Here is a 130,486-nt window from a genome sequence, read left to right as displayed (position 1 = left end):
CATATATATCCTTTATTGTGTTGACATGCGTTCTGTCTATTCCTAGTCTCTTCGGGGCTTTTATTCTGAAGAAATATTAGATTTTGTCAAAAAGACTTTACTGTGCCCATTGCGATAACCAAGTTATTTCAGTAGTTAGTGCATATGCAATGCACTGCATTTATTGACTTGCATATGTTAAACCATTCCTGGATCTCCAAAATGATGACACCTTGATCGTGGGGAAGGATCTTCTTTCATGTGTTCTTGTATTTAGTTTGCAAATATTTTATTGAGAACTTTTACATCTATGATCATCAGGGAAAATGATGTACAGTTTTTGTAGTTGTGTGTTTATCTGATTTAGGTATCAAGGTGATACGATTATTAAAAAAGTTTCTGCATTTTCCTATTTCATGAAATCATTTGAGAAGGGCTACTGTTAGTTCTTCATTTTTTAAAACCTGTGTGTGTGTGTGCAGTTCCTGAAGAAGGTGTCAGATTACCTGGAGCTGGAGTTACTGGCAATTGTAGGGCACCTGCCATGGGTGCCAGGAACCAACCCAAGACCTCTGTAAGAGTAGTATGTGCTCTTGACCACTCACTGAGGCATCTCTCCAGCCCGAAGTTCTTTAAATGTCTGGGAGAATTCAGCATTGACTCCATCTGAGCCTGGACTTCTTTTGGTTGGGAGATGTTTTAATTATCACTTCAAGTTTCTTGTTATATATTTGCTTAATTAATTTAACTTACTTTTGTTTAATTCAGGTAGAAAATTCATCCATTTCTAGATTTAACAGAATATAAATTTTTAAAATATGTCCCATGGTTTTCTGCTGTAATGTCTCTTTTCACCTTGAATGTCATTAATTTGTGGGTTTTTTTCCTCTCTTTTTCTGCTTATTTTAGGTAAGAGTTTGCTTATCTTTTTATCTGTTCAATAAACCAACTCTTTGTTTCATTGATTCTTTGTATTATAAATTTCCATTTCATTGAAATTGCTCTTGATTTTCATTCTTTCTTCCTGTCTACTGACTTATTGTGATTTGTTATTATTTATATAAGACCTGTTTGTTTATTTGTTTATTTTTATATAAGCTTCCCTTTTAAGACTGCTTTCATTGAATCCATAGATTTTGGGTGCTGTGTTCTCATTCTCATTTGACTTCAGGAATATTTTGAAATTTCCTTCCTGCTTTATTTGATGACCCATTCATCATTCAGTAGTGTGTTGTTTAATCACCATGCGTTTCTCTGTGTTCTGTAGTTTCTCTTGCTGTTGATTTCTAGTTTTATTCCATTCTGGTCAGAAAGAATATAAGAAAGTTCTCCAATTTTTGTATATTTGTTGTTACATGCTTTACATCATATTGTATGATGTATTTTAAGAACAGTTCTGTGAACTGCTGAGAAAAATACACATTCTCTAGTGTTTGAGTAGACTGTTCTGTAGATGTTTATTGGGTCAATATGGGCAACATCATTGAATTAATATTTCTCTGTTAATGTTTGTCAGAATGACCCAGCTATTGGTGAGAGTGGGCTAATGAAGTCATCCATTATTATTATGTTGGGTTAAATCTGTGATGCCTGTATTTGGTGTGTATATGCTTAAAACTGTAATGTCCCTGTGGTGGTTTGAATAGGAATAGCCCCGTAGACTCGTGTATTTGAATGCTTGGCCCCTAGTAAGTGGCATTATTGGAGTATGTGTGTCACTGTGAAGGCAGGCTTTGAGGTCTCATATGCTCAAGCTATGACCAGTGTGGCAATCTATTTCTGTTGCCTGCAGATCCAGATGTAGAACTCTCAGCTCCTTCTCCAGTACCATGTCTGCCTGCATGTCACCATGCTTCTCACCATGATGATAATGGACTGAATCTCTGAAACTGTAAGCTAGTCTCAATGAAATGTTTTCCTTAAAAAGAGTTGCCATGGTCATGGTGTCTCTTCACAGCATATGTGTGTGTAGGTGTCTGTCTCAAAATATCACATTATATACCTTAACTCTAAATAATTATTTGTCAACCTTACCTTAATAAATTATTCTTCAGTAGAACAAGAGAGTAAAAAGATGACTCTGAACAAATAGTACACCAAATATGATTCCTTATTTCTCTCATCTATAAAATGGTGTAAGTCCTGTTCTTCAAGAATACATGTTAAAGTGGATTTCTGAGAAGAATACAGATGCCAATCAACAGAAGTGCTGAGCACAGTCTATGGTACCCAGCAGTGCCCATTAAGTTACAGTTATTAAAACGCACTATAGCTCACAAAGCCCTTTTGTATGTTTTCTCGTTTTTCTTCACAACACCCATTCACGTGTAAGAAAATTAACTCAAAGAGTCATTTTGCCAAAGCCATATATATAGTTAAAAATTAGAAGATATAGAACTAAAGTCAATCTTCACAGCTCCTTATTTCCAATGTGTGGAGTTAAAATCCGTAGGCATCTTTTCTTACTCTGAAGAAGGAAGGTAAATGATTTATAAAGGTTGTTAGACTTCCTGAACTATAACACAGATAAGATTAATACATTTTACTCAATTAGAGGCATGATTTGATACAAGTTGTATCAGTCAAAATTCAACTAACTGAATGGTTTGGGTGAATTAAGATGAAATTTAGAAACCTATGTGTTTGTGGAGTGTGTATATATGAATGTATGTGGAGAGTGTATGTGTATGAATGTGTGTGGAGTGTGTGTGTGTATAAATGTGTGTGGAGTGTGTGTGTGTGTGCATTTATATGTGTGTGCATGTATTTTGTTTGATGGTCATAGGTGCCTCAGTAGAGAGAGAAGCTCACCAAGATGCTAAGGCTTCATTTTCTGAAGGAGCAGAGGGGTTCCGCCTTCTTGGAAAAGACTGACACTCAGCAGCTCACTCCAGTTTCAAACATTTACAAGGTTAATTGGGTCTGGGTAAGGTTCCAACTACCAAAGTCATCTTGCTCTTGCTGCCCATGAGAGCAGACAATCCACACAAATCTCAGTCCCTTTTGATTATGACTACCATAATCAAAACTAAGAACTCCAGGTCTGCCAGGAGTGTCTTAGGACCAAGGTCGGTACAGCAGCAAGCTCTCACATAGCACCAAGTGCAGATTCTCCAGAGAAACATTTCTCCAAGGTTCAAACAGTTTAAAACAATTTCTCAGCCTCTACTGATTAAGCCGAACATAGAAAAAGGCTTTGCTGAAGCATTTCACTCAAAGACAGACACAAAGGTTTTATTATACATTTCACTTAAAACCAGTCATAAAAGCTTTACTTTACATATCACTACACGTGTGTGTATGTGTGGTATATATGTATTTCTGGAGTGTGTGTTTGTGTGGTGTATCTGTGTTTGTGAAGTGTGTATATGTGTTCATACACATGCATGCACATGATGAAAATAACAGTAATATATTTAATGATGAATGACAGGAGGGGCATTCAACATGGATTTAAACAAGGTAAGGAACTGATTGAATAGCAAAACAAGAAACCCAAATACAAGCAGTCAAAGCTGCTATAGCAGTTACAGTTTCAGGAATGTTCCAGATTCCTGCTAAAGAGTGTAGTGCCATATCCAAACAATATATTCTCATTTCAGGCAGAAAACAGTGGCAAATACTTTCCCTAAAATACACTTCATTGAGTCATCATATCACATGGTCAGCACTAGCTAAAAGAAAGCCCAGAGAAGAAAACATTTTTTTTTTCTCGGAGCTGAGGACCAAACCCAGGGCCTTGTGCTTGCTAGGCAAGCGCTCTACCACTGAGCTAAATCCCCGACCCCGAAAACATTTTTAATTGGATATCTCTAACAAGACAAGAGGATGGATGAATAGCAATGGCTGACATTTTGATTTGTTTTGATGTCTTCAGCTACCTTAGAATATTTTTTTTAACTCAAAAAAATTGTAAATAAGTGTCTCATGTACAGGATGCTTCTGCTGCATCATTTATTATTTTATTGTTTTTAATCTCTTGCAAGTAAAAAGACAAGTGTAAAATTAGGTTTAAGATTTAGAAGTTATCAATGTATACAGGTAAGACAATTAGGAGAATCATATGTGTGGTATTTAAGGAGAAACCTTTACTAGCCATGTGCGATATATGTATGTAGGTATACACACATTCTCTTAGAAATGTCTAAAGAAACCATCTAGAATCAACTTGAGAATATGCACAGCCATCTCGACACTTTTTTGCTGTTAATGTTTTCAGTTTAGATCATTTCTCCATAGCCTTGGGCAAATATAAGAGGCAGTCAAATGTAATTTGTGTTACCCATAAATTCAAACTCCTGTGAAAACTCTATACTTCTTTACTATGAAGAAAGTTTCTATTCGTTTTACATACCAATCACAGATCTCCCTCTCCCCTCCTCCCACCCCTTCAGCCTCCCCCCTCCCAACCCACTCCCCCATTTCCTCCTATAAGAAGGTAAAAGCCTCCCATGGGAAGTCAGCAGAGCCTGGTAATTCGGTAAAGGCAGGTCCAAACCCCTCCCCTTGCCTCAAGGCTGTGCAAGGTGTTCCCATAGGTAGTGGGCTCCAAAAAGCCAGCTCATGCACCAGGGATGGATCCTGATCCTACTGCCGACGAGCCCCTTAAGCAGATCAAGCTACACAACTGTCTCGCTTATGCAGAGGGCCTAGTCCAGTCCTACTGTATGCTTCGTAAAAGACATCCCAAAAGAGGAGGAGTAATTCAGCTTCCTAGGCTTGCTTTCTGAGCCTTTAGATATGTATTCATTTCTTTGATGAAAGTTGGCTTGCATACACTCTGAAAAATAAGATTTAGAGAGGAGGTCATTTAGACAGGGCCCATCAGTTTGAAGAGGCTCTATTGTAGTAGAGATAACATCCTAGAGCCATCCTGCTGGTGGCCACCAGTCACACATGACTATTCAGATATGAAACAAAATTAGTGGCTGTTCCATGGGACAGTACAGATATGGACCATTTCCAGCATCCGGAAAGTTCTTTTGGTGGCCTTGTTCTTAAAACTGAGATATTTAAGAAGTAATACCAGGTTGGCATATACTTGTTTCCCCAAGGTTTGGGAGGCAGAGACAGGGAAATCAACAAAAAATTGAGACCTGGTTGGTTTCCATAGAGAGTTCTGGACCAGCTTGGGCTGTACAGCAAGACCTTATTTCTAAAAGGAATAAATAAACTTTAAAATTAAAAAGCAATGATACTAGGACCAAATCCTCTATGTAAGTGTAACCTATCGTGCAGAGTACTTTTCTAATTCCTCCTTGGGAACAGCATCAGAGCCCCCTCATAGTAAAGAAACATCTTGCCTTATTAATCTGAGCTTATTAAGTTACCTCAGCAGCACACTCCAGATAGTATGCTCCCTGCAGGTGGGGGACTCAAGGAGCAATTAGACACAGTGCTTTCCCTCATCTACATGAATTTATTGTGGAACAAATAACAAAGACTCAATGTAGTCTGTGAATGCAAAGTCAGTATGTACAGTATGTTCTGGAAGCAGAAAGAAAAAAAACTACTCTAATTAGAGCATTCTGAAAATCCTTCTTTGCAAAGAATTCAGGTGCATGCCAGAGCAGGGGGTTTGGATTTTTATTGTAAGAGCTTTGAAAGGCTATTGAGGTGTTTTTAAACAAAGGACTGGCAAAGAATTATGCATGTTTATATTAAGAGGTCATTCTGGTGGCAATTAGAATAGGAAAGAAACTGAAGGCAAGACCCAAGGCAGGCGAGAGTGAGATGTGCCATGCTGAGGGCACCGATGAGTCAGTGATGGGACATCTGCTTTACACGGGCTAAGTGTGAGTATCACCATTCCATTCCTGAGTCTTGGCTCTACGCAGCATTGTACACATTTGAAAAAATCCATCCTCTCTTTGCTCTGAATTCTTGTACTGTATTCTTTCTAAACAGTTTCATCCATTTGAAACATATTCCCATTTTATGCAGCTCACCCATTCAAAGTTTTTTTCACAGGCGAAGGGAGCCGTTGCTGGGGTCAGCCCACCTTCTACTCCTACAAAAGCAGCTTTACCACTCTTCAGCTTTGTCCTCCCCATCTTCTGACCTCTACCCATAAGTCACCGCTAACCTACTCTCTACTGCTATCAGTGGCTGTTTTGTACATTTTTAAACAAATTTTTCATACAAAATATTTTGATCATATTCTTTCCCATCCTCATACGTCCCCCAGTACCCCCTCACCTCCTCTCCCACCCAACTCCATACTCTTTTTTCCTCTCATTATTATCCCACCATTTGAAGCTGTCTAAAAAAAATGAGTTGCACAGATTTAATCCAGTGTCTGGGTACAGTTTGGGCTTTTTGTTTTCCTTTTGTAAAGTCAAGTAAGAAGCATTGTATCTTTGTATGTGAAAGTAGAAATAGTTACGAGAGACATTCTAAAGACACTGACCAGGGTCTTAGTGAATATCTACAGTTGAACAGGGCCTTTACTGCTTATTTGCTTCATTTTGATAACCAGTATGTTCTACTTTTTTTCTGTAATGAAATAGATTGTGTTTTTTTTTCCCTCCAAAAAGCCACAATCATTATAACTAAGGAAGTATGTCAGCACCGTTGAAAGAAGTATATTTACCAACTTTACTACTTCAGGACAATACTCAACTGGAATCTGGGAAAGATGCTGTCCTTAAAGAATACATTGCAAGGCTGACAGGATCACTCAACGGATTAAGATACTTGCTGCCCAGCCTGACAACCTGAGCTCAATCCTCAGGGACCCACACAATAGAACAAGAGAACTGACTTACTCAAATTAACTGATCTCCACATATACAGTGTGGCACTCACAATAAATTAATGTGACAAAACTTAAAAATGAGACTGAAGAAGAAAATTAAAATAGACCACATGATTTCATTATGAGCATTCTTAAATGTTCTTCCAGAACCAATTTTGCTATTGTTTAGTACATTATTATTACTGTGTGTAATTAAAGTCAGTTGGACTTTCCATTACCTTCTAACTCCATCCTTACATTCTTCTTTGGAAATAATATTTCTAAATTCCATTTCATTACCCCCCGCTCCAACCCCATTCCATTTTAGGTATTTCACCTTCCTAAATTCAGATGGAAAACCTGACTAATGAAGTTCAGTTACATCTGGACTTAGGAAGGTCCCCACTTCTGAGGCTAATGAGTTTGTACTTGACCATCACACTTGGTGTGGCTGAAAGCGTCTTCTGTGTACATTTACACAGAACAGCCAGAACTCTGTATGACTCCAACCCCACCGCCCCAACCCTGCGCTGGACACACACAGAAAGTCTTTAGTGGCAAGTGCCTTTCAAGCCTCTAAGTGTCCCCCCACCCCCACCCCGAGTTATCACTCTAGCTTACCAAGAGCATCCACATCTACTTCCCAGGGCTTGTATGAAAGAGACATTAGATTAGGTAAATTGAGAGGCATCTATTTAGTAGGAAGTGGAAACAAATTCAACACATCACTTATCTTTTCTATATAATGGGTGAATAAACCCATGAACTTCTTTCAGTTGGCTTGTCTCCTCTGATGCAGTAGAAATGAACATTTCTGACTTGCCAGGTTTGGCCAGTATCTAAACATTTTTGTTCTATTGAGTGTGACTAGATGTACAGACACACTTTTATTTCGTCTCACACATGAAAAGTGGAAGCATAAGGCATGTAATCCAACTCGTTTCTCAGCCAAGTACTTTAATAGTAAACTACTAAATTTAGTTAAAGACAATAGGAAAGACAACCCACCACCATTTCGGTACATAGTCTATCAGTCTAGACACAGTAGCACCGTGCATCTTGAGTTGTACTTAAAATCAAGGGTTAGCTTTGTGTATTTGTTGTCAGTTTTCAGCATGCAGACCTGCTAGAAGGAAATAATGTTTCTCTCCATGAGTTATTTCTGAGATTAAAGAGGAGAGGTCTGAAAACAAAAGTTCAAGAAAAAGGAAGTGGAAAAGGATGCTACAAAGTAACGCCTACGTCATCATTTGCCTCTAACGAGAATTAGTACTGAAATACTTTTTGTTGATTACTTTATGATACTTATTCCACACCTTTTGTTAATAGGGAAATGTTTGGTGACAGCAACTATCATAAAACTACAAAGCCTTCCCATGAATGAAAGGGAAATTTATCTTTTCAAAAGCAAGACAGTAGACACTATCCTAGTCACGTTACTGCTTGCTGCAAATTCTGGGCTTCAAAAACAGCCTCATGCCATGTAGAACTGTAACTAGTATTTAGTTCTGTCGACACTGAATTATATAAAATGACATCCTCCGAATCCTCTTTGAGTTTGTTTCGGAGATGTTCCTGCTTCTTGTATTTGGATCTGAGCATTCTTGGCTTAGAAAATTCACGTCACCATGAATAAAATAACGAAGTCTCAACTAAAAATCCAAAGACCTCAATGTCGAGAAATTCTCTATTTTTAGTAAGTGGTACAGTGACTACTTCCTCCCTCCCTTCCCCTCCATCAGCAGGTGTCTCTGCCATTCCAGCAGACTGATAAAAAAGGAGGGGGCGAGGAGAAAGGAAATTGTCTACGTCTTTCAGTGGTGGAGGTGGGGATATTTTAATAGCATGGTTTAAAGCAATTCATGCTTTAAATTCAATTTTAACGTTCTCGCCCATAATTTATTACGAAGGTTTATTAAGGATTACTCAGCAGTTTGAGTATGTCCATCTGTAACATATAAACGGAAGGGGACTGGGGATAGGAGAGAGGGAACGAAGGATGGAGCAGAGAGCGAAATGCAGGCGCGTGGGCACGGGAAGGGAGAGGCGGATTTGGCAGTCATGAGGGACCGCGGGCTCAGAAATGGAAAGTGTGGCCTGGCCGTCCTGCCCCGCCGCGTGGGTGGGAGGGGAGCACGGTGTCGCATTGTCCTCTCCCGACCCTGGGCTCTTCTCCTGTAGGATGAGGCCACGGCAGGACGCACAGGGACAGGGTTAGTCCTGAGGGTGCTCAGGCGAGCAGCCTCCCGGGGACTGGAGGACCCGCGGAGGAGGCAAGGTCAAGAGGCAGCGGGGACCCCGAGCCGGCTTCGTGAGCGGTGGGGACTTTAAGGGCCAAAGGCCGGGTCAGAGGTCCCCGGCTCGCCCGCCGCTCTGGGCGGAAGGAAAGCCGGGCTCGAAGTCCGTGCCCGGTCCTCCGCAGGCCGGTCGCCCTCCCGAGTCCAGACCCTCCCACGGAAGCCCCACCGCGCGGTCCCCAGCTCCTCGACTCGGGCGACAGCTCGCTCGCAAGCAACATGGCGGCCCGGCGGCCCGGCTCCCCCTTCTTCCCACCCCTACTCCCCCACCGGCGGCGCCGCCTCCTCTGCAGGTCCCCTCGCTGGTGACGCCAGGCCGCGGCCCGGGAGCCCTAGACGACCCGCGCGGGAGAGGCGCGCGGCCGAGTGTGCGAGCGGGGCGCCCGCGCGCGCGGAGGAGGGGGGGCGCGGCGGAGCTCGGCGGTCGGCCTGGGGCGCGCGCGTGCGCGCTGGGGGGAGAAAGGCGGGGGGCCGCGCGGCGCGGGCACGCGCGCCGACATCCGGGCTCGCGGGGCCGCGCGCGCGGGCCGGGGGCGGAGCGGCGGCGGCGGCGGCGGCGGTGGGAAGCTGCGGCCCAGAGCCCTCTCGCGGCCGCGGCAGCAGCAGCAGCAGCGCCCGCCACGGCTGCAGTCCGGCCGCCGCCGCCGCCGCCGCCGCCGCCGCCGCCGCCGCCGCCGCCGCCGCCGCCGCCTCGCGCCCCAGCCGCCCGGCCCGACATGAGTGAGGCGGCTCGGGATCCGTCGCCCGGCGCGCCGCCGGCCGTGGCCGCGGCCGCCTCGGAGGAGAGAAAGGGGAAAGAGCCCGAGCGGGAGAAGCTGCCGCCCATCGTGGCGGCCGGCGCAGCCGCGGTAGGTGCGGCGGGGGTCGGGGGGCGGCGGGCGAGGACGGCCTGGCGAGGGGACCCCGGGGAAGTCGCGCCTCGAGGGCGAGCGCGGACACTTGGGAGCCCCGCTGTCCGCACTCGGGCAGTGTGGTCCGCGGCCCGACGCTGGGCGTTTGCTTGTCTTCGGGGGGGTCTGGCTCCCTACTTTCTCCAAAGGGTCGGCATCATCTGTTGGAGGAGCAGAGAGGTCAGGAGGGCGGCCGTGGGTTCCCACCGGGATGGAAAACCTGCCTGGAGGGCGCCGAGGCAGCGCTTCTCTCTGCTTGGCTTTTTCTGCCCTTTCTTCCTTCAGACTGAACAGACTCCGGGGCGAGTTTCCACCTAATTCTGACCTTTCCGTTGCTATCTGGGGAGTGGGAGGTAGATGCATCCCTCCTGCTTTTATTTTTTTTTTCCATGTGGTGCAGACATGTGACTTAAAGGAGAGGGGCTTTATCTTCTTTTAAAACTCAGTTATCTAAGCTTAACAGGGGTAATTTGCCAGCTGGATTTTCAAGGGTTATTTGGAAGGCGCTCTCAGCCTTCAAACTACATACTGCCAAATGATGTCATGGGACATCATCCCTTCTTCCCTTCCCCGTTTGTACTTGTGGTTGTGAGTCTGGTTGCTTATAATTAACCTCTGATTCTGACATTTTTATTTGACATACTATTTAAATACTTGGGATAAGTTTGCTTTCATGTATTTAAAAATTATGACTTATCACGCATCTGTACGTGACAAAATAGTAAAAGTTTAGGGAATATTATACATTTTAAATTTTCTACTTGCAATTAGTTTCTTGAAGCCGCCCTCTTAAATGACTAAGAACTTACTAAAATAGCTCGCTGCTCTTTATAAAATATTAGTATTGGAATAATGTTATGATTTGGTGGTTTTCTCAGAAATGTCTAAAGCCTGTAATAACTGACAACTCTTTTATCCTAAGTCAGTGCAGCAAATCGTGGACAGCAATGACACATTTAAGAGTAGCTACTGCTGATTGGTAAATTGCAGCTGTGGTTAGGGATTTCCTCGGGAAATGCTTTGAAGCAATTTGTCATTAAATTGAAGTCCTGGTTCCTGCTGGGGGTGCCCTGGGTTTTTAGAGCTTATTATGTAGGATTTCTTAACCCCAATGTGTTTTGTTGGTTTGTTTGTTCTCAAATCTGTGTGTGTGTGTGTCTGGTGTGTGTGTGTGTGTGTGTGTGTGTGTGTGTGTGTGTGTGTGTGTGTGTGTGTGTCTTAGTGTGAGTGTACACGTGTGGAGGTCGGGAAACCTCTGGTGTCAGTCTTCATCTTTGAACTTACTTGAGACAAGGTCTCTTGTTTCTGAGCCTTCATAAACCAGCTTTCCAGGATTCTCTTTATCTCTGTCTCTTATTGATCTATAGGAGTGTTGGGATTACAGACGCACACCACTGAACCCATCTTTACGTGGGTTCTGAGGATGTGAACTCAGATCCCCACACCTAGAGGCAAATAATTTTACCTGCTGAGCCATCTCCCCAGCCTCCCAGCAGTTTTTTCCTGAGGTAGTTATTAAGGGGGGAAAATGTATCTGTTTTTAGAAGCAATTATATGAATGATTTAGTTTCTAAAGTCAAGTACCTTTCCCCAAATCTATATTTATATCAGTGTAACTGAAAGAAAGGTTTGTAATAAAAAAATTACAGAAGTTGATACAGTGTGGATGTAAGTCTAATGTGTAATATTTGAAGCCCATAGGTCTTTGTAATTTCAAGTTTTTCAGATTTTGAGAGGGTAACTAAGTACATATACTACATGTAATATCTACAGTGAAGTCCCAGCCAATTTCTCAGAATCGATTATATTTAAAACTGTAGGAAATATATTGTCTGATTATGCTAAATAGAATAAGGTTAAAAACTTACTTGCCTCGTGTCATTTCAAGACAGATTCATGTTTTTGCCACCAAATGAATTAATTGCAAAGATTATTTCAGAATTGTGGACTGGTCAAAAAGACTATAGTTTAAGAATATTTTAAATCTTGTAAGTAAGCATTGGGGGAGAAAACAGTTTGGAATAGAAAACTTGGGACTCTGAAGGGAGTTTCTGGTGGTGCCTTGACGGGTCTATCAACAGGTACTGCTGTTGGAATTTTAAATGGCACTTTAAGGGAACAGTATGTGTATTGTGTATTTGTTAAGGGCATTTTCAGAGCTGAAATGTTTGAGGTATCACAATAAAAGGTCTAAGAAAAAATATGCTGACCTGAAAGTCAGGGAAGGCAGCAACTGGGGTGACTGACTTCTCCAGTGGGGGAGGCTCGGCGGAATATGGTGGACAGGGAAGGACAGTTTGCTGCCTCTTGGGTTGTTTTCGAACTCCTTATTAGTTAAGCAGACCCAAGGTTTGTTTAGCAACCTAATTGGCATCTGTAACTTTGGGGGGCATTTTAGTGATTCTTCCTTTTTGCCCAAATTAGTAGCTCTGTCTTTTCAAGTTGAGCTTATGTTATGTTTCAATCCAAGTGGCCCTGTAGCCATGGCTTTTTCAGAGAATTGGTGTGCCGTGGTTATGACAGTGTGGACACAGGCAAGAGTGACAGCTCTAAAGCAGAGGCCAGATCATGTTGATCCTAAAGAAGGCTAAAAAGTTTAGGCTGTATTCTGAAGGTTTAAAGAGGGGATGAGATATTCCCTCTAGGATGGGAGAGAGAATGCTAGAAACAGATAAATCCTGACATTCCCTCAATGCCAAGTGCAGTTCCATTCAGAAGATGCCTGACACAGGACTCAAACTAGATGAACCATAGAGTTACTTTGGTAGCATGTTGAGGTCCTGACTCACAATCCCACCCTAGTTTTCAGCCTTTGATGAAACCACAGTAAAATCACCTGGCAAACAAACTCTTTCAGTCAGAATTTCAGAGAAGGAAGTGGAGACATTATATTTTTCTTTTAACTCCTTGGTGTAGCTGAGAGTGAAAACTGATGCTGTATATAGTGAATTAGGAGATCCATGAGCATGGCCCAAGATAAAGATAAAGAATTTGAAGTAGTGTGTGCGTGTACGTGTGCATGTGAAGGGCCGCCGATGGAAGTCCTGAATTCACTCAGGGTGACAGACTGAAGTAGAGACAAATATCATAAATTAATTACATTTATCATTAATTAATATGAATATCATTAATTAATACAAATGTTAGAAAAACATGGCAAAAAAGGAGAGGCAGACTTAACTGAGGCAAGTGAGGATAAGTTTGATTGCTTTAGTATTTAATGAGCTGAACAGGAAAGAGAGATTCTCCATGGAATGGGATATACCAAGGAATAAAATGGATTCAAGAAATCTAAATTTTTTTTTTTTTTTTTTTTTTTTTTTAGTTTTTCGAGACAGGGTTTCTCTGTGTAGCTTTGCGCCTTTCCTGGAACTTGCTTTGGAGACCAGGCTGGCCTCGAATTCACAGAGATCCGCCTGCCTCTGCCTCCTGAGTGCTGGGATTAAAGGCGTGCGCCACCACCGCCCGGCCAAGAAATCTAAATTTTATATAAATTGGGGAGGTGAAGAGAAATCAGTTTAAACTCTGTCTGCCTGCCCCCACCCCCGTGTGTGTGTGTGTGTGTGTGTGTGTGTGTGTGTGTGTGTGTGTGTGTTTTGCAGAGGATCAAGCACTCAGGGCATTGTGCACATACATTCTACCACTGAGTTAGATCTCCATCCCTAGTTTAGAATTTCAAAGGGAACTTTGCCCACAAATAGAAGACTCGGAACTGTGTCAAATAGGTAGGAGAAGAGTTTGAGAGAAAACACAAGGTGCATATAGAGGGCAAGAGTGAAAAGTTTGTGTTGTGTATAAATGGGGTTGCTGGAAGCCCTGGACCAAGGTGGAACTACCAGTCACTGAACATGTGTCATGCCTAGCTTTGCACTAAATGCTGCAGAAACTACAGACCAAGTTTATCTACAGGTCCTGCCTCAGGTGATTCGGGACTGATGAGTAAAGAGCAAATCAGTATGTAAACATCACAATAAGCTACAGAAACAGTTTGCAGTATAGGAGATCGGTGTGCTCAGAACTGTGCAGACAGGCCTTGAAGCAAAGGTAGTTATTTAAGCTGGCTGGCCATTCAAGGAATGGTGGGATCTGGATGAGCAAAAGAAAATACGCAAGGTAAACAGTGGGGAAATAACATGAGCAAGCCTTCAAGGGAAACGTTAGGAGCGATAAAACAAGCCCAGTGGGAGCATGCTGGGGACTTGTGGGAGGGAAGTAAGAATGCATGGGGGCTGGAGAAGTTTGGACGTTTCCCCTGTGGCTAATGGGAAGGAAGCCTTTGGAATTCTCTGAATAGAAGAACAACCTAATGAAATTCCTGGTAGTGTATAGTTAGACTGGAGGAGGTAGGAAGGAAGTGAGGAAGGAGGGTTGTGGCCCGTGCTTGAGATGACAAGCACATCCATTGGAGTGGTGACCACAGACCACAGTGGTGTCCACAAAGTGGACAGGGTGGAAGAGTCCACACAGTGTGGAACCTAGGTGCAGGAATGAAAGAGAAGAAAGATTAATATAGGGGAAACAAAACCAAACAGTTTTCCAGTGAAAATTTCTCAGAAGGAAAAAAAAGGCACATAAAAAAAAGCAGTCCATCCAGTAACATTCAAAAAATGTGTGTGTGTGTGTGTGTGTGTGTGTGTGTGTGTGTGTGTGTGTGTGTGTGGTTGTATGTAAATGTAAATTTACCTAAATGCTGCCCAGCTTATCATTTGGAACAGTCTTATATATGGAAACTTGTGCCTTTTGTCTGATGTATTCTAAATGATGGTGAATGTATCTTACATAATTTAATAAACTACAGATTTTAAAAAATATATGTGACCTGATGTGGTGGTACATGCTTTATCTTGAGTTCCAGGAGAGTCGGGACTACATAGCAAGCCTCTCTCTCCCTCTCTCCCTCCCTCTCTCCCTCCCTCTCTCCCTCTCTCCCTCAAAAGTGTATATAATAAATAGTAACTGTTGAGTACATGCTCTGAGCTATCCATTTTTTCATGTGTCGTGTGTCATTTAGTCAGTTAATGCAACCAGCAACAATCACAACAAACCATTGTGTAAGTTATTATCCCATTTTTTCAGGACAGAAATTTAAGTCAGATTTCTTATACCTTGCTAAAGGGTAAAAGGATACTCAGGTACAATGGTTGTTTCAAAAATATGCTTTTCCCTATTCTAAACTCTCTGTGTCCCTCTCTGGTGGCAACATGTGGCACAAAGAGCCTCCACCTAAAGCAGTAATTCCAATTTGAAAAGGAGGATGCCATCCAGCAACATATTTGTTTAAACTTGTTTCCAAAGATAGGAATATTATGGGAAAGAAAATATATTCTAGAATATCTGATCATTTGGTTTTAATGTTATGGTATGAATATGTAATTAAATTCTATATAAAACAAAGGAATCTGATAAAGTTAAAAATAACCTCTCAGAGAGATTAAAATAGTCCTTAAAGAGTTTTCAGTTAAGAAAAGAGGAATGGTAGCTATATAAATACATATCCTGGGTATCTAATTTTGAGTGGATTGTAAAGTCTCTCAACTTTTTTTTTTTTTTTTTTGGCTGCAAAACCAGAATGCACATCTGCTTATCCTCCCATTCTTGCTTAGCCCAGGATTTGGAACAAAAATAATTTGACTATATTTAACAATTGGAAAAAAATGTGTTTATAAATTGTGAACTAGAAAATGCCCCCAAAATGTCAAGTGTAAGACCACTTTGCTATTTGTAATTCTTTGTCTATGAAGTGAGGAAAATAATAATAGCACCTGTATCACATAATAGATATGAAATCTAAAATAATACACAAAAAAATCTACATCTGTACTGAGAAATTGTAAGTCAGCCAGCCCTTGCTATTCCTCTTATTTTGGTACTTTTCTCCTCAGCCCTCTGTATGGAGTGTAAGCTCTGTACCAATCCATCCCTTTTCCAGGCCTCACAGAATGAAGAGATGCCCTGCACTCTGAACTCTTCAAGACTGGTATATGTGAGAATTCATATGAATTTCTTTTTGAAGAAGAAAAAGTAGCTGCAAAAGGGGTATCAGCTTAGTGTTACAAGAATTAGCATGTGCTTTTGGCGTTGTCTTAAAATTAGCTTCCTTGGTTTTAGAGTTGAGGAAAAAAAGATCCACAGTGGCTAAATGAGGAAGTGAGTGGAGCTGAGAAGGCTCTGAGAAGCTTTGATACCTGATTTTTCACCTACTTTTTCTAGCATTACAGTTAAATGTATGGGTAAGATGTTTTATGTTGATCCTTATACAAATAACTAGTTGTTCTTAAGTTGATATTCCTACCTTAGGAGGGATCTGTGTGGCATTTTAGATAAGAGTTAAACTATTGTTAAGAATGAATATAGTTGGACTGGAGCGTAGCCCAGTGGTAGAGCACTTTCCCAGCATGCACAAAGTTATGTTCCATCCCCAGCCCCAGAGGTGGGGATCAACGACTGGAATGACTATAGTTGAATGCATGGTTTAAATATAAAATTTATTGAAATTTTACTAATTAGGTTGAATTGAAAAGTTATTCTGAAGTTTAGTTATCAAAGGTACAATAAAATTAACTTGGTGTTAATTCAAAAGTTTTTATTAAAGAACAGCAAGATTCTTATTAATTAGTGGTAGGATTATGACCTTATTCTAAAATAGTATTTGAGTCTGGAGAGATGGCTCATTGGTTAAGAGCGCTTATTGCTCTTCCAGAGGACTGAAATTCAGTTCCCAGCACCCGTGTTGGATGGGTCACAACTACCTCTGACTCCAGCTCCATGGGATCTGATAACCTCTTCTTGCCTCTGCACACCTGCACACTTAACGCACATACCTACGCAGACACAGCCAGGCATATACACAGATAAAAATAAAGCCTACAAGTATTGTGCTGTGTAAGAGCTTCTCCCCCCCCCCTCGTGTGTGTGTGTGTGTGTGTGTGTGTGTGTGTGTGTGTGTGTGTGTGTGTGTGTGTGTTGTGAAGCAGATGAATACATCTCAGAGGCCACCTTGCCTCCGGATGGTAAGTGAACACTGAAGTTCAGTGCTGAAGTGCTGATGCCTGTAACAGTCAGTTGTTGGTTGTTGTTAAGATTAATTACATCGCGACTTCTTTTTTTTTTTGATTAAAGTGTATTGGTTTATTTTAGTCTGTTATGGGTAGAATTATCAAACTGCTGTGCATGTATAATGGTACTCAGAGGGTCTGTTTAAGCCAGTAATATAAAACAGCTCTTCTGGGGAATCTATGGTTCTGCCGTATGTCTCAGAAAGAGCAGAACCTCTGTGGCCAGAAAATGACTACATTTCCAGTCATCTCCCCCACATGTATTTTTTTTAATTAAGAAAATTTTTATTCATTTTACATACCAATCACAGATCCTCCTCTGCATTGTGACTTCTGTAATGGAAAATAATGTTAGTTTGAGCTTAGAGTCTTGTAAAAAAAAAAAAAAGTAAACTGTATCTTCTGTGAGCCTTGTGTCAATTAAGTAATAATAAAATTATTTCAAAATCTTTATCTTTATTAATATCCTATAAAGGATACAGTTCATATAAAAATTCTACTTGGGGACTGGTACTATGTAGTTTAGAAAAAAAGTTCACAAATTAAGAGTACCTGAAAATTCACAATTTAAGAATATAAAATTAGTATTTGGGATTTTGTAATCCAGCGTCAGGGAAAGAATAAAAAAGAGAACATATCTTACCTGGTATCAAGACCTGAAATAGTTCTTTTATGGATTCTAAATACACTTGAGGCCTTATATCTGATATGCTCCTGATTGGTAGCTAGGAGAGTTTGTTTTAGAAACTGACAAAGCAAGAGATCTTAAGTATTGCTTATTTTAACTTAAAACATACAGATGTATTTGCCTGTTACTCATTTGACATAATGACCTTTACTGAGTACCTCAGGAAACCATTTACTCTTTTGTAAAAAGTAGTTTTTATATCCATCATAGCTAGTCTACCCTGCATTCCTTGAGACTGAAGGATGGGTTTTGTAGATGTAGAAATTCAATTTAGTGTATTTCAGAGACTGTAAGATAGGGGAGAGATTACCATTTTATATCATTGTATGATGGAACAGAGACAATTATACCTTTATCAAGTATTGTGTTGGAATGTAAACAAAAATGTTTATCTTCTAAGGCAGTTCTTAGAGGATGATCAAAGTAGATTGTACTAAAATAATATTCACAACAGAAATTAGTACTTAAAAGTGATCAATGAAAACTGGATACCTCCCCTTTGGGCATCTAATAGAAAATATGATTTAAGAAATTAGATATTTGACTCAGATATTGTTCCTCAGTAGATTTTGAAAGTAGGACTCAAATATTCAAAGAAAATAAGGTTGAAATGCATCGTTATGTGTTAATATGAGCAGAGCAGGTATTCTAAGTATTTGTGTATTTAACTTTTTAATATTATTTAATATTGTAATATAATATATAACCTGAATGTTTATATAGTCAGAAAACTGTGGAGGCCCATGTTAGGTACTAGCAAAACAAAAATTATTATAATTAGACTTTTCTGCTGCTTCAAATATGAACTTATTTAATAAATTCATGGACCATCTCTGCTCAGAGAATGAATTCTATTACTTATTACTAGGTTGAAGTATTTTGAGTATATTTTTCTCTCAATGAATTTTTAAAGTTCAGCTCCCTGCCCCCTCCCACCCTCAGCTCTTTGTGTTTCAATCTGTAACAGCTGGTTGAGTATCCTCCTACTGTCTATTCTTCAACACATACAGCCCACTGTTTGCAGGCTGGCCATATTCCAAGACTTCATCTCTAGTATTCTTCTGTAGAACTCCAGACAAGACTGAAAACCCTGAAAGTCGGTTATAGTGTGTGTGGCAGGTCGAAGCTTAAGAAGGGGTGCAATGTTCATCAGCATTTCAGTCCCTACAACTTCATCAGAGTTTTCTCGTCAGTCCCTGTCGTTGCCTTCATTCTCTAGCTTCCCATTCATGGTCAGTTCATTCACATGATTTCTGCCATTCCATCCCACTGAATCTGTTTGTCTGTGCTATCTCTTAAGATTTCATAGTTATTCATTGGGATAGATGCACCCTAATAATAGTATAATAATAACCCCATAATAATAATAGTTATTATTATTATATTTGGTTGATATTATTATTATTGCTGTTGTTGTTGTTATTATCGGTTTTTCAAGACAGGGTTTCTCTGTGTAACAGCCCTGGCTGTCCTGGAACTCACTTCATAGATAAAGTTGAACTCAGACTCATAGAGATCCACCTGCTGCTGTCTCCCAAGTGCTGGGATTAAAGGCATGCACCACCACCCAGCTTTCTTATAAATTATTTTATGTATATGTGTTTTATGCCTGCATGATATCTGTGCACACCATGTGTTTGCCTGGTGTCCTTAGTGGCCAGAAGAGGGCGTTGGATTCCCTGGAGGTACAGATGGTTGTAAGCTGCCATGTGTTTGCTGGGAATCAAATACTGGTTCTTTGGAAGAACGGTCAGTGCTCTTAACCATTGAACCATCTCTCCAGCCCCCTTTCTTAGTTTTTTAACATATTGCTTTCTTCTGAATTTCTTCTCTTTCATCACTTACTCTTTACTTCCTATACTATCTCACATCAAACAGTTTTACCCTTATATTGTTTGTTCCTGTATACAAAGCCCTATTAGAAAATGTCAGTTAATTTATCATGTAAAACCATGTTTGCTACTGAGCCTTGGCTCCTTGTCTAGTTACTCACAAACTGTATGTATGCCTACATCACCCTAAGATATTCCTCCAATTAGCCCTCTTCATTGCAATGAGATGCCAAAATATGTTTTCTCTTGAAATTTCAAGCATTGTATGTTGTTCATTTCTCCTATAACTTATTCAACAGTTTCTCATCCTCACTGCTTCAAACTTAGACTATAAATAGTTCTTGCCATTTCGTTCTTGGTTGACCAGGCTGCCATCTTTTAGTCACTCTTTCAACTATATCAGTTCAGGTTCCATTTCTTGAAATTGGGTTGATTTATCTCCCAATACTATGTATCTTTTTTCAATTTTCTCTATTCCCTTTGGGAATCAATGTTACAAATGTAAGAGAGAATAGGACTATAGTGGTTATATAGTTGCTAACTAAATTAATTATTTTATTAGTATTTCAAAATCTCACAAGTGAACTAAGCAGTGTTCCTGGAGGCTTCATCTTTATTAAGACAAGGTGAAGGAAGGGAGAGGGAAAAACTGCAAGCCTTTCCTAGATCATTAGGGCATTAGAGGTCTCCCTAAAGTATACTTAATTTTGTATGTATGTTAATTTCCTCTGGCTCGTTGAGTTGCTCCTGAAGTTATTAAATATCATTCAACATCAATAAAAGTATAAGCACAAAGAGTAGTTAGGAAACTTGGCAGTATATTGTATTTAACATTTTTATTTCCACAGGTCAAGCCCCGACTAGCAATGGCTACTATAACTAGTGTGGGAGTCCATCTGAGTCCAGCTCTGACTTGGTGAAGGGTTCTTGTGGGGAGGAGAGAGGAATGGAGAAATGATAAATAGATAGAAAGAGATGATAAGAAAGGCAAACAGGATAGCTGCAGGAGGGTCCTGGGTCAATACCCGGTTGCCTCGAGTGCAATATCAAAGGGCTTTTTATACACTACCAAGGGGCGAGGCAAAAGACCTCCCCCTTTCAAAGCACAATGTACACAAAGATCAAAGCACAATGTACAGCCAAGTGCAGACCCTTCAATATACCTGGTAACCACGCCCATGACCAGATCATCCCATTATGCAGCAAGCTCAGATTCTCTGACTTTGAGTAAGGTCTTACTAGGGAGCCTTTGTGGGCCCCCACAAGCTAGAGGTTCTGTGATATGGTGATTTAAAAGTGTAGACTTGATAGTCAGTAGACTGGAGTTTGAACTCTGGTTCCCATGGTCGGTGAACTTGAGCATGGATGACTTTTCAAGTTCCTCATCTGTACAATGAAGTGTGAGTACTGTTCTAGTCTGCTTTTCTATCGCTGTGATAAACTCCACAACCCAAAAACAAGTTGGGAGAGGAAAGGGTTTGTTTTATCTTATACTATACTGTCCATCATCAAGGGAAACCAAAGTAGGAACTCGAGACAGGGACCTGGAGCAGAAACTATGGAGGAACATGGCTTACTGGCTTGTTCCCAGGCTCCTGTTCAGCTCAGGTCCACCTGCCTAGGGATGGTACTCCCCACAGTAGACTGAGCCTTCCGGCATCAATTAGCAGTCAAGAAAATGTCTCACGGACATGCTCATAGGCCAGTCTGATGGAGGCAGTTCTTCAGTTGAGGTCCTCTCTTTCCACTTGTGCCAAGTTGACAACCAAGATTAGCCACACAAGTATCTGTATCATAAGAATGCTTTAATGGATTAAAGCATCAAATATAGTAGTAGGGGTATAGTAAACATCCAGTGAATGATTTGTTCCAGTGTGGTGTTATACCAGTAATAATCATTTCTTGAGTATTCATTATATTGTAGTTCTAATAAGACCTTTGACATACATGTCTATGATTCCAAGACTTGTGATTCCTTTCCCATATCTATTAAAAGACTATATTTTCAGTTACATAATATGTTCAACTTTTCTATATATGTGTAGATGTTCACGTGTGTGTGCACACGAGTGTGGAAGTCAGGGCTGGGCATCTTCTTCAGTTGCTCTCCACATTATTTTTTAAGACAAGGTCTCCCCTCACCACTTAGCTACCCTGGCCAATTAACTGGGTGTTTGGATCAAACTCAGGTCTTCATACTTTTATAGACAGTGTTGTGTCCTCTAACTCTAACAAAGAAATATTAACTTGGGATTCACTGAGCTGCATAAGCAAATAGCAATAGCAAAGTCTGTGAGCAGCCAAAGAGGTCACACATTAAAAATATGCATCTAGCTGGGCGGTGGTGGCACAGGCCTTTAATCCCAGCACTTGGGAGGCAGAGCCAGGCGGATATCTGTGAGTTCAAGGCCAGCCTGGTCTACAGAGCGAGATCCAGGACAGGCACCAAAACTACACAGAGAAACCTGGTCTCGAAAAATTAAAAAAAAAAAAAATGCACCTATGTTCTTGTGGAAATACATCCTTCAGATTCTCAATGTCTTTTCACATTTTGGGTGGAGCATATGTATACGTGTGCATATTTTTATGTGTTCAGTTACACATGTGTGTGCAAGTTCAAGTGTATACAAGTGTGTATATATACATGTGCAGTGGAAATCAGCAGACAACGTTTGAGCCATCAGCAGGCACTTCCACCTTTGTGTTTTCAGGCAAGGTCTTTCTCAACTAACCTGGAGTCCGGCCCGCAAACTCCAAGGATCTGCCTGTGCCCACCTCCTCAGTGCTAGGATTACAAGCATGTGCCACCATGCCTGTTTTATTTTTACTTTTATTTTCTCTCGTCCATTATATCCTGACTATAGTTTCCTATTATGAGAAATCCACATGAGTCTGTTTAAGGGAGTGACAAGGATTTATGAAAGTAATAAAGGGGAAGATACACTCACAAATACAGAACCAAGTGAACAGCCACCATCTAATCTTCCAGTCCCTCCCCCCAACTCCCTTCTCTCACATAGCCACTCCTCCTGTGTTTACCTTCCAAAAAAAGAGTAGGCTTCCCAGAGATATCCACCAAACGTGCCCTCACAAGATACAATAAGACTGGCACGAACCCTCATTTCAAGGCTGCATGAGGTAACCCAGTAAGAGGAAAGGGGGTCCCAAAAGAGTCAGAGACACCCCCCACTTCACAGTTGTGAGTCACACAAGAACACCAAGCTACACGATCATAAAGTACATACAAAGGACCTAGCTCAGACCTATAGGGGTCCACATTTGTTACTTCATTCTCTGTGAGCCCCTATGAGCCCTGCTCAGTTGATTCTGTGGGCCATGTTCTTGTGGTGTCCTTGACGCCTCTGGCTCCTACAGTCCTTCCTCCCCTATATTCTATAGGTTGTTTTTACTCTTACTCTTTAGTCTTTGGGGGACCCGCCACCCAGCTCCCAAATAAATCACACAGAGGCTTGCTCTTACTTAAGAATGCCCGGCCTTAGCTTGGCGTCTTTCTAGCTAGCTTTTTTTAACTTAAATTATCCCATGTACCTTTTGTCTTTGGGCTTTTATCTTTCTCTATTCTCTATACCTTTCTTTACTTCTTACTCCATGGCTTGCTGTGTAGCTGGGTGACAGGCCCCTGGAGTCCTCTCCTTTTCTCACTCCTCCTCCTCCTCCTCCTCAGATTTCTCTTCTTTATTCTCTGTGCCTGCCAGCCCCGCCTCTCCTTTCTCCTGCCTTGCTATTGACCTTTCAACTCTATTAGACCAATCAGGTATTTTAAACAGGCAAAGTAACACAACTTCTCAGAGTTAAACAAATGCAACATAAAAGAATGCAACACATCTTTACATCATTAAATAGATGTTCCACAGCATAAACAAATCTTAAACTATCTTAAAATAATACTCCACAACACTCCCCCTCTACTATGGGCTTCCCCTGGCTCTACCTAGTGTTCAGCTGTGATTCTCTGTATCTGTTCCCATCAATTGCTGGATGATGCCCCTCTGATGCCAGTTGGGCTAGGCTCCAGTCTATGAGTATAGCAGGATATCATTAGGAATCATTTCATTGACTTGTTTTTTTCCCAGTTGTTTGGTTCTATCCTAGTCTCTGGACTGTCTAGCCCCTGGTTCCTGGCCATTAGGCAGTGTCAGACATGGCTCCCTTTTGTAGCATGGGCCTTAAGTTGGACCAGTCATTGGTTGGCCACTCCCACAAGTTTTATGCCACCTTTACCCACTACCCACAAAATCTCGTAGGCAGGACAGATTGTAGGTCAAGGGTTTTGTGGCTGGGTTGATGTCCCAGTCCCACTGCTAGGAGCCTTGCCTGGTTACAGAAGATGGCTGGTTCAGGCTCCGTATCCTCCCACATCCCTCAGAGTCTTGGATACCACCCCCCTACAGATTCCAGGGAGTTTCCATTGCACTAGGTTTCCCCTGAAATGTCCCCCAATTCCAGTCATCTCTCCCAGCACTCTCTCCCTCCACTCTCCTCCACCTGATCCCTTCATCCCCACTCACACATAGTGCACCCTCAAAATCTATTTCCCCTTCCCACAGAGATCCAGGTGTCCCCCTTTAATCCCTCCTTGTTACTTAGCCTTACTGGGTCTGTGGATTGTAGCCATAAAAGTAATGGTTATCCTTTACTTAACAGCTAATGTCCACTTAAAAGTGAGTACATACCATGTTTGTCTTTCTGGGTCTGGGTTACCTCACTCAGGATGATCTTTTCTAGTTCCATTCATTTACCTGCAAATTTCATAATATCATTGTTCTTAACAGCTGAGCAATACATTTTCTTTATCCATTCTTCAGATAAGGGACATTAGGTTGTTTCCAGTTTCTGGCTATTATGAATAAAGCGTCAATGATCATAGTTGAGCAACTGTCCTTGTGGTAGGATGGAGTGTTCTTTGGGCATATGCCCAAGAGTGGTATAGCTGGATCTTGAGGTAAATCAATTCCCAATTTTCTGAGGCACTGCTGTATTGATTTCCAAAGTGTCTGTACAAGTTTGCACTCCCACAAGCAATGTAGGAGTGTTTGTGTTTTTGATCTTAGCCATTCTGACAGGTGTGAGAAGGAATCTTGAAAGTAATTCTGATTTGTATTTGCCTGATGGCTAAGGATGTTGAACATTTCTTTAAGTGTTTCTTATCCATTTGAGATTCTTCTGTTGAGAATTCTGTTTAGATCTGTACCCCATTCTTAGTTGAATTATTTGGTTTGTTGATGTCTAGTTTCTTGAGTTCTTTATATATTTTGGATATTAGCCCTCTGTCAGTTATGGAGTTGGTAAAAAAAATTTTCCCATTCTCTAGGCTGTCATTTTTTCCTGTTGACAGTGGGCTTTGCCTTATAGAAGCTTTCCGGTTTCATGAGGTCTCATTTATTGATTGTTGCTTGAAGCATGATCCTAATTACTCTTATTAATAAAAACCAGGAGTCAGATATCAGGGTAAAGCTGAAAGACCAGAGAAGCAGAGCAGCAGCCACTAGAGACTTCTTACCTCTATGAACCATCATCAGACTGAATGGAGGAACCGAGATCCTGTCTCTACCCACCTTATATTCCTGTCTCCACCTCCCAATCATGCTGGGATTAAAGGTGTGAGCCTTCCAAGTACTGGGATTAAAAGTATGAGCCTCCCAAGTGCTGGGATTAAAAGTGTGAGCCACCACCACCTGACCTCTGTGGTTAACTAGTGGCTAGCTCCGCCCTCTGATCTCCAGGCAAGCTTTGTCAGAACACAAACAAAATATCACACAACAGTTGTTCTTAGTACTTGTGCTATCGGTGTTCTGTTCAGGAAGTTGTCTCCTGTGCCAATGTGTTCAAGGCTATTCCCCATTTTCTCTTCTATTAGGTTCAGTATATCTGGTTTTATTCTGAGATCTTTGATCCACTTGGACTTGAGTTTTGTGCAGGGTGATGAGTATGGATCTATTTGCATTCTTCTACATGCTGACATCCAGGTAGACCAGCACCATTTGTTGACAATGCTTTCTTTTTTCCCGTTGTATATTTCTGGCTTCTTTACCAAAATTCAGGTGTCCATATGTGTGTGGATTTATGTCTGTCTTCAATTCGATTTCATTGGTACACCTGTCTATTTATATGCCAGTACCATGCAGTTTTTGTTACTATAACTCAGTAATACAGTTTGAAATCAGGGATGGTGATACCTCTGGCAGTTCTTTTATTATACAGGATTGTTTTAGCTATCCTAGATTTCTTTTTGTTTTTCTATGTAAAGTTACGTATTGTCCTTTCAAAGTCTGTAAAGAATTGTATTGGAATTCGATGGGGATTGCATTGAATCCATAGATTGCTTTTGGTAGAATGGCTGTTTTTATTGTATTAATCCTACTGATTCATGAGCATGTGAGATCTTTTCATCTTCTCCAATTTCTTTCTTCAAAAACCTGAAGTTCTTGTCCTTTTCACTTGCTTGGTTAGAGTTTATCCCAAGATGTTTTATTTGTGGTTATTATGAAGGGTGGTATTTCCCTGATTTCTTACTCAGCCTGTTTGTCATTTGTGTTTAGGAGGGCTACTGATTTTTTTGAGTTAATCTTGTATTTAGCCAAGTCACTAAAAGTGTTTATCAGCTGTAGGAGTTCTCTGGTAGAATTTTTTCGGTTGCTTATGTATACTATTGTAGCACGAATCTTAACAGGTCTTATTAATAAAAACAAATCCGGGCTGGGTATTGGGGTGAATACTGGAAGATCAGAGAAGCAGAACAAGCCACAGCTACCTCACCTTGCCAATTCCTCAGCTGATCCTGTTTCCTCAGACTGGAAGCCTCTCAGCTGAACTGTGCTACTCAAAAGCCTAAAAGCTTAACCAGGCAAATGCTTCTAGTTTCTGGTCTTCACACCTTATATATCTTTTTGCTGTCAGCCATCACTTCCTGGGATTAAAGGCTCACTTCTTGGGATTAAAGGCATGTGTCATCATGCCTGGCTGTTTGCAATGTGGCCTTGAACTTACAGAGATCCAGAGGGATTTCTGCTTCTGGAATGCTAGGATTAAAGGTGTGAGTGCTACCACTGCCTACTATCCTCTATGTTTAATATTGTGGCTGTCCTGTTCTCTGACCCCAGATTAGTTTATTAGAGTGCACAGTATTTCAGGAAACACAATACCACCACATACTATCATATCATCTGCAAATAATGATACTTTGACTTCTTCCTTTCCAATTTATGTCCCCTTGATCTCCTTCAGTTGTCTTATGCTCCAGCTAGAACTTCAAGTACTATATTGCATAGATATGGAGAGAATGGACCGCCTTGTCTTGTTCCTGAGTTTTGGTGGGATTGATTTGAGATTCTTTCCATTTGATTTGATGTTCTTACAGACTTCCTGTAAATTGCCCTTATTAATTCAGATGTGCTCCATTCCAGGACTTTTGATATGAAGGGGTGTTGAGCTTTGTCAGAGGCTTTATCAGCATGTAATGAGATGATCATGTGGTTTTTGTTTTTCAGGTTGTTTATATGGTGGATTACATTGGCAGATTTTCATTTCATTTCATGAACCATTCCTACATCTCTAGGATGAAGCCTACTTGATGATAGTGGATGATCTTCTTGATGTGTACTTGGATTTGGTTTGCGAGTATTTTATTGAGTATTTTTGCATCAATGTTCATGGGGAAAATTGGTCTGTAATTCTTTTTCTTGGTTGACTCTTTGTGTGATTTGGGTATTGGAGTGACTGTGGTCTCATAAAATGAATTTGGAAATGTTTCTTCTATTTCTATTTTGTGTAATAATTTGAGGAGTAATAGCATGAGCTCTTTTCTGAAAGTCTGGTTGAATTCTGTGCTAAAACCATCTGGCCCTGGGCTTTTAATGACGGCTTCTATTTCCTTAGGGGTTATAGGTCTATTTAAATTGTTTATGTGATCTTGATTTAACTTTGGTAAGTGGTATATATTGAGAAAATTATCCATTTCTTTTAGATTTTTCCAATTTTGTGGAGTAGAGTATGACCTAATGATTCTTTGGATTTCCTTGGTGTTTGTTGTTATATCCCCCATTTCATTTCTGATTTTGTTAATTTGGATATTCTTTTTCTGTCTTTTAGTTAGTTTGGATAAGAGTTTACCAACTCTTTGTTTCATTGATTCTATGTATTGTTCTCTGTTTCTATTTTATTGATTTCAGGCTCAGTTTGAGTATTTCCTACCACCTACTCCTCTTGGGTGAGCTTGCTTACTTTTGTTCTAGAGCTTTCAGTTAAGTCATTAGTATGAGATCTCTCCAATTTCTTTCTGTAGGTACTTAGTGCTATGAACTTACTTCTTAGCAGCACTTTCATTGTGTCCCATAAGTTTGGGAATTAGTCATAGATGACTAATTATTAATCTGTATCTCTTAATTTTACATTACAATTTTAAATGAATTGTATAAACAATACCTTAAACAAGAGTAAAAATATACATACACTATAACAAAATTAATTTTAAATTTGTATCAATAAACTAAAATCCATAGCAAAGTAAATATTTCAAGCAAGTTGTTGCTCTTTAAAAGTAGATTCAATAATCTACCCTTTTATCCCATCTTGTCTATATACTATATTTCTATATCAGGTATTGAGAGATATCAATGATCAATGATTGCTAATTCCTCTTATTTTGTTGTTGGTGGTGGTGGTGGCGGCGGCGGCGGCGGCGGCGGCGGTGGTGGTGTGTGTGTTTCCCTTCCTTTGGTTATGCTGGTGTGAGATTATTTATTCCCCATGTTTTCATGGGTGTTGTTATCTGCCTTAGGTTGGAGTTTTCTTTCTAGCACCCTCTGTAGAACTGAATTTGTAGATAAATGTTGCTTAAATTTGACTTTATCATGAAATATCTTATTTTCTCCATCTATGGTGATTGGAAATTTTGCTGGGTATAGTAATCTGGGCTGGCATCTGTGGTCTCTTAGGGTCTGCAGCACATCTGTCCAGGCCCATCTGGCTTTTAGAGTCTCCATTGAGAAGCTGGGTATAATTCTGATAGGTCTGCCTTTATATGTTACTTGGTCTTTTCCCTTGTAGCTTTTAATATTCTTTCTTTGTTCTGTATGTTTAATGTTTTGATTAATCTGTGGTGAGGGAACTTTCTTTTCTTGTCCAGTCTATTTGGTGTTCTTTAAGCTTCTTATACCTTTATAGGCTGTCCTTCTTTAGATTAGGAAATTTTTCTTCTATGATTTTGTTAAAAAATATTTTCTGGACCTTTGTGCTGGAATTCTTCTTCTCTTAGCATAACAGAACCATGTCAATCATCTAACTATGTACAAACTGGTAAGGTTTAGAAAGGGGATGGTGGTAATATACCTATTTCACAGTTATGACAGTTAACAAATTCTACTCACAGAGATTTGGTCAGTTGCATATATAACAGTTTCATTGTCTTTCTGTCATAAAAGCAAAATCTCTATGATAACACTTTGATTTCTACAATAAAATTACTTAGCTACCGTCAGGAGAAATGATGTTAAAATGTTGAATGTTTTGTTTTTAGGGCTTGGACAGAGCACCCAAGGGCCAGACCTCCACTTTCAGCAGCTTTGTCTCCACAGTGACCCAGAAGAAAGAAGCCGCAGAAAACAGAAGCTCGCCTACCCATCTGGCTCTCCCGAACATCAGGAATGGTAATGGTCTGTGTGTCCTGGCTGAAAGTTTGTTAGAGGAGTAAACTACTTACAGTGTACTTGTAATTGTTTAGCACTGTTTTCATAAGTTTGGTTATTACGAAAAAAGAGAAATAAGCTATGTACATATTTACAAGAAGATCTAGAATCATTACTTTTAACCTAAAAGTTTTAGGTGTTATTTAGAGTAAGAATAAAATAAAAAGTAGTGAATAGTAAAGTCTGATTAGAGTGAGAGCTATGATATATGTAGAATATGATGCATATGTAAAATATATTGTATGTATCTTTGTATAATACATTTGCATTAACCTTTCTACCATTGTAACAAAATACTTGAGAGAAACAACCTAAATGAATAAGGATTTATATTTTGGCTCATGGTTTTACTTTAGGGTTGCTTGGCTCTATGTTTCAGTGCCTGTGGTGGGATAGAACATACAGTAGGGAGGGCATGTGAGGCAATATTTGATTACTTTATGGCAACTGGGAAGCAGAGAGAAAGAAGCAAGAAGAGACCAGGCATAAGATAGCCCTTAAAAGTCATGCCCCCAGTGACCGACTTTCTGCCATACCTTCTAATAGTCCCTTTAGTATAAACTTGTTGCTAGAGTTTTCCTGCCTGGCCCACAGTCAGGACAAATCTCTCTCACCCGCCAGTCCCAAGCCACTCAAACCCGACCAAGTAAACACAGAGACTTATATTGGTTACAAACTGTATGGCCGTGACAGGCTTCTTGCTAACTGTTCTTACAGCTTAAATTAATCCATTTCTATTAATCTATACCTTGCCACGTGGCTTGTGGCTTACCAGTACTTTACATCTTCCTTGTCCTGATGGCGGCTGGCAGTGTCTCCTGACTCAGCCTTCCACTTCCCAGCTCTATTCTCCTCCTTGTCCCGCCTACACTTCCTGCCTAGCCAATGGCCAATCAGTGATTTATTTATTGACCAATCAGCAACACATTTGACATACAGACCATCCCACAGTACTTCCCCTTTTCTTTTCTTAAAAAGGAAGGTTTTAACCTTTACACATCTCCAAAGTCAGCTTGGTATATTTGGGAATTTGGGCGTAGCTTCTCTTACTACTTCCTACTGGAGGGGGGCGCTGTATCTTATGGGGACACAAAGAATATTTTAGGATTATGGAGTAGTCCATGAGGGTGTATCGTCTGAGCCAGTTGCCTTGAAATGGTTCTGGATGTTGGATCATCTGGGCCATGGTGTCATCGGAGACCTTTCAGGGGGTCTTGGCTGGTCAAACCTGATGTATCTTAATCTGGAACAAATCCATAGCCTCTGGCTTTCTGTGGAAACAAAAGCAGAATCTCCTTTCCAAAGCAACATATCCTTATATCCAAATTTTGAAGTCAAGGTACCTTTAAAATATACATTTTGGCATAACTCAACAGCTTTTGTAATCAAATGTTTTTCTTTAGTTACGAATATCAAAGAGATCATAATCCAGATTCTTTGTGTGGTAGCCATCTTTACGTGGCTTATTTTTTTATATTAGTTTGAGCCTATTGTTTTGAACTGCAGCCTTCTAAGCCTGAAACGGTGCTGGTGCTGTAGCTGCTGGCTCTGCCCACTTCAGCTTCCCAACATGGCGGCGGTATGCTTACCGCCAGCTCTGGGAGCCATCGTGGGTCTGTGCTTTTATCCAAGCAGCATGTAGCCCAGAAACCTCTTTTTTTTTTTTGTTTTGTACTAGCAAAGGCTAAATCCATCAAGCAACTTAATGTGCCACTTGCAGAGGCCTCATTCCCGCCATACCGCAGGTCGAGCGCACACGCTAGGAACCCACCAGTAGCTTAAACCGGCAGCTGCCGCTCATTTGAGAGAGACAATTAGGAACTGTTTTTAGCTCCGTTTTAGAATCTTTTTTTTTTTTTTTTAGTTTTTAGGTGGAAACTCTTGGCACCACGTTGGACGCCATTTGTAGCTAGAGTTTTCCTGCCTGGCCCACAGTCAGGATGAATCTCTCTCACCCGCCAGTCCCAAGCCGCTCAAACCCGATCAAGTAAACACAGAGACTTATATTGCTTACAAACTGTATGGCCGTGGCAGGCTTCTTGCTAACTGTTCTTACAGCTTAAATTAATCCATTTCCATTAATCTATACCTTGCCACGTGGCTTGTGGCTTACCGGTACTTTACATCTTCCTTGTCCTGATGGTGGCTGGCAGTGTCTCCTGACTCAGCCTTCCACTTCCCAGCTCTATTCTCCTCCTTGTCCCGCCTACACTTCCTGCCTAGCCAATGGCCAATCAGTGATTTATTTATTGACCAATCAGCAACACATTTGACATACAGACCATCCCACAGTATAAACTCATGGGTGGATTTAGTAGATTGATGAAATTTACACATTCACAATCCATTCACATCTCAATATTGCCACCACCTAAGGAGTAAGCCTTCAACACATGGGCCTTTTGTGGGGGCACTTCATATTCTGACCTTCATGACAGCATATAAATATGATACAGATATTTAATATAGTGCCAATATTTAAGCAGCAGATTATTAGAAAAAATGATAGAAAATATATAAGATACTAGAAATAAACCCCAAAAGGAAATAGGCAAAAGTTATATAGAGAAAATATGAAACTATCAAAAGACAAAAAGTTTGAATGGAAAAACCATAGAAGCATCATCCAATTTATTCTACATATTTAATAATTACAGCAGTTCTTCAGGAAAAGTTGGCAAAATCATTCCATACTTGATTTATAAGGATAAATATCCAAGAGGACATAGGAGGACCCATGCCCTCCGAGTGCCATAAGTGTTATTAAATTATTCAAAAAGCATAATTAGAACAACTGGCAGACCTCTCAAAAATAGTAGAACTATTTAATTATAAAAGTACTGAAAGACTATGCAGAAGATTTTCAAATATGCAGATAGACTCAGCAACCTAGTAATTCTACTTGTAGGAGTTTAGTCTAAGGAAGTAGCATTGTCTGTGTGCAAAGACAGAAGGGAAAGGGTGTACATTGTCTGTACTAGGATCTGGAACAGGAGATTGGGCAACTAAATTATATCATTTTTTATTGTAAATGCTGTGCTTCTATTAAAAAGAATGTGATAAGGATATAAAAATGGGGGAAATGCCTAAAGTATATTATAAAATTAAAAGAAGCAATTATAAAATAAAGGTAGGTTTTGACTCCGATTTTTTTTGGGGGGAGGGGGGGTTCGAGACAGGGTTTCTCTGCGTAGTTTTGCGTCTTTCCTGGAACTCACTTTGTAGACCAGACTGGCCTCGAACTCACAGAGATCCGCCTGCCTCTGCCTCCTGAGTGCTGGGATTAAAGGTGTGTGCCACCACCACCTGGCTTGACTCCAATATTTTTAAGTGGATCAAACCTTTTATACTTTGAGTATATATTTTGATTCTTCTATAAGGCTCTTCACAAATCTGTAGATGGTTTCCATCAGGAGGATTAGATATATGTTATTAGTGTTTCTTTATATAGCTTTTTTTTTTTGAGACAGGATTTGTTTGTGTTAGCCCTGGCTATCCTGCAACTAGCTCTGTAGACCAGGCTAGCCTCGAACTCATGGAGACCAACCTGCTTCTGCCTCCTGAGTGTTGGGACTAAAGACATGTGCCACCACCACCCAGCTTTATACAACTTCTTTTGTCATAGAAGATATAAATTATTTACGTTTTCTTCAATGTCCCTTACCCTGTAACAACACAAAACAAATATTTGAAGTTTGGATGCCCCCATACTCTAGCCAGACAAAATAACTACATATGTGGTAAATTATTCTTAACCAAATGTTCATTTTGGCAGTGCATGCTGACATGAGACCTACTGTACAATCTTAAAAGTTAGATCCATAGCACTTCATTTCTTAACCTTTGCCTGATAACATCTTCCTTCTTCTGATTTATTTACACTCTCACCCTCACATATATGTTCCATCACACATGGGTCATATCCCAGAGGTATGTGTTTTACACAGTTCCACAACACAGTTAAACAAAGCTATAATTGTGGTAGCATTATAGAAATAGAGAAATAAAGAAAATTAGACGAATTAGATGAGTTATGGAAAACGATTTCTATTTAGACATATCAACTGAATAATAACGTTTATTTTCATAATTTAGGAAGAATTTTTTATTGGACCTTCACAATAGTCATATAAAATCTCATCATATTGTTTTCTATTGTTACATAATGAATTGTCATGATCCAATGGTTTTGAAACAGCACCCAGTTATTAGCTCACAGCTCTGTAGGTCAGAAGTCTGGAAGGATGTGCTAGGTTTTATACTTAGAATCTGGATAGTCTCCCTATTTTAGGGCCACGCCCACAGGTTTGAGGTTTAGGACTTTAACATATCATTTAAGAGGATACAGGGATACAATTCGGCACAGCAGGGACCTGTAAACCTTAAGAAAACTGAACTGTGGGCTATGGAGGATGATAGTGAGTCACAATGTGATGGATAGCAGTAACCTTGGTTTGGACTTTCTGTTAAATTGCTTAGCCTCTGAGTCTCCATTCTGAGTCTACCTAACCCTTTCTTTTTTATTTTATTTATGGGTGTTTATTTTATGCATGGGTGCGTAGCCTGCGTGTGTGTCTGTGTACCATGTGTATGCCAATCTCTTGCTCTCCTATCTGTACAGATACCTTGATTGTTGCACAAATCCTAAATGGTCTTATAATAAAAACCCAGAGCCAGATATTGGGGTAAATGCTGAAAGATCAGAGAGACAAAGGAACAAGCCACTAGAGAAACTTCTCACCACTACCAAATCCTCAGGCCGAATGGAAGACAAGACCCTATCTCCATGAATCCTCGGACTGAATGCCTCTGAGTCCTCAGCCAAAAGGGCTTAGTTCCTGGCTCCTCCCATCTTATATTCCTTTCTCTGCCCAGCCATATCACTTCCTGTGCTGGGATTAAAGGTGTGTGACTCCCAAATACTAGGATTAAAGGTGTGTGCCACCACTGCCTGGCTCTGTTTCTCTCCTAGATTGGATCAATCTTATGTAACCCAGTGTGGCCTTGAACTCACAGAGATCCAGACTGATCTCTGCCTCCCGAATGCTAGGATTAAAGATATGTGCCACCACTGACTGACCTCTGTGTTTAACTCTGTGGCTGACTTTGTCCTCTGATCTTCAAGCAAGCTTTATTTCTTAGATTACAAATTATCACCACACTTGATTGTGAACTAGGCTTGTCACCTCCTGTGCCTACAGGTTTTTGAGTAGATTCATTGACTAAGTATGTTCCCCCTAGCCAAACTCCAATTTCTTACCTGTTTTTCTCTCATAGGAGCCAGTCTTGTGGAATAACTCCCCTTGGAATTTTTGCACATGTCACTCTAGATGGATAGGTCTTTCAGCAGACCTCTTTACCTTACTAGAACTTGCTAGAACATCTGGCCATTCTTTCTGAATGTGTCCTTCATCCTGGTGTGTGCACATGTCACAGGTGCTACACAGAGAGTTCTTCTATTGACTGAAAATTAAACTAGTCGTCTTTATGGAAGTATTCTTATAATTCCTTGGTTTTGTCCGTGAGGTTATTTCTTCTGAAGTTTGATTCTTAGCAGTTTTATCCTTTGCTTCCTGTCCTGTTAGCAGGACCTATGGCCAGGTATTCTCTTAACAACTTGTCTCCCATCTGATCTCCAAGTGGTGTTAGAAAAGCTGAGGAAGCCCAGCGTGGGTTCTCTAACAGCTGAGGGATCCTTCCTCCCTCCAGATCATGTGACTAGGTAAGCCTGTCAAGTTGGCTGTCCTTTGAAAAAGCTGAGAAGTGTAGGCGTTTTACCTACTATAACAGCTGCTGGAGATGATGCATCTTCAAAAAAATGACCTAGAAGAAAGTAAAGTAGGAGTGGAGTTGTGTGGGTAATGAGACAGTCTTTACTTTTTTCTTTTTTTGTATTTTTCTTTCCCCCCTTTAGACTTATTTAAAACATGTTAAAAAAAAAAAGCATAAAACACCTTTAAAAGAAGTTCTTCCTCAAGCCTTTTGAAAGATCTCTTCTTTCTTAGTATTTCAGGAAAGAGTGGATGTAAACTCCTAGTTACCTGGAGGCCAGTGTTTCATTCCCAGCTCAGCTGGTGTATGAGTTTATTCTTGACAGAGCCTTGGTGTGACATGAGCTCTTTAGTTCTTACTTGAGAAGTGCATCTTCGTCACTCTGAAATAGCCAAAGGAAAAGGTGGACCTAACTCAGTGATTAGATCTGCATGAGGGTCCTGTGATGTATTTGCAGGGTTAGTACAGAGTTTCCATTTAGGAGCAGTTTGAAGGAGAGACCGAAATAAGCAGTTAGAGGAAACCCAGTGCAGGGCTTTCTGTCTGGTGAGAGCAAAGGATTTGCCACTTAAGGATTTCTACCTTGGGAGTGTCTCCAAGGCCTCAAGTGACCCTGAGATCCAGGTTTCCTTTGAACATGAACTGATCTTGAGCTAAATCTCTACTACCTTCCCCTAAGCCAGGGTAAGTGTCTTAGTTATTTTCTTAACTATTCCTGGAGAAATGTATATCTGAAAAAAATATTTTGTTGCATTGGTTTACTTATGTATTTTACTATTCCCTGCTCCTCAAGTGTATATTTTGGAGAGAGAAAGGGCTGTTGTTTTGATCAGAATTAACCTTTTGAAATATCACATTTATGTTTTTCAAAAGCAGGCTCACCTTAAGGCACTCTAAAGAGATGGTAGAAAAATCATCCCTCTAATGGATAGTGTACTTCTTCCTTGTATTTCTACCCCCACAGCAGGCAGTCTCCTACAGAGCACAGACATGCACCTTCAGAAGTCTGCCTGCTTTTTGGAACTACTTGGAAAGCATAGTTTTCTCTTTTCCTGTTCTCTTTTCTATCTGCCCTTCCTAACACGTTGTCTTCTCAGTGCTGTGGCTTCACTCCTCTAAACCTTCCCTGCCAGCCATGCAGCTTCCTGTCACCACAGCTGCCTGTCACCATACAGCAGCCTGCCACCATACAGCAGCCTGTCAACACAGCTGCCTGTCACCATACAGCTGCCTGTCACCATACAGCTGCCTACCACCATACAGCAGCCTACCACCATACAGCAGCCTGTCACCATACAGCTGCCTGCCACCATACAGCAGCCTGTCAACATACAGCCGCCTGTCACCATACAGCTGCCTGCCACCATACAGCTGCCCGTCACCATACAGCTGCCCGTCACCATACAGCTGCCCATCACCATACAGCTGCCTGTCACCATACAGCCACCTGTCACCATACAGCCGCCTGCCACCATACAGCCGCCTGTCACCATACAGCTGCCTGTCACCATACAGCAGCCTACCACCATATAGCTGCCCATCACCATACAGCTGCCTGTCACCATACAGCCGCCTGTCACCATACAGCTGCCCGTCACCATACAGCCGCCTGTCACCATACAGCCGCCTGTCACCATACAGCTACCTGTCACCATACAGCTGCCTGTCACCATACAGCAGCCTGTCAACATACAGCTGCCTGTCACCATACAGCAGCCTGTCACCATACAGCTGCCTGTCACCATACAGCAGTCTGTCAACATACAGCCGCCTGTCACCATACAGCTGCCTGTCACCATACAGCTGCCCATCACCATACAACTGCCTGTCACCATACAGCTGCCTACCACCATACAGCAGCCTACCACCATACAGCAGCCTACCACCATACAGCTGCCTGTCACCATACAGCTGCCTGCCACCATACAGCAGCCTGTCACCATACAGCCGCCTGTCACCATACAGCTGCCTACCACCATACAGGCTGCCTACCGCCATACAGCAGCCTGTCACCATACAGCTGCCTACCACCATACAGCTGCCTACCGCCATACAGCAGCCTACCGCCATACAGCTGCCTACCATCACCATACAGCTGCCTGTCACCACACAGCTGCCTGTCACCATACAGCTGACCTCCCTGCCAGCTGAACTCATATAGCTCAGCTGTTTTCCTTTTCTCCTCTATCCTCCTCTGGGCAGCTGCTGAGATTTATAGTGTGTCTGCCCTGGGGCTTTTCTTTTAAATGTTAGTAGAATTGTTCAAGAGTTTTTAAAAACTATAAAAATAAGTAGCTCCATGTATGTCGCTATCACATTGTTTTGTTCTGTCTCCTGTATTTTTTATGTAAATATAAACATATATATATATATATATATATATATATATATATATATATATAATTTCCCTAGCTAAAAGACAACTACAAGGACATTGTCCAGCAGTTTGGGTTGTTATTTTCAGTTGTTTCATTTAAGTTATCTTTCTTTTTTTTACGACTATATTACATTATATTAGATGTACACCTTCATTCAGACCCCATTTAAAAAATGAATTGTATCCACCTTTTTTTTTTTCTTAGCAGAAACAGTACCTCAATGAGTAACTTTATACACATATATGCCATTTTGTTCATCTGCAAAATATTTGTAAGATATTCCTGAAACTGTGACTGTCAGATCTGGGCATGTACATATTTCTAATATTCTTGAGTTTTTAGTCCAGCTGTCTCTAGGGCCCAGCATCATGACCCATGTAGTCTGTACTTGGTAGATAATTTACTGAATGAAGAAAGAAATGGGAAGCACTTTTTCTAGGCTGGCCTCTTTGCCCTCCTGGGGTATCAGAACCTTCTCTAGTCTTTTCTGTAAGACAATCTGGTATGAAGCATCTATTTCGTTAAAGAGGAGCTTCTACAGAAATAACTTGTATTTCTATGACGAAGTCTTATAAGTGCATTTCATTCATGCTTGCGTTTTACATACACTTCACTGAACGTGGTAGAAGGTCCATCCCGAAAGCTAGTGAATGCATCACTTTATTTGGTTCTGATGGCTCAAGTTCTGTGACTTACACAATTCCTCCACACACACCTTCTTCCTTTCTCCCACCCTTGGCTCTATTTTTGCTAAATTATTAGAAAAGTACTCTTATAGACAGTGATATAAACACCACCTGTTATGACTAATCTACTCCAGTCTTTCCCTGTTTCTACTTCATGCCAAAACTGAAGTAGTCAAAAGTAGCACAAGCACTGAGCTGAGAGAAGGAACCTTCAAATTATTCCTTTATGCTTCGCCTGGTGCTCACACTGCCAGCTGACTGCCTGCAACTGTCTGTCCACTCTTATCCATCTAACCCTCATAGGCCTTTGTTTAATGATCGTAGAGTGGAGCGGTTGTGGGTGGTGAGCTGTAAGCTGTCTTCTGCACCTAAGTTTTATAATATCAATTGTATTTAAGAGGAATTTGCCAGTATATTGATTTTGATTGACCTTTGAAGGATGTTTTTGTTGTTGGTGGTGTGATATTTTTAATACATTTACAGTTTATTAGCTCCTGTTTCCAAGTAGGTCCCCCTTCTACTACTTGGGTTTATTCATGATAGAAGATTGGCCACTGTTCAATACTGGAAATAATACAGGTTATATAGCCTTTAAGTCTGGGTTTGAATTCAGGCTCTGTAATGTACAAACTGTGATTCTACAAAAGTTACTTAATCTCATTCTATTTATCTCCCCATCTGTAAAATGAGGTGATAAAAAGCTGTCCTACAAAGTTACGAGGATACAGGGAAAGAAAGCATTTAAAACATGTTCAGTTCCATGCTTCATAGTTCAGCAAATGTAAGTGATGAGTCAGTTTTTATGTTTATATTGTTTAATGATGGTCATAGGTGCCGCAGTAGAGAGAGAAGCTCACCAAGATGCTAAGGCTTCGTTTTCTGAAGGAGCAGAGGGGTTCTGCCTTCTTGGAAAAGACTGACACTCAGCAGCTCACTCCAGTTTCAAACATACACAAGGTTAATTGGGGCTGGGTAAGGTTCCAACTACCAAAGTCATCTTGCTCTTGATGCCCATGAGAGCAGACAATCCACAGAAATCTCAGTCCCTTTTAATTATGACTACCATAATCAAAACTAAGAACTCCAGGTCTGCCAGGAGTGTCTTAGGACCAAGGTCGGTGCAACTGCAAGCTCCAGATTCTCCAGAGAAACATTTCTTCAAGGTTCAAACAGTCTCAAAACAATTTCTCAGCCTCCACTGATTAAACCAAACATAGCAAAGGCTGTGCTGAAACATTCCACTCAAAGGCCAACACAAGCCGGGCGGTGGTGGCGCACGCCTTTAATCCCAGCACTCGGGAGGCAGAGGCAGGCGGATCTCTGTGAGTTCGAGGCCAGCCTGGACTACCAAGTAAGTTCCAGGAGGGGCGCAAAGCTACACAGAGAAACCCTGTCTCGAAAAACCAAAAAAAAAAAAAAAAAAAAAGAAAAGAAAAAAAAAAGCCAGACACAAAGTCTTTAGTATACATTTCACTTAAAGCCAGACGTAAGGGCTTTACTTTACGTATCACAACATGTTTATGTCTGTACGTAATCTGGGTGGTACAAAATTGTAGAATGGTGGGAGCTTGTTTGGAGGTTATAGCAGGGGAGCACGCTACTTGTATACCCTTGGCCGAAGACCGGTCCTCCTCTATTCGGGGAAGGTCGTCCTCTTCGACCGAGTGTGCAGCTTCGGGAGGGACGCCCGTCAACTGAAGAATGGATTAAGAAAATATGGTACATATACACAGTGGAGTACTACTCAGAAGAGAAAAACAATGACATTACAAAATTTGCAGGAAAATGGATGGAACTAGAAAATATCATCCTGAGTGAGGTAACCCAGACTCAGAAGGACAAACATGGTATGTACTCACTCATAAGTGGATACTAGATACAAAACAAAGGATAATCAGACTGCAACCCACAGCTCCAGGGAAGCTACCTAGCAGGGGGGACCCTGGGATGACTGTGGCTTATAATAATTTTTGGCTTTACCCAATCACTGGGCAATGTTTAGTGAAACATTTCACTATTAGGATAAGAATTTGTACTGTATCAAGCTGATGAAAGAAAATGCTGGCCATACTTTCAGGAGGGGAGGCTAAAATCTTTTTAGATTATGGATTACCCTATGGAAAAATGTCTGCCGTAAATCAAACAGTGAAGGGGAAGATGAATAGGAATCTCACTTACACAACTTAAGTAAAACATAGCTCTCTGAACAGGTTAAGATAGGTCTCTTCTGTATCACAGAATCTAATCAATATTTATATGTATAATTCAGCTATCATTTGGCTTAAAAGGACTTATTGGGAAATGTTACCATTTTTACTATTTTCTACAGAGAAAATATTTTACTGTTTATAATAAATAAATAAATAAATTTAAAAAAATTGTAGAAGGGATTATGGTAAAGCAGAGTTTCTATTACCCCATGAAACTTCATGAGCAACCAAGAGCACAATTTTTTAATTCAAATATATCTCAAGTTTGAATATAATAGTGGTTCAATTGAAGCCCAGCACTTAAGGACAGAACAGGAGCAGCAGGGCTCGGTGAGCCCACTCCAGTTGCAGTGCCCTTCTCAGAGATCACTATTGTCTCCTTGTCTATAGTTACTTCCACATGAACCCTGGGAAAGGACAGCTTCTCAAACATCTGATGGAGGGTAGTTTGATCAATGCCTTTGATGTCTAGCAGACACATGGCCTTCTCAGTTGCCCAGAGTACTTCGCACAAAAGTGTAAGGTGACCTGAGTATCAGCTCATTCAGATGATGGAGCCAGATGAGGAATGCAGGGACTTCACCAGCACACTGGCAGGCCAACCAAGTCTGTGCAAAGTTTTCCTGTTCAATCTCTCAGTTGCAGAAGAACACAAAGGCAGTCAAGGTCTTGGTAATAACAAGTGTCAAAAATGTCTAATTCCCAGCATACTCTGTCCACCGTGCAGAATAAAGCTCTCATCTGGGCTACTGTGATTTCTGGCCCTGTTTGTAAGACAGCTATCTCTGTAGTTCTGCCTTTGACTACATAGAACTTACAGAACCATGTCTGTCTCTCAGGGTTTGAAACTGTAGAGTAATGTTTTGAATCCTTTTAAATCTCTTATGATATGTGCTTGGTAGACCCTTTTTTATCAGCTCCTGATTTTAAATTCTAGAAGAAACTTTTAGTTATTTCCTTCCTCTGCTGTTTCTGTCCTTCGTCTCTAGGTCTCCTGTAGTTCAAAAGCCAGAGCTTCTGACCTCCTGTTTTGACTTTTCTTTTCCCTTCTTTTCTTTTCTCTTCCCTCACCTTTCTCTTCCCTTCCCTGACTTTCGTTGTTCTGTATTTTGGGAGATTTCCATTCTTTCTTTTCTTTCCTCTTCTTGTCTCCCTTTCTCTCCCTCCCACCATTACTGAGGACGGAGTGCAGAGTTTTGAGAATACTCGGCAAACACTGTGCAGCAGTGATCTAGACTCACCCACATTATGATTCTTCTCCTTCAGCCTCGTGTACAGCTGGGATTATAGGCATGCTGCTCCATGCTCAGGAGCATAAAGGTCCTTTCTATGAGAACTGAATTTCTTTAGTTGTATCTTTAGTTATTAAGAATTCTTTGTCACACTCTGAATATTATTTACAGAATTTTCTTATGTCATGATTTTTTAATCCATCAGAAGAAAAATCCTGAGAGGTTTCTAATATAGGTTTCTACCCTGCCTCCTTTCATGAATTTTGATTAATTTAAGTTTTATTTGTCTTTGTTTTTATCTCTTATCTTCCACATTGGAGGCATTCAATCAGAAGCTTATATTTAGTTTTCTGTTTATCATTTTCAGAAGGGAACCAAATAATTGAAATCTGAGGCATGGGTAAGGTTTATTGGCCTTAAGCTTTATCATAAGGTGATATGGGTGGGCTTCTGTCGCTTGAGTTTTCCTGCCTGGCCCACAGTCAGGACAAATCTCTCTCACCTGCCAGTCCCACAGCCATTCAGACCCAACCAAATAAACACAGAGACTTATATTGGTTACAAACTGTATGGCCGTGGCAGGCTTCTTGCTAACTGTTCTTACAGCTTAAATTAATCCATTTCTATTAATCTATACCTTGCCACGTGGCTTGTGGCTTACCGGCATCTTCACATGCTGTTTGTCATCGTGGCAGCTGGCAGTGTCTCTCTGACTCAGCCTTCCACTTCCCAGCTTTATTCTCCTCCTTGTCCCGCCTACACTTCCTGCCTAGCCAATGGCCAATCAGTGTTTTGTTTATTGACTAATCAGCAACACATTTGCCATACAGAACAACTCACAGCAGGCTTCTATTTAGGGAATTAAATCCGGTTAATTAACATCATTATTTCTTTTGAGGCATGTCAGATTCCCCAAGAAATCTGTAATCTCCTGGGGTCAGGGGAGAGGGAAGCCATTGTGGAGTGAAGCTCAATTGAGTGTGTGATTTGTTGGGAGGACAGGAGTGCAGGTGTTGTGTTGGTTGATGGATCATTTTCAGAAGTCAGTAATTAATTATTTACTACCCTTATTCTTGCTGTTCTTACTATCTGTGTGACATTTCCCCAGTCCAGAGTGCCGCTGTTGTATTCTCTCTAAAGAATACAAATCTCCAGACTTCTGTTGGAGTAGGCATGGAGGAGGGATGGTGGTCCAGTGACAGAGACCAACTAGGGACCTGAGTTTGTCTTCAGTTTTCACTTCAGTTCTTCCTATTTTAGCCTCACTATTTCAATGGCCATGTCCAAATGCTGTCTCCTTCAGGAATTCAGTAGTGTAAGTCAAGTTCCGTTTTATCTTACTTCATTGAGCCTTGGTGTTCGGCTGTCTTGATCTTCTGAGTCAGTAGTGTTCACACGTTCTTTTTACCTTTGAGGCTATCTAGCCTTTTGTGTATTCTTTTTGAATCTGCGGATTTATGTTGTGAAGGTAACAGAAAACCTTTTGTTGTAGTTTTAATGGAATTTTGAGAGGAATTAAAAGTCTACTCAATTGGCCATTTATCTTGAAAAGCCTCCACTTGTTCCTTTTTTTAAAAAAACATTTATTGTGTATGTGTATATACCCATGTATGTTTATATGTATATGCATATATGCATATGTGCACCATATACATGCAAGTTCCCACAGAGACCAGAAGAGGGCATCAGATCCTCTTGAACCATCTCAGGAAGTTATGATTGCCAGATGTGAGTGTTGGGAACTAAACCCAGGTCTTCTGCAAGAGCATTAAATTCTCTTTAATGCTGAGTCATTCCTTCAGCACCCTTTATTTGTTTAAAAGATGAGACATGAAATTCTGAGAGATGACTTGATTCACACAAAGTCATATTTTCCATTATCTATTTACATTATAACAACCACCTCAAAACTTAGTAATTAAAACAATAGCAATAGTTATTTAATATCATAAATGTGTAATTTGGAAGGGGATCTTTTTTTCTTTGAGCATCATCTGAGTTGGCTTGAAAATGAGGGACCTAAAGTCACCTGATAGCTTACTCAATGTTACTCTGGCTGGATTCTTGGACTGTAGATTGGACTGGAATGAGGCACCTACATGTGGCCTTTGTATGTGGCTTCCTAGCTTCTGTACAGCATAATGACTGAATTACAAGACTGAATATCCCTGAAGAGAAAGCCAAACAAAACTTGCAAGGCCTTTTATAATCAAGTCATGATTTGTACCACATTTTATTAACAGGGATTCTGTAAGATTGACCCATATTCAAAGAGATGGCAATAAGACTCAGTCTGTTTTATTTTAATTTTTAAATTTTATTTATTTATTTTACATCCCAACCACAGTTTCCCCTCTCTCCTCTCCTCCAAGTCCCTCCCCCTCCATTTCTATTCAGAAAAAGGTTAGGCCTCCCAAGGATATCAACAAAACATGGCATATCAAGCATCTTTCCTTGTGTTAAGGCTGAGTAAGGCAACACAATATGAGGAGTAGGGTCCCAAAAGCCAACAAAAGAGTCAAATACAGCCCCTGCTCCCACTGTTAGGAGTCCACAAGAGGATCAAGCTACACAATCATAGCATATATGCAGAAGGCCTAGGTCAGTCCCATGCAGGCTCCCTGATTGTTAGTTCAGTCTCTGTGAGCTCCTTTGAGCCCAGGTTAGTTGATTCTGTGGATTTTGTTGTGATTCCCTTGACCTCTCTAGCTCCTCCAATCCTTCTTCCCTCTGTTCAGCAGGATCTCTGAGCTCAGCCTAAAATTTGGCTCTGATGACAATTGAGCTAGGCACCAATCTGTGAGGATAGCAAAATATCATTAGGCATCATTACGCTGACACTTTTTTTCCCAGTCATGTTTGGTTTTGTCCTAGGTCTCTGGTGTATCCAGCCTCTGGGTCTTGGTGCTCCAGGCAGTGTCAACTGGGCTAACTCTCCTGGCATGGGTCTCAGGCTAGAACAGTCATTGGCTGGCCACACTCTCTGCACCATCCTTACCCCAGCACATCCTGTAGGCAGGAAAGACTGTAAGTCGAAGGTTATGTGGCTTGCTTGGTGTCCCACTCCCTCCACGGGGTAGACTCCACCTTTTGATTGAAGGAATATCGAAGAATCTATGGGCATATTTTAAACTACCACATCTGTGGATATAATATATAGACACGGGAAAAGACAATAGGGCTTTTGATTCCTCCAAAACTGTCCTTAAAGCATGCTGTAGAGCAGAACCCTATCCCTGAAATGAGGTTTTTTTAAGTGGTGGGTACATTTTACTTTCCTTTGCTACTTCATCTTCTCTATTACAGATCACGATATTAATCACATTGATAAGAGATTTTTTTAAATATTTGTTTTGTAGGTCTTGTCCATTTTGTTTTTGAATAGTTGTTCTTGAACACAGTCCAAGAATAGAGTCATGTGAGGATTGTGAGTGCTTGTGAGAAAACTCCAAGAAAACAAGACATGAGTCTTGTAACCTCAGTTTCTTCAAAACACAGAATTGATCTTGAAATTTGTCTTGTGTAGCACATAGGAGTGAGTTTACCTCAGCTGTTGTTATTCATATGACTCATATGTTATTCACATTCATATTCCATGTTCTATGGAAAAACATGTTTTTACCACATGCAGCTTGTCCTTGTGATTGTAAACTTTACTCAGGTGACTCTTCTTAACCTTCAGACTATAAACTGTCTGATGCTCTGAATAAAGTCGGCTATTGCATGAGACTTTAGTCTGCCTCATTTTTAGCCTCTACTGTCCCAGGTTCATGCCTCCAGCTAGAGCAATAAACAAATAGTTACAATATAAAGAATCCTGAAGGGCTGATATCTTAGGCAAAGAAAGGGTGAACTACTCCCAGTCAAGCAGTCCATTCAGTTACACACCCAAGTTGGCCTTTCAGGTTTTCCACAACCTTGGGAATGACTGGCCATTTTATTTCAGAGCTGGCGTCCCAAGAGCTTCAGTGACTATCTAAGGTTAACAGAGTGCTCAGGAAGCAACAGATCCAGCCCCTTATTTTCAAGGCTTGTGCTTTTCAGTTACTTTTGAAACTTGGGGTATAACATTTTGCTGTTGTGTATTAAAAGCAGCAACTCTTTGTATGCCCTTACTTCCTCGTCAGCAGCACACAGACCCAGGTCCCTTCTCTTGAACACACAATCTACATAGACACTCTGGTTTATCTCCGAGCTACTTTTGTCATATGTGATGGCTATGCAGGAACAGTCTTTATATGGCCAACCAAAATGTCAGTTTTCATTTTGATTGCTGCAGTTGTAGAAAGCTATATGTACCATTTTCAACGAGTCAACCAGTAGCCATGGTGAGATGGTAAAATTTTGCCGATTATCTCACACTCTTCTACATAACTGTATTATAGTCCACACACATTTGAATATACTACCAGCCCTCACCACAGTCATGTTCTCCTTACATTGGCTTCAAGTGTTTTACTTAATGTTTCTAAGCAACCAACTAAAATTGGCAGCAGTTTATTAAAAGGAAGGAAAATGATTACTGCTTATCAATTTAGCACGGAGTGTTCCCGAGTATTGGCTGAATGAAACCTAAATGACAGGTTTTCACAAATGTAATTTTGCTTTTTTACTGTATTACAATATCCTCCGATATTGCAGTTGCATATGTCAGGATGAAGATTTTCCTGTTCTATTTATGATATTGATATGAGGTTTAATTAATCGCCATAGTTATTGGTTTTTTTTCTTTTGAATTAGATTTTAATAAACCATCTGTGAGAAAAGGCAGAAAGCCTATCTCTAGAAACAATGCCTTGATATTTGGGGACATAGGAGCAGCTGTGAGCTGTTATTTTTCTTCCCTTAATAGCTAAATGTCACATCCTGTAATTTGGCTTTCATTCACTGATATGAGCAAAGGATTCAGCTCCTTTCAGACTTAGATTTCATTAACACGTGTGTTAACATTCTGCAGTTTTTTTTTCAGTCAAGTTACCTTTAGAACTAAAATTAGAACGCCTGATTGGCCTCTGATTGCCTCACTGGCCTTAGCATTACCAGTTCTCTTATATAAGATCCCCCACCTCCCATTCTCCAATGCTACCAAAATCAAATTCTCTTACTAACTTGATTTCACTGCTCTTCTACCTCAGCATGGTATTAATAAAAGTGAGTGGGTATAAAAATGTATATGCATATAGGCTTAGTTTGTGAATAAGTTAATTTACAGTTGAATGAGTCTGTTTGTGTTTAATAGTGGGTGTTTATAGCCAGGTTGGGAAAAGTGTGTGGGAAGGGCTAGGGAAGGGTAAGCCTAGTGAAGAGTGAGAAAAAACTAGAAGTATCCCAAAAAAATCATTTTAACAAGACTAGGCTTTATTTCGTTTCTGCTAAAATGCCTTTTCCTGTTAATAAAAATTTCTAAACTTAAGTCATTTATGGAAATATTTAATTTTACTTGCTAATAAAGCAAGCCTTTATCAAATATTTTTTACATTAGAAATCACTAGATCTTTAATGTTTATATACTTAGTAAGAGATATAAAACAATCATGGAAACAAATGTAATTGTCTGTTGTGTGGTCAGCATCACTCTCTTCTCACTCACATCACTGAGTAGTACATCACAGCGTAGCTCCTAGACAGGCAGCATCAGCATCACCTGAGCCTGTTAGGAATCAAAGGCTTAAGTCTATCCCAACCTGCTTCATTACACACTCCAAGGGGGGCTCAGCCATCAGTGTTCCAAGCTTGCTTAGTAAAGCTTGAAAGCCATACTCTCTGGAGTATGAAAAACTGAAAACTCTACTATCTTCTAATATGAAAGTTTATTTTAAAATAGACTGTCTTAGTTAGCTTTTTATAACTAGGACCAAATAACCTGAGAAAATCCATTTAAAGGGAGGAAAGATTTCTTTGGAGTCACTGTTTCAGTCCATTGTCACTTAGCCCATTATGCATGGGACAGAGATGAAGAAGAGCAGTTGCTCATCTCGAGGCAGCTGGAAAGTGAGAGAGAGAATGAGTATGAGGATAAGATAAACCTCTTTGAAGGCACATACTTCTAATAAGTAACTGCAGTGGTTTGAGTGAAAATGACCTCCATAGGCTCATAGATCTGAATGCTTGGTCACCAGGGAATGGCACTATTTAGTAGGATTAGGAGGTGTGGCCTTGTTGGAGCAAGTGTGTCAATGGAAGTGGACTTTGAGGTTTCAAAAGCCCAAAAGCCGAGCCCAGTGGCTCTCTCTTTCTGATGCCTGTGGATCCAAATGTAGAACTCTTAGCACTTGTCCAGCACCATGTCTACCTGCATGCCACCATGTTCCCCGCCATTATAACGGACTAAACCTCTGAAACTGTTTGCAAGCCCTAAGTAAATGCTTTCCTTTGTAAGAGTTGCCCTGGTCAGGTGTCTCTTAACAGCAAAGAACACTGACTAAAAGAGTTATTAACCTTCTTGCCCTAATTAGGCCCCACCTCCTAACAGTCCATTCAACTCCTATCTCATCAGTAGACTAATCCATTGATGACATCAGCACCCTGATGGTCATTTACTACTTACTGAACATTGTTCTTAGTGTTAAATATACTTCAGGGAAGAAAAACACATTAGAAGAGATTTAGATTCCAATTTTGTTAATCAAAAAGATATAAAATACTAAAAGGAAAAGTAGATAAAATCAGCTATTGCAGTTAAGAGAGAATTTTCTGTTTTCTAAAATAAAAATTAAAAGCCAAGTGCCAGATTTTGTGATTATAGCGGCAAAAACAGTACAGCTTTTCATTCTCTCTAAATCACTACATAAAACATAGGTTAACTATGTATCAGTGTTTAAAATCATGAACATAAGTTACAATAAAATTAACATAAAATGACCACTTAAACCCCTAAAGATAAGCAGAACATATAACCAAAGTAAGTTCTCCCTGGTGTTAGCTGCTGGGCAGAAGGTATCAGGAGAACGAAGCAAAGCTGTCTGGTGGACCTTGGAATAAGAGTTTCAGAATAATAGTTTCAAAACAGTAAGAATCCACTGCTAAGCTCCGGAGGCAGGTTCTAGAACAAAGGCTGACACACTGGAAGGATTTTGACAAGAGCAGGTGATGTCGGTCTCATGATTAGGTCTGTGGGAAGCAATGAGCTCCCTGAAAATTGTCTGTGATAACTGATGGCCCTTCCCAGCCCAGGGCATGCAAACTGAGCTTATAACAGAATTGAGCAGCATAGAGACCGAAGAAAAATACTGTGTGAGTGAAAGTAGAAGGGGGATGTGGATAATAGAGATCTCAGAAAACAGACTTCCATTTGTTTAGATTCTACATAGAAACAGCAGATGATAGAGGTGTATGAGGTTCTGAGAGTTCAAAAATAACATTTTCAAGTGAAACTTAGCAACAAAAAGGATCATGGTCAAATTTTGTAATTTTCAATTACAAATCTTTATTATAACAAGGAACTAAGGAACGGCCTTGAAGACAGTGAAAACACATGAGAAATGCATGTCCATAATAAGTAAGATCTTACGTATATGTAACTACTTGACGAAAATGATAGAACACTTGAAAGAACAAATATAGGTCAGAACAAAACTGAGATATAAGGGACAGGGAAATAAGCTCTTACTTATTATGTACACTGATAAGAAAATGCTAAGACTTACAAATGATAGAGGACATGTATAAGTGATTTGCATGTTTCTAAAAAATTAGCAGGCATTAATAATATTAAGTTTCACTGAAACGCTCCTTGAAAGACACCTTTAAAAAGGAAGGAGAGAGAAAACTATATATTTCATTGATAAAATGGCTTTGGGGAGAAATGGAGATAGGTAGTAACTCTGTATTTATGTAAGGTATAGCCAGATAGCTGTTAAAAGCTCTGAATTTATGGAAGGCACAGCCTAATAGCTGTTAGATGTGAAGTGCCATGGAGTGCCATTCACTGGGATGGGGTTTTTGTTACATGATCCCAAAGTGAATGCCTTATAAAATGCTCTATTTTCTGTTTGTGTTGGGTTACCCTAATATTTGCTAATTTGGACGAGTTTTGATTCATTACATTACATTCTCTTCCACTTCACAGTGAGAGACCTACCACCAATTTGTCTTGATGTTAGACAAAAACAACGTATGTCTCTGGATGCATTACCATCTGAAGTGAAGGTCCCGGCCCTTCCAGAACCTACCCTTCCTAGCCAGCCCAGAAGTGTGAAAGACTTTGAGTAAGTTCCAACTCACTCTTTTGTGTAGACTGATAGTGATCTGCATGGCAATGCTTTACGTGGCTTAACGTCTTTACCTGAAAAATTAGCTGAACTTATAGATTGTTATAAGATGTCAAAGTGAAGACACAGAAGACATCTTGACAACTTATCTCAAATTGAAGTTATAAATAAATGTGTGAATAATGGATAGTGGATATGTTGTAGCAAAAGAAACCAAACACCAAGAGAATCTTGAGTTAGGATTGGCCTAAAAGGGTGTGTCAATAAAATAGTGAATTCTACCACACACACACACACACACACACACACACACACACGAATTCATCTACTATGTAGCATACTATAAAAGCTGTCAGAAAGTCAAAATGCATAATTTGAAACACTAAAGTGGGAATGGGAAAGTAGAGACTCAAGCTGTAAATCACAGAAGCTCCAGGAGCCGGACAGTGAAGGAAAGGAAGAAGTGAGAAAGGAACATGTCCAAGGTGGCTGTTTTAGCTGGGCAGGATAGTGCATGTCAGTGATTCTAGCACTCAGAAGCCTGAGGCAGGAACACCCCAAATTTGAGTCCAACATGGACTACAGAACAACACTCTCTTGGGGAAAAAAAAACTTTTGAAAAAATAGGTAAATGAAAAGAGGTAAAGCTAAATTAATATTTTAATACAATTAACTATAGACTTATATGCTATTTTTATATCAACTATAACAAATTTGTGTTGTTTTCATTACTTAAAATTGTATAATGACACTCATTTTTTAAAAAACAAATGCTGTTTTTTCTGAATGATGTTTCTCTCCACTTATGGTTAATATATGGTTTTGTTTGTTTTGCTTTGTTTTTTAGGGAAGATTTAGAAAAAGCTGAGTCAACAGGAAATTGGAAAACAGTACATGCATTTTATATAACAGCGTTTGATTCCTTTCCAGAATTAAATGCTGCATTTAAGGTACTAAATAATATATAAAAGATACTTTCCATTCGCTTACAATCTTAAATAAAAAAAGAGTTCTTCATTTTATAGTTAGTATTGACTTAAACAGTATGTGTTTTTTAATTATATGTATTGTCTTAGTTAGGTTTTTATTGCTGTGAGGAGACTCTTATAAAGAAAACATTTAATTGAAGGGGCTTTGTTGCTTAAACGGCGCGCTGGTCGTGGCTGGCCTCTGCCCGCGGTGGCCATGCCGGCGGAGGAGAGTGCTGGTCGAAAGAATCACAAGCCATAGTTACCTTTTTAGAGCTTTATTGGGAGAGAGGGGGGAGAGGAGAGGGAGAGGGAGAGAGAGAGAGAGGACAGACGGAAGGAAGGAGCAGAAAGGTGAAAGACCCCCGAAGGTAGTCTTCCCTCTGGAGAGACCCTCGCCCAGAGATCACACCGAGACCACAAGTCAGATGCAAACAGCAAGAGGCTTTATTCAGGGACACGGGTACCCGGGGCGACACAGTCACTCCAGAGGCTCAAGAGACTGGCGCGCCGACGGGCTGGAGTGGAGGGTTTTTATAGGGTCGGGGAGCAGAAGGGCGGGTACAGAAGCAAGAAGCATGGTTTACAGGGTTCTGATTGGACGATTCATATGAGGCCATGGTTTACAGGGTTCTGATTGGACGATTCATATGAGGCCAGGTTTACAGGGTTCTGATTGGACGATTCATATGAGGCCAGGTTTACAGGGTTCTGATTTTACAATTCATATGAGGCCAGGTTTAAACTCAGGACAGTTCGTGGTTTTTCCCCGAGCTCGACATGCCTGCTGACTTGGCTCTTATCTAGGGTACAAATTGTTTTTCTGAACTTTTAGTTCCCTGTTCTGGGGCCAGGTGGCCGACCGCAGATACCCTGTTTGTTCCTGTGCCCATGTCCTCTAACTGAACTTTCCCCGTACGTACTTTTCAGGCCTTGCTCAAAATGGCGTTAGGCTAAGCAAGTATGCTGGGGCCTTTCAAAGGAAAGAGGGATGCACAGAGGGCCCACCCGCTTTTTAGGCTGGGACACCGTCGCAGGCTGATGATGTAATTAAGGACCGAATCCTTACATCCCAGACTTTCGCTTATTAAAAAAAGCAGGTAGTTGGGACTAGAAGCATCGTTCCTCTCAAAAACTGCTTCCAACTGACTTTTGGACATCGGTTGGCTCTGGGGGGAATGGAGAAGGGGAGTTTTCTGAGGTAGACAGGCGTTGTGGAATGCTGTCTGTCATCCATTTGCCCTGGAGACATGTATCCCTCTTGGCTGTGGCTGGGAACTTTTTGTTTGACAAGATTCTGGTGACACAGAAAAAAAACTTAGAGAGATAAAAGAATCATTATTATTTTATGTTGATATTTATCTGAGGTAGATCCGGCCTGTCCCTATGGATTTTGAAACATGTTAAGCTTTATCAGAGACAGATTATTTTAAAGCACCTGTTTTTTTTTTACTAGTTTGGCATCCAGGATACAGGTGATCAATTGTTAAAAGAGATGGGAATGGGGGGGGGGGGGGGGTTGGGGGGAAGGTGAGGGGGACGGGAGGGGGGGAACAAGGAATCCGTGGCTGATATGTAGAACTGAATTGTATTGCAAAATAAATTTTAAAAAAAAAAAAAGCATCTCACAGTAATAGATGTTTACATTAAAGTCTTTTTTGTAGTGCCCAGACACTTTTCGGTCTGGGGGTGTAAATACCTTAAGCTGTTACAGTTTCTTTCTTGTTGATCTCTGGACTCTGGTTCTGTGGAGGTCCTGTATCATTGGCTGAACAGTGAGTTAGAACAGGGAACTGGGAAGAGAAAAGCTTGTGGTGCATGAGAATTTATTTTTTTTGGAATTAGGGACAAGGCAAAGATCAGGGCCCTGTCTGTATGCACGTGAGAAACACAGGCAGTGGATCTGGAGTGAAGCAATGAGCTCTTATTTTAGGTGGAAAACTTTTTTCATTAAGTAACTCTGAAAGTGCAATTAAATCTGGTGAGGTGGGTAAGGCTGTCCTCTGTACCCGACAATAAAGGAGAGGTGACATCCCAAAACTCCCAGGACTGAGTCAGTGGCTCTGGTGTCCAGAAGGAAAGAAACGGATCGCTTCCCTGCTGCATTCTGGGTCCCCTGCCATGTCTGTAGCCAAGCCTAGGTCTGCTGGAGGTCTTAGCTTGATGTACTCATGCATCTTGGCGCCTGGGGGCAGTCAGCTGACTCATTGTCTTTCTAGGCAACACTTTTAACAAGGCTGTTGATGGCCTGGCAGGGCATTCACTAGCCTGTGGCCTTTTCCTCACTTAAAACAGGGACCCAACAGCTTTTGGGAGTCAACGAGTGCCAGCACTTGGCAATTTTGTTTTCGGACTTTTATCTCTTCCCTGGCATACCTTAAATGTCACAGATGACTCTCTTGCCTGTGGGGTCAGGAGCCTTGCTCTCCAGATGCTTAAGTTTTAGTCGGGGAGGTCTGGGGAACAAGAGACGGATTTTACTTCGTGTCCTGAATTTTTTTGATAATTGATGGCTTAAGGACAGCTTTTGGAAGATCTGCCAGTAGGCAGACTATAAACCGATCCTTTTGGAAGACTTGTCTGAGGCTATAAGTTGATTTTTGGCTTAAGAGCCATCCTGACTACTGTAAACTTATTTGTATGGATCTTAGCCGCTTCCAGACCCGTCTGTGCTTCTCAAGGCAGTTTGAGAATGAATGGGTGGAGTTAAGGTGAGTTAGGGCAAGTCATAGAAACCGCCCAAGCCTGCCCATTTGAGCCCGCCCACTGCCGGCGGAAGTCAGACAGAAAAGGTTGCACGTGGCAGACGCAGAAGTGGAGAAGGAGAAGGGTTCAGAGCTTTAGCAGAAAGCTTGGAGATAAAGTAACTTCTTATTTGTTTGTTTGCTGGCAGAAGTTCCCGAGACACTGTTATGCGACCAGGTTTACGCTGTTATGTGGCCAGGTTTACCAGTGCCTGCCCCTATCCGCCAATGTAGGTGGCAAATGTATCCACTCCTTTGTCTCATGGCTGTAGCCGAGAGAAAAATAAAAAATTAAAATAACAAACCGGGATCAAACTATAATCTCGGGCATCCCCAAGAGTGGAGAGAGATCTATGAATCAGTTTAAGTTACGAGTCCTCTTCGTCAAGGGATCGTGAGGGCTGCGACTGTACTGTAGTTGGTCCACCATTGAACCCTAGACACCATTTACTTCCTCATCAGGATCGAAAATGTGCCTGCCCTTGCCAGTACACCCCCAGGGTGTCCATCACAAAGAATATAGTTCAGACTACAGCCGTGAGAACAGCAGACCCACTGTGGTGACGGCAGCAGTGCTGTGTGGGGGTCCAGCGGAGGCAGCGAGGGATGTGCTCCTAGTCTCGCGGTCTCACTGGATGGGGGAGGAGGCGGCAGGCAGGTGGCAGCGGTCACAGCAGGTCCTTGGTGCTTGGTGGTGTATCCAAGTCACGGCACCAATGTTGGTTAAACGTGCACTGCTCATTGCAGGCAGCAGCCATGCCAGCAGAGGAGAGTGCTGGTCGGAAGAATCACAAGCCATAGTTACCTTTTTAGAGCTTTATTGGGAGAGGGGAGAGAGAGAGAGAGGGAGAGGGAGAGAGAGAGAGAAAGAGAGAGAGAGAGAGAGAGAGAGAGAGAGAGGGAGGGAGGGAGGGAGGGGGGAGGGAGGGAGAGGGAGAGAGGACAGACAGAAGGAAGGAGCAGAAAGGAAAGAGAGGGACGCACAGAGGGCCCACCTGCTTTTTAGGCTGGGATGCCATTGCAGGCTGATGATGTAATTAAGGACCGAATCCTTACAGGCTTGCTTACAGTTCAGAGGTTCAGTTTATCATGGCGGGGAGCATGGCAGCATGCGGGTGGGCATGGTGTTGGAGAAATAGCTGAGTGTCCTACATCTTGCAGGCAACGGAAGTCACTGACTGTCACACTGAGTGAAGCTTGAAAAAAAAAGCCCGCCCCCACCATGACACACTTCCAACAGATGTGTGGCCCAGATTAAAGTGTGCCTTCCAGCCTCAAGGTCTGGATTAAAGGCGTGTGTCATCCAGCCTCCTCCAACAAGACCACACCTCCTAATAGTGCCACTCCCTATAAGCTTATGGAGGCCAAACACATTCAAACTACTATATGTATCAAAATACTATTTGTGATTTAGTAAATATTGTATTTATTTCACCATTATTAATGTTTGATTTCTTTCTGTTTTAAAAACATTATTAAAACCTTTCTTATGCACTCATTTACTCTTTGGGGGTCATTAGACAATAAGATTAGTTGAGATAAAAAAAAAAGTATGGTTCAGATGTTATTAAGAATAATCCATGATTTGCCAAACATTTAATTCTTTAATTGAATTTGCAGAAAGATGCCACTTCCTCATTTAATACAATTGAGGACTCTGGGGTTAACACTAATTTGGTGAATGCTGTATTCGATGCCTTACTTAACACTGTAAGTATTGTTAGTGGACATATTCCTGTAGTATAATTCTATGTTCTTTATTGCACAACTCTTTTTTATTTTTTTAAAAAAGATTTATTTTTATTTTTAATTCATGTGTATGTTTGTGTGAATGTATGCTATGTGTGAAAGGGTACTCACAAAGACCAAAGAGCACATCTAATCCCCTAGAGCTGGAATTAGAGAAGGTTATGAGCTTCCTGTGTGGGTGCTGGGAATTGAACTCAGTTCCTTTGGAAAAGGAGCAGGTGTTCTTGACTACTGAGCCATCTCTTCAACTCCTCTATTTCAAGTGCAGCCACTTTATAACATAAATTCAGTAGAAATTCAGATATAATTTTATGATAAATAGATTGGAATTTCCAGAAAATTGGATCATTCTTTTCCTAATTAACTGAGAATGGAACAAAATACTTCTGTATCTAGTCTGTATTTAGAAAGACTTTTTAAACTCATGCAAAAGTGATTTGTATGATTCACAAAGTTTAGTTGTGAATCAGTCACAGGAAGTACTATTAACACTGTCTCAGAGTCAGTAGGTCTTGAGTATAAATTAAGAATTTTCTTTAGTTTGTTAATGTAACTAATCATATACTTTTATTTTCAAAGGTCAAACCAGCCTTGAAAAGTTGGAATAAATCCTACATGGCCATAATGTATAATCCTTTTAATGTTTTTGGCTCAATTTGTAATATTTTGTTGAGTGTTTACATCTATGCTTAAGAGAGATATTGGTCTATACCAGTGGTTCTCAACCTTCCTATTCTGTGACCCTACAGTTCCTCATGTTGTGGTGACCCCCAACCATAAAATTATTTTCATCATTACTTCATAACTGTAATTTTGCTGCTGTTATGAATCATGTAATATTTTTGGAGATAGAGGTTTGCCAAAAGGATCATGGCCCACAGGTTGATTACAACTGATCTATACTTTTCTTACGATTTTTTTGTTTGGGGCATTAGGTAAAATTTTTTTCTTTTATTTGGCTATTCAATTCCAAAGGTCATCCCTGAAAACATATATACACATAACATTATACAGACTGAGCAGGTTATACTTGTGTGTGTGTGTGTGTGTGTGTGTGTTTCGTGTACATATACACATGTAACAACTAGTGAAGAAAGAAACCATGAATTTGAAAGAGAGTGAAGAGGGCTGTAGAGGAGAATTTGGAGAAAGGAAGAGAAGGGGGAATAATGTAATTACGTTATAATCTCAAAAGAAAATGCAATTTTAATAGAACATAACTTGGTTGCACTTGCTAAATTACCAAGCATAACTTGTTAGGATTAAATGCATCACAAATAGCCAGGTATAATTGTGCATACTTGTAATCCCAGCACTTAAGAAGCTGAGGGAGATCAGATGTTCAGGGCCAGCCTGGATTACATATTGAAACCTTTGGCACAAAAAAGGTATATTTGATTCTATGTGTATATATATATCCAAAATATATGCCTGCCATTTTAAATTAGTAAACACGATACTGTTCATGATTTTGTCCTCTCAAGGAAAGGAAAATTAAATTGTTTTTCAGTTACATAAAACTATTGCTGGTCATTAAAGTATCACCATATATATTTCTGAAGATTGTACTCTATGTATCCCAGAGAGCAAACTCATAATAATCTCCATCATTAGTGCTCCCTGGAGTTCTCAGGTGTGAAATAGATACTCCTCTTAGTACCATTCTACAGTCATTAAGTCTGATTGTAATTATTCAGATAGATCTGTAAATAAAATGAATGTAAAATCACAAAATATCTTAGCCATAATTATATCTTCTTATTTTCTTTTGCCTCCAGCCTCAAGATATTCAGAAATCAGTATTGAAGGGAATCATTAACAGCCTGTTACGAGAATGGAAAGGGTAATTGTAACTTGTATTTAATCTGTATAGATGATGTAGATATGTATCTCATGTATCCTTAATATAGGTATGTTTTACTCTTAGGAAGTATCTTAGATGAGTTTTAATATTGACATGGATCAGAAAGGATCATAGAATACTTGAAACAAAGCTGTTTAGTTTACCAAGATTTGTAATTTCTTGGGATCTGTAAATAAGCATAATAAAATCACTGAATCTTTCAAAACTGTATGTAAATATTTCTGTGTGCAGGCATATGTGCTGTGCAAATATAGGATGAGTACTAATTAGTAACCTTGGTCTTCTGGGTTGCCAATACAATTTTCTCAGAAAATAAATTACTAGTCTTCAAGAAAACTTGTCTTACTTAGCAGAAAACTCAGGTGAGCACCTCAGGCTGAATGGCCTTGGCTCCTTCCTGAGCATGCCAACAGAAACAAGAACAGAAGACAAGCTCAGATACTCTGTTTCCTGTGCCTGCTAATTCATGTAAACATAAACGACACTGCTAGTTTGATGGAGTCCATCGGGAATGGTAAGGACGTGAGACAAAAGCAGTAGATAAAACCCAAGTCCTGAGCCTACAGCAGTCGCTCGTCAGAAGCCTTGATAGCTAAGTGCTGCCTTTAACCTGGGATCCAGTTCAGGATCTTGGGTTACATAGGATTTTATGTCCAGAAGGCTCCTGCTGTGCATCTGTGACAGTGCACTGTAGACCTAGAACGTGAGAAATATTGGTTAGATTTGAGACTAAAAATCTCTTACAAAACTGATCATGTTAAAATCAAGATTAACACTGAAAAAAAAAAAATACTATTTTTCAGGATGCCCAAACTAAAATTCTTTTAGTTAGCAGGTAGATGTGAATTGGTTTATAGACATTTATTTTCCCCTTTTTATTAAACATAGATCCTTTTCTCATACAATATAATCTGAATACAGTTACCCCCGCCAAGTCCTCCCAGTTTCTCCCCACCTCCTCTCCCATCCAGATCCACACCCTTTCTGTCTCTCATTAGAAAAGAACAGGCTTCTAGGAGATAACAAAACATGACAGAGTTGTACAACCACCACCATTTCTGGCCGGGCGGTGGTGGCGCACGCCTTTAATCCCAGCACTCGGGAGGCAGAGCCAGGTGGATCCCTGTGAGTTCGAGGCCAGCCTGGGCTACCAAGTGAGTCCCAGGAAAGGCGCAAAGCTACACAGAGAAACCCTGTCTCGAAAAACCAAAAAAAAAAAAAAAAAAAAAAAAAAAATGACAAACTAAAATTATTATATTATTATAGATAATTATAGATAAAACAAAACCTGTCATATGAGGTTGGACCAGCCAAACCCATAGAAAAACAAAGAGCAGAAAGAGAAGGCACAAGAATCAGAGACCTACTCCTTTACACATCAGGACTTATCATGACAGTACTAAAATATATACTGAAAGCTATACTATGTATGCAGAGGACTTGGTGCAGAAACGTGTGGGCCCTGTGATTGCTGCTTCAGTCTCTGAATTCTTGTGACCTTTGCTCAGTTATTTTAGAGGGCCTTGTTCCTCTGGTGTCTTCCATCCCCTCTGTCTCCTCCACTCCTTCTGCCTCCTCTTCCATGGGGTTCTCTGAACTCTGAGGGGAGGGGTTTGATGGAAACGTCTTGTTTAGAACTGTGTTCCAAGGTCTCTCCCACTGTGTGTAAGTGTCTGGCTGTGGGTCTCTGTATTTATTCCCATCTGCTGCAGAAGGAAGCTTCTCTGATGATGGCTGAATAAGGCACCAACCTATGAGTATAGCAGAATATCATTAAGAGTCATATATTGTTCTATTTTTTTTTTAAGACCAATTGTATTTGGTTTTACTCTAGGTCTCTGGACTATCTAGTCTCTGGTTGTTGGTCACCCATCCAGTGTCAGGTATGGGTTCCATCTCATGGAGTGGGCCTCAAGTCAAATCCGACATCAGGTGGTCACTCCCACGAGCTTTGTGCCACCATCGCCCTAGCGTATTTGGCAGGCAGGACAGAGTGTAGATCAAAGGCTCTGTGGTTGAGTTGGTGTTTATGTTTCTCTTTTGGTGGCCTGCAGAGTACCATCTAGTGTCACAGACACTGGAACATGGAAATAACAGTTCTATGTAGGCACCAGCTCTGTCTCTCAGGGTTCATTGGGTTGTGTGGGTGTTATCTTCTTCAGCAATAGGGTCTTGCTGTCAGTTTGTGGAGAACAACCTATTGTCCTGGAAACAGTTTGAGTTGTTTGGGAATTTTTATGGAACCCTTTCAGCCGACAATTAAATGAGATGCACTCCCATCCTGGCACTGGAGCTTTGTTTAGTGACAGGAAGTGGCCAGTAGCAGTTCCAGCTCCCCCATTATTTAGAGACTTCATTAGGATCACCTTCCTATTACAGGAAGTTCCCACTGCATACTGCCACTCAAGTGCCCTTCAATTCTAGCTGTCTCTCCCTTCTTCCCTCTCTCAACCTTATCACCCCTCCCCCTTCCCAGCTGATCCTCCTGTTCTCGTCCCCTCCCCCCACTCCAGCCCCCCTAAATCTATCCTGTTTTCCCCTCCCAGGGAGATTGACTGTCCCCCTGGTCCTTTCCTCTATACCTAACCTCTCTGAGTCTATGGATTGTAGTTTGGTTATCATTTATTTAATGGATAATATCCAGATACAAGCTAATACAAGCCATACTTACCTTTCTGGGTCTGGGTTACCTCACTCAGGATGATTTTTTTTCCCCAGTTCTATCCATTTGCCTGCAGATTTCATGATGTCTTTTTTTAAATAGCTGAGTAATATTCTGTTGTGTAACTGTACCACATTTTCTTTATCCATTCTTCTGTTCAGCATATAAGTTGTTTCCAGTTTCTGGCCGTTATCAATAGAGCAGCAATGAACATGGCTGAGCAAGTGTCCCTGTGGTGGGATGCAGCATCCTTTGGGTATAAGCCCAAGAGTGGTGTAGTTGGGTCTTGAGGTAGATCAATTCCCATCAGTCACACTGATTTCCATAGTGGCTGTATAAGTTTGCACTCCCACCAGCAATGGAGGAGTGTTCTCCTTACTCCACATCCTCACCAGCATGAACTCTCACTTGTGTTATTGATCTTAGCCATTCTGACAGGTGTAAGATGAAATCTCAAAGGAGTTTTCATTTGCTTTTCCCTAGTGACTGAGGATATTGAGCATTTCTTTAAGTATTTCTCAGCCACTTGAGTTTCCTCTATCAATAATTCTGTTTAGGTCTGTACTCCATTTTTAATTGGGTCATTTGTTTTTATATATCAGTTTTCTTTAGTTCTTTATATATTTTGGATATTAGCCCTCTATTGAAAGTGGAGTTAGTAAAATTTTTTTCCTATTCTGTAGACTACCACTTTGTCTCAATGACGATGTCCTTTGCCATATAGAAGCTTTTCCGTTTCATGAGATCCTATTTATTAGTCATTGATCTTAATGCCTGTGCGATCAGGGTTCTGTTCAGGAAGTCTTCTCTTGTACCAGGGAGTTCAAGGCCATTCCCCACTTTCTATTCTTTTTTTTCTTTTTTTAAAAATATTTATTTATTTTTGGTTGTGAGCCTAGCCTTTAACGACTGAGCTATCCCTCCAGCCCAGTTGGTGGTGGCATACGCCTTTAATCCCAGCACTCGGGAGGCAGAGCCAGGCAGATCTCTGTGAGTTCGAGGCCAGCCTGGACTACCAAGTGAGTTCCAGGAAAGGCGCAAAGCTACACAGAGAAACCCTGTCTCGAAAAACCAAAAAAAAAAAAAAAATTATTTATTTTAAAAAGGTTTTTCTTTTTTCATTTTACATACCAATCTCAGTTCCCCCTCCCTCCCCTTCTCCTTCCTCCTCCACCTCTCCTAATCCCACCCCCCCATCTACTCCTCAGAGAGGGTAAGACCTCCCTTGGGGAGTTGACAAAGTCTGGCATACTACCCACTTTCTTTTTTTTTTTTTTTTTTTAATTCTGTTAGGTTCAGTGTACCTGATTTTATGTTGAGGTCTTTGATCCATTTGGAGTTGTGTTTTGTGTAGGGTACTAAGCATGGATCTATTTCCATTCTTCTACATGCAGCCATAAAATTTGACCAGCACCATTTGGTGAAGATGCTCTTTTTTCCAGTGTGTCTTTCTGGCTTCTTTATCAAATATTAGATGTCCATAGGTGTGTAGGTTTATGTCTAGGTCTTCAAATTTGGTTCCATTGATTAACATGTCTCTTTTTAATGCCAATTCCATGAGATTTTTTTATTACTATAGCTTTGTAGTATAATTTGATATCAGGAATGGTGAGACCTCCTGCAGTTCTTTTATTGTTTGGGATTGTTAAAACTATCCTTGTTTTTTTTGTTTTGTTTTGTTTTGTTTTTTTGTGTTTCCATATGAAGTAGAGAATTGTCCTTTCATGAAGAATTGTACTGGAATTTTGATGGGATTGCTTTGAATTTGTATATTGCTTTTGGTAGAATGGCCATTTTTTTACTTACCAGTCCATGAGCATGAGACATCTTTCCATCTTCTGATATCTTCTTCAGTTTCTTTCTTCAAAGACTTGAAGATTTTTATCATACAAGTCTTTCTCTTGCTTGGTTAGAGTTCCCCCCAAGATATTTTATATTATTTGAGGCTATTGTGAAAAGTGTTGTTTCCCTGATTTCTTTCTCAAACTGTTTGTCATTTGTATATAGGAAGGCTACTGACTTTTGTGCATTAATTTTGTCTCCAGCTACTTTGCTGAAAGTGTTTGTTAGCTGTAGGAGTTCCCCGGTGGAACTTTTAGGATCACTTATGATATCACCTGCAAATAAAGATATTTTGAGTTCTTCCTTTCCAGTTTGTATCCCGGTGATCTCCTTCAGTTATCTTACTGCTCTAGTTAAGATATCAAGTACTGTAGGTACAGAGAGAGTGGACAAACTTGTCTTGTTGCTGATTTTAGTGGATTTGAGTTTCTCTCCATTTAAGTCAGTGTTGGCTATGGGCTTGATGTAAACTGCCTTTATTGTATCTAGGTATGTTCCTTGTATCCCTAATCCCTCCAGAACTTTTATCATGAGAGGTGTATTGGGTTTTGTTAGAGGCTTTCTTAACAGCTAATGAGATGATCACATGGTTTTTGTCTTTCAGTTTGTTTATGTGGTGGATTACATTGACAGATTTTTCATATGTTGAACCAACCATTCCTGCATCTCTGGGATGAAGCCTACTTGATCATGGTGAATGGTCTTTTTGATGTGTTCCTGGATTTGCTTTGCTAGTATTTTATTGAGTATTTTTGCATCTATATTCATAAGGGAAATTGGTCTGTAATTTTCTTTCTTTGTTGGGTCTTTGTGTGTTTTGGGTATCAGGGTGACTTTGACCTTATAGAATGAACTGAGAAATGTTCCTTCTGTTTCTGTTTTGTGAAATAATTTGAGGGTATTGGCGTTAACTCTTCTTTGAATGTCTGGTAGAATTCTGCACTAAAAACCATCTGGCCCTGAGCTTTTTTTGGTTGGAAGACTTAATGACTGCTTCTATTTCACTAGGGTTTATAGGTCTGTTTAAATTGCTTATCTGATATTTATTTAACCTTGGTAAGTGGTTCCTACTGAGAAAATTATCCGTTTCTTTTAAATTTTCCAATTTGATGGAGTATAAGTTTTTAAAGTATGTCCTTATGATTCTCTAGATTTCCTTGGTATCTGTTGTTATGTCTCCCTTTTCATTTCTGATCTTGTTAATTTGAGTCTTTTCTCTGCACATTTTGGTTAATTTGAATAAGGGCCTGTCAATCTTACTGATTTTCTCAAAGAACCAACTCTTTGTTTCATTGATTCTTTATATTGTTCTCTTTGCTTCTATTTTGTTGATTTCTGCCCTGAGTTTGATTGTTTCTTGCCATTTACTTTTTTTGGGTGTGATTTCTTATTTTTGATCTAGAGCTTTCAGGTGTGCTGGTAAGTTGCTAGTTTGAGATCTCTCCAGTTTTTGTTTTCTATGTAGGCACTTAGTGCTGTGAACTTGCCTATTAGAACTACTTTCATTGTTTCCCTTTTGTTTGATATGATATATATTCATTTTCATTCAATTCTAAAAAGTCTTTCATTTCCTTCTTTATTTCTGTCTTAATCTATTTTTCATAGAGTTGTTCAGGTTCCATGAGTTTGTAAGCTTGCTGTTCCTTCTGTTGTTGTTGATATCCAGCTTTATTCTGTGGTGGTCTGATAGGATGCAAAGGATTATTTCAATTTTTTTTATATTTGTTGAGTATGTAGTCAGTTTTGGTAAAGGTTCTGTGAAGTGCTGAGAAAAAGGTGTATTCTTTTGTGTTTGGGCAAAAAGTTCTATAAATTATGTTATGTCCATTTGGTTTATAACATTTGTTAGCTCTAGCATTTCTCTGTTTAGTTTTTGTCTAGATGGTCTGTCTATTGGTGAGAGTAGGGTATTGGAGTCTCCTACTATCAGTGTGTGAGTCAATATGTGATTTAAGCTATGGTGTTTCTTTTACAAAATGTGTGCCCTTGTGTTTGGGGCATAGATGTTAAGAATTAAAATATTATCTTATTGGCTTTTTCCTTTAATGACTATGTAGTGTCTTTCTCTATCTCTTCTAATTATTTTTGGTCTGAAGTCTATTTTGTTAGATATTAGAATGGCTACACCAGCTTGTTTCTTAGGCCCATTTGCTTGGAATATCTTTTTTCAACTCTATCTGAAGTAATGTCTACCTTTGATGTTGAGGTATGTTTCTCAGATGCAGCAAAAGGGTGGGTCCTATTTTTGCATCCATTCTGTTAGTCTGTGTCTTTTTACTGAGAGATTGTGGACCATTGATATTGACAGAGATCTATGACCAGGATTGTTGATTTCTGTTATTTTGTTGTTGTTATTGGTGGTTGTGTGTGTGTGTGTGTGTGTGTGTGTGTGTGTGTGTGTGTGTGTGTGTGTGTGTACGTGCATCCCTTCTTTTGATTTTGGTTGTCTGGGATTATCTAATCCCCTATGTTTTCATGGTTGTAGTTATCTGCCTTAGGTTGGAGTTTTCCTTCTAGCACCCTCTGTAGAACTGGATTTGTAGGTAAATGTTGCTTAAATTTGACTTTGTCATGAAATATCTTATTTTTTTCCATCTATGGTGGCTGAAAGTTTTACTGGGTATAGTAGTCTGGGCTGGCATCTGTGGTTCTCTTAGAGTCTGCAGCACATCTGTCCAGGCCCATCTGGTCTTTAGAGACTCCATTGAAAAATCGGGTATAATTCTAGTAGGTTTGCCTCTATATGTTACTTGGTCTTTTTTCCCTTGCTTTTAATATTCTTTCTTTGTTCTGTGCATTTAATGTTTTGATTATTATGTGCTGAGGGGACTTTCTTTTTTGGTCTATTTGGTGTTCTGTATGCTTCTTGTTCCTTTATAGGCATCTCCTTCTTCAGGTTAGGAATTGTTTCTTCTATGATTTTGTTAAAAAATACTTTCTGGGCCTTTGAGCTGGAATTCTTCTCCTTCCTTTATTCCTGTTATTCTTATGTTTGGTCTTTTCATAATGTCACAGACTTCCTGGAAAGGAGTTTTTGTTTTGTTTTGTTTTGTTTAGATTTAACATTTTCTTTGACTGATGTTTTCATTTTTTTCTGTTGTATCTTAAATACCCAAGATTCTTTCTTCCATCTCTTGCATTCTGTTGGTGAAGCTTGCCTCTGTAGTTCCTATTTGAATTCCTAAATTTTTTCTCTTCCAGAATTCCCTCAGTTTGGGTTTTCTTTATTGATTCTATTTCTGTTTTCAGATATTTAAGAATTTTATTCATTTCCTTCCGCTGTTTGTGTTTTCATGGATTTCTTTAAATAATTGATTCATTTCCTTACAGTTTGTTTGTGTTTCATGGATTTATTAATTTCCTCTTTAAATAACCCTATCATCTTTGTATAGACAGTTTTGAGATCTTTTTCTTATGCGTCAGCTGTGTTGGCAAATTCAGGGCCTGATATGGTAGGATAGCTGAGCTCTAATTGAGACATATTGCCCTGGTTATTATTGATGGTGTTTTTATGTTGGCATCTAGGCATCTGGGATTGGAATGATTAAAGGTCTAGGTCGGTGATTCTCAACCTTCCTAATGCTGTGACCCTTTAATACAGTTCCTCACGTTGTGGTGACCCTCAACCATAGAATTATTTTCATTACTACTTTATAACTGTAATTTTGCTACTGTTATGAATCATAATTAAATATCTGATATGCAGAGTATCTGTTATGTAACCCCTGAAAGGGTCATTTGAGACCCTCTACCTAGAGAGTGTAATGACTGTACTGCCTAGTAGGAAAGTTTCTGTGGACCTGTTTCTCTGGCCTGCTCAGCTGGTGTGTTCCCAAGGAATGCCTGCTGGTGTTGGAGGCTGGGATACTGTGATGAGTTGGGGAAAGGGGAGTTGAAGGAGATTGTGATTCATTGGGGGTGGGGTTAGAAAGGATAGGGTGGTTCTCTGCTGCAAAGCTCAAAATGGGACTGGGGGATTGGATCTGGAGGAGCAGGAGAGATGTGGACCCACCATCAGCCTGCTTGTTGCAGTTTACAGACATCTCTGTCATTTCCAGAGTGGATTATAAGCAGAAGCATGTTTTCTTTCTTTAATGCGTAGATAGATATTAAGTAAAAATAATCCATGTTAAACAAAATACATTTTTAAATTGCTGATTATTTATTAGAATTTTAACCATTTCTGTAGTTAGTCTTTTACCTTAAAATGCTGTAGCTTTCCTGAGGAACTTGGGCTTTAAGTGGTACTCAGAACCAGCCAACTGTTTTCCCGCTATACTAGAGACGTGCTACTATCTCAATAAAAATAATGCATGTAAATTGAAGTTCATTTTGGCTTCTCAGTTCTTACAAACACATGTAATGGTCATGTCTTTGTTAGATACTATGAAATTAAACACTTATCTGTAATCAATCATGCATGTTCCTTTTTCAGCCCACGAACAAAAGATGATCTTAGAGCGTATTTTATACTGTTACAGGTAAGTGAGAATTATTGAATTTATATGTCAGTCTGCATGTGCAAATTAAATGATAGCAGATAACTGTTACTTGACAATCATATTAATGCTCTTTAGAGTAATAGTTACTTGTAACCCAAAGACTAACATTGTAACAAACACTCAGAAGCTAAGTTATGTGAGGGATTAAATTATAAGTGACTTCTTGCCTACCTTCCACAGTGTTTGGGAACAAACAGAATGGATGTACGTCCCTCTCCACTCAAACGCTTTCCTTTGAACTAACTGGGACAGGCTACAGAATTTTCCCTTTTGCTCAGTTTCTTAACTTGTCCATAGTTTTCAGTAATGTTCATTAGAATTCTGATAGAAACATAAAAGTTGTTACTATTTGTTATAGCAAAATGATACTTGCTTCCTCATGAGAGAGATGCAGATTCAAAAATATAAAGAGCAAATTTTCATTTTTAATTATTTTTGAAAAACTGTATTATCTTATTTAACACATTTGTATCATTCTTTATAATTTACCAAGTTGTTCATGTATGTTAATTCATTCAAATGTAAAAATATTAAGCTATAGCATTTAATTTCAGTATTGTGATATTACCAGTATCATGTTCAATAAAAGAAACATGGGAAACAAAAGAAAAAACAAAAAAATATAAAGGGGAGAATGACCAAGAAAGATAAAGGAAGCAAATGAGAAAAGCATCAACACTAGAAGAAGAGCAGAAACATGCAGAGAGAGAAAGGCTACAAAATGACACCATGAAGCTGACTGTCTTAGAGGACATGGTAGTCAGCTGTGAGCTCTGCTCACTCATCCCCTTTCCCAGAGCTGTGGCTGGAATAAGTGCTCAGCGCCCTGATTTCACTCCTGCTTGTCAGTTAGTTTTGAAAAACAGTGTTCTCTTTTTGACCATTATCACAATTGGATTAGTTTTTAGAAATTTACTTTTACTTTGTGTGTGTGTGTGTGTGTGTGTGTGTGTGTGTGTGTGTGTTGTGTGTGTGTGTGTGTGTGTGTGTGTGTGTGTGTGTGTGTGTGCGTGCTACATGGGTGGAGTGCCCATGAAGGCTAGTCGCATGCCCTGGAACTAGCATTGCACTCAGTTCTGGGTTCTAAAACCAAACTCAAGTCCTCTGGAAGGGCAGCAGGTGCTCTAAACCACCAGGCCACCTCTCCATCCAGCACCTGAGTTTTAATAATAGTGACTTTGAGACATTTCTGAGATGTACATTGTCATAGAGCATCAGCCTTTTGAAAGATAAGTATGAGTTTTGCTTAGTTGTGAGTATTCTTTCTGTCCTTTAACATTAAGACTTATTCTTTGTGACATATACAACTGATTCGTTTCTGAGTGCAAAGTTTTACAACTAGCATTTACCTGTTTTTCCTTTTTTTTTTCAATCCAGAAAACCCATATTATATTCTTGTTATTTAATTGGATAATAGTGATTGCCAATATTCATGAAAGATGAACCTAAGTGCTTTATGTATGTTTTCTTTTTGAAAACTCAGAACAACTCTTAGGTAGATATCATGTCCATCTTACAGCTGAGGGAATTGAGAGTTAAAGTCTCACAACCACGCCTGATAGCACACAGCTAATATATGGTAGGATCAACCCTCAGACCCAGACCACCAAAGACTGTGCATTGTACTGCAGCAGAAGCCTTGCTTAAATAAGTAGTAAGAACTGCAGGAGCTCAAATGTAGCTTCCTGATTTGCCACTTAAAACTCATTAAGCTTTATGGTTTTCCTTGTCAACACAATTTTAACACAGTTATCTTTAATATCTTTTTCAGAATCCTCAATTTAATATCACATCTACATACGTCATCTATGCTCATTTGCTACGACAGATAGCTACCTTAGTGGAAGCTGACCATCATTTCCTAGTTCACTGGCTTAAAAAGTAAACCATTCTGCAATACTAAGAAGTTTCATAGTCTCTCAGTTTTAAATGTGATATTATTAATTTTATGATAAACTACTGTAAACCTTTACCATATTTGAATGTTTTAAAGATTTTTAGGAATGATGTTTATACTTTGAAATGCTTCTAAAGCCAGTTATAAAATGTATACTCTAGTAATACATAAAAGATACACATAAAAATCTATTTTTAATCTAAGTAACCATGTTTTTGTGAAAATTGTTGAAAATATCTATCACTTACAATTTTTATATAGCACATTTCTGGTTTTTTTTTTTATACATTTCAACTGATTTGCTCAGCCATTGTTTTATTGTGTATCTTTTTATTTCCTCTCTGTTTATTCACACATCTTATTATAAATGCGATACTTTCTCTTTGCCTCATTAAAAATACCAGATTGAAAAGCACATAGCTTCTTCCCCCAGAACTAGATTTACAGTTAACAGACTTTTCTCTATGATGGATAAAAACTAAAAGGGCAAAATATTTCCAAAATAAAATTTAGATGTTGTTGCTACGCAGAGAAACCCTGTCTCGAAAAAAAAAAATTTAGATGCTGTCAGTTCTTGTAATTCACACTAGTTGTGTTTACAAAGCCCCCATCAGTGATGAACTGGCTGACGTCACTGAGCCTTTGCTCATGGATGGTTTATTAGGAGCCTCTGAGACAGTCCTGTCTGCTTACCAGGCATCCGCTTTGTGAATGCTAATACTTGACTTCATTCCATGTAAGTTGATTGGTTACGTTGAGATCGTGACAGTTGCACTATAAAGCATGCCAGTACAGGTGTCTCACACACATTTTCTCTATACAGCACACCACATCCTTCTTGTTCATCGGAACTGATCAGCACTTAATTATTACACTGTAGGATTTGGAGTTTTGCTTTTGGTTTTCGAGACAGGCTCTCACTCTGTACCTGAGGCTGGCCTAGAGCTTACCATATATCCCAATGGACCTCTAACTCACAATCCTCCAGTCTCAGCCTCCCAGTCCTAGGGATTACAGGTATATATCGCCATGCCTGCTTGGAGGGCCATTTTTTGAAATAACAGAATCATCAAAAAAAAAAGCACGAAAATATGGAAAACATGCCATTAGACTGTAAAAGGGACACTTGCTTCTGGTGTGAGAACTGATAGAAGCGTTAAAGTGCTGCCTTGCTGACCCTCATTCATGCATGCCGAATGACTCAGCGTTCTCCCCTTTGTTTAATGTCCACAAACAGCCATGAAAGCACAGTGCTGACCTGTGGGGTAAGGAATGCATGTTAGCAGACAGGTTAGTCTGCAAGTGCAGGATCTGTGAATAATGAAACTGACTAAACACTGAAAACCTTACAATTATATTAATGACACTACAATAATTTTGGTGTTTATTTCTTACCTGAGAAGCAGTATTCATGGTAGAGTTTCTTATCTTTTGAAATGTTGTCAACTTAATAAATATAATTTGAGAGTGAATAGTCTATATTCTGTGTGTATAGGATGTAGTTTGATCTCTAACAAGTATTTTGACAAAATAAGAAATGAAATTTTGATTGGAATTATTTCACAATCTTTGCCAGATTATCCCAGAAGAAATTCAAGCAACTAGTAGAGAGATTGTTGCAGTTTGTGTCTTTACGCCTGTTTCCGGCAAAGCCTGAAGAGTTTCCACCTCTGACGAAGTGTTCCTGGTGGATCCCATCAGCCTCCAAAGTACTGGCTTTACTCAGTAGGTTTCAGGTCTTCTCACACCCTCACTTGTCTCTTGAGAAGTAGCAGAGTCAGACCTTAAGGACCTCTGAGCACTAAAGAGGGAGCTTTAACTTTTAAAGCATTATTTTAAAGAAGGAAATTCATTTTCTGTTTTGTTTATGAATTTTACAGTATATAATTTTTTAATTTATAAATTAGATTTATGGGAAAAGCATTGTTTCTGCAGTATATTATGGTCTTAAGTACATGTGATCCACTAAGTATTAACTCCTGAGAAAACATGAACTCCACTAATTACAGAGGAACCCTACAAGGGACAACACTGGGGAGAAGTGATGAGTGGATGACCATCTGCACTCTTCTCCAAATATTTTTATGATCCTCATCACAAGTTTTTTTTAAGTAAAAAATAGCTGCATTTGACCAGTGTTTAAAAATGGCCTTTTTCATTGGAACTGCAATTATTGAAAACAGGAGTTTAGTAGCCAGTAGGTACTAAATAGTGTGCTTATTACTATAATGTATCACATACATGTTGGAAAAGAGCACTATATGAGAATTTATCTTCACAGATACTGCCAATAATTTGATTCAGCCTCCCCTTATTCCTTATACTGATTTCTATAATTCTACCTTGGATCACATTGATCTCATGGAAGAGTATCATACTTGGCAGAGCTTTGGGAATTCTCACAGGTATGATCAACAGCTCATCTACCTAACAAAATGTTATTTAAAATAATAACTGGATTTTAAGTTTATATTACAAATAATATAATTCCTGTACATAGAAATATATATTATTTAGATACATAGCTTTAAAATGTCATTGTGTCTATCAAAAGGTTTTACTTTTGTTATATTTTGAGTTTATACACATGTTAATATAGTTTTGTTTTAGTTAATAACGTGTTTTCAAGAACAGCAGGGTTCTTCCCTAGGTACGTGGTTTTTCCGGAGCTTAGTATTTTGTGTGCTGTCTACCACAAGGGCTACTTGCATATTTTTTTCCCTGAAGGACTAGAAAATAAATATTTTCAGTCGGCCAACAATACATATTGCTATTTTAGCATGAAAAAGCCCTAAACAATATGTAAATGAATGACTGTGAATGTTCCAGACTACTTCACAAAGACTGGTGATAAGCCATCTTGTCGTAGAGGCCAAAGTGTACCAGTGCTTAATCTAATTCATTGTCACACACATATGGCCACTTAATATACGTTCATTCCTTCTCCCTTAATCTGCACCCAAATTTATTTATAGAAATTTATTTATTTATTTATAGAAAGAATAGATATTTCAGAGAAAAGCGCTTCATGGTTTATTTAATGCAACAGATTTTCAAAATGCTTTGCAAAATTCTTGAATACTCTTTTTTGGGATAGGATCGATAATTTAATCCACAGTTGGATTAAATTATCGATCCTATCCCAAAAAAAAAAATGTATTCTCCAAACATGAGATATCCAGAAGATTTCTTTTTTCTTAAGGAGTTGAAGAGATGTAATTGTAGATATAAATAGCCCAGAGAACCCAGATAAACACATGGATTGGTTAAACTTTCCAGGAATTCTACCAGAATTGACCTAAAATTTATAAGGACCCTATGATCAAATCTCAGTGCACACATGAACAGTCAAACTGGAAAACAATTTTTCTAAAGACTGTAGTCAGTCTGAGGAATATTTTCCTGGTAGAGTTTCTTTTACAAAGATACTTGCTTCTATTTTAATATAATTGTGGCCATAAAACAATTAAGAGTTGCATTGTTTCATTGACAGCTTTTAATACAGAGCTTCTTCCAGTGGCAGGGCAGCTTACCAACAGTGTGCTCCACAGGTGATCCAGTTGATCCCATCTGCCACTGGCAGTCAGCTGGAATCTAGAATGGGATCTGGACCTCAGGGCAAGTCACTACTGACCATGGGGTGTTTATCTGGGTACTCCATGTACATGGTATGTTTTCTGTGTACCAAAATGACAAAGGCTGAGAAGCACTGTTTTAAAGTATATAATGAAACCAACATATATCCTCTTTAATTTCATTGCATTTTCTTTTCTTTCCAAACTTTGAGTTAGCTTAGTCATTCACTTACTACTATTATTGCTGTTATTATTACTAGTACTGAGCAAGTTGTGTTCATTATCAGTTTTGAATCAGAATAGAAGCTGTCTAGTGTTCAGCACAGCAGGCTGTCTCTTCTTTCTCGTGTCTTCTTTGCAACCAGTGGCCACAAATGTCCCACCTCCTCTGTTCAGATGGAGTACATCTAAAATGGATGGATTCCTTGCAGTTACTTCTACCACTGAGCTCTTCCCCGTCCCACAGTGCAGCCCCTTCTGATGGGAGTCTGACCCCCAAAGTGTCACTGCTGCTGTGTTCATTCTTTCCACATCATTTCTGTCTGTGTACTTGGTGGCTTTCATACACAGTGTAAGACTTAACTCTGATCTGGGAGCCAAGTTACTTCCATACACTTTGATAACAGTGTTATGTTTTTATAAGTACATGCATTTCATATTTTTATACCATTAAATATAGTACTACTGACATTTTTCTAACTTCTTATTATGTTACTCTTAAATTTATGGCTGCTTTTTGTATGCTATAATTATTGCTATATTTCCTCATTTCTGATGTCTACACATCAGAAATAGTCCTTGAATATTTGATATTCTTTTGAACATGTAAATATTCTGTCCTGCTTCTCTACCATCAACACTCTTGCCTCCTGATCCTGCTGTTGGCCATGTTTTTCACAGATGATAATGTAGGTGACTATGAAAATGGAAATGATTTGTGTGAATAATGTAAATGACGAGCACATATTTAGAAAGTTAGCTGTGGTTTCCTATGGAGAAATAAGGTGCTGCACTTCTAGGAATGATACATTTTTTCATAGATTTGTGGATATAAAGTCATGCGCATAAAATCTTTTGTAAATGGTAAAACACCATACAAAAGTAATGTTTTCTATTACAAGAAGGGTACCTTAGATTCCCTTAGTGTAATTTTGCTAAAAATGCACCATTTTGCTTTTTCTGTTTTCGCTTGTTGAGCAGGTTTTCCTTCTGTCAGTACCCATTCGTTATTTCTATAGCTGCAAAAAAAATCATTATTCAGAGAGACTCAGAACAACAGATGATAAGCATCGCAAGGGTAAGCCAGCTATGAAACCTATTTATGCCGACTGTAATCAATATAGTAAATAATAAATAAGTTAAATGTCTTGTGATTGTTTCAGTGTAATCAGGAATTGTCAAAAATATAATTTGTTATTACCCCTACCAGGTAACCCTGTTCACAGTATGAGAGATAGAACACTCATCTAGTCAGCTTCCGACTGTATTATAAATACAGCAGGAATGTTTCTGATAGACTCAAATTTGAGGAGCTTATTGGAATCCATTTTCTATAGAGCTCCTGTTCCACATAGCCAGAGAATTATCACTGAAAACCATGGTGAGACCAGGAAGGCCTTAACACAAATCACTCACACTATAGCATTCTCTGGAGTTCATGAAAACAGAAACAAGCAAGACATTAGATGATATAACGCTGAGTATATGTCTTGGAGGAAATTGCTTCTCAGTACATGAGAAACCCACAAAAAGTAGGACAGACTTTCGAAAAATTGTAGAGCCTACCACTGTGTTCAGTATGGCCCAGGAAGAGCCCAGACTACTCACCTACACACTTGTACATCTCAAGCTCCTACTGTGTAACAAGATTATATATACTTTTAAAATGAGAGAAAAGCTTAGCTGTGGTCTTCTTAAAAGAGAAAGAAAAACAGAGTGGATAGAAATCATTTCCATGTCTTGTTCCAGAGTTTAAAAACAAAGTATAAATTATGATATTTCAAAATATAAAAATAAGAATAGTTTATTCAGCAATTTAGTTCCCAGATATTTTTTTTCTGTCACAGACAGGGACAAAGTTTTTGGTGCTTGATAAACTCCAAAAATAACTTGCATTGAGTATGAGAATATTAGAAGAAATTGTATTGCCTATAGCTTCAAAGAGAATTCCAAAGCCACACTGCCCCTGAAGAATGAGTTTAATTGGGTGTGTTCAGCACCAGATCCTGGCTCAAGGGTTAATCTGTATAGCTAGTCATCTGGCATTTTGGCTTAGTTGCATTTCTGTGTCGTGTGTCTTTTTTTAAGTTTTTTTTTTCACTTTGGCTCTGTGGTTTCTTATAGTTTTAAGTAAAATAGAGAGGGCTAGTTTATCCAGATTTCTCTAGTAATCCCTGCCACTCATGCTTAAGGAGTCAGGTGTCTGCTGAGCTGCATTTCTTGTACTGGAAAGGAGAGCCGCAGAACACGGGAGGGAGGAAGTAGAGATTCCAGAGGCATTGTTAGTTCTCACAGGTTCTTCCTAACTGTCATGCCACTCAAATGAATGACTGGTGACTCTTTTGACACAGCTTATGCTATAGTCTGAAATTGTAAAAATAAATAAGTTCTGTAAGACTGTCAAATTCTACCTTCCTTGACTTCTTTCATTTGGAGCGCTTTTATGGCAAATGCACATTTCCAGTGGAAAAAACCAGTAAACTTGTCTTCATTAGCATCAGGGTAAATGCAGTTAGTGTCAACATGTGACAGCTTCTTAGGGGCAAGAGCAGGAAGAGAAGGGTAAAACAAAAGACCCGTTACATAGACACTGTCCAGAAACACAGACTTCTTGGTAAGACAGGGCCCAGAAAAGCAAAAAGCTACTAAGTCTTAACATTGGAGATTGGAGGCCTGGAGGAAGTCTCAAATTCTATAGATTTGGGGCATACAAATTACTACACTTCAGATGTCTGAAATATTCATCCTTATCTGCACAGACTTCATCTTCATTGTCACCAAAGACAAGGAAATAGTCCAGTAATCGTTATCTAGATGAGTAACTATACACACATGTTGATTTTCTATAGTAAATGACATTTATATATTTCTTATACATTTTAATATGTTGGTTTTTATATACTCAGTGCTTATATTTTGAAGAACATGAAAATGCATTTTTCACATCTTTCATATCTGTATCACTCAATAGATCTGTTGTTAACATTTTGGTAAATTTTCTTTTGGTAGTCTCTAAAATCAGCAGAGGTAAAGCAGTGTTATATACATAATTTTGATCCCTGTTTGAACACAGTTTTCCTACTCAGTTTTAGTCGCTGCATTATATTCCATTAACTAGATCTGCTTAGGATAGTTCTAAAGCTTTGCTTTTATGAATAATATTTTTATGAATATCTTGTGGAATAATTTTTTTCTAATCTCTAAAATTCCCAAAAGTAGAACTATTAGAGTAAAAGGTCTGAACATTGGTAAAGACTCTGACACCCGCAGATACATTAATTTACTTTCTAGAAGTTGACTATTCTTTTAGAATAAATTCACTATCTAAAATAGATTAAGCCTGAGTTTATTATCAGAAATACCTAAATTGGTTTAGATGCTCACCTCCCCCCCTTTTTTTTCCTGTTTTTTCGAGACAGGGTTTCTTTGCGAAGCTTTGGCTGTCCTGGAACTCACTCTGTAAACCAGGCTGGCCTTGAATTCACAGAGATCCACCTGCCTCTGCCTCCCAGAGTGCTGGGATTAAAGGCATGTGCCACGTGGCCTGGCTAAATGTCCCCCTTTTATTACACAGAAAACTTTGCTTTTGAAGGACTGAGCCTGGGGAAATTACAGTGCAGCCTTCTCACTATAAAAGTTGAGCGAGAGTTCAGTACCATTGTTCCAAAATAAAACAATAATGTTTCATAAGCTAAAATGTATGTAATTGCTTTATGAAATTATTTACACGAGAGATAGCATAAACAAGAATTAAGCTATTTTGACTAAAGTGTTTTAAATGAAATTATAGTTTAAGTAAAAGTGAAAATGTTTGCTTTCTTATTTAATTAGCAAAGTCTGGTGGATAAAGTGTCTCGAAGACAAAGACCTGACATGAATATGTTATTCCTAAATATGAAAGTAAGGCGGACACATCTGGTTAGCGACTCACTTGATGAGGTATAATTTATTCCAAAATGTCAGTGATTAAAATAAATTCAACTATGTGACTTACTACTAAAATTTTATTAAGTTATTATTTCTATGTGCCAATATATATGCTTCCAAAAATTCTGATGCAGTTAAGATAAATTTTGTATCAATAAGCTTTATTTCATTTTAATGTTTATTAATAGTTGATTAATTCCTTAGAGGAGTTGATGTAGAATACTTAAATGCATAATTCATGTTTCTTAGTATGCTACCTGGATTCTAGACCCACCCATCTCTCTTTCTGATTAGGTGTGTAAATTCTCCAGACCTCAGATTGCTCATCTATAAACTTACAGGTCTGACCTTTAGGGGTATATTGGGCCTATTTAGAGTCACACAAACATTGATCCATGTATGTATATAGCAGAGTTTCCTACATGTACATACTGCAGTCAGACCGTCATGGAGTTAAGACAAGATAATGACTATCATATCCATATCTTTTTTTTAAATTTAGTGTTGAAAAAGGGCATAAGAAGTTATTTTATATTATTGTCTACTAAATTAAAATTTTGGATACACTAAGATTTTTAGGGACTGTAGCATTTGTTAAGCATCTGACCTCTAATTCTTTTTTCTAATCTCTAAAACAAATATAATAATACCTAGCTTTACATGTCTGGCAACATGGATGATGGATGGATGGGTGAATGGATGGATGGATGGATAAATGGATAGATGTTTATGGAAGTAAAAATAAGCTAAAGTCTGCCTAATATTGTTCCCAAAATTAAAAAATAAATGAATTCCTTTTCCATTGCCCTTGTTCTCACTTACTAAATTTCTTCAAATAGTTAACCCGGAAAAGAGCAGACTTGAAGAAGAAGTTGAAGGTTACATTTGTAGGTGAAGCTGGTTTGGATATGGGTGGCTTGACTAAAGAATGGTTCCTTCTTCTAATTCGCCAGATTTTCCATCCAGATTATGGTGAGTATGTAATGTTTGTGACCAGTGTCTCCCCAGGCTTGTTAGAGGTCAGTAGTAGCCCTGACATTCTCATCAGCTATAAATGAAAAATTTGTATAGAGATAACCTTATATCTCTTGAATTAACCAAATGCATGAAAATGTACTGTTGAAATAAAGAATATTCAAAATTCAAAAGCAAGCCCATAGTTTTTTTTCTATACTTATTTGTGAAACTTCTTTCATTAAATAGTGAGTCATTTTAAGAAATAGACGTCTGCTTTCTTGGGAGATAGTTTAGTCAGTAAAACACTGGCTGTGTGAGCCTGAGGGTCTCAACGTAGATCCCTAGCATCCATGTGAAAAGCAAGATACTGGGATAACTCCTCTGTAATCCCAGAATTGGGGAGACAGAGATGGGTAGGTCCCTAGAGCTTGCTAGATAACTAGTCTAGCTTAATTGGTGAATTCCAAATTCAGTGGGAGACTCTGTTTCAAAAATAAGGTGGAATGTGACTTAGGAAGATGCCTGACATTAACCTGTGGCATGCACACACATATGACCATGTGAACACACAGTACACACGTACAAACATGTATACACACATGTATATAGCACAGACAGACAAAAAGAAATAGTAATTCACAAGTTAATTTTTTTTAAGGACAGCAGTCTTCAAATTTTATTTTATTTTATTTAGAGGAACTGCCTACATAATTATTAGTGTCTATTGAATGTTTTCCTTCAAAGGAGAATGTCTATATTCTTTATGGTACATATATCATACATATTATAGATAACATAGGTGTATGTGTAAAAATCTTTCTGGTGATATGACATAGGGTTGCCAAAGATAGATTGAAGTGTGCAGATGATGCTCAAAATTTAGTTTGTTCATAAGCTATAACGCTATAGTTTTTATGAAGTTATCTGGTTAATTTATAACTTTTATCCTCAACTCAAGATATCAAAGAAAAATAAAATACCTTCTAATATATTTTACTAAGATGTACAAATGTTTTCTGTGTAGTTTTTAACATGAAAGATGATTTGTAACAGAGCTGTTGTTAGAGTGATTTGCTTTCAGTAGATATCATATGTATATATATTTTAACAGTGCTTTTTGTAGTGTGGACAAACTGTGTTTCCTCTTTGCAGGCATGTTCACATACCACAAGGATTCGAACTGCCATTGGTTTAGCAGCTTTAAGTGTGATAACTATTCTGAATTCCGATTGGTTGGAATTGTATCCTTTAAACTTTCCACTAGGAGGTGCTACTAGACTAGGGATTTTTTTAAGTTTTTTTTTTCAATCTGTAGTTTAGAAAAATGTTGGTTTAGAAAATTAAACATTATCAAATTTAGTAATTAGATTTTCTCTAATCTGTATAATATGTAATATCACATCTTCATAGCCATAGTCTCAATATGTTAAAGAAAATGGCTGAGTTTTTAATTTTTCCCTTTTACCTCAAAATGATTATTTAAATATCAAATTATTAAAAATTTAAAACATTTTTAGAATCTAGAGTATTTTCCATTTTTAATAAAGTATTTTGTTCTTTTTTTGTGATCAGTTACTCAATTTACTAAATTGAAATTGCAAGAATTAAACCTAGGTTGTTGGTTTTTTTTAAATGTACCCTGAAATCCTGAGACATGAAGGAGATAACCCTAAAAAATTTACAAGTAAATACAATGGGGAATATTTAAAACATACCTGATTATTTTACAACTTTTTAATTTTATGAATCCATTTACCATCCTCTCACCTCTGTCTCAGGTGTGTGGTGTAATTTATTCCTATATTGGTAGAGTTAAAGAGATGTTAGATATCAGACAAGATGCCTTGTACATTAGCTTTTTAAATTCCAAGAAATATAATTGTCTGGAAAATGCAGGAAGAGGAAATAGATGAGCAAGTGCTGAAGATGTTGGGTTAAAAGAGAAAAAATTCCAACTTTGAGAAGTGTAGCATGTAAACAAAAAGATGACCTTCAGTGCAGGGCCGTTTATTCTCAGCCAGAGGACCATGCAGCATGGCATTAATAAGTACTAAGGGCTTTGTGACGTCATTAAAACCAAGATGTGGTGGGGTCCTAAGGTGGGAAAGATGTGGTGCTTATTCTTCTCAGAAAAGGTAGGAATTTAAACGGAGAAGATAAGGAGGGAAATAAAAGACTGAGTAGTTATGGACTTGCTATACAGCAGCATCACACTGGGCCGCACAGGAAATACTGAGCATCCACCCATATAAATCCTGTGCTGCATTTATTGTGATTAAATCCTGAGGATGTATTTGAAGTTAAAAGAGTAAGTGAAACAAAAAGTAACGAAACAAAACTGCACATTGAATAGGAAGTTAATTTGAGATGTTTTATAGATTGTCATATCTAAGGTCTAGAGCACCAGTTCCACAGTATCCAAGAATGCTGAACAGTGCATGGATCTTATGGTTCTCACGGGAGTTAATAAAGACAGCTGTTACACTTTTGAAATGACACTATTCATAAAATTGTGAATTGCAGTCATCTTGCTTCACAATATTGGTGGCTTTACTCAGTCACTACCCAAAAGACCATAGTAAGCATGTCCTTATGTATATATTTCATGTTGAACAAATGTGTCTAAAGTTATACTCACACCATTATTTAGTATTTGATTACAGTTATTTTTAAATCTGGTAAGGTCTTAGTGTTTACAAGAAATAAAGCAATAAAGCACAAAATAATGGTAAAATATTGTAAAGATTATATCAAGAGCATTAATACAGTGACATTTTAAAAGTGGAATTGCCAGACGCCGGGCGGTGGTGGCGCACGCCTTTAATCCCAGCACTCGGGAGGCAGAGCCAGGCGGATCTCTGTGAGTTCGAGGCCAGCCTGGTCTCCAAAGCGAGTTCCAGGAAAGGCGCAAAGCTACACAGAGAAACCAAAAAAAAAAAAAAAAAAAGTGGAATTGCCTATACCAAAAAGGACATTGAAACAGAATAGCAACCGTATAGCACAGTGCAGGTTTTCAAAGTGTTCACAGCACAGACTTCAGTGACGCCAACAGAAAAATGACCCCATCCCTGTCTCAACCAGAATAGGTTGATTTAGTGTAAAGTATTTTAGTATGTGAGAAGGCTCTGTAGCAAAGCCTCTTAGCCTATTTCCTTACTGTGGATTAGGTTTTAGGAATCTAGCGTTTAAATTTTTTAAATAAAAATGTTTAGAAGTTATCACCATAGTAGAGAATTATAAATTATAGTTATAATGCTGTAGTATTATGATTATCATCATTATTGCTACTATCCCGATTATGTAAGTATATTTGAACATATTTTCAGGAGTCTCTCCTTCCACACACTAGTCAGCCTACATGGTTCCTTAGAAAACAGTACAGCTATTCTTACGTCGCCAGTCCTTACTTGGCCCTTGCAGATTGAACTGACAGTATTCCAGATTGTTTACAGCAATTTGCTAGACCTGTGTGTTTAGGTTTCCTTTTGAATCTATAAAATGAACTCCTTTTTAAGTAACTTTAATATGATAACTGACCATTTAAACACTAAGAAATTTGATTTAGACCCCCTCTTTCAGCAAATGGATGTTACCTTCTGCTATATAAGTCGACAAATTTTACAATAAATAAGATATCTGAACTAGAGCCCTTCAAGTTTTAGATGAGTCTACTTACACTATTATCTCATGAACAGCATTGTATATCCATATGCTTTTTCGTTCCAGCTCCTTTAACACAGTCTTATTCAAGCTTTAAATAGCTGAATATGGCAATTTCTAAAATCAGTGCTGTATTCTGCAGTGAATAAAATGCTTGGTGCTGCTTATAAAACCACCAACATACTTGCTTAAATTTAGCAATTTTTATATATTAAATAATTTATAGGAATGCCTATAAAGTGAGATTAAAAAAATCATTAAATCCTATTAAAACAACACGTTTTTCCATGACTTTTGTTAATCAAGAATTATAGTATGTAAATAAAGGGAAATTAAAGAAAGAAGAGAGGTGTGTTGGACTAATTAGAAAGTCAGCGTTAGATCTGACGGAAGTATGTAAGAAGTAGACTGATGCATAATTCAAACCTCATTTGTTGTCATGGATTTTATGTTAATACTTAACATTTAGTATGCATAGCTCATGGGACTAGCTGTTTATAACAGCATCACCTTGGATATCCGTTTTCCTCCCTGCTGTTACAGAAAGTTACTGAGCCCTCCCATCGTCCCTAGTGATCAGAATACACCAGTAGGCATCTGCAGTGTTACCATTGATGACTTGTGTCAGATTATGCCTGTAAGTATGTTCTTAACATCTCATAGTCATGTAATGGTAAATGCCTCTCTGCTTGTACAGTCTTCTAATGCTGTTCTCACTTTCAAAGAGGACTTCCCTTGTAGACCTCTTCTCCGTCTTGCTTTCAGCCCCCACCACATCTGTGGAGATAGTCACCTGTTTTGCAGTATACTTAAGCTCTTACAGAACAGAACAGATTTCTAGGTCTGATGGGCATTGATTTGAATCCAAACCATGCCACCTATTGGCTTTGTGAACTTGGGTGAGTTATTTAATCTCTCTGAACACTAATGTCCTTATGGGAATAATAGGATTTTTTTAATTAATAATTAAAAACAGATGGTGGGCTGGAAAGATGGCTTACCAGTTAAGAGCACTTACTGCTCTTGCAGAGTAACTAGGGTCGCTCCTGGTGCCCATATCGGGATGCTGACAACACTTGTAATGCCAGCTCCAGGGGATCCAACACCTCTGGCCTCTGGAGACACCAGCACATATGTGCACATACTCATACACAGACTTACGCAAGTACACATAATTTAAAATAAATCTTTTTTTTTTTTTTTTTTTTTTTTTTTTGGTTTTTCGAGACAGGGTTTCTCTGTGTAGCTTTGTGCCTTTCCTGGAACTCACTTGGTAGCCCAGGCTGGCCTCGAACTCACAGAAATTCACCTGGCTCTGCCTCTCAAGTGCTGGGATTAAAGGCGTGCTCCACCACCACCCGGCTAATAAATCTTTCTTAATGGTGATAGGCATATCAAGTCATCAAGTCTCTACCAGGCTAGATTTGTATAAAAATACGTGCTTTCATAAAATAAAAAAAAAAATTAAAAACCTGACAATTTTATTTTCACATTTCACAATACAAGTAAAAACTATACTTTTTTTAACCCCACTTCTCCCATCCAAGGCTATTCTCTTTGATAGGAGTGGGGAAACGTCTCCTTTGTCTTGCCACTAGAAAACGCTCAGATGCAGCACCATGATCTTCTGGCAAAACAGAACAAGTACCACAAAACTGATAAAGCCCTCTGCTGTTATCTGTCTGGTCAAGTCATGCCGGGATGAGTGGGCACCATCATGGGGCAAGCAAGCAGTCTCATCACTGGAGACTTGGCCATCATGGGCATGTGGCCTCCCATGGGTGGCCTCATTCCAAGAGCAGGTCCCATAGACATCATCCCAGGAGAAGGGCCTATCATTGGCGTCACAGGAGGACCTCCCATGTGGGGTGCGGGCATCATACAGATGAGGGGGACACAGGAGACTGGGGAGAATTAGGATTATTTCCCTGCAGGGGGAGGAGCAGAGGGTGGAGCTGGAGATATCATTCCTTGTTGAAATGCAGCCATTGTTTTGTCAGGTTCTGGGCCCGCTCTTCTGAGGACGAAGAATAAATGGCTGTCCTAAAATGTGTGGCATGTGTGTGTTCTAACAAATAAAGCTTTCCTGGAGATTAGAGTGTGGAGCTAGCCACTAGTTAACCACAGAAGCCAGGCAGTGGTGACTCAAACCTTTAATCCCAGCACTTGGGATCTCATGCCTTTGATCCCAGTACTTGGGAGGCATACACGCCTTTAATTCCAGCACTAGGAATTCCTGGAGACAGGAAGTGATGTGGCTGGCAGAGAAAGGAATATAAGGCAGGAGGAGGCAGGAACTCACCCCCCTTTCAGGCTATGGCTTGCCCCTTTGTCTCTCTGACCTTTCAGCATTTACCCCAATATCTGGCTCCAGGTTTTTATTATTAAGACCAATTAGAATTCGCACTATAATCTTCCATCCATTTCTGGTAGTAGACTTTCCCATTCTCTTTGTGTATCCTGCCACTGCAATGTGTCTTCTTACAGTTGGTGGTCATGGGTAATATGCATATTGCAGTAGTCATGATAAAATCCCTGCCACTCTGCCAAATCTCAGGCCCTCATGCCTATGCTTTTAATGGAATAGAAATTTATTATGTAAAGTATATAAGATTATTGCAACCCATGACATTACTTATCTTTTCAACTAATTTAATATAAATTAAAAGTAATTTTTCATGAGACTTGGAAAAAATGAAGCATTGAGCCAGTTTCTGCTGTTAAGTTCTTGTTCATAAATAACTGAAGTTGTAAGAAAATATTTCTTCCAGCATTCTCAGGCTTTTCTTGAGAGGAGCATATGATACCCAAAATGTATAAGCCCTTAACATATGTGAACTGTATGTCTAATGTTTAAACAATGCATCCTAAAATAGTAGCACATTTTTAAGAATATATATATAATTGAAAGTGAGAAGCACTACAAATCCACAAACAGTTATGTGGCAGAGAGCCAGGAATTACACTGGAAATCATAGAGCTCAGCACCTGCTTGCCGAAGAGTGGGCCGTAGGGTTAGAGCTCCAGTATGAACTAGATACTCCCTCCTGATTGACTTCAATTTTTCCAAGCTGTGGATGGTAGACATCATTAACAAGTATCATATCTTAACTATTTGTCTTAAACTATGAGTTTACTCTGCAGTCTCACAGATAAGGAACTCACAGCCTGTCTCCCTACACTCTGAAGGAATGCTAGTTGACTGTAAAAGACAGATGACAGATTTATTTTCACAGGAATTGGCCCATGGATTAAAGGAACTCTTATCATATGAAGGCAACGTTGAAGAAGATTTCTACTCAACATTCCAGGTACTGATGAGAGCACGCACTGTCTGTCAGCTGTACATCTTAATATGAAAATGCCATTTGTTACTAAACACTTGATGTTGGGTGAACAAGGACTAATGAACACAGAATCTCAAGACAAGGATCTTACATCTCATATAGCAGTGCAGCAGGATCCTGGCACTCAGGGACTTGAGGCAGAACTGGGATTTTGAGATCAGCCTGGGCTACACAGAGAGACCCTATCTCAGTTCATTTTTTTTTTTTTTTTTTTTTTTTTGGTTTTTCGAGACAGGGTTTCTCTGTGTAGCTTTGCGCCTTTTCCTGGAACTCACTTGGTAGCCCAGGCTGGCCTCGAACTCACAGGGATCCACCTGGCTCTGCCTCCCGAGTGCTGGGATTAAAGGCGTGCGCCACCACCGCCCGGCTCAGTTCATTTTTAAAGGATCAAAGCTATAATGTCATAGAGAAAGTGCAGCAGACACATGCAGGTAAGCATGTGGAAATGAGTTCATCACAGCATGGCACTCCGCTGGGCAGATGATATTCCTGTGACTAATTGGCTTTTTTTTTACCAAAGTTAGCCTACTACATCACCCCACCACAGGAAATTGAGGAGATGCTAATGAGCCAGACCAAAATCCTCATTTCCACCTCTCTCACTTGCCACACAAATTTGTGGGCTTCATGAAAGTATTTAACTGTATTTAACAGGAGGGATTAAGAACCTGCTTTTTACCTCTTTCTTCCTTCCTTCATATATATATATATATGTTTATATATACACACACACACAAAGTTGAGGCTTTCGGCAGTTGTGTGTTTACAGGGAGGGACAGAACTGTTGTACAGATCTGCTCACTGAAGCCCAGTGTTCATCAACAGTACCAATAAACATATCGTGGTATCGCCCATCAGGTTTTTCAAGAAGAATTTGGAATCATTAAGTCCTATAACTTAAAGCCAGGGGGTGATAAGATTCCAGTTACCAATCAGAATAGAAAAGGTAAGTTAGATGCCATTTTTAATTGCAGTGAATTAGTACTTTTCATTTACTATGACTATGTAACAGATGTGAAATTGCTTTCCAGAATATGTACAGCTTTATACAGACTTCCTTTTGAACAAGTCTATCTATAAGCAATTTGCTGCATTTTATTGTGGATTTCATAGTGTGTGTGCTTCAAATGCCCTAATGGTGAGTTTACATTTTTAAGCTTTCAATTAAGTTTTGTGATGGTATAACAGATAGTTCCTTAGTATCTTAGTAGATGAGCTTTTAAAAGCAGAAAACATTTTCTACTTTTAAAAAGTAGATATAACAGTAGTGCTCCCGTTTCAGCCTTTCTCAGAGAGAGAGAGAGAGACGTGACTTCAGATCTTTCTTCCTTCTGCTATGCCTTAAATTAGGACTTTAAAAGCTGTAAGTCGATGGTAAAACTCAGGAGCAAAGCACAGAAGGAGAGTAAATGCCTCGCTCCAGGGGAAAAGCCACTTCTCACTCAGTAAGGAGCATGTTCCCTGCCTACTCAAGGGTCTGTCAGCAACCTTGGGTCTTTAGTTCATCTCCAGAAACCTGGTGGACTCATGGTGGTAACTGGAGTTAGAATGCCATATTGTAAATATCGTATGATTCCTTCCCCTTAGATACCCAGGCACATGCCATCATGCCTCTCACATGTCCCTTTTGTTCTATCATGAAAGATTGGAGTGGCCTTTCATTTGAGTTGTTTTTAAAGAAGAAAGAAATGGACTATCTAGGTGACTTTGGGGACAGTAGCCTAGTTCTTTTCAGCTTGTTTTAGAGCAGTGATTCTCAACCTGAGCATTGCAAGCCCTTTAGGGGTCCAACAACCCTTTCACGGGGGTTGCATATCAGATATCTTGCATACCAGATATTTACGTTACAATTCGTAACAGTAGCAAAATTACAGTTAAAAAGTAACAAATAATTTTATGGTTGGGTGTCACTACAACATGAAGAACTATATTAAAGGGTCACAGCCTTAGGAAGGTTGGGAACCACTACTTTAACATGTTGGCTCAAAGTACCTTTGAAAAAGAAGTACTGTTGAGCGGTAACTAAGTTTTATGACTCTCTGGTAATGGGAGGATAGAGAAGGGGAAAATACAAATTAAATGGCATAGCACTGTCTATTTCTCAGATCTAGTCTCTAAGTGAGGACAAACTCTCCTAAAAGGTGGACAGCTGGTGGGTGACACAGAGCAGACCCAGTGCGCGCTCTGCAGGGCACGGGTGCTGCTGAGCTGCAGGGCTGGCAGAGCAGTGCACGCTGGTGCTCCCTGCTGAGCTGCAGGGCGGGCAGAGCAGTGCACGCTGGTGCTCCCTGATGAGCTGCAGGGCCGGCAGAGCAGTGCATGCTGGTGCTCCCTGCTGAGCTGCAGGGCCGGCAGAGCAGTGCATGCTGGTGCTCCCTGCTGAGCTGCAGGGCCGGCAGAGCAGTGCACACTGGTGCTCCCTGCTGAGCTGCAGGGCATGGGTGCTGCTGAGCTGCAGGGCGGGCAGAGCAGTGCATGCTGGTGCTCCCTGCTGAGCTGCAGGGCCGGCAGAGCAGTGCATGCTGGTGCTCCCTGCTGAGCTGCAGGACGGGCAGAGCAGTGCATGCTGGTGCTCCCTGCTGAGCTGCAGGGAGGGCAGAGCAGTGCACACGGGTGCTTCCTGCTGAGGGCCAGAAGAGTGAGTTTGCTTCCTGCCGAGCTATTCCCTTGGTTTCCTAGCAAACTACTAATTACTGTTTAATAAAATGTAAACCTTTGAAACAAAATACCTTGCTCTAGTCGGAAAATATGAATGAAAAGCATTTTCTTCAACAAAAATTTTTTGATTTACTAAAAAAGTCCTGATTTCTATGATTTGATTATTCAGTTAAAACCCTTCAAATTTCATTTAAGAGCATCATTTTTAATTATGACTTTTATGATTATTGACAGCTGCTTCGTCCAGAAGAAGTTGAAATTCTGGTTTGTGGAAGTCCTGAACTGGATATGCATGCTCTGCAGAGGAGTACTCAGTATGATGGCTATGCGAAAACAGACCCGACTATCCGGTGAGCTCCTTCATCTTCTTCCTACGCTGTGTCTGTAGGAGATTGCTTGTTTGTATGACTTAGAATTCTTCAGTCACTTAAGTTAAATGGTCTGCAGTCCACCCTGTCTTAGTTCATTTCTAAAAATAAGAGAATACTAAAATATGAATGCATTTAGCAATTCCCTTGGGAGAAAATTATATAACTTTCTATCAAAGTATAGAGTTTTTTTCAAATATGCTAAATTTATAAATAGAATTTTACTGGCACTGTGTTGAAAAATAAGACTTTTGGAGTATATAGAGAACAAAAAACAAGCTCTATACTACCCATTGTTACACTAGTTAAATAATGTTATAAAATATTGTTTTATACTATTATCAAACACGTGTGTTAGAGAAACTTTCTCGGAATTTACTTTATTAGAGTCTCAAGTTAATTAGGATTGCATCATTGTGTCAATCTCCTTCTGTAGATACTTCTGGGATGTTGTGCTTGGATTTCCTCTTGATCTTCAGAAGAAGTTGCTACATTTTACTACAGGAAGTGACAGAGTGCCTGTGGGAGGAATGGCTGATTTGAACTTTAAAATTTCAAAGAATGAAACTTCTACTAACTGGTAAACTCTGCATTATAACTTTATTTTTAATATATAACTTATTACTAATTTTGGAATCAAAAGAGTCTTTTAGTCTGAAGTCATTGTCATGTAAAATTCTTCAGGGTCAATGTGACCTTGAACTGGAAGAGACTGTGGCTGAAAGTTCCTGGGCAGTGTTGACACATTCCAGTACTGATGCTGATTCCCTTCCATCGGCTTCTCACATGGCTGGGGCAAGGAGTGCTCTGTGGTCTCTTTCAGCAGTAGCATGTTGTCTAGCGCTCGTTTTTGTATAAGTGATTTTTGTAATTAGGAACTATATGTATCTGAGGCTCTTGGAAGGGGCAGAGGTAACTGTGTGTTAGTACTTGAAGTTCTAGTACTTGCATCTTCTAAAGCTCATGCTCCTCACATGTGAAGTGATAAAGACCATGACTTTAAACAGCTTTCTAATAGTGTAATGGGCAATTAATGCTGATCTTCTTTACTCCTCATCCAGTATTCTGTGGCTTCAAAAAGTCCTTTGAAAGACACAGCTTTCATTATAATCACCCTTGCCCTATGGTGGTTGAATGTTTCTCAAATCCTGTCTTAGTGCTTTCATTTTAGAACTTGAGTTAGCTCTGTGCTTTCCAGGTGCCACCACCCGGTGCTATTACTTGTCACCTCATTCCTAGTTGAGTTAAGGCCTCCTTCCTGCCCAGCTTCCGATACAACTCCTTTTCTGTGACTCTGCTCTGGCCCTGACACACCGGGCATTAGTTGCTTTATTGTAGCTTTACCCAATCAGTTCCATTCCTAGGGCCCATCATTTCTGCTCACACCCACACACTGTCTTGTGTCATCCTTAAAACACACTGCCTGCCTTCCTCCATCCTCTGATTTGTTCCCTTTGCATGTGATAAGTGCTTGCTACCTCTCATGAAGATCCTTTAATGTTGTCTTCTCCTGTAACACCAAAAAGTCATCATTCCCTTATTAAATTCCGTTTTCCTGTGTGACCTTAGATTGAAGTCATTTAGCTCTTACAGCAGAGAGGGTAGGCCTATGTATCTTATTCTCCGCGTAGACACACAGGTAGTAAGTGGTTATTGAATGAATACTTAAAACCTGTGTCAATTATACCCAACGGCTCAGAATATTGCTCTGTGGTTAAGCACAAACATCTGAGTTAGATTCCTAGCACCCAAGTAAAAAGCCAGGTATGGCACGTTATCTTATAACCATGAGCTGGAGGAAGACTAGGGACACATGAGGATCACTGGGGCTTGTGTAACAGCCAGCCTAACCAAAGAAAAGACAAGTTTTAAGGTCAAAGAGCCTGTTTCAGTGAAATGAAGGCAAAGAGTGGTAGAAGAGACAGCCAGTATCCTCCTCTGGCCTCCATGTGTGCATATGAGTGTGTGTACTGCCACACGTGCACATGAGCTTACCCCACAACAAAAATAAACCAAAAGAAGAAAAGATTAGATTTAAAAACATAAGTGAATATTTATATACAATTAAATTTCTGTATGAGTCATAATTAAAGATCTAAAATGAGAAAACTTCAAGAGAAGGTTTTGCATTTGAAGACTTACTTGTTCAACAGAAATTTTTTGGAATATTTGTAGCAACAAAAATATGATCAATTTAAAAGGTAATATGAATAGCATATTTTAATACACAGGCAACATATAAATGTCTCCAATTATTTTTTACTTCAGAGATTATTTTAGGAGCTACCATGGCTTAGTTCTGACTCTGGAATGACTCTAGATTCCCAGCAGGAACCTCCCACTGATGAAATGTAACTGACTGTCAAAAATGCTTGACGTTTTTATCCAGTACAGTGGCAGTACTCGTCAAAGGCAAGGACAGTGTTCCATCTAAAGGAAGACTTTCTGTCCCTTCTCTAAGGCACACTGTTGGAGATTGATGGGTCGATGTTGAATGGGAATGGCAAAGCTTCCCCTCTTAGCAAACAGCTCTGGTTTTGGAGTCAGACTAGACTGGGTTTGAAACTCAAGCTTACACCTCTCCAGCTCTATAGCTTTGAATACTTGATCTGTATATTCCCATGTCTAAGTTTCCTCCTCCCTACACTGGGGATAGCAACCATTTTTAGGTTGCTTTGGGGCTTAAATGAAGCAGTGCCTAGCAGACATAAGCTTTGTGCTTAGCGAAAGCTAGAGGCTCCATAAACCATAACTGACCTAGGATTGTCTTTTTGTATGGCCTTGCAGTGTAAGCTCTGTTGCTGGAGAATTTCTCTCCAGCTCCCACCAAGTCCCGCCAGTCCCGGAGCCCACTTATAAAATAAACATACAGATGCTTATATTATTTAAACTGCTTGGCCATTAGCTCAGGCCTATCATTGTCTAGCTCTTACTCTTATATTTAGCCCATTTCTATTAATCTTTACTTTGCCACGTGGCTCGTGGCTTACCGGTACTTTACATCTTTCTTGTCCTGGCAGCAGCTCCAGGCAGTCTCCCTCCTTTCTTTCTCCTTCCTCAATTCTCCTCTCTGTTAGTCCCGCTTATACTTCCTGTCTGGCTATTGGCCAATCAGTGTTTATTTATATAGAGCAATATCCACAGCAAAGCTCTGATCATACAAAATTCTTTTCAAGTATTCTCTGGCTTATTCTCCATTTTACATACTGACTTTGCTGAAAGCTATTGTGGTGCTGTGAAATCATAAAAACCGAAGAGAAGTATCTGAGATACCTCTAGAAGCTCAAATGAGGATAACAGTGTCAGCCAGGTGAAATGTTGCAGGAGCTGATCAAGAGATTTCAAGGACTGAATGCTTCATGTACAGAGGACAACAGCTTTGAAAGAAGGCCCAAAATGGTTTTTCATAACTTTCTGAGAATCAAGACTGGACTATAACAATATAGTGTCTACTACTAAGCTAGGTGTTTTGCTTAGATCACAGTCTTATTCTCGTAATGTAAGTGCATAGTTTACCATATTGATGAGGAAACAGATGTGAGACATATTAAACACTTCAAACAAAGTCCCACAGCTGGTAAGTGAGGGAAACAGTATTTAAATTCAGATCTGTCTGACTCCAAACAAAATGCTTTTCAAATTAGAGTTTAATGAAGGCCGGCATACTGATTGTCTTGTCACAATCAGTATGTCACATGTTCCTGCTACCTAGAATGGCACTTGATACTTAAGTACTCAATAAAGAAGAGATGAATCATCACATAACAGTAAAAAAGATAGGAATATATGCAGTGTTTTTTAAACTTTTCCTAGTCACTTTGTACGTGTTTTAAGACAGTATCCCTTAACTTGTGTTGTCCCTAGGTTACCTGTGGCACACACTTGCTTCAATCAACTCTGCCTTCCCCCATACAAGAGCAAAAAGGATCTGAAACAGAAACTCATCATTGGAATCTCAAATTCAGAAGGTTTTGGACTTGAGTAACCTAGAAGACTTGAAATACAGTATTTTATATGTAGCATTCACTTCCCTCTTATTGTGCCTTTAACATTTTCATGTTTCTGTTTCAAACACTTTCACAAAGCTCACCACTTTTAAAATAATGAGGGTTTTTTTTTTACTCAAATGCGAAATATGTGTAGTGAAGGCATGATTTTTAAAAAAAACAGAAATGTATTAATAGAGTAAGGAAAAGAGCATATGGCAGAAACAAGCCTGGGTCCAGTGCTCTTTTTTATAGCGTTTTGTTGTTTTCCATATGTAGTGAGTCACAGGTGTCCACTGGGAAAGCCACGTGCAGTAAAGAGTGCGTTAGGACGTGATGGAACCCAGTGGCAGACATGTGCTGGCAGCACGCTGTAGCAAAGCAGATAGCTACATTACCTTTACCATAAAGCATGTAGCCATATTTTCATACAAAGGTAGACAACAGTATCACCGCAAATGCAGTTTACAGGGTCTTTTGATATATTGGTTTGGGGTCCTATAAGATCTTTTCAACTGTTGCTGAAAAGCATGTAAATAACTATATAACAGCCTAAGAATCATGGGATTTTGATAGTGCCATTTATTGCTAAAGATTTATTTTTACAAAGTAAATTTAGGGTTTTAGATGTGTATACAGCTTTTACAAATCAATAAAGATGATTGTACAAGAGTATTTTCAGACCAATTGGATTCAAGGTTATATTCTTTTAAGTATTGTTAGTCCGCATGCTCACTGGCGGTAAATCGGTTACTTGAGTATTCTGTAATGTTTGTATAATGGTCATTTCTTCTTAAAAATCAAGATAGAGCAAATTAGACCTAACTAGTCATTGACTACTTAAGTTAATTACAAGCACAAAAAAACTGCCATTTTATATATTTTGATGTACAACTTATCTACATTTTTGATCACCAGTTACATGGAAACTAATTTTTGGAAAATGTAGGATAAGGTATTTGACAAAAGTGAAATACAATAAAAACATTTGTGTCAAAATGATCTAGCTTGGTATAAAAGAGAAGTTTGACATTTTGGCTAAAATGTTTGTTTTTCACTGGATTCTAAATACAGTAAATTCAAAAGTACCCTTGTTTTCTATTTCTAATAAAGTAGCATGTAAAAACTGCATTTTTAAGTCCCAGGTTTTTTTTCAATTTATAGTGAATGAAGCAGTTTTATTAGCACGTTACAACATGTCCATCTCAAGACTTCTCTCATTCTCTGATAGCTTTTCTTCAGAAAACTCTGAAGTTGGCATTTGCAATAAGAATGAAACCAGCATTTAGTACCAGCAGATGATCCATAGGCAACTACTGCTTGGCCCAGGTCTTCTCTGGGCGAGGCATTTCCCTGTGGCCCCGCTTCCTGCACCCAACCAGCAGAATTCAAGGGGACAGGAACTCATCAATTTGCCCACAGTTCTGAAGCCCGCCCACACCTGCTAGGACCGAACTTCCCTCCCTGAACTGCTTGAGACTGCAGATGACTGCATTTCCATTTGAGTATACCAAACAGATAGTTCTTCTAAAAGTCTCTGAAAGCCTAAGACAGCTAAAGGCACATTTGGTTTGGTTCATCCATTGTTTTTAATTCATATGCAAATAAAACTGCTTCTCTCTTGTACTGCTTAAACTAGAAAGTACGATGTTTAATGTAGGTTACTACTAATAAGCACAAAGACTCGTGTATACGAAACCAGATTTAAGTGTTTTAAGTAAAATGTAAACCAAGTTCTTATTTGTTAGAGATGACTCATGGAAACAGTGTTGGCTTGGTGTGCATGTCTAACGATGTGTGTGAAATGATAGTTTTGTCACTTTAGTAAGTACACAAGCAAGCCAAATTCAAGTGGCGAAGTCCATAAATACTGGGGAGTTGTGTTGTCTTTTATTAAGTTGAAATTTATAACCATGAATTACTTAGTCACATATTTATGCTCTGTTTTTGTTTACAATGTAATAATACCTCATTTTAAAAGTAAAAACCACTACTGTTACATTTTAATTTAATCAGCTAGAAAATTCATGTAGCTTTTTAAATATACAGTCTGTTAATGATTTCTTGAGTTTTGTATCCGCCATAGTAAATTAAAGCATTGAAAAGTATTTATTAGTATTTATAAACTGTCTTGTCCTTTTTTAAAAACCTATTTATTTTTTTCTGTATGGTAAGTTTTTAGCAGTCCTTTTGTACAAATCTGTATTGTATTGAGTTAATTTGTGTACAAACATTTTCAAATATTAAAATTATACAGTCAGGCTTCAGTTTATTTTTTAAACGCTGGATGATTAATTAAAAGAATAGATTTAAAATATAAATCATACTGCTCTTTACAAGATGTTGTGATTAGGAAAATTGCTAAAACATACAGCTTCAAAAGCTCTGTAGTTAACATGCAGTATAGTCAGCTGCCTTAGCATATTCTTAGTGTGAAACTATATATCTGAATGGTCACATAGATAAGATGTCTGACTAAATGAATACATAGTAGCAATGAAGTACACCCAGAGTGGACATCCTAGCACATTTTATTGACTGCACATAGGCAACTTCTTATCTTCAGCGTTCTTTCTTAAAACCATTCCTTTGGCCTTTTCTCTCCTGCCCATATTGCCTAAGCTTAAGAAAGAGAAGAGAGTGAAAATGAGGAGTGAATGCTGTGGATAGTCAATATGTACAGAAATCTACTTCTAACATTTAGGGGTTTGATTCCTTATGAATAACCTTTAGGAGTTATTTATTGGGGTCAGGGAGAGAGTGAGACAAAGAGACAGAAGGAGCACACATGTTGAGGCAGACATCCATGCCCGGTGTCTTTATCACGCTCCTTATCACCTTATTTTAGAGACAAGAGTCCCTCACTGAACCTGAAACTCACCACTTCCGTAGACTGGCTGGCTGGCATGAGTCTCTAGGATGCTCCTTGTCTCCCAGTCCTGGGTTACAGATGCACCGCCCCTTGGACTTGAGCCTTCTCCCCATCCTGTTGTGGATTCTGTCAAGTTACTATATTGCTATGGTTTGAACCTAGATCTGACAATGACCGGATGACCTTTGAAGAAAGAAGAAAGTGGGTTTTCTTAGGAGGACGTGGGTCAGTCAACCCAGCTAGCCATTCATCCTCAAGACTGCAGTACTTGGCTTTGAAGGGAGACAGCTTAACCTCGTGTTTAACTGCAATGTCTCAATTGCAAAATAAAAATAATGTGTAAGATGGAGATATCCAGTCTACTTGCAGTTTTTAGGGAAGATTAAGTGGGATAATGTGTGAACACACAGTGACTGGCATATGGTAATGACTGGAAAGGGTGTGACATGATACTAAGGTGAGCACACTTTTGCCCACAGCCCCTCAGCCGTCTTACTCTTGTACTAGGAGTTTTGTCTCATACATTAATTTCAACCAGAGTTTAAAGAACACAGGAGCTCTTGAAGCATAAAAATATATAAGAAGAATCTCATTCTATACACAAGGCCTAAGAATTTATACTGATGTTGTACTACACAAGGGTTTTAATGCTGCTTTGTACAAGTATAACAAGGTATTTTTTTAAAATTGAAAACTAAGCACTTTAATGAATAATTTAAAATATAGAAAAAACATCTGCAAAGATTGAACAGTTTTACCAAAAACGCATCTCTATGCTCCTGTGTGGCTGGTGGTTTTTACTCTTTACTCATTGGGGGCCCACCACCCAGCTCCCAAATAAGCACATGGAGGCTTATTCTTTCTTATGAATGCCCTGCTTTAGCTTGGCTTATTTCTAGCCAGCTTTTCTTAAATTATCCCATCTACCTTTTGCCTCTGGGCTTTTATCTTTCTCTGTTCTCTGCACCTTTCTTTACCCCGTGGCTTGCTGTGCAGCTGGGCGGCCGGCCCCTGGGTCTCCTCCTCCCCCTCCTCTCCTTGCTTTCCTCTTTGCTTTTTCTCCTTCTGTTTATTCTCTCTGCCCGCCAGCCCCGCCTGTTTCTCTCTCCTCTCTGGCTATTGGCTGTTCCACTCTTAATTAGACCAATCAGGTGTTGTAGACAGGCACAGTAACACAGCTTCACAGAGTTACACAAATGCAACATAAAAGAGTGCAACACATCTTTGTATCATTAAACAGATGTTCCACAGCATAAACAAACGTAACGCATCTTCAACTAACATTCCACAACACTCCTGTCAAGGTGCTCTTATGTTTCACCGAGTGCTTTTAAAATAAAAAAATTACAGGTGAAATTGAAGCTCCCTTTTATGCTTGTTTATTATTATTGTAGGGGTGTGTGTGTGTGTGTGTGTGTGTGTGTGTGGTACATGTGTGGTTAAACATGCCCACAGAACACATGTGGAGGTCAGGCAACAACTTTATAAGTAAATTCTCTTCCACCTTCATATGGGCTCCAGGCGTCAAACTCAGGTTACCATTTTGCCAGCCCCTGAATGCCCTAGTCTATTCCCAGTATTCTTAATCTTTGCTCCCTCCTTAACCTCTAGTTTGTGTGAATCCTTCCTCTATCATCTTTACGGTTGTAATGTATGTGTCCATACAGTATACGGTAGTCATAGTCACCTGATACTCTGTGTCTCTCTACAACTTTTTTTTAATTCAATACTATCTTTTCTAGACTATTCCCTAATGATTCACTTAAATATAATCCATCCACCTTAATGCACAGAAGAGTTTTATTAAATGGCCACACCTCAGTTTGTTGATCTTCTTGCATGGCAATGGCAGATGTGTGACCCAGGATCTGAGGTGTGTGACTGAGAGCATATTCCAGAGGTGGAGCTGCTCAAGTGAAAAAGCCTGTCTTCAGCCTCAGCAGATTCTTGCTACTTCCAGACTGGTGGCTGCAGCACCCCTTTCCGCCAGCATTGCAGGAGACTTGTCTTTTCCCCACATTCCCAGCACTTGGTTTCAGGGGTAGGGGGTGTTGGAGTTTTGGGGGAGGGTTGTTTTGTGTTACTTTGTTTTAGCTTATGTGACTACTGTGCTTAAATTTGCATTTTCACAGTTAACAATTTTGAACACCATTTACACATCTACAAGCTACTCAGATTCTTTGCCAATTTTTATTCATTGGTTTTTAGGAATTACTTCTTTATTCTAGATATTATTAACCCTTTGTTAACAGGAGTTACAGCTTCAGTATACTCATCTGTAAATTAAAATACTCAGCCCATATAATTGTTAAATAGTTTATGAATAAATATGTATGTGTGTGTTTATGCATTTAGTACAATATCAATGTGTAAAGTATAAGTTGAACTAACTGTATTAATGTATCAGATACATAAAACAAGAATATCCTTATGACTGATGTATTAGGGTTCTCTAAAAGAACAAACTGCTAGTATAAATATATATTACAAAGGGGGTTCATCAGATTGGCTTTCACAACGCAGGCTGGGTAGTCCAACAATGACTGTACTCTGGAGAGACTCAACAGTCCCATTCTGGTGCTGAAGACCTGGAGAATTCCTGAAGAGCTGCTGGTCTTTGGTCCACATTGGGAGGCCCAGGAGACAGTAAGGATGGCAGCAGTGACAGCAGCAGGGTGGATGCACTCAGCAAGGAGCAAGGTGGACGGGTAGCCACTGCTTTCCCCCTGGAGCTCCCTCATACCTGGGCTGCCACTGGAAGCTGCTGCCCACTCCTGAAGGAGGGTCTTCCCTCTTTCGTTAATCACCCCAGTCAACACCCTCACAGGCCCACCCAGAGACTTGTTTTTGAGTTGATTTCAGCCAAGATTAGTCATCACAAATGGCTTACCTTTGCTTCTGACTGGTAAGTGTTCCCTAGTATCGCTAATACTGGCATTGCTGTTGATGCTCCTGTATGAAAGACAATCTTATGCCGTGTCTCCCATTGAATATAGGGAACTCAAAAGACTGTCAGTGTGCTTTCTTTACTTGATTATTTCTCTCTCATGTAATCTTGTCCAGGTTCTAGTGGCTTATAAGCATTGGTCTTATTTTGTCTTTTCCTTTTCTTTGGCCTTCGTGTCAACCAGCTTCGTCTTTGTGTTGTCTCTCAGCCTTGACCCTTCATAAAACAACCTCTTCCTTGGTTTAGATGGACATCCAACCATTCACAGGCTTCCCTATGGCTTCCTCTTTATCCTGAGACGCTACAGGTAACCATGGTAAAATTCTGTGTTCATTGTTCACCTCCCTGTGAAGAATCTGAGGTATCTCGTGCTTGCTCGACTCTCCAGACTCCTGCTCAGCCTACTGCCTTCTCAAGTGTCTTTGTTCCTTTCTAACCAGTCAGTTTCTGTCCACTCCAACCCACTCCAGTCTCTTCTGTAGTCTCCCCAAACCGGAATTCTCTCCCCACTGCTAAGCACCACCCACGAACAAAGCGCCTAGACGGAAGGCAAATGCTGTCTTGCCGCCCTGTGCCAGTCCTCATTTCTCAGGCTGTATTAGTGTTTTCAAATGGATGTGGTTAGGTATGTGCACATCAAGCTCAAGAGCAGGTATTTCCTGTGTCCCCACTGAACACCTTACATAGTGTGGGATCTGGAAGTCACATCAACTCTGATCTAACTTCTTGCCTTACTCCACACGTGCAGCTTGGTAAATCAGTGGTGCTAACTAGAGACCCATGTGGCTAAGGAGCTTCTCAAAAATATTAGCCTGCCGCACTGACTCACAAATGTGCGCCTATCCTGACCTCAGGACTTCAGTGTAGAGCTTCAAGAAAATACCTTCTGGGGACTGTAGAGATGGCTCAGCAGCTAAGAACACTTAGCTTTTGCAAAGGACCCAAGTTCACGTCTCAGCACCCACATTCGACAGTTTACAACCTCCTGTAGCTCTAGCTCCAAAGGATATTCCACCTCTTCTGGCCTCCATAGGCACTGTACTCATGCACAAACCCACTCAAATACAGACATGGATACATAATTGAAAATTAGTCTTAAAAAAGAAATACCTTCTGAAGCCCTCGTCCCAACTGCCATCAACACAGATCCGCCTGCCCACTCCAGCCTATGCAGAGCCTTAGCCTGCCTGCCTTCAATTACCTTGTAGCTCATTCTGCAAACCAAACAATGAGTGGAGGTGGTCATTGCACACTTCGAAAAGAAAGTAAAACTAAGTGGTGTGACCGAATTTTGAGTGTTCATATGTGGATGAGTGTGTATAAGAATGTGTGTGGATGTACATCTGCATGTTCCAAAAGACTGTCACACTTCATTAATAGTAACCACTGGGGTTATGCATCCTTTCTCTTTTTAAAATTTTTATTTAATAAATGTCAACTGTAAACTATCCACTACTTTCTAGGTATTTGCCGTATTTAGCCTTAGATTTCAGCGGAGTGAGACAATAAAAAGCATAGTTGGGAAATTACATGGCATATTCTTAATGGATAAGTACCATAGCAGCATATATGCATAGTATATTTATATCCACTATGTGGAGGCAGTAGCTGTAGAAGCTTCTGGTGTGGAAGGCTTTTTCATCAGATTTTTCTATTGAGCCCTCAGCTGTGATGATACATGAATGATCGGAAGCTTTGGTGACAGGGGTGTGTGTATGGCACCACTCCCCCATGTGAATCATCCTGCCAACAGGTTGGTTTTGTGGCTAAAGAACTATGCTTGCTGGGCTGTGGTGGTGCATGCCTTTAACTCCAGCACTTGGAAGGCAGAGGCAGGCAGATCTCTGTGAGTTCAAGGCCAGCCTGGTCTACGGAGCAAGTTCCAGGACAGCCAGGACTACATAGAGAGACCCTGTCTCAGAAAAAAAGGAAATGAAAAAGAATTCTTTGCGGGTGCTGCAAGACCCAGAGATGCCTTTGTTATACTCAGCATAAGCAAATGACCTCTTGTTCCTGTGTCTACTCCGAAAGGCTAAAATGTGACAGAAATAACTAAAGATTAGGGACAGCTCGCTCATTTGTGTAGTCCAAGAGCTTTGTGAAGTTTTTCCCAGTGGCCCTCACGTGGAATTTCCCTCAGTGCTCTGGTGCAATGGTGACAGGCTCAGGAGAGGACTGTATGGGCTGGAGGGAATTCCTAGTTAGAACATGGAAAGAAGGTCCCTTCAGGAACCCTTCCTGGGATCTGGGGATGCTTAGCCTTGCTCTTCTGGAGTTGTGTGGGTCTTCAGAGGATGCCCCCTTCTCTGGGCCTATGTTGGTCCTCTTCCTGTTTGATGAATAGAGCAGCTGTCTGATTTCCATGACTACCACACTGCCATTTCTTCAGCAGTACTCCAGCAGCTGTTGTAACCACCTCTGTACCTTCATCCATTCCCAAGAGAGGATTTAGGGGTATCCAGAAGGGTGTTATACTCCTCTGTTGGGGTTTTGGGGTGATATATTGTGTACCCTAATAAACTTGCCTGAGGCTCAGAGGACAGAGCCAGCCACTAGATTAGACATAGAGGTCAGGCAATGGTGGCGCACACCCTTAATCCATCACTAGAGAGGCAGAGATCCATCTGGATCTCTGTGAGTTCAAGGCCACACTGGAAACAGAGCAGGCAGTGGTGGCACACACCTTTAATCCCAGTAGTGGGAAGCACACATGCCTTTAATCCCAGGAAGTGATATCTGGACAGAGAAAGGTATATAAGGCTTGAGGAAACAGGCAGTTCAGCTGAGACTTTTTTGGGTGAAGACTCAGGATTTCAGTCAGAGGATTTGTGGAGTTGGCAAGGTGAGGTTGGCTGTGGCTTGCTCTGCTTCTCTGATCTTTCAGCTTTTACCCCACTATCTGGCTCTGGGTTTTTATTAAAAGATCATCTAAGATTTAAACAACAGGGTTTCTGCTAACAACTGTAAGATGAAATAATAAATTCTCTTAAGGACATGTTCACAGAAAAGAGACCTTCTTGTCCCTACACATAGGTATGGATTACAGCATAAGGCTTTGTCTTAGGGTTTCTGCTGCTGTAGTAAAACTCCATGGCCAAAAGCAACTTGGGGTGGAAAGACTTTATTTTCCTTACATTTCTATGTGACAGATCATCATCCAGGAAAGTCATGGCAAGAACTCAAGGCAGGAACTGAAGCAGAGACCATGGAGGAGTGCTGCTTACTGGCTTGCTCCCCATCACTTATTCAGCCTGCTTTCTTATATCATCCAGGACCACCTGCCTAATGGTGGCACCACCCATAGTAAGCTAGGGATTCCTACATCATCATTGAAGAAAATGCCCTACAGACTTGCCTGTAGGTCAGTCTGATGGAAACATTTTCTTAATTGAGGAGCCCTCTTCCCAAATGGCTCAAGCTTGTGTCAAATTGACATAAAACTAGTCAGCACAACTGACTTCTTGACACACAAACACATTACTGATAAACCATAACCTTTTCTTCTTCATTTGTCCCCAAGATAGTATGTTAATATCACAATATAGAACATTCTGACTTTTAAAAATCTCACAGTTATTAAAAATTCGGTCACTTTAAAACTTTAAAGTCTCTGTAAAACTTGAAAATCTCTTTTAAAAAAACATTCAAAGTCTTAACTATGGGCTCCTGTAAAATCAGATGATAAGTATTTTCTTACTCTTAGAAGGAAGAATCAGGACACAGTCACAATAAAATCAAGCAAAACCACACTTCATCAGTGTCAAGAGTTCAGTGTTGATATCTGAGACCCTCTTAGGATCCTCCAGGCTCCAAAGGACCTGAGCAGCTAGCTCCACTCTTGGGCCTCCCATCTGCAGCACAGACACAGCTGTCTCATAGGCTCAAGCCAGCTCCACTCCATGGCTGCTGTTGGCCTTGGTAGTTGTCCCACGGCTCTGGCATCTCCAAAATGCTGGTGTCTCTTTCTGCAACTGTGCCACACTTTTACCAATAGCCTTTTCTGGGCCCTGTTCAAGGACTCTTACCCTGCAACATGCTGCAAACCTCAATTTTCTCCATAACCCCTTCAATACTGGGCCTTCTCCTGCAACTGAGGCTGCACCTTCACCAATTGCCTCTCCTGGCCTCTCTTTAGAGACTCCAGCCCTTCCACACAGTGCCAAGTCTCGGCTGCTTTCCATGACCCCTTCATGCCTTTAAAACCAGTACCACCTTGGTGACTCTTACATGACCAAGTTCAGATGCCAGCATAGAAACAACCTTGGCCACTTGTGGAACACAGCTTCTGGGTGCTCTCAGGAAACACTTCTCAGAAGATTTCTCCTCAGCCAGGCTGGTCTTTTCCTAGCCACCACTAATTTCTCAGCTCAATCCAACCAGTCCAATTGTCCTAGTAAAGCCAAGGTTTCACTTAGTGCTTCTTAATCCAAAGTGTCAACAGCCCTGATAGAGTCTCTAAGAAACTATCGGAAACTTCTTTCTGAACCTTGACAAGCCAGGCTGCCATTGTCTGCACTGCTCTTAGCATGCTTATCTTCTCAGTTCCCACAATAGTTCATTAGACTCTAAGCACTCAATGGCTTTTCTAACCCAAAGTTCCAAAGTCCTTCCACAATCCTCCCCAAAACACCTGGTCAGGTCTGTCACGGCAATATCCCACAGCCTGGTACCTGTTTCTGTTTTAGCTAGAGTTTCTGTTGCTGAGGTGAAACACCATGACCAAAAGCAACCTGAAGAGGAAAGGTTTTATTTCACTTACACTTCCATATCACACAGTCCATCATCCAGGGAAGTCAGGGCAGGAGCCTGGGGGAAGAGCCATGAAGGCGTACTGCTTACTGGCTTTTCCCCCATGGCTTGATAAGCCTGCATTCTTATATTATCCAGGGCCACCTGCCCAGGCATGGCACTGCCTACAGTGAGCTGGACCCTCCCATATCAATCATCAAGAAGAAAATGCCCTACAGACTTGCCTACAGGTCAATCTGGTAGGGGAACTTTCTCAGTTGAGGGTCCCTTTTGCCAAATGACTGGCTTGTGTCAAGTTGATGAAACTAGCCAGCACAGACTTCATGCAACTGTTGATCAGATCGTTCATTCATTGCCTAAGTTTCTGCACCTGATTCCCACTTCTCTTTCAAAGTGGACTCATCCCTGCTGTGTCCACTAATTAACTTCCCCAGGACCAATTGAGAAACAATGTCATCTTTGCTCTGACTTCCCAGCTGCCACCAGAAGGGGAACATTTCAGAGTCTCTGCAGCTCCTGCCTTACAGGGAAGTCCAACTGAGTGCTAGGGAACTCAGAAGTCCTGGCATGTCTGGGCTGCAGAAACTCCAGACTTTCTAGTTCAATAGCATCTGGTGGTGGTTCACAATGAAAGGAGCATCTGCGGTCTAAAATCACTCTCAAGCCAAAGCTCTCAGGAAGATTCAGCTTTGGCAATTCAGTCTCTGCCATCTTATGTCTCTAGGGATCTGTTTCAACTCATGGATACTTAGAAGCCGTAAGTTCCTTCTCAACTGAATTTTGAATAGGATGATCTAGGAAACACATTAAGCCAAAGGTGTGATTAGCTTTGACCCTGGCTTAATCTTTTAATTGTTTAAGTCATTTATCCTGGGGCTGGCGAGATGGCAGAGGAAAAGAGCTTGCTGTGCAAGCATAAGGACATGAGCACCATGTCACAAAAAACCAGGCCACCCACTCATGCCCTATGCCCTCTATAGAAGGCAGAGACAGGAGGATTGCCAGCTAGCTGGTTTAGCCAAAATGGTGAACTCCAGGTTCAGTGAGAGACCCTGTCTCAAGGGAATATGACAGACAAGAACAGAGCAGGACACTTGATGTCTTACACACACGCATGAACGCACGCAAAATCCAGTACCTTGAGTTTACAAGACACTAACAAAAAGGAACAGAGATAATTTTTTATGAATCACTAGGGGAGGGGAAACCATAACCATAATATATTGTATGAAAAATATTTATTTTCAATAAAAAAATCTTTATATGCACTTATAGTATATGAGGCATTTTATACATGCAACTTCACGTTTCAGTACATCTTTTTAAAATTACCACAGAATTGATGTTATTTTCTAAAACTCAGAATGGCCTAGAAATTTGCTCCATATCACACAGCTATCAAGGAGCCCAGAAAGAACCTGAATTAATGTCCGTCTAACTCCAAAATGTCCATTTCATAGGCTTTTTCAACACCATGCAACTTTGAATGATTCCATTAGCTGTAGCCACAGCATAACTTCACAGGTAAAACCAGGAATCAGTCAACCTGAGTTCTAGCCATTCATTTGACACTGACTGTCTAACTTAGACAATTCTGTGTTTACTTCTCCTTGTTTCTCATTGTCTCTTCAGAGAAAAGTGATGATGAATATCCTCAAAATAAAAAAATACAGAATAACAAATTCACCTAGACTAGGAGAGAAATTATGCCTGTAACAATAACTACTTAGAAAGCCATTTCACTAAAAATGCTATGTGTCTGTCACCTGAGGTATCAAAGTACCACTTCCCAGGAAACATAGTAACTCTGCATTACCATGAGATAAAATTAAAGAATTCAACCAGCAAGTAGAAGTGCGAGGAGAGGGGTGTAGGCAGGCAAAAGAGAAAAACAAAATCATCAATGAATAAGAAACAAAAACAATGTAGTTGTTGGAGCCATGAACACTCTTCCTGGTAAGGCTGAGAAATCGTTAAACTAGCAAATATTAAGAAAACAAGAAAGATACTCCGGGGCAGAAATGAAATATGTTTGCAAATAACAGGAGAATTGTTGACACCCGGGAGTCCCCCACTCTGCAGAAGCCGAAATTATGTCAGAAACAGGAGTTTGAAGGGCTGTTTTCCTGTCTTCCAGGAAATGAGTAAGGATTTACCCTTGGAAAGAAGCTCATGGTGGGCATCTTCCTCACTCTTAGGGACTCTACTTCCACTATGCCCTACAAGCTACTTATTTGACCTCCACTCCCAGGCTCAACAGCCACTGGGCAGCTTCACTGAATTTCCTACCAACTCCACCACTCCAGCCATCAATACCTTCCCCTCCTCCCCCATCTCTTCCTCTCCTCCCCCTACTTCCTTCCCATTTGGCTATATAAAGGGAAGTCTCCCCAATAGCTTATCTTAATCCAAAGCATTCTACTTAATAGTTCCTTCTCCGTTGGCCTGTCCCATTGGTAACCTTACCAGAGCCCAGCAATTCTACAGCTACCGTATATCTGTTTACACCGCCACTGCCCCAGTCCAGGCCTTGACCGCTTAACCCCTGGCTGATGTGGGTGCTGGGAATGGAGCTTGGGTCCTCTGTAGGGACAGCAGACTTTCCTAACCACTGAGCCATCTCTCCAGCTCATCTTGAAGCTCTTAGTGTGGCTTTATGATAAGTTTTGGTGTTATATAGGAGGATTGTGGCCTATCTTAAGGAGGTTCATAGGAGCCAAGGTTGGGCAAGTTGGACTGAACAGTGGAATGCCTTCAATCACTGGCTGACACATTTGGCTGGTCTCTGTGACAGCCATCCTGTCTATTCATAGAACCTACCATTCACTGCATTGCTTAGAACCCTTCAACGGTTCTGTGTTGCCAGTAACCCAGCACCCACGTCAGGCAGCTCACAACCTCCTGTAAACTCCAGCTCCAAGGGATCAGATGCCTTCTGGTCTCCATGGACACCCAATATGTGGAATAAACACAAATTTAAAAAATGTGAAGAATTCCAAAAGGAAGATTTATTTACAACTAAGTCATAATCCAACTTGTGTTACAACCAAAGGGTAGAAGAACCATGTCTGAGCATGCTAGAACTTAGGGAACGAAGCTGTTACATGTGTCCCCTCCCTCTACCCCACTAGATGACAAATTTTGAGTAGATAAATTCTAAACACAATAAAGTTAAAGAAAAACAAAACAGTGACGAGACAAAGGGAACTTCTGGGACAAATAGAATGTCCTTTGCCTGATAGCTGTCCTCGATTGGGCTAGAATGTGCAGGTGGGTTTTGAGTCCCATATCTAACTACAGCTGAATACCCACCCCCACCTCCAGGTACTAGTTACATAACCATGAGAACAGACCCCAATGTCTCTAGCTTCCATATTTTCTGTGTTTACACACTAGACATCCATCTAGACAGCAATGTATTCTCTGCCTACACATCTACCATCCTTCGCCTACCTTTGATCTCCACCTACCTTTTAGCTACCTACAATGCATACAACTATATACCATATGTCTTCCATCTATCATTGTGAAATGTTGAAAGGAATGGATGATTCCATAGTCAAGAGAATTAACTATGTTCCATCCCAAACTTGACCAACTAAGAAGGGGAGGGGTGTTTTTATTCTCCTCTTTGTTAGAATGAGAACTTTCTTAACCTGTTCTATGATTGTTGCCCACCCCCAGAGGGGGCTGCTGCTTTTTTAAATTGATAACAACTTAGTAGCATTGGACTACATTTTAACTGAGTTTAGCTCTCAACACAATAAGCTGTCCTAGGCTTGTCCTTCTGTGTAATCATCTGGTCTAGGATCTCTGACTTAAGTCTGAGTCTAGCCATAGTAAGCACTCAAGTGTCCACTCATCCCTGGCAATGACCGTTCATATTTAGGGACACATCTTTCTCTAACTCCTCCGCTTGTATCTAAAGAGGTAGATGAGATGAGAGGATAAGTCAGGGTAGATCAGCTGACCTAGCAAACACACAGCTGTGTGCAATACCAGCTCATTTGGAACTCCTATAAGAGCTCTGCAAGGATGCTCAGGTTAGCAAGGCATCTCTTCTTCCTGATCCCTAGTTACTTCTGTCCTGTGGGCCTACTATGCTGTAGGGCAGTGTTTCTCAATCTGTGGGTTGTGACCCTTTTGGGGTCAAACAACCCTTTCACAGGGGTAGTCTAAGACCATTCCACAATATTGGATATCTACATTACAATTCATAAAAGCAGCAAAATTACAGTTATGAAGTAGCAATGAAATAATTTTATGGTTGGGGGTTCACCACAACATGAGGAACTGTATTAAAGAGTCTCAGCGTTGGGAAGGTTGAGAACCACTGCTATAGGGTATCACTGAAGACCATATCTAGGGAGCTAAAGGAGGAGGTATAATGCACCTGCCCAGGAGATTTCAGAGGCCAAACCCACAATAGTGTGTACCACTTCCATTACACTGGCTGGAGCCAACTGTCCCTCAGGACCACAGGCTGAATGCTCAGGCAAAGAAGCTGCCATTGATCTAGGAAGACACAAAGTTACTAGGAATCAAGGCCAGTGAAAAGAGGGTGACAATAGAATGAGGCACAGTCCTGACAAAGCAAATGTCGCCTTTCAGACGTGTCCTCTGATGGGCCAAAATGGCTGTGTCTCACAGACTAACCAGAGGAAGGTAGATTCGGGTGTAGCTGCTAAGCTGCAACAAGGAAGAAAGGCCATCTCATCCTTGCTCAGGTCCTAGCCTACCCCATGGGCTCAGGCAAGCGACTTCCAGAGCCTTCAAGAGTCAACCATGGAGACAAGAACATCACCTCCACCTACCTCCCTGGCATCTTGGAAAAGCCTGGAGCCTATGTGCCCCTGGTCCTTGCGCACACTCCGGAGGTCAAGAGGGTGTGCCTGTCACTTTTCTTTCTGATTCTGAGAACCTACCAAGATTTCCATAGGGTGATTGGTTCATGGAGAAGGCAGTACCCAGAGTGCTGGTCTAGCTCCTGGTCGTCAAGGACCACAGCATGTCATGGCTCTACGCAGAATGTTTGAATTCAGATCTGGGCTTGGGGAAGGGCCAATCAAAGAATATCTCCACATGTAAAATCAATGAATGAAGGTGTATCATTTTCCTATTGCCACTCTAACAAATCACCACAGAGGCTTCAAACAACACCCATTTCTTGGTCTAGAGCTAGGCAAAATTTGTCTTATGGAGCAAAAATCAAGGTCTTGAAAGGGCTGCCTTCCTTTTGGAAGCTCCACAGAGAATCCGATTCCTTTCCTTTTTTTAAGTCCTAAAAGTTTCCCTCATTCCTTGGGTCATGGCCTCTTCCTTCACCTTCAAACCCACAGTGTAGCATGGACTCTTCTGCTTCCTGTCTTGTTTATAAGAGAGGCTAACACTGGGAGGTAGCACCCGGATGATCCAAGAGAGTTTCTCAATCAAAACCCTAAACTCAATTACATGCAGAAAGTCTCAGTTGCCATGTAACAGTCACAGAAGCCACAGGCCTTTGGACATATTTGGGAGTCACTGTTGTGCCCTCCTCCGGAAGTATTTTTATTCCACACAGTCCCACTGAAGTTACGGTGGGTGTGGTAATAACGATGCTCTTAGTGCCACACTGGATCTTTTCAGTTCATCCACAGCTTTCCTACAGTAGTCCGGCTATTATTCCTGTGGTACCTTTTGATTGAATGTATCTGAAGTACTTGAAAATTAATTTCAGATGTTCTGCTATTCCCAGGTAGAGCAGAAATAATGCTGAGAAGAGAAGACAATCTCTACATACTTAGGCTGGCTGTTGTTTGTGTTAAAGACGGGATGGGGTGGGGATACCTGGACTCTGGCTTTCGCTGAGGGATCAGGATTCCCCCCCTTCACTGCTTCCCAGCACCTCCTCTGCAGAACTGCCACCTGCCCCTGCAATCAGGAGAGATATAGGTCAGGTAATCAGTAACCAGCATTTGTTTACTTTGGGAAAGCCTCGGTACATTAAAAAAAAAAAAATAGGACAGTTCCCATTTCTCAAGGCTGAATGTAGACCTTTCAAAAGAGAAAAGCAAATAAGTCCCTCCCTGCTCTCACTTCCTCAGGCTCAGAACTGGGTCATCAAACTAAACAGGGTTGCCATTGAAACCAGGGTGGGACTCCCAACGCTGTGCCTTCTACTCAACTGTCCATGGCCAAGGACAGAATATGGTTGTTATCCCTGAGATCCTGACTTGGGCTCCTGAGAGAGCACCAGGACCCAGATAAACAGTAATAGCCACACCCATGCCTCCATTCATTTTGGCCTGGGACATTGGTGACCACTGGGCTCACCTGCTATGAAGCCATACCATCTGTGTTACCAGTCTCCTCAGAAATTTGTCAGATAGCCTTCAGTGCAGCCTTATACAACCAAACTATTCTTTCAACAAAAGGTGATATGACTTGTGAACTCCAGGGAGAACGTCAGCGCAGACCAGTGTGAGCATCTCCCAAAATCACCGGGAGTGGTCCCCTCACCGGCCATGCAGGGACACCTGTGCAGAGAAGCCCGAGGTCCACACAGCTCAGGACAGGAAGATTCAGACATTTGCCCCAGTGCTTACCAGAGACCAGAAAGGCAGCTCAGCCCGGCCTGAGACTGTAGGCACTAACTGGCCTTTTCTACCTGGACCTCACTGGAGTTGCTGTGGCCATAATACTCTCACCCAGCCAGGACAAGGCATCCAGCTGCGGAGGGTGAGGAGCACAGCGCTGGTGAACAGTGTGATGTGCTGCTGGGATGTACCCAGGGCCCGTTTGACAAGCACAGACTTACAAGCAAAGCCTGAGCCCAGAAGTCATTGAGTTTTGTCACTGATCAGTTCCTATGAGCATCAAGGACTTCCTGGAAGATCACAAAGGAGAAAGGTGATCTCATGGCCACTAAGGTCCAAAACTCTCTGCTTGGCTTCTTGGGAGAATGGCTGACTTTACAGCACTAGATTTTCAGATTGCCAGCCACAGGATGTCAGGCCATGTCCTAGGTCCGTCACTTCTCACTGCTGTTTCAAACTACCTGAACAAACCAACTACAAGGAGGAAGGGTTGATTTGGGGCTCAAGGTTTCGGGGTTGCAGACCATGGCCAGCTGGCTTCATTGCTTTTAAGCCTGGGTCAAGGCAGAAACATCATGACAGAAGAGCATGGGAGAAGAAAGCCGCTCTCCTCATGGCATCCAGGAAGTGGAGAGACAGGGAGGCACCAGAAACAAAGTATGTCAGGGTACACCTCCGCGATGAAGTCTGAGCCCTCAAGATTCACTTCCCTTGAATCCCGATTCTGAAACATTGTATTGGGCATCAAGCCTCCAACACCCGAGTTGAGGTCAGGCATTCAAACTCCAATCATCACACTACATGCCTGTGCTGTCCTCCTCTTACCTGCTTTAGGACCACCCATAGAGAGGAGCTAAACTAGACCCAGACTCTAGGTAGGAGCACAGAGGGGTATTGTATGTGCCGGGGGAGAAGCAGCCAGAGAAGCCTGCGTGGTTAGTTCACCGGGGGCATCCCAGTGTGCTGGGCAGAGCCCGTCAATAACGCTGCTCTCAAACAGGGCCTCTGGACGAAGGGCTCAAGGCCGACACTCTAGGAAGGTTCCTTTTTGAAGTCCGGGTTTTTAATGTCTGCGTGTCTGAATTTATCCGTGGGAAATATGCAAGGTATCGAGTGCCCAGCTTCTTAAACTGTGGGTCACCATCCCATTTGGGGCCATGTCACTGACTGGGCGGGGGCAGGGTGAAAATAAGCATTATTAAAAGCTTTCTGAGAGCACAGTGGCCAAAAATTCAAAATCAAATGTGTGCTGAGTCTTAGGTGTTTCTGGGAGCCCTCGTACATGTTGCACCCCGTGACTTTCACTGCAGGCTGGCTTCTGAGCAAACAGGGTGCCACATGCTGTCACACCACAGAGTGTGTGACACCTGGGCTTGGATGTGAGGTTACCGCACGTCACGAACGGCAGCGTTTTCACTGCACGTGGCAAGTTTTCTGCTCTTACAGAAACATAGCAGTTTAATTACAGAAAACAAAGGCTTTTAATATTTTCAACCACCATTCCCAGACAGGTGTCAAGTTAGCATCTCTTTGGATTGCCTTGTGCTACAGCTTTTTACTGGACCAGCTCACAGGGTGAAGGTGCTTGCCACCAAGCCTGGGGACCTTCCTTTGACTCCCAGAACCCATCTGGTAGAAGGAGAGAACTGATTTCCACACCTGTTGTGTGTGGACCCATATACACAGACACACAGAGACACACACATTCACACAGACACACACTAAATGTTAATATGTGTGTGTATATGTATATATATATATATATAAAAGTGTGTGTGTACATATATGTGTGTACACACACACTTTTAGCAGTGTTTTCTCTTTTTCTCAGATAGCACCCTGTAATATTTTTTCTCTTTTTTTTAAGTTAGCTTACAAAGTACTGGAATCTACGGAGCATTTTCACACATACTTGGTTCATGTTCGCCCTCCTCCCCAGCCCTGCCTTTCTTGCTGGTCCCCTGCTCCCTCTAGAGCCCTCCTCTCTCTGCTTACACACAATGGATAGATGATGTCTGATTTTTATTTGCTGTTTGAGTTTGCTGACTTAATTTTCATTTAAAAATTATTAAGTGAATTTTATCTTAGGATTAGGATAACATTTTTCAACACTTTCTGAAATGGCCCTAAACATACTTCTCCCACTGTTTTATTACTACATTATATAAAGTAGAATTCTCAGCATTGACTATTACAAATAAAAAATGCTGACTGAAAACTATTGAAGATGTTCTATATCTCACAATACCAAATACTCAGTCAGGGCTTAATTTTTATATAAAAAATAAATAATCCCGCGAATGTACATGATTTGTTGTCAGTAAATGTTTAATCTGTGTACCTATTCTATGTACTCAGATGCTTGGGGGTATATAAAACTTTCTTAGGCAAAAAGGGTTATGAGTGGAAACATTAAGAAGCCCTGTTCTGGTGGATATCTGAAACTTCAGATGAAGTGCCCAACTTTATACCGTGACTTTTCCTTATTAAGTCAAGAACTCCCTTCACCCTTTTGCTTAGAGAAAACACAGGAGAGCGTCTCTTTGTTAAGTCAAGAACCTTCACCCTTTTGCTTAGAGAAAACACAGGAGAGCGTCTCTTCGTCAGAAGCAAGTTGTCAGCATCACTGTGTGTGCAGCTCAGGCTCAGGCTTACTTGAATACTAGCACCTCGTGCTGCAGCAATGGGTGTGAGCAAAGGGGCCACTGTGTGATAACGAGGAGATGGTGTATACAGGGTGGATACGCTGGAAAAGGGGAGGGTTCCCATCCTGAGAAGGACAGAAGAGAAAGGCAGCAAAAGCACTCATCCCATCCTTCAGGGGTATACACAGCACAAATAACTCAATGGGCACAGAATGCTTCCTTTGAGATAGGGGTGAGGGGCTCAGGATCACCTGCCTCCGGCTTGTAGTTCCACTTTTGGTGTCTTTGTAGACCCATGGAGCTTCCAAATCTCTATGAAATCGCTTTTTAAAAAATCACTGGTCAAATCGGTCTGTCAGCATGCAGCTTTCCAGGAGTCCTGGTACGGGAGGGGGAGGGGATTGGCCTGCCCATCACACTGCTGGCCAGGCCGACAATGACGCCACGCTGGCTCCCCAGGTAGGTTGGCCTTTACCAGACTGCTCTTCCTTCCTCTTGTCAAGATTTCCTGGAGCCATGTCAACTCCCAGCAAGGTATGCAGTTGCGACATTATGGGTCTCAGACAGTTTGTGAGAGGGTTGGGCATCCTGGCACTCCAGCAGGGTGGCCTGGCACTGCCTCGGGTGACCAGGACGGAAGTTGCCCTTCCCTTCCCCATGGTTCTCTTTCTGCTTCTGCTCACTGGCTCGATGCCTCTGTCCAAGCCTCCGTAGGGATAGAAGGGTGGGAGTGGCGTGAGGCCATGATCTTCATGACATCTATGAAAGAGCAATGTAATGGGCAAATTGTGTGTGTGTGTGTGTGTGTGTGTGTGTGTGTGTGTGTGTGTGTGTGTGTTTAAGACTGTCTATAAAGCATCTGAAACCACGCCTGCTGGCTTGCAGCAAGCGGTCAGAGCCTCTTACGTTTCCTCCTTCCTCACCGACTTCCCGTATTCCTTCCTGAGTCCTTGTCCACGCTGTTAATGTACAAAGCATTAGAATGTCCACCACCCTTCTCCATCTAAGACATTTGCTCCAGTTTACAGCCTCAGCCAACAAACTTCCGGGATCTCTCCCTGGTAAACTCAACTCCCCTAGTTTAGCTTTAAGTCCCTTGCAGCTCTTCCTGCCTTCTCCGGTCCCTTGGCTCGGTGACACAGAAAACAGAGATGAGATACGACCAGAGTCCTGGCCATTCAGAGCTTTCCACTGGATAGAGAATCAGGATTTGTATGTACTACTTCACCTAAAGTTCAAGGCCATGTGCTTGGCCCATGTAGAGAATTGAGAGCAGTCATTTCTGTAAGCAGAGGTTCAAGGGGATCAGAGGGCAGAGGGGTAGAATAAAGACTCTTGGATTGGCTCAGCTTGATTCAACCAAGTTTAAAACTTCTGCTTCCTGCTGTATGGCAGATTCAAGTTAACCCTACAGACATCAACTCACCTATAATGTAAGGAGAATGGCACCCCGCTCAGGGCAGCGGGACACCTGAGGACTGTGAGTTTGGTGATCGCCTTCTCGTGGCTGCCCAGTAAACACTATTTTCATTCCCATGGGAAAAGCACCAGTGAGAACTCTGAGGCCAATAACTACAGGAAGAGCACAGACATTGTCACAACATCTGGTCAAACACTGTCACCTCTCCTCACTTAGAGCATCGAGGTGTTAACTAGACTCAACCGACAAGGTCATTGGGAGAACTGAACAGAACAAGCTTATAGTGTGATTAACAGGACACTCATAGAGCTTCAGGAACTGTCCCAGCTCAGAAGTTCATGTAGCCTGGGCTTCTCTGGTCCCAACCTAGATGGTCTATGTTGGGGCCCAGGGTAAGGCTCTCATAGGAACTGCAGACAGAACAGCACCAGAAGCTCCTGGGAGGTCTTTCCTCATGAGGCTCCTCTGCCCAATTTTGCCAAAACTCTGTGGCTATTCATTTGCGTAACCAATTTCAACACTCAGCCTCTTGGCCCCACGAATTGCAACCTGTTTGTCTGCAGCTTGCCTTCGATGGACAGTTTACAGGCTCAGTTCTGAGTAATCAGTGCTGTTATCAATAGTCCACACTTCAATTCGGTCCCTCTGCCAGTTGGACTGCAGGCTTGCCTTCGAGTGTTGTTGTAATAGTGTGAGTAATCTCTATCGGATTTGCACAGCATCTTGATCCCCACAGCTGCCCTGCAAGGCTGAATTCAGAGACTGTCCCAGCATGGTAAACAAAGACAGACTTGTGGTGTCCGCCTGGGGTCTTCTGACCTGGTGTTGCTTAGGGTCGGTGATGAAGAAGGGGACTGTCTTGCTGTGTTCTGGGCACGGCAAGGCTTTACAGAGGCTGGGGGGGGGGGGGTAATAGCTGTGCCAGAGACTGCCATGCTTCCTCTCAACTTATTCAAGGACTTGCCTTACGAGTATTAGAAGACGTGAACCACAAAAGGGAACTGACTTGCTCAAGGACATGGGATGGTATGAAGAGACACCATGACCAAGGCAACTCTTATAAAGGAAAACATTTCATTAGGGCTAGCTTACGGTTTCATCTATAAACATAAAAATTTTGTGTTTTACTTGTATGTATGTCTATGCACCACATGTGTACCTGGTACCCACAGAGGCCAGAAGAGGCCCCTAGAACTAGAGTTACATATGGTTGTGGGTGCTAGAAGTTAATCCAAGTCCTCTGGAAAAGCAGCCATACTACTAACTGCTGAGCTATCTCTCTAGTCCCCTTGTTTGGAACATTTTTCATAAGGTTTAAGACACCAACATTCAGATCTAGAAGCAGAACATGACCCTAGGGTGCCCCTGTGTTCTTTCTAGACCGTAGACACTAGGGATAGCCACTGTTCTTTCATATTTCTTGTGTCTGGCAGATTAATCTGTGTCTTTGCACATACTATATCTCTTGTCTTCCTCATTGATTTCACTGGGAATCTCAGATAATATGTTTATCCATTTGACTGTGAGGAGACATTCAAGTAATTCCCAGGCTGGGCTATTACAACAAATAACGATCTATGAACTTGTCTGTGTCCTTGTCAGTCATAAAGTATGCAGATTTTGACAATTAGGAGCTAATACCAAATTCACCTCTTCTGCATTTAGAGTTCTCTCTCAGCTCTATTTTAGGTGAGGAAAACCAAGACTGTGAAGGCAAGTGATTTGCCCAGGCCTTGCAAACTGGTGGGGCAAAGCTGGACAGGTACCTTGGTTCTTTGAGGCCAGATTTTTATGCTCTCTCCAGCTCCGTTCCTGCCTAAAGATAGAGCTTGTGTCCCAGCCTGAGCCTCAAGCTCAGCTTTACTTGTGCCCTGACTGACATTCTCCCATCCCACTGGATTCTGTGGCAATCTTCTGCATAAGTCCTAAGCCTTTGTGGTTGACATAAGGACATGCATATTGGTTTGTGAATGCTGAGGGGATGAGTTGATATAATACAGTGCCCTCTGCAGCTCCTGAGACACCCAGGGCTGGAGAGGAGAGGGTGAGCAGAGAGAATTTACAGCTTTCTGCTCCAATTTCCTTTCATCAAGGTGCCTGTCTTTGTGAAAACAGATCCAGCTACTTGAGAATTCCCCCAAAGCAAGTGATTTTCTCAAGGAGTAGCATTCCGTTGCCCTTCCCTGAGTGCAGGCACGGGGAAGTGAGGGGCTGGGCTTCTTGCTCCCACTCAGTGTGGTCCCTGAAGTAAGCAGGGTGGGAAAGAACACTCTGATGTAAACTGTAGTGTTCTGTTCATGGTAGAGCTCTAGGGAAGAATGCGAGAACAAGATGAGGCTGGACTAGCTAATAATGCCAATAGCAGTTGTCATCTGTCAGGTACCATTTACAGGCTGACATTATGATAAAGGACATAGATGAAGGCATTAAGGCCCAGTAAGTTCCAGTTCATTAACAATCACAGCAGGGGGACGAAAAGATGGTTCAACAAGGACAGAGATGTGCCACCAAACCTGACCACCTGAGTTCGACACTCAGAATCCACAGACTCTGATAAACTGTCCTGACTTCCACACACGCACACCCCATGACACACATGCGCCCATATACGTACACACAAAATAAATAAACAAATGTGATTTTAAGAGATCGCAACAGGAGTAGAAATAATGGTCATTAACAGTCCAACAGGTGCCCAAATTTAAAAAGAGAGTTCTTTCTTTTTGTTGGTTTCTTCACTAACCCTACCCCTAGAACCTTAAAGACTTGATTTCTTTCTTCTTTTATATTTGAAAATTTTATTCTTTTACTGTTAAGCATGAGTTTCACTATGGCATGTTCATCCATTTATATAATGTATTTTGACCAAATTCATGCTCCATTATCCTCCTGATCCCCTCCTTGTCCCAATTAGTCCCCTGCTACGTTGGTGTCTTCTTTTGTTTTGTTTTCTGGTGTCCCGGTTAGTTTAATCAAAGTTGTTTACAGAAACATAGGTGAGGAATAATCTGCAGGAGCATGAGACATCTTACCAGTAGCTACACCACTGAAGAAAATGGCCCCCAAGCTGGGTGATGGTGACACATGCCTTTAATCCCAGAACTCGGGGGCAGAGTCAGGCGGATCTCTTGAGTTCGAGGCCAGCCTGGTCTACAGAGCGAGTTCTATGACAACCAAGACTACACAGAGACACTCTGTCTCAAAAAATCAAGAAAGAAAGAAAGAAAGAAAGAAAGAAAGAAAGAAAGAAAGAGAGAGAGAGAGAGAGAGAGAGAGAGGGAGGGAGGGAGGGAGGGAGGGAGGGAGGGAGGGAGGAAGGAAGGAAGGAAGGAAGAAAGAAAGAAAGAAAGAAAGAAAGAAAGAAAGAAAGAAAGAAAGAAAGAAAGAGAAAGGAAGGAATGAAGAAAGAAAAAAAGGAAATGGCCCCCATCCTCCCCTACACCAGCAATTATTAAATACCTTCAGATCCTCAGAGAGGAGTAGGGTCTATGAGCCCTTCCCTCTTCTGAGACAGAATGCTGACAGGCTTAATAATGGATTTATTTTATTGAGTTGAGACAGGGTCTCACTATGCAACCATGGCTGACCTGGAACTCACTATCTAGACCAGGCTAGCCTCAAGCTCATAGAGGTCTGCCTGCATATGCTTTAGAGTGCTAGGACTAAAGACAAAGGCCTCCATGCCCTCACAGATAGGCTCAATCCTGTGCAGTTAATCACGGCTGCTGGGCGTTCGAGTGCAACCATGTGTCAGACTTTCACAGCACCCCACCTCTTTCCGGGGACTACATATTCCTTCTGTGCCGCCTTCTTCGATGTTCCCTGAGCCTTGGAGGGATGACATAGATGGCCCTTGTTAGGGCCGAGCACTGGCCAGTCACATATTCTCAGCCCTTAGGTTAGTTGTGAGTCTGCATTAACATTCTCTAGTTGCAAAAGGAAACTTCACTAATCAAACCTGACATCTTTTGGGCATCAATACAGATGTCTAGGGGACAACTTGACAGACTTATCATGTCTGTTTAGCATAGTGGCTTCCTGTGTCTTCCCCAACCACAGGCTTCTGAGCAGGTTTGCAGTACCAGATGTGAATTCCTTTCTGGGGAATGGACTTCAAATTCATAACCCTCCAAAATAGTCTTGTTACTCCTATACCAGTGGGCACACCTTGCCTGGCAGATTGGTAGTATAGAATATAAGGTCCACAACTGAGTAAGATTTCTAAATGAACATTCTGCCCCCAGCAGCCTATAGGGCACAATAGCCTATATTATTTTAGAGTTCTCTAGCCAAAAACTCATAGAGAGGTTGCCCATCCCTGGCACTGGGATTTTCATTTAATTACCTATGGCTTCTAGGAGCAGCTTTATCTACCCACACACATTCAGAATACCTCCATTCTCACAGAATCTAGAACTAATCAATTTGACAAGGCTGGCCAGCCAATGAGTTCTAGGCACCCTCCTGTCTCTGCTCCGCCAACCTCCCCACACAAGAGTAACAGATGTGCACACTCAGCTGTTTATGTGAATGCCGGGGATTCAAACTCAGGACCTTGTGTTTGTGCAGTAGACTTCATTGACTAAAGCCTCTCTATCTAAACTTTATTGGAACTTGAGTTAAAAACAATTATGAGTTGCCACGTAGGGGCTGGAGAGTTGGTTATAAGTTATAATAGGGTTGGGGGTGGATTAATAAAGTTTAGACTCAGGAATCTCTTCTGGAAAAGAAAAAGGGGGAATAGATCGGATAGGATAATAAGGTAGATTATTGTATCTACTTTTAAACCAATTTAGTAACTACCAGCTTTAGATAACTTGCATTGGTATGGATTCTTGTATATTGATACAAATGTAAAATTATATTTCTATTCCTGTTTAAGATAACTTGTACATTGATACAAATTCAAAACTATATTTGTCATATTGTACATACGTTCCTACTCCTGTTTAAAGTATTTTTGTACATTGATACAAATGTAAAATTATATCTGTCATGCTGTATGTTTGTTCTATCTCTGTTTAGGATATATACATATATATTGTATATTAATACATATTAAGGATATTGTTGTCATATTGCACTATACATTTCTACCTCTGACTAAGATATTTTGTATATTGTCACAAATTTGAGGTCACTGTCCTTATACTGTACATCTGTATACTGTACAACCTGTATACTGTTTACAGATTGTTTACTTCATAATGTGAAGCCTTAGTCTTGAAGCTATTTAGGTTGATAAAATTATAGGTTAATAGTCCCCCATGATTGTCATATTTATCATATTTATCATCATGTTAGTTAGGTTTTCTAGATATACAGAAATATATGTCAGATGGATAGGTAATCTTCAAACACTTCATAGACCTAGAGAATATGGCATTTAAATGTTTTAATAACTTAGAATTCCATTGATGTGAGACACAATTGCTCCTGGCAGCACTGATCTACTCCAAAGAGGATGCTGGGCATCAAAGACACTCCATATGAAATTTGTCTTCTTGGCAAAAATGGCCTGTTGAGCAAAGAACTGCCCTTGCCACAGCTGCTGACAGTAAGCATGCTGTCCAATTTGGACAAGTAGAACACAAGAAAAAAGTGACTGCTGAACCTTGCCAAGACAGGGTAGGACAGTCTTTCGAATTTTCCTGCTTCTGAAAATGGTCTGTCAGATATTCTAGGCCTGTAGCCAAAAGTGGATGCCCCAACACTGCAGGGAAACTTTGGGTGACTGTCCAGGCAGCCAGCTGTCTCTGTCATTTCTTGCATATTTTCAGAAGTTGCTTGCTTGTACTTCCTGCTCACTCAGGCAATATTATTTTCTTTCTCAGGTCATTGATGGGGTTGAAGACTAGATGGTTACAGTTACAATCCTCTCATATCTTAGTTAAGACTATATCAGGTACTAGATTTAGATTTTTCAGGATAGGACAGCTATTGGAGTAATCTCTGCATTTTGCCTTTTACCCATGGTCTGGGCATCTAGTATGTGTTTCTTGCTTGATGTTGTTCTTGTTGGTTGTAGTTCCATTTTTGTTTATGTTATTACCCTTTCTTTCTCCTGGACAGTACTTGATAACCATCCTTATTGTATATAGTTTTGTATTAGGTTTAGAACCTTCTTATTTAGACAGAAGGGAAAAAGTAGTGGGTATTTGTTCTGCCAATAGCTTTGGAGTACCAGCCTTTTGGGCATGGCCTCTTGGCAGGTTGCATGACTGCTTACATCTGAGGAGGGCTCCAGTGGTCTCTCTCTTGGGTGGTGAAGACTGGATCAGATGGCACGAAGCAACATGTGATCTGTCCCCAGCTTCCCCAAGGACGCTGCAACTGGATTTACCTTATCCTGTATCAGCCAGTCTGTTATCCCCATTAAACTCATTTTATATATATATATATATATATATATATATATATATATATATATATATATAGAGAGAGAGAGAGAGAGAGAGAGAGAGAGTTCATGTTATACTTTATTTTTAATTAGCTTACAAAGTAGCAGGTTTCCTTGTGCTTTTTTTTTATACAAACTCAGTTTGGGGCTGCCCCTCACTCCTCCTCTTCTTCATCATCCTACCCCGCATCCCTGCTTAAACCTTTCTAGACACTCCCCACACATATTCTCTCTTTCACTTTCAGATGACATGTGCTCTATAATCTCCCTCTGCCAGGCCTCAAAGCTTCCCTTTTCCCCTCTCATGGGCCCTGTGGAAGATTACTTTGATGCAAGACTTCTCAGGCTTTATGCTAATGATGCACATTAATTTCTAAGAAGAAAATTATTTCTACAAGTTTTTCCAAGTCCTTATTTCCCCCAAGGCATATTTATTAATGTCTTGATTTTTTAAAAAAAAAAGACAAAAATGTTACTTTCATCTTGCCTACATAATTTCCTAAGCCAAAATCTATCATGATTAAAACATAACAAAACCAAGGGCTTGTCAGATGGCTCAGTAGGTAAGGCATTTGCTGCCAATCCTGATGACTTGAGTTCATTTAATTCCTAGTTCCCATGTGCTAGAAGGTTAACCAGCTCCTGTTAAGTTGTCCTCTGGCCTCCATGTGTGCACAAAAAGTAAATAAATGTAAATTTTTAAAATGAAATGGGCCTTTTGTGACAGGCAGCGAACAGGGACGGGCTGCCATGAAGGTCTCGGGCACTCTTCAGGAGTACAAGGTGGTGGGGCACTGCTTGTCCACCCAGAAGTGCCACACGCCACCACTGTACCGAATGCACATCTTCGCTCCCCAGCGTGTGTTGGCCAAGTCCCACTTCTGGTATTTCGTGTCGCAGCTGTAGAGGATGAAGATGTCATGGAGGAGATGGTGTACTGAGGCAGGTGTTTGAGAAATCACCGCTGCGTGTGAAGAACTTTGGCATCTGGCTGCCCTATGACTCCCGCAGTGGCACACACAACCTGTACCGGGAGTACCGGAACCTGACCACTGCTGGCGCTGTCACACAACGCTATGGAGACATGGGTGCCCGGCACCGTGCCCGCGCGGGGCACACTCCGTCCAGATCATGGAGGTGGAAGAGATTGCAGAGGGCAAGTGCCACCGGCAGGCTGTCAAGTAGTTCCACGACTCCAAGATCAAGTTCCCGCTGCCACATCGTGTGTTACAGGTCCAGCACAAGCCTCGCTTCGCCACCAAGGGGCCTAACACCTTCTTCTAGACCCGGAGATCCACTGAATAAAACTCTAGAGAGTTTATTCAGACTCTAGAGAGTCTCCTCTGACTGCAATTTTTTCATGGTCCCATCAGAACGTGAGGGTGACTTCTCCCCTCAAACCTCAGAATTCTTGTCATTTCTTTTACTCAGGAAGGACAGTGGAAAATGACCTTAGTGTTCTACCACATAATACGCTTTGCCATACACGATACGTTAATCTTCCGGTCACACAGGAAATCTGATTACCCTGATGCTGCCATGCTGTGCAGAAGCCCAAACCATGGAGCTGCCACACCCAGGTCAAATCAACGAGTCACAACCCTCGAGACTTGGTTGAAGGAGCTGCAGTGTGATTACACCTCCCAAAACCCGACACAACTAAAGCCCCAGGTGTCGTATGAATAGATGAGCCGTAACCCATGTTCCCTGTTTGAATGTCTGTCTTCGAGCATAATAGGAAATGTTGTTCTAAAGCATATCGTGGGATGGTCGTTATACAGCAATAGTAACCACATAGGGAGGGAGTGTGAAGCATTTATCTAACTATTCTTTATCAATAAAAACTCAGGAGGCCGATACCAGGGTAAGAACCTAAATGATTAAAGAAGCAGCGGAGAAGTGACCCGTGATCTCCACCCCCCCTCCCGCCTTCTTCCATCCAAAAGGGCTAAAAATCTTTCTAAGCCCCACCCTGCTACTTCCTGTGTCTCTCTATATGTCCTTGGTCCTCCAAAACCTCTATGGCTAATTTTGGTCAGCTAGTAGCTAGCTGCGCCCTCGGATTCAAAGCGAACTTTACTGGCCGTCTCGGAAGAGGCAGAGTGCGATCAAATATCCCGCAACAGGAGAGGGTGATGTGAGCAGGGATGAGCGCAGTTAAGCTGAGCGTTTGAGTTGCTGTCAGTGTTCTCCTTTATACTGATTGATGGTTGATGGGTGACTCATTTATTCAACACTATGTAGAAAAAAAAAAAAAACGAAGGACAGATGTAGCACCCACCTCCATGGACCCTATATCATGTAAGTTAAGCTGTCTTTGAACTCTCTTTGTGTAGAGAAAATTGAGCCCTTTATATCACTGACTGGGTTATGAGCATGCGTTACCACACCTGGAGACCAAACCTAAGACTTCATGCATGTTAGGCGAGCATTCTGCTGACTGAGCTACATCCCTCAACCCATGGAGCCTACGTCCTACATGGACACTTAGTGTAATGCTAGATTCACACACTAGAATGCTGTATTGACCAGGAAGGAGCAGGTGGGGGAGGGGAAAAAATCCCTGACAACTAGGAGTTAACATTCGGGGTGCTTGAAGCCAGGAAGACAGTAACTCCAATGGGTTGAAGCCAGAAATGATTTTCCAACCAGCTGTGAATTTGAAAATCCCATATGTGGTACAACATTAAGCTGCTATTTCGGAAATTCTTTCAACTCTTTGGGAAGCATCTCAGGGGGCCTTCCTTCCTCTCGGAAGGCAGCCAGTTTTCCGAAGAAATCACTTCATCAACAGGAGCTGAGGGATTTCATATGCAACCAAATAATTCTGGAAACAAAGCTGGGTACCTCTGAATATAACACCCCTCCCCTGCTTTTAGAGTCCTAACAGCTGCATATAAATTCAATACAGCATGACTGAGTTCCTCAAAAGAGTCAGTATCCCATTTTTTAGTCGCTGAGGTCTTTAATTAGCATCCATCCCCATGCCCCCAGCAAGCAGTCATAGTATTCTCGTGGCTGTTGAGTTCAGCTCCTAATTATTTATTGAGGATTTGTGCCAGACACTGCTGGAAAGAACAGCGAACAACACAATGCTGTTCCTCCTCCACTTAGCACACACTCCAGCTAGAAGTCACACAGAAGTGGACGTCTGAAAGGAGCTGTTTAACAGTGGTATGACAAGGGGGCAGGAGAGAGGCCCTGATGTTCTCCCTAAGCAGGCATGGCAGGAAATGATGGGAAAGGAAGTGGCCACATCCGGTCACTAGGGAGAACCGGGTTTCTGAGGAACTGGAGGGAAACCAGAGGGACTGCCAAGAGGGAGAGAGGGGGCAGCATGAGATGAGGAGCAGCAGCCAGGCTGGACCTGTGAAGTCATCAAAACACAGGAGGATCTGGGTGCTCTCTGAAGGGCAGTGGGGTGCCACAGGGGCAGCTGACACAGTGAAGATCTGGGGTGCTCTCTGAAGGGCAGTGGGGTGCCACAGGGGCAGCTGACACAGTGAAGATCTGGGGTGCTCTCTGAAGGGCAGTGGGGCACCACAGGGGCATTTTAAGAAGAGACACCACGTAGTCACATTATTGTTTGTAAAGAACATTCTGGGTAGAGGGTGAGCATGAACTGGGAAAGGTCAAGAATGTCATACTGGAGACACCAGAGTCCAGCAACCGTCACGCTGTGCAGTCCAATGCAGTGGCAGAGGTAACACAGTGGGTAGGAATGGGAGTTGGCAGGAAATGAAGACCTCTTGGCTTTTGTTTAGCAAAACATTCTGACAAGACTTCACAGCCACAGAGAGTCCCAGGGCAAGGCACAGAAGCAGACAAGTTAGACAAAGGCACTAGATCCCTGGCCCACACTATGAAGAGACATTGGGCTTCCCATGGGCCATCCCAGAAGAGAGCAGAGAGAAAGCAGGAGCATGGGTGACATTGTTGTAAGGGAACAAGGAGAGGGTCCAGAGACATGGAGAAGGGCCCAGCAAGATTGGAGGTGGTATCTAGCAAGACGTGGAGGGGCTAGAACTCCTGGGAAAGCAAAGGCTTTCAGACGCTAGACAGAGGGAAAGGGTGCTTAAGAACTTAGATGTGCCTTTGTGCTGCATGCTGGACAGTTGAATGAGTTCTCCTGTGCCACCCCTGTTCTTCCACACCCCCATCCCACCCCATCCCACATCCAGCACCCCCACCTTCACCCCCGACACCGCACCCCACACCTGGGGTACATGTGCTTGCCTGTCCAGAGAGCTGTGTGCGATCTTAAACATGGTCCATACCAGGTGAAAAGGAGAAAAGCAATCTGCTTTGAGAAGCAGAGGTTGAGACTTTGAAAAGGTGGGAGCTGGCATAAGAGGTAAGAATGCCCAGGGAAAGGCTCAGGTCACCAGGACTTTCCACAGTGTATGGGAAAGGGTTTGCGGACTCTGTGGATAGATACAAGTCAAGATGGTGTCTGAAAGCAGACAGACACGGGACATCCATGTGACTGATACGCAGGTTACATAGTTTGTCTGCACTATATGTTCCTTGAAGAAAATGGTCCCCTGTGTGTCAACCCGCAGGGGAAACCTGCCTCTCAAGCATCAGGCATTATGCTATGGAGGCCACGGGGAACAGGACACCACCCCTAGAGAACTTGGGACAGAGCTGAGTGAGCAGATCTGAATGATTTAGATCACAGACAGTCTGTGTGTCCCCCTCTTTGTCTCTGAGTGGAATATCCAAAATTGTCGAGGAAGATGAGGAACAGAAGTGAAAAAATGGGTCTCGGGTAGCAAAAGTAACAGAGAGAAGATCCTCGGGAATGCAAAGAAGCAAGCAGAGAAACACTGCAATTAAACACAAAGAAATGGATGGATTGTTGAGATGTGGCGAAGTATAACTAAATTACCCGTCACATAGAAAAACCAGATTTGCAGTTGGTCTCAGGGCAGAAGAAGAAGAAAGTCTTAGAGAATAATGTAGTAGGGTAGGAAGGGACTATGGTTATCTGTCTCCTCTGGATGGGAAGATGCAGTCAGTATAAGTAATTTTCCTCCCAAAACCATGCATTATAAAACTAAATATAGGGCACACAGTAATCCAGGAAAACCTGGCCCAGACAACTAGAATTGAGTTACTTTGGGAAGCTAGAAGATCAAGTGACTTATACAAAAAAAAAAAAAAAAAATACTAAACTAGACTCAAACAAGGTAATTTAAATGTCAGGTGACAATACAGTACACACACTTAAAACCAAGATTAAAAAGTAGGGCAAATACAGGCCCACGCTGCTGCTGAGGGCCATGTCCGGGTCCATGGTCCTGCTGCAGCTGCGGCCTGTGTTGATAGCTGAGGTCTGTGTTGCCTCAGGGGGCCAAGGGAACCATGTGTGATAGAATCAGAGGGCCATGCAGGGCTGGCCCTGTCCTTCACTGGGATAGCTGGTCCTGACCCTCATGGGATAGTTGCTCCCCCACTCAGGAGAGATGGTCCCACCCCTTACCATGGGTGAGGGAGAGCTGACTCTGATGGCATGGGCATAGAGGAGCTGTCTCAGCCCCCTCCCCTGAGGGGGCAGCCCTGGCGGCCTAGACTGACCAGCTCAACCCCCACCCTAACATCTACCCCCATCTAGGACCTGCTAGAGCTTGTGAAGGGACTGGATCTCCATGACTAGGGGTGTCCATGGGGTATCCTAAAGGAGTTCTGGTGAGGAACCAGTGATGATGGTGCACCAGAAACCAGAGGCCTTGAACCGGACCAGTGACTCATTGCAATGGACATTTGCAGGTAAAGCTGACTGGAGAAAAGGCTCTACCATGGGAATACCATGGCCCCCAATGCCACCAGGACAAATGAAGAGACGCTGAAGAGGCAGGAAAGACCAGGAGCAAAGAGGTTTTCTTGTTTGTTTTTGCTGTTTTGTTGTTGTTGCTCTTTGGATTTTTTTCTTTTTCTTTTTCTTTTTGTTCGTTTGCTTGGTTTGGTTTGGTTTTATTTTTCTTTAGTTTTCATGGGTGGGGCACTGCAGGGGGAGGGAAAGATATGGAGAGACTGGGAGGTGAGCAGAATTGGGGTGCAAGATGTGAAATTCCCAAAGATTCAATAAAGAAACTGTACTAATAAAAAAAAAAGTAGGGCGAATAACATTGGCTAAGATTATCCAAGGGAAGAAAGCAGGCAGCTTATGAAAGGAATAGAAGACATTGGTTTTACCATCACCCATGTAAGGAGATTAAAAGATACTCTATAAACACATGCAGGTCTGTTACAGGTCTCTTCCCAAAGAATTTAGTCAAGCGGTAAGAACAGTTTAAATAGAAGTTTATTAAACCAAGCTAAGCTAAGCAAACATTCCAAAAAGAAATCAGAGTGTGCTGCCCCCAGAGAGGTGCCCTACTAGATTCTGCATTGTGGATTTTGAAGTTTTTATGAGTATTTGTGATGCGGGTGACATATTATGGGACAAAGCGATCTTTTTTCCTCTCTCAAATTCCCAAATCACGGTGGGTTAGATCTCCCTTTAAAAATACTTCTTCCTATGATCCCCACACAAAGGGGAGGTGTAGATGTAACCAACCTTATTAAATAAGAAACACAGAACCAATGCAAAGAAGAAAGCCAAGAGGTCAGAGCTAAGAGCTAAAACCTTACCCTTCCTCCTGCAGTGGTCCTACCTCTCCGAACCAGAGCTACCCCTGTGTTAAAGTCTTTATCTAGAGTTCCTGTTCTGCCTTCTCATTGGTTGTAAACCCAACCACATGACTGCCTCATCACGGCCTGTCTGTATAGGCCTCCAGGTTTTCCATGCTTGGTATTGAGATTAAAGGCATGTGTATCCAATAATGGCTGTATCCCTGAACACACAGAGACTTACCCAGCTCTGCCTACCAAGTGCTGGGATTACAAGAGTATGCCACCACTGCCCTGCTTTCCTATGGCTTGCTAATAGCTCTGACCCCCAGGCAACTTTATTTATTAACATACAAATAACATTTTAATACAAATAAAATATCACCATAGGGAGGTGATGTCAACCCAAAATGCAAGTGCTGTTATAATAATGTCAGATTGTCCATGAGATGTCAACCCTTCCTTAGCGCACACATGTGGGAGAATGCCCTGGTGTTAGAGTTTCTGATACAGCAGGAAAAACCCAACAGCACGCCAAGGATGCTTAGCCTCAAAAGGGCAGCCCGACAAACTGGAGATAAAACTGCAGTTTTCTTCAGTTACCTCATGTCTTGCCCACTCAGCATCACATTAAGCACACTAAACTAAGTTACAGTAATAAAGGTAAGTAGTATGTAAAATATAAACAATTTTAAATGTAGGGGAACACACAGTTCCCATATAACTAGTAGTGATTGATCTAGGAACAATCTTCGGTGGTTGAATGTTTTTGAGAAACTTGAGAAATGGTGTGATCAAGTTGGCAATGTCTGAACCCACTGATTCATCACCAAAAACAAAACAAGCAGATGCTATGTGCCTCCTGACATAACTCAGCACTACTTTGAAATATTTTAAAAAGTATCAAGACTCTGGATCTAGTGGACCATTTTCCAGGAAATGTAGAGGATAGAGGAAAAGTCAACCCTATGGAGAGCAATCATGACAACCGAGGGGGCAGGAAAATGTCTAGGATAAATGATTCATGGAACAGATCAGAGATTAAGGAAGCAAACATAGATTAGAAGCAAAGTACGTAAAACATAAAAATAAGCACTGTGTGAACTTTGGATTCTGATTTGAAAACCAGCTGGAAAGAGTGATCGAGTTTCTGGGTGGTGATGGTTGCCTAGCAAGAGTATGTGTGCCAAAGGATCCTTCCGTTCTCTGCAGAAGACGGGGTCACAGCGGCAGTGCGGTGCAGCCCCAGTTCCCATCTCGCTGGTGGGAATGTCAGGAGGCTGTGGAATCACTAAGCCCTTCCAGCCATTCGCAAATCACAGCTCTGTGGTGGTACCACCCTCCTCTGCCAGCCTGCAGGAGGAAAGCAAGGCTTCCAGAAAGATGCTCAGTACCAAAGCATCCGGAATCACAAACAAAATAATCAAAAAGGGGAAATTTGAAGGTGAATAGGATATAGTGACATTTAGGAATTATTAATTATGTACATGTAATAATAGCACTGCCTAGAGGTGGGTTTTTAATTCTCATTTTAATGTTTAAGTTTCTGCTACAGGTCTGAGCTGAAGCATTTATGGGTGCAAAAACATGCTGTCTGGAATTTGACTTTAAAATGCTCAAGAAAACACACACAAACACACATACACAAGTACACACACACACACACACACACACACACACACAAATATGAACACCCACAGCACACACCTTAGACCCGATAGCTTCCCAGGAGTGTTTCACCAATCCTTTCATTTAATAGAACAAATATTACAATTATTAAGTGCCCCAGAGTGCTCCCAGCAAACTTCCAAGGTGAGCACTTTGCATTTGATTCCTGAGTCACAGAGACATGCAGATTCATTGCCAAGGTCACACAATTGGAAGTACTAGGGGCAAAGTGGAATCTAAGAGATGCCACTCCTACGGGCACCATATACGGTCCTCTCAGTTAGCATCTTGGGTGCTGTACACACAGAGCAGCCTCAAGACTGTTCACAGAGGCCCACCTGAAGCATTGTGCAAGCCTTCCATAACTAATCTGTGATCGATGAATAGTGAATTCTTCCTAGATTTACCCTCCGCAGGCGGGCTTCCTAAACCCCACCTTGCTTCCAGCAGGCTGGATGCAGAGCTGTGCTTGCCAAGACCTCACTGACTACATTCCAGCAATGGCCGCTGACCCTGCTTTACTGCTTGGGGACAGTTCAGTTACCAAATCTGCCTGAGAAGGAATGAAGTGACATTGACTTGGTTCCTTCCGACCACTCTGGATCAGTGGAAACCCCAGCCAGAGATCAAGGGGACAAGCCACCCACAATGCAGGATGTGTAAGTCAGAGGATTGCCTACCCAGAGTCACATGGAGAAGCGGATGGAGAAGAGGGTTAGAAAGGCTGTGGGTCAAGATAACAGCAGCTGCCAGACACCTGCATTCACCAGAAGAACAAGACGCCGGTAGGGCTTTGGTTTCTTGCAACCCTAGACTTCTGACTCATTCCAAGGATAATACATTTTTATCACAATTAAAACAGAAACCTAAGTCATACGGGACCTTACTGAGAATGTATCCAAATCCCTCCCCTAACGCCATAAAGAGAAAGACTACAAAAGAAAGGAGTCTGGGAAAATTAATGCCAGTGACAGGATGAGCAGTATGTAGCTAAAGATGATGCTGAGCTCCTGATCCTCCTGCCCCTGCCTCCCAATGCTTGAGATTATGCACCACCACATCTGACTATGATACAGAATTTAGAAAATATGCCAGGTGTGGTGGCACACACCTTTAATCCCAGCACTTGGAAGACAGAGGCTGGTGGATCTCTGAGTTCAAGGCCAGACTGGTCTACAGAGTGAGTCCCAGGACAGCCAGGGCTACACACAGAGACCCTGTTTCAGAGAGAGAGGGGGGGAGGGAGGGAGGGAGGGAGGGAGAGAGAGGGAGGGAGGGAGAGAGGGAGAGAGAGGGAGGAGAGAGAGAGAGAGAGAGAGAGAGAGAGAGAGAGAGAGAGAGAGAGAGAGAGAGAGAGAGGAGTAAAGAAAATAAATGCATTAAAATGTATTAATAAAAGTTCTAGAAAGTAGATCTAAGTTAGCAGGAAATACTGGATAGGAAACTAATTTTTAAAATGTTAGCAGTTATGTATGAACTAAAGATACAGTCTGAGAAGTCTAAATGTTCTCAACCTCTCTACTCTCATCCACTCTTTCCCCATCCTGCCTCTTCCTTTAGGCAGAACAACACTGTATCAAAGGGAAAGACTGCCATGGGCTGCTTCAGGATAAAACCCAGAGGGAAGAGAGACCCAGAACTATATAAAAATTCCTGTTATACCTTGAGTCTCTGCTGGGTAAGTCTTCAGTGGGAACGATGGTGCAGCAAGCTTAACCTTCGATACTTCCACTGAGCCTTTCTGGCCTTAGAAATATAAACATATAAGGTTTCTGTTTTGTTTTACTAAGAACACTTTGTGTTTCTACTTTGCGTGTTCATGATCACTGCAGTTGTTTTCATGGGCAAAACTCAATCTGCCCCTAAAATTCCTAAAAACATCTAGGTGTGTATATTTTTTTAAACAGCCTTAGTGCACACTATTCTTGGCATATCCTTAACTTTAAGTCATGGTTACATGCACGAGTGTGTGTGTGTGTGTGTGTGTGTGTGTGTGTGACTATAAACATTTTAGGAGTATTTTTATTGCTATTTCCTCTTTTGAAAAACAGGTTTTTCGAGGTTATTATCTTAGCCATGTCCAAGATATAATTCTAAAACTTTTAAATTAATACAGATGGTCATTTTAAAACTTTTTAACCAACTTAAAAGCAGACAAAGTCATTTCAGATAATCCTAATGTGCTCCACTATATTACACTTATAATTTCTATTTTACAGTCTATTGGGGACTGAAGCATTTATCTAAATTGTTCTATTATCAATAAGATCTTGAGAGTCGTATATTGGGTTAGAAACCTGATAGATCAAGAAAGCAGTGGAGAAACTACCAGTTGACCCTCTACCCACACTCTCCAGCTTGAAAAACCCCCCTGAATCTTTCTAAGCCCCTCCCTACACCTTCTTGTGCCTCTCTATCATATCCTGGGTCCTCCAAAATCTCTATGGCTAAATTGAGGCAGCTAACCACTGATTCTTACCCCTGATTCAAAGTTAACTTTGTTAGCAATCTTGGAGTGTCGCAGTTCGATCAAATATCCCACAACAGGAGACAGCAACTTATCTCTGAGTCCTCTGGTCTAAAGAAGGTTAAGATCATTTTGGTAAAATACTTGTCCAATGATTGAGGTCCTTACTGCAAAGGTAAATGGGTGACTCCAAAGCAAAGAAAATGGAAATGGCACACCTTAATCCTGCTTTTAGTACCCTTGAGAACCTAAATGAAAATGTCTTTTTTGTCTGGGCAGTGGTGACACATTCCTTTAATCCCAGAGCTGAGGAGGCAGAGGCAAGTGGATTTCTGAGTTAGAGATCCAGCCTGGTCTACAGATTCCAGAACAGCCAGGGCTGCACAGAGAAACCCTGTCTCCAAAATAAAGAAATTTTTAGAAGAAAGAAAAGAAAATATCCTTTTTATCATGGGCAATGTCTCAGTGTCTGTTACAATGAGACATGTGTAGTTTACAAATCGGTCGTTTGAATTTGTTGGTAAGAAGAGAAACAAATGTTTTCAGAAACAATATTAATGTTTTGCTTGTATCTGTGTTAGATATTTAAGATGCAATGTACATATTTTTGGTGTTTCAGATATGGTTTTCCGGGTTCTCATTTGAATATAGTTATTTTAAGGAGAAAAAACACAGTTTAAAAACTTTATAAAGAAACTTAAAACAGAAAAAAAATCAGGTAAGAAAAGAAGATATAAAGGTTATAGGCACAAAATGTATTTCTGATAAAGAAGACTACAGAAAAAAGGAAACAGTTTTTGATGAGAAAGTGTTTTGTACAAAGATTTTGTCCTAAAGTAAAGGTTTATTCCAAAAATGGAAATAGACCAATGAGGTCAAAACTTGAAGGTTAAGTATGTTGTAAAAAGGTTGTGAAACATTAAAAGATAACATGGGTATACCTAAACTGGCTGAAATTGAAGGTTGTTAAAATTCCTAAGGTCAAAATCCAATGCCCTTGGATACAACACATGCTTGACGCTTCGCTTAAAGCAAATAAGGTTTTCTTAAATATTGACCTGTCCTTGGTGATGTTTACAAAAGACTGGCTTAGAAAACAAGGATTCTGGCCGGGCAGTGGTGGCGCACGCCTTTAATCCCAGCACTTGGGAGGCAGAGCCAGGCGGATCTCTGTGAGTTCGAGGCCAGCCTGGGCTGCCAAGTGAGTTCCAGGAAAAGGCGCAAAGCTACACAGAGAAACCCTGTCTCGGAAAAAAAAAAAAAAAAAAAAAAAACACAAAGATTCTGTCTTATTCTCTTACTAAATGAGCTGTTTAAAACCTGTGATTAGATTGTATCCAAATTCTGCATCTGTGTTTTTTTTTCTCATGGGATGAAGCCTTCGCTAGCTGGATAATCACACCTCAGCAGCAGGAAAAAAAAACAAAAACAAAAACAAAAACAAAAAAACTAAAAATCTATTGCAAGGAATTATTCCTACTTGTCACATTCCTGCTAATTTACAAAACTGTAAAGTTTGGCTTATGATACAAAT

The 130,486-nt window shown here is 40.8% G+C and overlaps 1 protein-coding gene and 2 pseudogenes across 4 annotated transcripts; 2 read left to right on the top strand and 1 right to left on the bottom strand.

Annotated features, from left to right (window-relative positions):
- Nucleotides 1–9,697: 9,697 nt before the first annotated feature.
- Hectd2 (HECT domain E3 ubiquitin protein ligase 2) lies at nucleotides 9,698–92,861 on the top strand. Of its 4 annotated transcripts, none has more exons than XM_052761148.1 (21): nucleotides 9,698–9,860; nucleotides 29,013–29,142; nucleotides 49,528–49,666; nucleotides 50,517–50,619; nucleotides 55,002–55,091; nucleotides 56,909–56,973; nucleotides 65,934–65,979; nucleotides 67,772–67,881; nucleotides 69,474–69,622; nucleotides 70,179–70,302; nucleotides 72,673–72,769; nucleotides 75,523–75,630; nucleotides 76,458–76,590; nucleotides 77,728–77,816; nucleotides 80,714–80,872; nucleotides 83,472–83,546; nucleotides 84,441–84,528; nucleotides 84,614–84,720; nucleotides 86,475–86,590; nucleotides 87,045–87,188; nucleotides 90,473–92,861. In XM_052761148.1, the coding sequence occupies exons 1-21, from the start codon at nucleotides 9,729–9,731 to the stop codon at nucleotides 90,591–90,593; spliced, it is 2,325 nt and encodes a 774-aa protein (XP_052617108.1). In that variant the 5' UTR covers nucleotides 9,698–9,728; the 3' UTR covers nucleotides 90,594–92,861. The 4 variants fall into 4 exon arrangements, 3 of the variants coding, with proteins under 3 accessions (XP_052617108.1, XP_052617110.1, XP_052617109.1); XM_052761149.1 differs by lacking the exon at nucleotides 9,698–9,860 and adding an exon at nucleotides 15,699–15,879; XM_052761150.1 differs by lacking the exons at nucleotides 83,472–83,546; nucleotides 84,441–84,528; nucleotides 84,614–84,720; ... (1 more) ...; nucleotides 87,045–87,188; nucleotides 90,473–92,861 and having other exon boundaries at nucleotides 80,705–80,818.
- On the bottom strand, nucleotides 81,910–83,323 carry LOC128094477 (U1 small nuclear ribonucleoprotein C-like; annotated as a pseudogene).
- Nucleotides 92,862–118,364: 25,503 nt separating the features above from the next.
- On the top strand, nucleotides 118,365–119,519 carry LOC128094635 (60S ribosomal protein L18a-like; annotated as a pseudogene).
- The last annotated feature ends 10,967 nt before the right edge of the window (nucleotides 119,520–130,486 follow it).

This window comes from Peromyscus californicus, unplaced genomic scaffold, assembly GCF_007827085.1.
Source record: "Peromyscus californicus insignis strain IS unplaced genomic scaffold, ASM782708v3 Scaffold_4__1_contigs__length_199733344, whole genome shotgun sequence".
NCBI classification, from domain to species: Eukaryota; Metazoa; Chordata; class Mammalia; order Rodentia; family Cricetidae; genus Peromyscus; species Peromyscus californicus.
The sequence above is the reverse complement of the archived record's forward strand: the minus strand, read 5'-3'. Positions and strand labels throughout refer to the sequence as shown.

What these genes read in the sequence shown, in the direction of transcription:
- Hectd2 (XM_052761148.1), top strand. Translation starts at nt 9,729, where the DNA reads ATGAGTGAGGCGGCTCGGGATCCGTCGCCCGGCGCGCCGCCGGCCGTG. An exon ending in CAAAGTACTGGCTTTACTCA is followed by an intron (nt 69,623 to 70,178) that starts GTAGGTTTCAGG and finishes TTATCTTCACAG; the next exon opens with ATACTGCCAATAATTTGATT. An exon ending in ACTTGTGTCAGATTATGCCT is followed by an intron (nt 80,873 to 83,471) that starts GTAAGTATGTTC and finishes TTATTTTCACAG; the next exon opens with GAATTGGCCCATGGATTAAA.